General features: G+C 34.2%; 3 protein-coding genes across 7 annotated transcripts; 2 read left to right on the forward strand and 1 right to left on the reverse strand.

Moving 5' to 3' along the window:
- Nucleotides 1-1,407: 1,407 nt before the first annotated feature.
- Nucleotides 1,408-11,775, reverse strand: LOC128680602 (pro-corazonin-like). 2 transcript variants are annotated; one of them, XM_053763850.1, is made up of 3 exons: nt 11,632-11,775; nt 4,469-4,678; nt 1,408-2,698 (listed from the first exon to the last, which is right to left on the reverse strand). In XM_053763850.1, the coding sequence occupies exons 2-3, from the start codon at nt 4,670-4,672 to the stop codon at nt 2,600-2,602; spliced, it is 303 nt and encodes a 100-aa protein (XP_053619825.1). In that variant the 5' UTR covers nt 4,673-4,678; nt 11,632-11,775; the 3' UTR covers nt 1,408-2,599. The 2 variants fall into 2 exon arrangements, with proteins under 2 accessions (XP_053619825.1, XP_053619826.1); XM_053763851.1 differs by having other exon boundaries at nt 4,469-4,689.
- Nucleotides 11,776-20,993: 9,218 nt separating this feature from the next.
- LOC128680309 (uncharacterized protein) lies at nt 20,994-55,333 on the forward strand. 2 transcript variants are annotated; one of them, XM_053763355.1, is made up of 15 exons: nt 20,994-21,191; nt 31,138-31,278; nt 39,563-39,700; nt 45,606-45,796; nt 46,186-46,333; nt 46,998-47,103; nt 47,967-48,122; nt 48,386-48,485; nt 49,171-49,356; nt 50,059-51,333; nt 51,719-51,823; nt 52,352-52,578; nt 53,286-53,409; nt 54,250-54,383; nt 54,741-55,333. In XM_053763355.1, the coding sequence occupies exons 1-15, from the start codon at nt 21,129-21,131 to the stop codon at nt 54,851-54,853; spliced, it is 3,207 nt and encodes a 1,068-aa protein (XP_053619330.1). In that variant the 5' UTR covers nt 20,994-21,128; the 3' UTR covers nt 54,854-55,333. The 2 variants fall into 2 exon arrangements, with proteins under 2 accessions (XP_053619330.1, XP_053619331.1); XM_053763356.2 differs by lacking the exon at nt 20,994-21,191 and adding an exon at nt 29,071-29,208.
- A 2,837-nt stretch (nt 55,334-58,170) lies between these two features.
- LOC128680310 (uncharacterized) lies at nt 58,171-62,682 on the forward strand. 3 transcript variants are annotated; one of them, XM_053763357.2, is made up of 9 exons: nt 58,358-58,533; nt 58,624-58,682; nt 58,801-59,023; nt 59,664-59,854; nt 60,221-60,457; nt 60,820-60,927; nt 61,292-61,476; nt 62,214-62,324; nt 62,425-62,682. In XM_053763357.2, exons 1-9 carry the CDS (start codon nt 58,485-58,487, stop codon nt 62,510-62,512), a joined length of 1,251 nt encoding a protein of 416 aa, XP_053619332.1. In that variant the 5' UTR covers nt 58,358-58,484; the 3' UTR covers nt 62,513-62,682. The 3 variants fall into 3 exon arrangements, with proteins under 3 accessions (XP_053619334.1, XP_053619332.1, XP_053619333.1); XM_053763358.2 differs by having other exon boundaries at nt 58,365-58,533; nt 60,221-60,433; XM_053763359.1 differs by lacking the exon at nt 62,425-62,682 and having other exon boundaries at nt 58,171-58,533; nt 62,123-62,264.
- The last annotated feature ends 38,595 nt before the right edge of the window (nt 62,683-101,277 follow it).

The following is a 101,277-nucleotide window of genomic DNA, read 5'->3' on the forward strand; positions in this document are numbered from 1 at the left end:
TGCGCAAGTTACACTAAACGGTGGTGAGACTCGAAGCTATTTGCGGAGCGGTTTGAGACCAATTCCAATTTCAAACTTCGCCTCTGTGATCAATGAATTATTAATCTTGTTATTGCTTGCTCAAAAAATATCTTAATTTGTATAATAATTTTAATATTGAAGAAAAGGAACTGAATTTGTTTTATTGACAAATTATTCATTGGAATGAATACATTAACTAAGTTACCTGATAAAATACCTAATACCTACTGCTTATAAATTAAAATAACTGTAATAAAAGTTACGATGTCGGATTTTTCCTAAAAAAAATCTCGAAATATGGTTCCATTTCGAGAATTTTTTTATTTACTAAGGGTATTTCTGTAAATATTTATCAATTTTATCTAAATGCATACTAAAATGTATTTTATTGGTTACGATAGTGCTTTAATCTTGGTGTGTGGTTTGCGCCCTAGAATAGAAACTCTCGATATAGGATAGGTACAGGTACAGGATAAGCATCAACATTATTCCCAAAGGTTAGTTGAATAAGAACACGCACAGATTTATTAGTATTTTCGGTTTCCTTATGGAAATGTCAACATTGTATTAATTTTAATCGTAATAAATTTATATAACATTTTAAAAATTGTAAGTACATGGGTACTTACAATTTTTTAAAATGTTATAATTGTAATTGTATAAATGTGCTACTACTGTAAATAGATGAATGAAAAATATTTTTAATTAAAAAAAATAACTAAATACAGTGACCTCTTGTGGGCAGTAGCTTATATCTTATAGTTTCTAAAGCGCCATCTAGTAGGTAATATTATATGTTGAATAAGATGCCATCTAGTGGGTAATAGCAGTACATACATTTCTAGCGACATCTAGAGAGAGTTAGTAAAATCAAATATGCCACTTATCTTCATTTATAGTGTTTATATTTCCCTACAGATGTCACTGACAATTATGCTTGTCAATTTTGTTATTAGTCTATGTAATTAATACTAGATGGCGCGTAAAGATTAATTCCATAAATATTCCGTCAAAATATTTTTATCCATCTCTCATTCCCTTTTTGCATATTCTTCACGAAGAAATGAAGGAAAAATACACAACTTGCATACTTAGGTACATTAGTATTTTAGGGATTCCACTCCATAAAAAAAAAAAAAAACCATGTCAATCATGTTGCTAAAAGACAACAACATAATTCTCTAAGAGGGTTTACGTCAGTCAGGCGGAAAGTCATAAAATCACGGCTGTATCATTTTTTAAATGTAAACGTAAGTTCTTATATTTTTATGCAAATCCTGGGCTTCTAGCGTCTCGGCCAAGAATGTAAACCTAGCACAGATTTTAGCAGTATCTACCACAGATTGTATGATGAGTAAGTAGAACGGCAACATAAACGAATCAGTATGTAGAATATCACTTTTATTTAAATACTTATTTAGACGTAATTCCAACAATGTTGACAACATTTTTTTTAAACTCGTTCTTTCACATACAATGCTACAATAAAAATATGAAAGCATGACATGACAAAAATCTTTGCATTATTGTTATTAAATAGGTAACTAAATCAATTATTTACAAACTGTATATAACAATAAACAATGCATAAATCCAGCCTATGCATTGTATTGGGAATAAGATCATTATAATTCTACTATTTTGACTCGAAAAGAAGAAGTAGGGTAGGTATTTATATCAAATATAATTAAAATAAATAATTTCGACTATTTGATATAGGTAATTATGTATAGTTTTTTTTTTAACTTTTTATAGACAGGTAACAATACTTATTTTATGTAAAATGTATGAAATTGCTACATATTTGAAACAAAATCATTAAGTCACAAGGTCGTTTTTCAATTGCTTTCATTCCTCTCACAAGATCCTACATCCGAGAAAAAAATGGATCGTCTAAACAGTCTCTGTCAAAAGAGTCGCTGGCATACGAGCGAGAGCAAATATTCATTCATAAAATGTACAGCCTGTATAGATAGAAAAAATAGAAAACGTTTTTTATAGAATTACATTTTTGCTATTGCAATACCAAATAGAATGGTCACGATGATTGACAGCCAATGTTGCCAGCCAAGAAGACAGCGCACTCTTGAACGACACGCTGCGACTGCGACTCATAAAAAAGTTAAAGCATATTAAGTTTCGCACATTACTTACAATATTTTGACTTTGACAGATCGGTCCAAAACATACCTACTTTAGCTTAAAATATGCTTTATCTTTTAAATAAATAACAGCGAATCTGTATCTAGACCGCTTCTTTGGTCAGATTTTTTCTCGGATGACAAATCCGGTCAGACGGACGGACAAACTGATGGTCATAGAATTATATAGCAACTCAATCAAGAATATTCTTGAAGCGATTCAAGATTATATAGTACTTTTTATATTCTACTATTGTTTGTTTTGAATGGAACAATTTCTTTCTTCCCATTGTAGGTACCTAGTTAGGTAGGTAATTCAAAAGATTTCTTGAGATCAAATATTTCTTAAAGTATTTCGATACATAGGTATATATGGTCCTTGTCATTACCTACTGACATATACCTAGTTTAGCACAAGATTAAAAAACTAATAATGGTTACTGAAATATTTCGTAAAGCGGGTCTTGGTTGCGTTCGTTTTTGTATCGCTTCGGCTGGGTCTCATCTTCCTCCATGTAGTCACATGGGATGAGTAACTGAAACAAATGTTCTTATTAATTTAGAGATATTGAAATAAGCCAATAATAGTTGAATAGATAATATATTTCATAATCTGTGGCAACATCTTGCGTCCAGTTACACTATGAAAATTTAACTTTAATATAAAATAACGTCCACAATTGTCTATTTTCTAACTAGTCAAATCAAATACTTTTTCTAACATTATAAACAAAAAATTATATGGGGCTCGTACGACAGTGATCATGAACTTATTATGATTATGAGATTAATCAATTAAAGTGACGTTTAATTATCGTGAATAATTATCGAAATATATTGTTTAAGCATTTTATCAAATAGCTAATTATTTGTTTATTACATATACTTACTAATCTAACAATTTTTCATAACGACGCAGGAAATGAAAGTCATTCACACAAAAAACTGTGTGAATTATTAGCTAGTCGGTAAATTAGTTTTTAAGTTCAAATGCATGGATAATAAAAATCTGTCGTTAATCGGTATCGCTAGATTTTATAGGCTAGGCATTAAACTTTTAAACTTCGTTAAAAGAAATTAGCACCTATTTGTTCTAGGAAGTGTTACACCTTATTGTGTCTTTAAATGAAGTTATTTTTTAATCTGTGAAATTTATTTAGAAATTTGTCTCGAATGGGTCAAAATGTTTTAGTCCCATAGACTTACTTAAAAATAAGTTATAACAACAATTTTTTTTTTAAAGCAGCACTCCGGACATTTATATGTTCGTTGCGTAACTCCTTGCTTACAAATTAACTCCTTGGTATGAAAAATTAGTTGTTACTATTAATTTTTATGATTTTATTTTTAGGATGGCGAAGTAGAGGGGAGGCCTATGCCCAGCAGTGGGATACCACAGGCTAATAAAATAATATGAGATAAATGGTTTCCAATGGCCGGCTCCCAATGAGAATTGGGATGTATCGTCACCTTAATTAAAACAAGTTGTAGCTAAGTGCAGTAAAGTCTGGAGTAAGCAATGAACAGGGAACTAACAATAAAGTCCTCGGATAATGTTTTAATGAAGAAACTTGGACGCTTTGAAAAAATACTATACAATTAATTGTTTTCTTGATAACCTCGAGTTATCACGATGAGAGACAAGCATCAGTATAAACAATAGAAATAATTAAGTTTATACAATTCGAGTAAATAATTACCTCTAAGTCAAATCTTTTCATTCGAGACTGAAAACTTTAAGTATTTTACATTGACAAAAAGACGAAAATAATTCATTTCATTAAAAAAGTTAGGTGTTAACTTTTTTCAGAATAAAGAAGTACCTAGGTAGTAAATTATTTACTAGATAGTGTAGAAGTACGGGACAAAAACTGTTTGATTTTTGTATGCCGGCTTCACACTATCCGCGATCAGTTCGCCAAACTTTGGCGTATCGGTTGGTATACATTGCTGATCTCTCATTGCGGTAAATAAAATCACTCATAAAAACTACGAAATCTCCATGCATTCGCGTCGGTATCTGTCCGAGTTCCGCGATAGTATGGAGCCTGCAGTAGTGGGCTCCACACTAATTATACCGTAGTTTTTATTATATTTAAAGTTATCTAAACCAGTAGGTTTAGTTAACTTTAACGGCAACGAATTACTGATTCATAATGGTAGCAGATCGTCACACTAGGTACCATGTGTAGGAACACTCTATCTGACTCCGAGAGGCAGGCGGACGTGACAGGTCCAAATATTTGTTGCATACCTATAGCACATATGAAAACATAGCTTTGTAATTTCAACATTTATCTTCTTACCCGTTCATTGAGCGGTTTTCCCTCGAGCACATACTTGAGCTTGTTCAACTGGCATGGACTGAGGATCTTCTCGACATTGCCGGCGACGTCGCTCTTACGGCCGTCCCGCTTTCCATTCGTCCATCCCCTGGAATACTGGAACGTCTGCGCTGCCACGGAACCCAGTGCCAGCATGAGCAGGAACACTGTTATGTTCGGCAGCATTGCGAACTGGAAAATGGCTATAGGTTATCACGCTTTCGCGGGTTTTTCTTTGCGGTGAATAAAAACACTCATGCAAACAAAGCAATGTTCGTGCATTCGCGTTGGAACGTGTATTCTACTTTAGTAGATTACTAGCTGTACCCCACAACTCCGCCTATATTAGCCCTAGGGTCATTAAGTAATCTATTCCTAACATCACCGTCTGCGTAGCGGTTCAGCCGTGAACGCATGACAGATAAACAATCGCGTTTAAAATAATAGTATGGAAGCATATATAAAAAAATTTAAAACAAAAATGAAATCGAGCACGACAAAATGTATATTGGAATTATTTTATCTACATGCTCAGTCGATGGTACTGAACAAATTTTCGTATGGAAGCAACTTTGAAATCGCAAAAAAAATCAGGTGATTCATACATTTTCTACAAGTTAAATAGGTATTTAATTTTGTATAGAACAGCTAAGTTTTTTCGCGGTTTTGGAGTTACCTCCATACTAAAAGTTATTCAGAATCATGGACTAAGCGTGTAGACAAAATATTGCCAATGTATTAAAAGTCACTCTGTATAACTAGATTAATGATCGTAGTTTCGTTAATAACGAGGTAAAATATTGTGGAAACAATCACGAATTTTGTTTACATCCACATAATTCTGTGATTCTAGGCTGTTTTTTATAGGTTTGACAAGTTTACGAAATTTACTTAAAGGTTATATTAGGTACCTAATCAGATACCACGGAAGTAGAAGATTTTGATTTTATAAATAGGACATAACGGACGAAGGACCTTTAGTGAGATATAAGGGAAATTCTTTGGTAAAACTATAATTTCGAGAGAAAAATACACCATATGCTCCTCCAGATTATAATCTACATGTGTACCAAATTTTATGAATATTCGTTTAGTAGATTTTGTTATAAGTAAAACCAAATTTATGTGACTATTTTCACATCACACAAGGCTCTGTTATCTACAGAAACTCCCAACTCCTACTATGAAACGTTACTTCATAAAGTTAACAATAAGTTAAGCTTCTGTTTAACCTCTTAAACCGCTATATCGATATTTTACCGCCTTTGAAGCCTGATATCATACACTGCTGCTAATACACCATCTCATAAAGGAGATAGCTAGATTTAATCAAGCATTTTAAATCTAAAGGTCCCAATACATTGTCAAGAGATACTAAAACTAGATTTTCTCTTTATATAAATAGTATAATGATTACATAATAAACATTTATTCATAATAGTCCAAATAGTCATGCTGACATGAAGAAGAAAAAATCAAACTTCAACTTATATTATTAGTTTTATTAGTCACTAAATCACTACTTAATACAAAACAAAGTCACCCTCTAATCTTTTTTCTTTTAAACCACGCAACGGATTTTGTTTTCACTGTTGTTTAAACAATTTATTCTTCAAGATTTATACATACAAAATTAACCCCGTGCGTGCCAGATCGCTATTTTATTCGCGGTATAAAATAGATTGGTACGTTGTGTAGATACCACACGAATATTTGACATTCCGCTTTCACTGCAAATATGCAACAAGAGCACACAAGTGTGCAACGCCCTTTACACTTATTAAATACGCTTAACTTGACGGTTATGTTATCGGTAATGTTGACTGCATTAACATTGCAGTGAATAGTTACCTTACATATTATAAAACAATGTCCTCAGCCGCATCTATCTTGTTTTATCGCGATCAATTCGAAGACTTGCTGCACGGATTTTCATTAGCACCATGATCTAGCTAATGAAAATCCGTGCAGTAAGTTTCCTAAGAGAAGAGAAGATTTAGGAAAAGATGAAAGAGATTTGAGAAGAATATTTTAGAAATTTCAATCTTGAAGATTAAAATTATATTAATTAGAAATTTAAATCTTGATGAAGGTTTAGGTATATAATTAAATGAATAAATATATAAGGACAAATCATATAGATTGAGCTAGTCCCAAAGTAAGTTCGAGACTTGTGTTATGAGATACTAACTCAACGATACTATGTTTTATAACAAATACACATATAGATAAACATCCAAGATCCGGGCCAATTAGAAAAAGGTCATTTTCCATCATGACCCGACCGGGGGTCGAACCCGGGTTCTCCCGGTTCAGAGGCAAGCACTTTACCACTGCGCCACCGAGGTCGTCGTCAATGTTTTTACCCAAGCGAAGCCGGAAGCCGCTAGCTATTTATAAAACATAGTTTTAGAATTAATTTCAAGTATAGAGACTGTGTCGCCTACAATATAATAGGTATAAAACAAGCTACGCATATGTTGAAGTAAATCATATAATACTTTAAGCTCGAGGGTGGCCTGGACAAAGCACTGTGATTATGTCCTCAATATTTCAAACGTGTGACTGACAAACTTCTGAAAACTAATAATATATTTCGTGTCATCTACTTTTATTGAACGTTTAACCAAATGGGTGATTCACTATTTGACCACACGAAGCTGACCATGAGTGAGGTCAAATATTTAAACTTGATATTTTTTAATTCATAGTTGGACCACATACATATATTGATTAAAATTTCTTTGAATCTTGTATAACTTATTTTTTTTTATTACATATAAAATTACATTTGTTTTCTATCAACACGCTGAAAATGTGATTTCTGGGTCTTATGACCTTGGGCTCTGTCTACCCCGTAAAGGAAACAGTCGTGATAATATGTATGTACATGTCTTTTTTGTTGATGACTGTGCATTTAAAAAACATTTTTTCATTACACTGAAATAATAGTAAATATCCTAATTAATAAAATTATTTAATGTGAAGTTTAATTATTGTTATTGTATAATATTTGATTATGTAAATACCTTCATACAACATATTTTACCCAGTCGAATAGCCAATTGTAATCTATTCTTTAATTGTGTTCTCATGTGGTGATATTTAGCTTTTTTGAGTATAAATATTTTCATGTAAGTAATCATTTATCTTTTTTTGAGTATAAATTATTTAAACCTATATGCAAGTAATAACTGATAAAAAGCTGTAAGCTCAGCTTCACGACGACGACGAGTCTTTTATCAAACAATAATATATCAACCAGTGACATATGTACATTTAACGCAAACATAATTTGCTCGATCGAATTTTTTGTTTAGCGAATTTTGTTTAAATTGAAGAAATATATTTGTCGTGATTAAGGAACCCACTCTCAAAAATTAAATACTCGATTTTTGTTGTACAAAAATTTAGTATATTTTATACTTAGTCTTCGAAATATTTCTTACCTATTAAAATGCATAATTTTATGAGAGTCAATTTTGAAACGAAATATATTTTAAAGGAGTGATATTAATTTAATTTAAAATGTTAATTGAATTCTTTTGGTCTCTCTACGGAGAATTCTTTTGTAGACATAAATTTTATTATTTTTTATTGTGTTACGGTTAGTTAACCGTAACATTATCTGTGGTATTAACAAATGTAGGTAGGTATAAAAAATATCATAAATAGGTTACAAATAACCTTTTAGCAGTTTTATTAAAAGTTAAATTAATATTCATTCAAGCTAAGGGAACAAACCACCAATCGACAAAAATGTAATGAACCCAGTAACGATAGTCATTATAGTAATATCCACAACCGGAATTATACCAAAACCTTTATTTAATAGCTTAAAATGTATACGTTTAACAAAATACACTTATCTCTTAATTTTTTACAATTGTACGAACCAACCAACTTTGAATCATTAAAGAATTAATTGATATAGCTTATTACTATGCTTTGGTATAGTCATATAAAATTATCTTAGGCATCTTAAAGATGAGAAACACAATAAAATATATAATTTATATCTCAGCCCAATGATGCAAATATTAAATTCAGTGTAGTATTAAATTTATAACAAAATATCAATTTGTTGAACAATATAGCCCGGTAAGTACCTACGACGTAGCAATCCTCGTAGACCGTCTACGATGTGCTACGAGGCTCTACGGTAAAATTTAAAATCGTTATGCAGATAATTTTAGGTTTTAGGTTTTTCCCTCTATTTATTTTGGGTAAATAATCAAATCAAAATTAAATATGGGTTAATAGTGATTAGAGATTATTTTTCTTTTTGATTATCACATAATATATAATGACATAATCTCAGTCTCTTTAAGAGTTATTTCAAACAATCGATGTTGTAGCAAGATACTGTAATTAAAATTTTAACAACAAACAAATTACATATGCATATTGAATGATATGTATATTGACGACCTCGGTGGCGCAGTGGTAAAGTTCTTGCCACTGAAGCGAGAGGTCCCAGGTTCGATTCCCGGTCGGGTCATTATGGAAAATGATCTTTTTCTGTTGGCCCGGGTCTTGGATGTTTATCTATATATGTATTTGTTATAAAATATAGTATCGTTGAGTTCCAGTATCTCGAACTTACTTTGGGGCTAGCTCAATCTGTGATTTGTCCTAATATATTTATTTATTTATTATTATTAATGTATTTTTAATGAGTCTTCCATACAAATTGTTATAATTTTATGATTATGTATATATAAAGTTTTTTTTGGTAGAATGCTCCTCGTTAATTTAATTTAGTACGCCGAAAGTCAGTAAAGCTTTAACAACTATATGTACCTGCATGTATTTAAAATTATTTTTTCTTTCTTTCTACAAAAATTAAGACCTTTGTAATATCAATAAGACAAATTTATTGTATTTCAATTGACTTCAGTATACTTTCAGCCGGGTATGAAGTAATTACAAAAAGTTATACCATCGGGGACCACAGGCAAAAAATAAAGGGTAAGAGAAAGAAAACTTCATGCATAAATTAAGCTGTATTGGCGGTTCTCTTTAACCATTAAAATATTAATGTAAAATAAATTATGTAAACGAACTTTTTATTACGAAATTTTGATAAATCAATGAAAATTGTAAGAAACAGTTAAGGCAATTAAGTAATTTTGTTAACCTTATTATTATTATTACATAGTATAAAATAATGTTGCTTCCCTTTTTCTGTCTATGCCTATGTAAATCACGCAACTGATTTTGATGAAGGTTTTTTTAGTGAATACAGTGATTCAAGAGAAAGTTTTATATGTATATTACATATATAGTGCACCCGTTCGAAACACGGGTCGCTAGTATTCATCTAGTACATAGTGCATGAAAATCCAAATGTGTTTTTTTAGAAATTCAATTTACTGTCACTTGGTAGCCAAGTAGTGTTTACTTTTTAACGTGGGAGAAATCCTTGAGATTGACATCTGTAAAAATAATTATGATAGAAGTAGAGTAGAAATAATTATGATTTCTACAAATATGAGTTCCACCTGATAGAAAGCGGTCACCGCAACCTATGAATGCCTGCAACACCAGAAGTGTTGTGTATATTCATGCTCTTAGCAAGCTATTACCCGTGGCTTCGGGATAAAAATGCTCTATGTGCTAGATTATAGTCTACCCGTGTACCGAATTTCATAGAAATCCGTTTAGTAGATTTCGCGCTATCGAGCGACAAACGTTCTCACATAAATTCAAGCAGTGGCATTTGAAATGTTATTCGAATTTGGGGGTTTAGTATGATATGATGAATGAATTTTTCGCGGTGTGTGCTCCCGCCCTAGAATAGGACCACTACATATTGTCCCTTGGATGTCGTACGTGGCGACTAAGTGACACATAGCAACAACAATAGCATTCCTAAAGAGGGTTGACGTCGGATGGGCGGCCGGTTGTTTCATTACAACAAGAATATTTTCTGAAATAATGATTTGGTTAAAATTCTCTGGTCATTTTTATTGAGAATGTTATTTGTAATGTTAACCAGTGACACCAGTTTTTTCATGTCGCCCATTTAATATTTAATTTATATTTGATGGCATCTGACATTTTACGACTACACACTAGTGAAATTAAACTGTCAACCAGTGTGCAGGTTTCCTCACGGTGTTTTCCTTTACCGGAAGCAAGTGGTGGTCTATGAAAATCAAACTCATGTGAGACAAGGATTCGAACCTGGGACCTATCGATTCACAGGTGAACGTCTCAGCCATTACATCACTACCACTTCATTCATTCACTCGTTTCGTGACATAATATAAATTGGTTACATTTCTGTTTTCTCTATATTGTGCAAATAATAGGATGAACTTAATCGGCGGTCTTTCAGCTCGCCAAGTTGATATTAATCCTAATTTTATTATACGCAGGTATATTACTGTTATATTTTACAGTTTAGGGCAAGGGTTGAAGGGATAGATCCATTCTGATGATAATTGTGTTATAAAAAAAAAAATATTATGGCTATAATTTGATTATACCAATGTGGGAAATAAACATTGTAGTAACTATCTCTCTCTCTCTCTCTTTCTCTCTCCTGAGCGTATTCCTGGTTTCTTCCTCAGAAGTCGAGCATCTGAGCCCAGGGTCCGCTTTCCTACTTTTTCGTCTCCACTTCGCACGGTCATGTTGGTATAATTTATAATTGTGAATTAACCAATTTTAATACGTTAGGCTTTAGTAGTCTTATTTATGATGTGTTTGTGACAACTCAATTTAAATCAGGGTAGTTAGTGATTATTTAAATCAATATAGATAGGTACATCTAAAGTATTTAGGGTAAAATTACCACTTTCCTTTCAATTTAATTTTACCATTTTAATGTCGTAGCAGAAACGTTCAAACGTATGGACCCGATAGAAATCTATGGAAGCAGAAAGGGGAGGCCTTTGCCCAGCAGAGGGACACTTAAACAACTTAAACAGGCTATTAAAAAATATATAATATAGACGCCAGTAAAGAATGGAAAATTATATTTATGTCATGCTATTTCGTTTTATGTAACCAACTTTTATTAAAGTATTAGTGGGATTAAGAAATATCAGACTTGTACAATTGTATATAGCTATAAAATATCTACCATTAAAGAAATTACCATTCTTAACTGGCAATATCTACCTATAATTATTTACCTGGAAAATTCTTGAATCGAACGTATCAAATCCAAAATACTGGCCAGTAATTTTATTTTTCGCTCGATCAAAAACAATATATTATATTCGAAATTCAGAATTCCCGTTCGAAACCAAACACGGTGTTACCCTTTACAGGAGTAATAGTTGACTACGCTTTCTGAACTGAATTTCTAACCTTTTATACGGTGCTGGGCGTGACACAGTGGTGCTAAAATCTCACGTCATTAATAAATGACGCTTTCTGCTAAAATTTGCAAAAGCAAATTTTGTTATTTCATATTTTTACTTCGACATAAAATACAAACATTTTAAATGGAAGAGATTTCGAGTTTTAAAAAGTAAAAGTTAATGCAAGCAAATATAAAATTACTTTAGTTTATGGCATTGGCTAAAGTTTACAAATAAAACGGTATTATTTTTCAATAAATATTTTATTCTTATCAATGAACAACCGTAAAATAATAATAATATTATCGGTAATAAAAATTTTCACTTATTTTTTGAAAATTTTACAAATCAAAATAATTAAAACGTGTTATTGAACTATGTCACTTGTTCTATTACTTCTTAACAATTATAATATTGTGGTCTCTGTAGATTGCCCGCGTGCAAAGGTTTCGCCTGCCTGACCAACACGTAGGAGAGCTTACCTATCATCACTGTAAGACTGTAACATAACATGATATAAATAATGGGAACACTCCTTCCTTCACTCAATGTACTAGTAGATCGTAACCTGTAAAATAATTCTTGTATCACACACTCTAGTATTACGTTTAAAGGAAGTGAATTTATTGTTTTGTATATAACGAAGTTAAAAAGCCTATTGAAATATAAACTTTTGATCCAATTAATGTAAAATGGGTACGTCAAATTGTTCGACAATAAAAAACCTTCTCATTCTGTACAATAGAGTATAAATCAAGTCAAATCAGATACTTTTTCACTTGTGTCAAAAACAATACAGCGCTTTTATGCAGTGCACAAGTGACGTCACAAATGTTGGAGTCAAGTGTTTTAAATTATAAATTAATAAATTAACATTTGATTATCTTTATTATCATATTTCGTTATTTAGCACTTTTACTTTGTGGAGCTATGTTTTCAAATGTTTGTCATGTTGTGTGTACATGCTTTTAGGTCACATTCTGGCTCATAACTTTTGTTATATATCTGTTTACATTGATAGTAACCTTTTGTGCATACCTTAATTAAATAAATAAAATAAAAATAAAACATTTTTACTTTTTATTCTATACACAGGCAACTATTTGTTTCTTAATAAAAATATTACCTGCCAGAACTCACACACACTGAGGTACTGGCCTTCTAAGTCGATATATATCGAGGATAGACTCGATTAATATAAAAAAATGCTACCCCATTTTTTATTCTTTCATGACTGTTAATTTTATTTTGACATTTATAAAAAAGATCTGATTTGATATGTTCAACTTCGCATGCACTTATTGTGGTGAATTCGTTCTTAAATTATTAAAGATAAGGTCGAAATTTAAATTTAGTATATCATAGTAGGTGAACTATACAAGAATAACGAAGTATGGACCCAGCTGCATCGTTGCAATTGCAAATATATGTCGAGGACATGGTATTATGATAAATGTCAAAATTTAATGATATAAGTGCAGGGAAAGCAGAGAATATGAACTCATCATAGTGATTCAGAATATATAAACCTACATAAGGATGCTAGTATATATGGTTCTTGAATAAAACTTTACATTTAATTACGAAAGTTTGGATGTGTGTGGATAACAGAAAATCTATTGAATTTCGATGAAATTTAATACACAGGTAGGTACATACTAGAGTACTTATTATCTACCCATGCAGGTATATTATGGTAAATCCGTGCTGGTAATATTTACAAAAACATGGAAGTTTACGACTGTGAAATGTTTGCTACTCTTTCATGCAAAAACTACCAACTAAACGAATTTCGATTAAAAATCGAATGAATACATAGCTTTTAATTCCAAAATTGAACGTGAAGTAAATAATATATTTGAAAAATATTTTCCAGTGATTTACAATTACTTCATTTTTCAAACGCTTAATCCATTAGTTTTATTTTACAACTAACCTGGAAAATCTATTATTAGAATCTTTTACTAATCTTTGTGACTTCATTTAATCCCTTCAATCCATAACCCAAACATTTAGGAAGTTATTTATCGGCTGTACTGCAGGAACGCCCACACCGTCCTAAATTATACAAAACGGATATTTCAATGTGTATTTAAAATTAAATTACATCTCGCTACAAAGGGCTTTTCAGAAGTGGCCTGTTCTTGAAGCCATAGGGAGCCCTTTATTACAAATGATTTGATGATGGCTCTAGCTTTCTCTTTTTCGTTTCTTTCTCGGTTCCATTTTTGGTCATGAAAGCCCGAAGGCCGTGGCCCGTGTAAGAATAAATCTTTAAGTTTAGAATAGGTATATCTTTACGCATGCTCGTAATTGCACAAAAATATTTATTCTTGTATTAGTTTAAATTTGTTGCATAGTAAAGTATGTCGAAAACGAAAAAAGATATACATACATATAGGTAGGAAAATAGATGTAAAGACGTGACGTGGAATTTTTTTTTTCCATTTTGTGGGATAACCCTAACATTAAATGGATTACATAACAAAAATAGACTTTCCTGTCTCAGAATTACATGACTTTGGGTAGCCCTAAATATAAATGAGAACTAAATTGGAAATTTTGTAGTAACCTTGAACAAGTGACAGCCCAAATGAAAATGCTATTTTGTTGTATCAGAGATAAAGGTTTCTCTATTGAGTATGTGGCAACACTATAAATGTCACTGTCATGAAAAAGAGGAGGTTTCGCGCCAGACGAAAAAAAAAAGAGTCTGTTCGGGGATTGTCTTTATGTTAAGCATATATTTTGTGAACCACCATATAACAAACTTATTTCTAGACATAAGCTGCTTGTTATTAACTACAATAATAGTGATGTGGCCTATCTGTGATTTTCCGTATAAACCTGAATCATCCCAAAAATATATTTTTCCTTGTCGTTTCTGTATTATTATTTCAAATACGCGCTATGCTTGCACTAAACAATTTCATTCCACATCGATATTGACTCTAAAATTGTTTTATTAATTGACCTGTGTGGTGGTAAGGCTTTACCTTGTTCGGTGTTCGAGAAATTCAATACACACAATATAATAAATTAAAAAGAACAGATCTGTCTCCACGTATAATATTTTGTAGAATTGTCATAAAATTCCTTCAAATATAGTTTGCACTGTGTTTTCCCACTCTTTCATAGTCATGGAATGAAACACAGACGATAACTTGACACAATTAATGGGGTGGTTTCCCACTGCGTACTCCATTTTACACAAATTAATAATCAACCAGTGTGTAAGCTTCCTCACATTGTTTTCCTTCACCGGAAGCAAATGGTGATCGATGAAAACTACTATTACATGAGTCAGATTGGTATACAAACTCATGTAGCACGAGTAGGATTCGAACCTGGGACGTTTCGATCCACAAGCGTCTTGACCATTACACCATCGCTCCATATTCATCCGTATACTTCCTATAACTAACACTCTTTAAATTTGAGATCTTTCTAAATGATAAAGAATATAGTGTATGTACTATGATGGCAATTAAGAATAAATTGTGATTAATTTAAATACATTTTTTATCAGACCAGTAGATACTTTCCATCTTTCAAAGATAAGTTCTAACAAACTCTTCTGCTTTAAGTTTGTTGCGCTGCTTCTTCTTCACTTTGGAAGCCGGCAATAGACTTAGCTTAAGTAATTTTTTTGACGGCAATAAGTGATGTATATCATCCTAAATTGAATAAAGAATTTAGAATTTGAATTTGCTTTATTAAAATGAAGAGATGTTTAGAGGCTTTTGTGTAAAAGAAATATAATACTTATTTCCAACTGCACGCAAACGAAGTTGCGGGCACAGCTAGTAAAATAATAATTATAGAAAAAAAATACATATATTTCCCGGTTAAGTGGCGACTCTCACTTCTACGATCTCCTTATTTCAAACTCGTCAATTCCTCAACTAATTGAAAGAACTTTGTGGCAGTTTGTTATAATTTTATGATAAATAATATGTGAATGAAATAATAAAAAAACAACACTACCTAGTTTTGGTCTGAAAGGTTATTTTCACTCATTCTCTCGATTCAATGGGAGGTATTCCATTTTAAGGTTATGCATCCAAAATCTCCCAATCCGAAGAGAAAATATGACGACGACTTGCAAACGAGATTTAACTTTAACCATGAATTTCAAATAACCTACTTCAATTTCTTCATATTCATTTTAAAGTAAGTATATCCAATACAATGTAAAATTATATTATAGCTAACATTACAGCTTTACTCCCACCGCTAGACCTCTCCCTTTATCTTCCACATGTGTTTCTCTGACGCTGATGTAGCTAACCCTCTCTCTCATCTTCGCGTGTTCCCGGCTGCATTAGAGGCTGTGTTGCCTCGAAGCCAAGCGAATCAGCGTAAAAAAAATATCATAAATTTTTTAACAAACTGCTGTGATTTCACAACCCTTCAGCTTTATTAAACAACCCACCTTAGCTATTATTGCCTGTCAGCTGTTAATCCTGTATATCCCTTAGTTACCTTGTACGACATACACGACAGGACATGGAATGCTGCGATTCTAGAGCAGAACTATAGTTCTGCTCTAGAATCGCCACTTCTCCACACTTATCTAGTTACCTACCAATACTAAATTTCTCATCTAATAAAATTTCAGAAACTAAAAATAAACTTGATAAAATCGATAAAATAGACCATTAATGTAGTTATCGAGAAAAACATCAAAAAACATCAGAAGAACAAAGAATCTTTTATGAATATAACGATGTTTAACAGTAATTAACAACTTTTGCCTCCCAGATATGCTGAGTTTAAGGAAGTTTTCAACTAATTCTACAAAAGGATTTTAAACAATAGCAATATATTTTAGTTACACGGTTATAAACGAAACGGGGTATAGCTATATTCTATGTAAATTCATTTGCAGTTTCTTACTATACATTAGCTACTTCCATATAAGTACTCTGTTTCCAGTGAAAACTAATTTGTTTAAAATACTGTAATAACTGTAAACATGTTTCACTTTTTAATTAATTACAAAATATTTTCATATTTGAGCTAGGTGGAAAGAAAATTATAAATTTTAAGTTTTACGCGTTTGTCTCAAGCAAATGATGCGTAAAACTCGAAAGGTCGCAAAATCTCGTGATAACCCTTATCCATACCAAGGCGTCACTGATTGCCATGACTCGTCCCACGCTCCATTTACTTATTAATTATACCATCTATGTGTAATTTACTCTCAATGATGTGATTAAAGGCCACTGTTTTCATTGAAGCTGTGATAAAATTAATTATTATACTGGAAGTGAATTCCATTTAGATTTTTTTTTACAACGAAAAAGTTGAGCTGTCAATTTCTGGTAGGTACTCTTCTTATAACTATACTACAGGGGGTAAAAATATCAAGTGATTATGTTAAAACTAAGAATGAGTTGCAATTGTTTGAATTAAGAATGAGTTGCACCATTTGACGTTGATTTTAACGTCCGCGCCTTTTTTCCGCGCGTTTTTCCGCGTCAAATTTGAATGGTGCGACCATAGACAAAATTAATACCTACTTATATTTCTTTTATGTATGGGTGCGACGAACTTTAAGTATTACTTAAACATACTTAGATCGGTCGATCGACAAAATACACTCTGACTATGCGACATATCACACATGTCTCTATTGTTATTATTACATTCCTTATTGTCTCCTTCAAATTTACGTAATACACAAACACAAGTTTTATATGAAGCGGTTTTAATCTAGGATTTAATTAATTTATAGTCAACGCCTGTTTATGTACTTACTTTATTATATAATTCGGGATTATCTATAATTACAGAAGTACTAGGTAATAATTAGTACTTCCATTCACACTAAGTATACATAGGATATCTAGACATAATATACCTAAATACTTAATTAGAATAAATTAAAACGTATATATTCACTCTGTGACATCCTTGGTGACATCTGACTCTGTGACACTTGATTGTTCCAAAGATCTTGTGAGGCCTACGTCAATCCTGCCTGACGATAACTTAATTGTAATATCTACCTGCCTGGGTTCGATTCTCAACGCGGTCAAATATTTGTACAGCTGTAATAACAAATGTTTGTCTGTTTAGTTCTGGTGTGTTCGTGTCCATCGGACCCGCGATACAAGCTTAGTGTTTAGTGTGGGCCGTTGAGTCTTGTTAATATATTTCTCTCTCCTTCATAGTCGTATTCCTCATAGCTGAATAACGTGCGCATGGCATGAAACACACATAACAACTTTCTTCTCCGTTGCACACACAAGTTGATAAGTAATCAACCAGTGTGCAGGTTTCCGTACGATGATTTCCTTCATCGGAAGCAAGTGGTGGTCGATGAAAACTATATATATGATGAAACTATGCTATACAAACTCCTGTGGTATTAGTAGGGTTCAAACCTTGGTCCTTTCAGCTTACAGCTGGCGCACCACCACCGCTCAATCCATTTTAATTTTCAGACTATTTATTTATTGATAATTATTTTTCAAAATACCTACAGAACTAGAAAAAGTAAAAAAAACCTTATTTCAATCTTTATGTTCCCTAATTACGTCATTGAACAGATAAAAATATTATTTTACGACCCACGCCAATTCTACAGTCGAGACAAAATTACAATGGTAGGTAATTGAATTAAATTTGTTATTTTTGTTTAATCTTTAACGTTCGTTCGCTCAAAGAGGAATTGAGTATAGGTAAGGGTACAGAGGTATTTCCATTGGTTACGTTTTTAATTAAGTAGGTAACTACTTATGTATTATTCAGATACTTATACCTATGCAGGACTTTTATAGGCGCTGCTGAAGTTGCTAGGCTAGATGTTTTTTTTTTTTTTAAAACACTGATTTAAATTTATTATATAATAGGTAGGTAATTATTTACTATGTATAACTATAGCATACCATAGAAAAATGGTTAATTTCAACCAAGGCTATAATTAAATGCGGTTAATAACCCCTGTGGACTCGAACGGGAATTGATCCCACGCACTACCTCTATTCGAGACCGATAACCACTTGGCCATAGCTCATACAAAAGGTATTTTAATTAGTAGGCTTTTTACCGTTTTTAGGTCACTCATAATTCCATCCATTCTATATAAATGTCCATCTGTCCATCTGTTTATCACGCTGTAAGGGTAAACATCTGGCCGATTTTGATGATATTTGTAATAGATATATTAATGACCCGAGGTCAAACATAGGCTATCGCGGACGGAGCTGCAGGCAACAGCTAGTAGTATAATAAAATCAGTTGGGGTCAACCAACTTAGTTCGTTGAGGTCCTCAATTCAGATCTTACGCGGTTACCCAGCTACAAGTTCGTCTGTAGTTCTTTGTTTGTCAGAAGTTGATAAAAATAAATAGTAGAAACATAAACAAAATAGCAAGCCTTCAAGGTTGAATAAATACAAAAAAAACTATGCTCATTTAGCTAAAAAGGAATAACAATGTAAGAAACCGATAAGCCTGCGTTGCCTTCCTTTGAAGCTCCGATTGCGCGGAAAATGTAGCCATTATTTTTATGGCGCTATTTTAGTTATTCTGAAGAACATCTTATTTATTCGGAAAAACGATCCAGTATGAAATATTTTGGGGATATAGAATTATTAAAAGCGCAAGAACAAGAAATACTTCAGAAGATGGTCTTATAGTAGGTATTTTTATGCCACCTCCGCACTAAAGTTTGCCTAACTTTGGCGAATTTGATATACATTGTTGGTTTTTGAAACCTTGTTTGTAGGTTATGGGATATGTCCGCCGCGGTTATACATGTACCATTCTTGTATTAATTTTGATTGAAGTGCTTATTTCTTTACAATAATGTTACCTATTACAAACAAACAACTTCATTTAGTGTATACCATTAAATTTGATGAAATAAATTAAATGGGCAATAACAATAGAAAAATGTATGTTAGAGTAAACATTGCGATATTAGCCCATTAGCCATATAAAAAACCGGCCAAGTACCATCATCCCACAAACACGTTTTTTTGTTTAGAGACCCCCTATAGGTAAATATTTGTTTTATTTTCATTGGTTAATTTATTTTTAAAGTGAATAAATAAATATGTATGATAAATTTTCTGTGAATATTTCATTTATTTCAATTTCCTGTTATCAATATCGAGCAAAAATCTAGTTTGTTTTATGGGAGCCCCTTTAAGTATTTATTGTATTCAGTTTTTTTGTATTTGTTTTTAAAGCGGAACATTTCAAGTGTTATCGTAGGTAGGTAAGTATGTAACTATCACGGTGCATGAGATACAGCCTGGAGACAGACAACCGGACGGACAGCGAACTTTAACTCTTTTAGTATATACAAATGTACTCTCAACTCAACTCGTAATAGAGTTCGGTTTTGCCTTTTGGGTATACTAAGAATAACCTTGTAAGCAGATTGTAAGATATTAAAAAATCGTAATTGTGATATTTAAACTATATTTCAGACGTAAGTATATCTGTAATTTCTTTCAATATTTCCTTTAACATTTTCAAGTACCTATCTATCGCATCTTTTCCGAGAAATTGATGACTTGAATTTCGGATGCGCTCGCTCACTCAACTATGCGCGCCATAGATTTAATTTAGAAGTGACGTTATTTTATTAACGTTGGCTAACTGTACATTCATTCTTTTAAGTATTGCAAGTGTATAAAAATAGTGTTGCTGTCGTAAAATTCAAGGACGATATAGTATTATAATCACAGTATCCCCATAGTGAGTCCACATCTATCACGAATGCATACAAAATGGCTTCGCGAAGCCACAATAGCCACAAGTATAAATTGTCGCATACTCTTTCGTTTTTTAAGCGAGCGAAAGGGATGGCTATAGATCTAGAAAACTTATAGACAATGTACGAGTATAACCAAATGAGATTTAATGTAATTCTAACATTCTAATATATTTCTAAAATAGAAGATGGCAAATCTCATACAAAGTGGCAGATTAGGCCGGGCACGTGATGAAGGAAAAAAGATGTCAGCGCTCTGTCTCGTTTCTTCTTATGAATATATGAAGGGGTCTATAGCTTTCTCTGTCTATATCTTTTTGCTCGACATTCATTCGTCTCATTCGGTCTCACTGCCATTGTATGATTGATTGTACGAAACGAAAAAACTAAAACGACATCAGTCATGTCAGTTCTCGTCTAGGGTTCTCGTTCTCATTCTGTCTTTCTTGTTCATTGTAGATTTGGAAAGATGTCTGCCGTTTGTGTTGTTTGACGTAAATATTGGTGAAAATCGTGTTGTGTTCCTGTTGAGGTGGTGTTTTTGGTGCTATTACAGATTTATAATGTGTGTGATCTTGCAGTGATTCGTTCACATGCGGCTGTTATACAAAACTGGTCCAATGGAGTCTCTCAGAAAATGGTTCTACAAACCAAAGGTATGTCAAAACAATTTGTATCGTAATTTCCTTAGTGGCGTATATTGTTGCTTTCCAGCATGATTTAACTAAATTTGCTTTGTTACCATCCCAATATGTTTTTCAGTTTGGAACTTTGTAATGGTGTCAGAATTCTTGTGTTGACCCATAATAGATAAAACAGGTGTTTCTATTTTATTTTTTGTGCTAGGTTCCTTATGCCTTCCTTTGTTATGGTTTTGTGGAGCTCTAGTTAGTTATTTGATAGCATTCTGTGATTGGGCAATGTTATAATACTGCCAGTTACCTTACATTGTTGATGTTTTGGTTTCAATACAGTAAAGCCAAATCAGATAGGTAGATCTTCCTTTTTTTTATGTGATAAATATTACAGGTTATGATAATTTCAGGTATCTAGTTGCATTCCCAATATTGTCATTACTTTGCCATTAACAATGTAGTATTCTTGAATAACAACTATTTTGTCTCCGGAAAGCAACATGGAAATAGTACACGTAAATAAATAAATTTATACCTATGACACTAGTTGGCCACTCTGACCATATTACTGGTCAAAGTTAAAAACCTATTAACTATTTAAAATATATTTGTGCCTTTTTAAAATAGTTTGTAACTTTTTATGAATAAAGAGGTGATAGAAATGGTAAATGTCATGAGGTCAATATCTTAATCCAGTTAGTTATTATGTTCACCTCTGCTTTAAATGTTTGAGTAACTACTTTATTTTGTCTAGTATATTTAATCTAAAATGTTGCTAAACAAAACAATGGTTGCACTGTTGACGAGATTAGTCTTATGACTCAACTTATATTGGACTTACAGATTGTTAAAAATAAAAATACTTTGTATTTAGTGTCTCTCTCTTTCATCTATGCTCATTCCCGGTTTCTTCCTCAGTCGGCTATTCCGTTTCCAAGTTTCCTACTTTTTCTTCTCCATTTTAAAAGTTCTTCAGCATACCTATTTCTTAGTCCTTTTCCACACATATATAATTATTGACTATGTTTATTACTATTACCAGCATAAGCACTTTTGGGTTTGCACCTTCCGAGAACTCCACTGCACTTCCAGAGAACCAGGTGAAAGCAGCTTAGTGCACAATAGCTAGACATTTGTTCTGTATGTTAGCCGGATAATCTCAAAGACACTGGGGCAGCTGTTTTGATTCTAAAACAGGTACTAGGTCGGTTACAACCAATAATAGTTACTTGACCAGTTAACCCACACTTAAAAAAGCAGTCTCGGGGGACTGTCCCTGAGAGCCCATTTTCAATTGTGGACAACATGACAGTGCTTGGTCCCAGAATGGTAGGGCCAGGGCCAGTTTTAGCAGTATCACATTCGAAAAGAAAAAAGATCATCATCATCATTCATTTAATCATCCCCACTACTGGGTCACTGTTCTTCCCTATGGATAAGGACAATAGGCGACCCAATATGCACTGCATATTATGCAGGGATTGGTGGATTTACTACACTATAGCTGGCATCATTGGCTTAAAGGTTTTTATAATTCTAATATTGTGAATGTATGATAGGTATGTATGTACCTATGACGTAAGCTTCTATGGGAATTCCCAGAGTTGTCCTACTTTGAATTATTCCAGAGACAATATGAAAAAATAATGAGTGACAAATGAAAACAAAAATGACAAAAATAATGAGTGACAAATGGTTGAATGAAGTTTTCAGTTCCCATTTTTTGGAATTTCCATTGGAATGGGGGAAGACAAATTTTCATTTTGCTAACTATTTAAAGGCCATTATATTGCGTGAGGAGGTGACAAACAAACATACTTTCGCATTTATAACAATAGTTGGAAATATCTTCTTAATAAAAACTGTTATGATACGAACATTTAAAGTTGGTTCGAAACCAACTTTAAATGTTCGTATAATTGATCCAGCAGCGTTGTTACAATCTATGAATTATTACAATGATCTGATCTGATACATCTATTTTATCTAGAGCATACATCCTATTATTCTGTTTTTTCGCACCAGGAAGTGGAGACGATTGAAACTGTTGTAAAATAGAGAGACAAGATGACAATGTTGTTATCAAGTATTTACCTACTTAGCCTTCAGATAGCGCTATCATTACGTTTTCACAATTCGCCTTATCATTATTACATTAAGAACACTAACAAATGTTGCTCTTCAGGAATTAATTGCCATGTGGCGTCACTCAATCTGGTACTCACTTCTGACTTCCAAGTCAATCATACGTATTCTAAACTGTATTCAGAGATAGTGTATGGAGTTTATTTACTCCTGACTTTGTTTATGTTAAACAAAGTCAGTCATTCATTCTTGTCTGTAGGTACGGTCGAGTGCACATCAAGCTGCCCAAATTTATTTAATTTTAACTTGACGTGTGGTAGACTGTACATTACCTTCTGTGTATAATCTATGCGGACGATTTCAACAACGAATAATTTAAGCGAGGATTAGATTATATATATATACTTTGTTTAGATACGCAAGATGTGAATTTCGTAAATATATATTTATGGTTATGAATCTTAAAGCTATTATTAGAAATTGGTCAATTTGTCAGTCGTATGTAGATACAGATAAAATATTTTTATCGACTAGTGCTAGGTACTCGATACAGTTCTTCAGGACCTTACATATTATAAAACAAAGTCCTCTGCCGCGTCTGTCTGTTCGAGATAACTCAAAAACTGTACTGATTTTCATGCGGTCTTCACCAATAGGTAGGTACCTACATAGTCTAAATCCTGCGGAAGGTTTACGTGTATATTCTAAATTATGTTTTTACCCGAGTTATGCCGGGACGAGCCGCTAGCATAAGATAAAAAACTTCTGCACCCTGGATATTTTGTTACGTTGTTTTGTAGATACTTTATTTTTATTTCCATTACGTCCGTCTTTTCCGATTCTAAAACACTTGATATTGCTTCACTTATCACTATTCATTATTGCGCTCAAATAATGCAATCGGAATTTTAATGTATTAACAATGTATTTGACACCTAAAATAGCCTTATCGGTTTGTGAAGTTGTCCTTTCGCGCTCTTCTGATCCTCTATCCGTCTCCCTTGCGCACTTTCACTTTTTTTACACAACTTTCTCAATATAGTAAGCGAAACTCGGTCGCGCTGCCAAATGTTTTGCGAACTATTCAGTCATTTATTAAACTGTGTTCCGCTAGGCCATTGTTTTGCCATTTTAATAGCCATTGTTCTATTGCTCTTATTACATATTTCTATTCGAGGTGTAATGCAAAAAAAATGTTATGTCATATGACGTTGAACCTAAGTACAAGAAAAGCGTATGATGTACTTATCTACTAATATTTAATAAATTATGACTTCCTTGTGTTCAGTTTTGTATAATAATTACTAACGGTCTGCCCCGGCTTCGCATGTGTGCAACATTATGCACATAAATCTTCCTCTTGAATCACTCTACCTATAAAAAAAACTGTATGTAATGATACTAATAGTAAAGATAAATGTATACATAGGTATTATTTACTCTGCGAAGACAGCAAAAACTAACCATAAACGACAGCCTATTTTACATTTGCACATTGGAGAATCTATAGCAAGAATAAAAAGCCCGAATTAAATAACCTGTATCAATAGCTAAAAAGTATGTATGTACAGTGGCCTTCGATTACAGGTCAGCACGTATCTCTATACCTATTCCCGCATTAGGGGCTTTGAATTTGGGCAATTAAATGTGACTGTACATTTTCACTAACCAGCGAACGAATTGTTATACACATTGATGCATAGTTTATGCCTACGGTAAGCCAAACCAAATGGCGTGATGGACTGACGACATACATTATGGTAGAATGGGTACACACAAGGCCTTATTATCTATATAGTTCGAATTTGTTATGCCGTAAGTAGCTGAAGAAGTAAAGAATAAAAATTTAATCTTAGAACAAAAATCTACAGTCCAAAACTTACAAGTACTTCGTGGTTGGACTAGTTTTATGCGGACCGTATTAAATTAAAAAACCTAATTCCATGATAACACATTGTGGCACTAAATAACAGTCTTGTTATTGTTACCATGCAGTCTTAAAACGGCAAGATCGTCATAAATCATACTGTACAATTTGTCTACATCGGCTGCATAATCCCCGCCGTGCAGTGTGTTCCTGCGATGTGTAGCATTGAGCATTTTACCGAGATAAGAGGTTGCATTCATGCCTATTGTGCAACCATTACTCACGGCCGAGACCGCGTGGATTGCACTTTCATGATAATACTTTATGAATATTAGAACAATGCGTTTTGCATAATAAATAGTGAAGGAATAAGAAACTTGGCTTATTAAAGAACAATATTTTTAAATGCGTCTATAGAAACAGTTTACGAGGCTGGCAGTTACTGTTCTGAGTGTCTGGGCCTTCACTGTGTCTTCCTAAGGCATAGGGCGTCGGAGTCCATAGTCTGATTTATTTTCTTTCTCTCCACTTCGCATCCCAAATTTTCTGATCATTACGCATGTCAACGCTTCGACGACATCAACATTTCTTATGACGCTTTCTTTAAATGGCTGCTACACACTTTTGCTTTGTTGGTTCGCCAACATTGTGTCAACGCAATTGTAAACACCAGCATTGTAGGTACTTCGATTCGGTACGGTCATGGCTGATGGTAACTATCTGGCTGAGAGAGAGCTGACATATGATGTCATTGCATTGTCATTCTAGATCTATCCAATCCAATATAGATCTCAATCAATATAGATCCAGAAAGTACTAAATAGGTACCTATTTGTCTAGTCTATAAGTCACCACTAGATATTATGATATAAGGTCATGCTATGTCTGTGTATTGTCATAAAAATGTAATCAGCTACAAATTGTCCGTGTCAGGTTAGGCCGCAACTGCGTTTATAAAATATAGTTATTCTGTATAATTTTCTATTGTTTGGGTACCTAATGTAGGAAACGAAGTTTAGCTCCAAGGTTGTCTAGCAAATGCTATACTTATGTAAAACATTCAGCCTTCCGTATGCAGTGTCACCGGTATTTACTGCACAGTTTTTACAGTGTAGTTTTTTTATAATTTCAGGCCTCGTGGTCACATATCAGAAATTTTAGCTTACAGTTATAGTATAGATTTTATAGCAAGTATCTTTTTTTCCTATGCCCTCCATAGTGAGATTAAATATATAGTAACTTAGCATTATCTATCCTAGCTTTATTTCCCTAATTACGTGAAAATCCTTTAGTTACCACCGAACTAATTAGTCAGTGGATATAAATTTCCTTTTTAATACGGCTTAAATCTCGGACATTTTCGCATAGACTGCCTAGGTCTGATAACAGGATGCCAAAGACCGCGTGAATCGAAGAATAGTAGGAAAGCGGACCCTGGTATCTGAAACCAGGAAAACGCTCAGGTTAAAGTTAGGGAACAACTTACAAATTGTAAAGCGTTTAAATTTAATTCATATAGCTATTGTAAAGCGTTTAAATTTAATTCATATAGCTATTGTAAAGCGTTTAAATTTATTCGTCTACTAGCATTCAGCGTCTACAATTTCTAAGCAACAAAAATATAAGTTGGTTTTCCTCTTAGTTTTCATTCCCTAAAGTTTCTTTACAATGCAATGGTTGGTCACGTCACAGTCATAGCGCATCATTGGTTTCTCGTTAATTATTAATTTTCCTCATAAAATTGAGGTTGAACATTTTTCATTGATCGCAATCATTGCAATATTTTTGGGCTCGAAACAGTCAAGTTGCAAAATAACATTTAGCTTGCAACACGACCAAATGTCATAATATCCAAGCCGCAAAATCTCCTATTTTAGTACAATATCTACACTGAGAACAGTTGCATTATATTCAAGCATCCAACCATATGTCTCTGAGATAATCAATTTTTTGGTTTAGTACATTTTAATAAACTAAGTAAGCACTAGCTTTTGCCCGATCCCACGGGAGCAGTTGTTTTTCTAGTATGACAGGTACTTTATGTCCTTATCTTGTATTTTAAACTACATGTATGTAAGTTTTAAGAATATATATGTTAAGTACATAAAACCTGACAGGTAATACAAACAATCTCATTAATAATATTATTAAAATCGATGTAAAAAACATTCATAAACGCAACATCTACATATGTTTTCATCGGTCTGAAAAATCAACACACATAATTCAATGAATGATTAGCGCCGTTTCTTTAAATGGGTCAGTGGGTTATAAAAATTGTGTCCATCATTACGAGTGACCAATTGCTTTGATTCACCGTCCACAATGCATAGCGGTGGACGAACCTTTGTTTTGTATGATTTTCGGCTCTGCCAAGTAATCAGTGATTTGTAGCGTGAAATGGATTTCCTGCCTTGTTCTAAATTAGACAGCAAGTGCGATTTTTTTGTGTATGTGAGTCAAAGGTAGCTGAGGTACACCAAAGGCTGAATGGTAAATTTGGAACGCACAAAATTTCCTCCGTTCCACCTTAGAACACGTCGATCCAAATAGTTATTTGAATAGAATAGAATAATAATTTATTCAACGTAACTAAAACACACACAAGTTATTTACAAAAATTACAGCCCAATGACACTGGAATTCAGTTTAGCACTAAAACAACACACAAAAACTGTGTGCGTTGCAGCCGTTCAAAAAGGTCATGGCTCAGTTCTTACTTTTCTCAACGTGAATGAGCAAAGCATTGATATTCTGCCACAATCTGAAAGACGACCGACGATTGATATTGCAATCACAAATTACAACAAAACCCGACAACAAACTTTTGTTTGTTGTAAAACACAGTACAGCGCTTTTGTAGGATTAGATCTTTTTAAACAAACAGAAACGAACCATTGAGTGCTATTCGAACGCGACAAAAAGGCAAGTAACGTACCTTAATGTTCCATCCAAAAAAGTCAAGGCTCTCAGCTCAGATTAGAAATTACAAAAAAACTCATTTCAAAATAACTTTTTTCGTACCTTTAAATTATTTCTTAACTTTAAACGTGTTTTAGACAGCAGATGCGTAAATTTGATCACTAAAGACATAGTAAACATTTAAATATCCTGACATTATAGAGATTATAGCATAGCCCAAACTCCCTGACTGTGAATCGAGTCATGTTTTCCTCATCTCGGAATGGCCATGCCCATTTTGGAAAATCCCAGCGCAGCTTTGGATGGTTTTATGTGGCCAATGCAAAAAAGAAGTCTTCGTTTATTTTTTTATGTAAATTATACTACCTTTATGTATCACGGACTTAGATTTATTAAGTACATATTGTTATTATTATGTAAAAGCTCTCGATAATTCCGATTAAAATATATTTATTGAGATGAGCGCACCGTAATGTATTTCGCAATGTAAGTACATTTTATTATTCTCCATTTTATTATTAACTAGCCGCTCGAATCTGGCGCCTTTCCAATACTGTAGTGCCTAGCTTATCCTTCATGAAATATTATTGCTACGAATCTCCTTGAGTAGTAACATTTTCTCTAGTACGCTGGTATAAAAACTCAGACAGAGAAAGCTATAGACCCCGTCATATCTTCCATTTCGTATCATTTTAGGCTCGTACAAGAAAGAGAAATGCGTATTAAGAATACACCAGAAAAAACAGACAGCCCAATCCGCCACTGTGTGTGAGATTATCCGGATTAGCCCGGGAAGGTGTATGGAAATCTTCCATCTCGTTTGGTTACACTCGTCTGTCCTCTATTAGTACTCTTGGTCATTGTATAATTTTTTTTTGATGGGTAAAAGATATCATACCATTAACTAGTTCTTCAATGCATTCGAAGCCGTATCTAAACTGGTTAGTAATATTTTAGTGCAATTATTGTCATTAACTACCATTGAAAAATGTTATTTAACGTTGCATAAGGCTGTAATTGTGTACCAATCGTGATGAAAGTGGCAGGGCAGGCGGCGAAGTGTGACGTTTGTCGCCTTGGTCCCGCCATTCAGACGTTCTCTGCGTGCGCCAAGATGGAGGATGCAGAAGTGTTCCTTCGTCCATTTTTGAAGGAAATCCATAGGTTGGTTGTTTAACTTCTGTAACAATGTTCATATATATATTTCGCTTGTTGATTTTGTTTGGTTATCATGAGTGCACGTGCATAGCTGTACATGCGTCACAATTCCGTACAAAAACGCTCGCTTTTATATAGGTACAATTTGCCTATTTTGCCTTTCATTCAGCCGTTTGAATGCTGCATACATGGAAAACCGCAAATGTATTATAGAAGTAAATAATGTTAATTTTCTTTTGTTTGTATTTATATTGTAATAATGTTTATGTTGTGATTTTGCTCAAATATTTGTGAAAGAGTAAGTTTACTCTTGTGTACTTCTGTACTTTCCTTACGTTTAATTTTTTTGTAATGTTAATCGATTAGACAATTGTTCGAATGAATTACACATTATAATTTTCTTTCCAGTTGTTTTTCAAATGTTTTTACTGAATCAAAGATACGATAACACTTTTTTCTTAAGATTGTACGCACATGTTTTCTTTGTATGTGATAATAACGTGACGGATTGTGTTGTAACATAGAACTAGGGGCCGCGACTTCGTCCGCGTTTATCGCTATAATACCTATCATTCATCGCTCATCTTTCGCTAGGTCGTTAGTGCAAACTTGTTTGGTACTTTAGTTGCCGTTAGTAACTTGTCACTAATCTTAAGCATTGTTTAATGATATGTAAATATTAGCATTTTTAATGTGCCTTTAAAGGTTAAGTTTGCTTAAACTAACAGCGCTATTTTAACGGCAACTAGTAATTTAAAGTTGTTTATTAATTGGGTAAAACATTTTATGGATCATTAACATGTTTCCTGAAATATAAAAATATTGATAGTGTAATTTATATTTCGATCGACTATTTTTTTAAATATAAATTTACTTAATTGTACATTTTTTAGACATGCTTGATCATATCATATGAATGTTTTAAGTGATATAATACGCGAAAATACTGTAACACGCAACGATGTGAGTGAAGGAGAATCTGCTTTTTCGATATCGTATTTCTTTCGTTTGTTATGCCTTCTATTTTGTTTTGGCAGATGCTAACGCGAATTAACGTACATTACGCAAAGAAAATCCGCCAAGTTTGTCGAACTGTTGCCGATGCTGTGGAGCCGACATTAAGGTTGCTATCCAATATTGTCACCCCATTTGCCCCGGGTTCACTGCCACTGTTTACGACTCACTAACACGTTAAGCGGTGATTCATAATACGACCTTATTTTTAGGACCGGCTGCTATGCTAACTTTATCGTGTATTTTGGTCTTTTTATTTTCCCAACGCGGTCAATTATATTCACCTCATTTTCTAAGGTTTGGAAAAATATATTTCGTTCGGGCAATGAACCCATAACCTCTATTGTTTAGGTCGTGGGTTCGAGTTTCGCATGTATACAGGTTTTCCATACCTAATTTGTCTTATAATAGAAATTTGGTGTCAGATTTAGATACTATCATAATCTTAACCAATGTGCATGTTTGTTAATTAGGTTCTTCAAGTTTTATCTACTCAACCTATCTTCTTGAAATTTTGCATATATGTAGGTACATTCAGTTTGAACAACATGTATATAAAACAAATATACTGCTATCGTGGGATAATAAATAATAATTCTTCATGAGGATACGTTCTTAAACAAATTAAGTGAGGTATCACCAACATGCACGCTGGATATCATACCTATCGTTTATTTGCAAACCTGATGTTACAGAGGTCTTCTTACTAAGTATAAAGTACTTCCCGCTGTCTGTCCGTCTCTTTGTATGCTTAGATCTTTAAAACTACGTAACTAATTTGATACAGGCTTTTTAAATAGATAGTGATTCCTGGAAGGTTTAGGTGTGTATTATGGTTTTATCCAAGCGAAGCCAGGACGGGCCCCTAGTTGTGTGTATTATGTATAATATTAACAAAGGGATATCTTGTCATTGTTACAGAGGGACGACCGGTCGCTGCTAGCCCAATTCTTCTTCGCGGATGACGCCCTCAACATGGTTGCCGCAGAGCTGGACTCCTTCGACGGCCGGAAGGACCCTGAACGGTGCTCCACGCTCGTCAACCAACTGCGGCATGCTCAGGTTTGTGGACATCTACATCTGTATCTCGGTTCGATTTCCAGCGCGGGCAAATATTTGTACCTGTGATCACAATTTTTTTTTTTGCGGTTTTGGGTGTGTTGTGCACGTTTTTGTGTTTGTGTCCATCGGATCCACGATAAAAGTTTATTGCTTAGTGTGGGTCATTGAGTGTTGTCCATTTATATTTTGCTGTACTCATATGTTGTTATGTTATTGGGTCTTTATCTCTGTTTTCTCAAAAACGGCCTGCTTTTTGGGATGAAACTGGGAAAATATTGGGCGTTAATTATTATTGATGACAAGTAAAATTAAAATTTTGCAAGAATTGATTATAATTTATTTTTAATTGATTATAAATAAACGTTAATGTATAAATTTGACCATCCATGTCCTTCACAGAACTGTATGCAACGGCAATAGTGGCGAAATTGCAATGATTTTTTGCATGTAACAAACAAGCTTGTTATGCTGTAAATCACTCCACGTCGTTTCTGGTCCACTCATTTGAGTCCATCCTGGCTATGTGTCCCACACTACTTGTCGACATCCATTTCTGTATCTTGTTGTTAACCTGATTATTTGATTACTAAACATCCTGATTTAGGGGACACCCCTTACAATGAAAATGTGTATTTAATATTAAATTCCATATATACAGAAAAGTATATATCTATGTAATATATGCACCTACTTACTAAAGGAAGTAATAAAGATAACATTAACATTTCTTAATTTTTATGATGTGGTCATTACAGTACTATCAGCAGTTGATGAATGAACTAACGCAACTGGTAATGCAAGTCGGGTGTTAGATAATTAACTGAGATAATATGCAACTTCATGCTTCGAGTGAAGGTTGCAAAATTTGTTTCGGATGTGGGGGAAAAATACGGGTTGGTACTTGGTACGTCGCGTCCTGTCCGATACATCTTGCCTTGTTATATGTGACGCCTATCACACCGCATTATCAATTTTAAATCTTACATTACATATTTTATGGATATTATTTTTATTCTAGTATTATTTTATCGCTATCCTCTTTCCTACTAACGCTAACCTGTGAGGAAATTTATGAGGATAATATTCGTTTTGATTCATGGATCTATGTTGCTAATTTGTCAAGTAGCAATGAATTTAGTAGGTATAAATGCTCTTAAACTAAAATAATGTTATTGGAAAATAACGTTATTGTTCTTGAATTAAAGCAAAATTAACTTAAAATTGCCATCTTTATTGTCAACAAAATAAAGTAGGTGTAGTTTATAAGCATTCATAATTACTTTAAGTTAAGTAGTACTTTATGTACGACTCACGATGTTACTCAATTGTCAGATGATTTTTCCTCAACTGAGTTGAATGACGGTGTAAATAAGGTCGCTCGGAAATGTACTTGGATGTGGATTTGCGTAGTTGCGCCCAGTGAGTCACACGTGGAGGCCGCGGTGACGTCACTACGCAATGTCATTCCGCTCCATATGGTTTTGTTGCACATGTATATTTCACATTTTACACAATGTTTCCTTAGATATTAATTACAACGGCATCTAAAGATGTTTTCAATAGCAACAAAATAATCTCTGCTGTGATTGTTGTCGTTTTGCAAGTAATCTAAACTCATCGAAATAATAATAGTTACTGCTACATACTTCCTTGATGCGTGAGTTGGTATTTGAATACGTTCAAAAGCCATTCTGCCACTGGTTCCGCAGTTGTATATTGGAAATAAACTTCAGTCAATAATTGTAAATCGGAAACGGCCTCTGCAGTTATATTAGCACCGGGAATCACTTAGCTATTAATTTGCACGCTTTATGGCAAATAACCTGCTAAATGATAATAAGGACCTACGGTGCGTGTTTCTAATGCTAATATCACAAAGATGCCAGCTAAACCAATGAAGGCACGGCAATAATAAAGAAGGTGTTCACGTATCGGTTGAATTACTTACTTCTCTGGCTCAGCGGCTCTAAACTGGATCTTTACATCCGAAACGAGAGAACGCCATAGCCTTCTATTGTTAATTTCTAAGTTCTGGTTTAAAATAACGTTAACCTGAGCGTATTCTGCGTGCAGCGTATTCTTTGGTCGTAAAGCTTCGAGGCCACAGTCTGCTTTTCTATATTTCTTCCCCAATGTACCCGTCCTTCGGCATATTCAATTGTCAGATTTTGACTCGCATCGGTTTGAAATTTCTGCTCAGATAATAACTACCAGTTTGTTATTATTTTTTCTTTGTTTACTCTGTGAAATGTGAATTGTGTTTCATTGTCATGTAGAATATTTTTTGTAGTATCGGGTTAAGATATATATAATATATCTTTCATCAATTAACTTGATTATGTTAAGATCCTCATATATTGCGTGAATTTTAGCTAAATTCAATCGATGATAGCAAAATCCAATTTATCCAAGATTATATTTAATTAATTATTAATTGTCAAGGCCATTTTGAACAAAGAAAGCAACAAATTATCTGATATCTATTTCACGTCGTCGCATATAGTTGTCAAGATTATGAAACATGATATATTATATTAATAAGTAGGGTAGTTGGATATACGCGTATAGATTTATGATATTGCTAAGATTTTTATTTATTTGACTGTAACTAACTAGTTCAAATTCTAATCAAACGAAAATATCAATTAGGTGACCAATATTTTTGGATATTTTTAATTACTGTTTTATACCTTGACTCGCTCGAATCTGCAAAGATCCTATCCTAACTAATTGTATAAATACGAAAGTTTGTTATCTCTTCTTGCTTTGTATAGGTACTTTTAACCAAACTTCTTAGGACATGGGGTAACTGCTCCCGTAGTACAATATATAAAAATGTAATTTTTACATTTATCTGTGATGTGCGCTAATTAAATTATTTTTTCACTCGCATAAATTGTTAATGAAATTAAAAACTTATTTTCGTAAATCTCCAAAGACATATATCCTATCGATCTTCACTAAGGCCTGGTGGAAACGACCGACATCCATAAAAGAACTAGTGGTTGATTTTTTCAGCTTATCAGCGCGTGTTGAACAAATGTCGCGCGCGCATTGAGTGACTCACATCCTGCACTTGGCTTATTCTTTATTATTTACATGTTTCTTGGAAAATAACGCCGTTTATAAATGCCGTTATCTCAAGACCAATGTTGTGCACTTGCACATATTTTCGGCCTTATCGGCGATGGCGTAACTAGTAAATATATGCTCCGGGGCTAAAACGATCTGGAGACCCTCCACAACCAAAGTTTTTTTTACTGATTGTAATAGGTCTTGAATGTAAACAAGGTTTAGGGCCACCTCTGAAATCAACTGATTCTGTTTTATGATTTGAAATGACGAATTGGCGATATGAAATGATAATACATCCAGTCAGACAATTGCGTTTTTACCACTCATCTATGGAACGCCAAAACAGGTCGCTGATCAGTGTTGGGGACCCCTGAGTTTAAACCTCGGTGCAAGGCGCCGGCAGTTGCGCCGCTGCTTATCGGTGAGCACAATGCATTCAAAACAATACATATTTGGAGACTCATTTATAGTCGCATGTAGATATTTATTATCTTATCACTGAACATACATACGTAGTACGAAGCGGTTTTCATTCGTATATATATATATACATATAATGTATTGTATTTTGTTAAAATATGAAGGAGTTAGGAATGGACGTGATTATGACAGCAAATAGAAACTTATGAAGAGAAAAGACGTATTGCGCCGACCACAAATGATAGAAAATTGTAAGGAAGATTATGATGTGTACTTTGGTCCAAGGGAACAATAAACCACATAAAACAGATTTTACAATCTGACGCGTCAATATTCAATAGCAAAATGAATGATAAAATATTTCCAAAGACTTTTACATACATAGGTACCCTGTTATTCATGAAAAATTTAAAACATAACTTTAACCTAAATTATGTTTTGTCTCTTTGTGTCAATTTCAATTTTATAAAGTGCTATAGTGACAAGACATATTTTAGTTTATGTATGTATATTTATGTGTATATATCGCAAAGTCCCATTGGCATTCCATATGGAGGTTTTATAACTTACCAGCTTTTGCCCGCGGCCTCGCCTGCGTTAATTTTCCGGCATGAAAGGTACCCTATATTATTCTCCACACTACAAACTACATGTATACAAAATTTCAAGAAGATCGGTTGAGTAGATAGAGCGTGAAGAGGTAACAAACAAACTTACTTTTAAAAACTTACAATAAACTTACTTTTATAAATATTAGTTATGATTATCAATTATCATTAAGTTATCACATGATATACACTAATTGCTAGAAATAAACTCAACAGTTCCAACTTAACAAACCGTATTTAGGAGGTTTAGAATATAACCTAACAACAGTCATTAGGATATTAATGACTCTTGCTTTGTTAATGACTTAATCACGTCTGACATTTATCTGAGACTAGACCTGACACACGCGTTATCTGTATGTGTATTTTTCAAATGTTAGTTGCCTATTCTAAGTCCCTGTTGCGACATTTTGCGAATAAACATTAAGACATTCTACGACTAGGGAATTCTCTATGAATTATCATTTTGTTTTTCCCGAAGGTTGGCTGGTAGAGAATGCTTTTAGAATTAAGTCCGACCTTTGTACCATGTAGTTAAATAAAGTTTGAATATGTAAAATAAATAAACATGTTGCGTTAGAGACATTTTGCGCCTGAGCCTTTGAATGAATCGATTGCAGTGATGCACCAAAGTACAGTGTATGCACATAAAACGTCAAGTGCTAGCTCGTTCCTCGTGTAATCTTGCCAAAGTGATTTGCTATTTCCAAACACCAAATGCTCGCGGTGAAGGAAAACATCGTGAGGAAACCTGCACACTCGTAGACTTTAGTTTACTAAGTGTGTATGCATACTGTTAGTAGTCATAAAAGTCTTGTCAGATGTCTGACTTACCCTTGAATAAAATATGTTATCTAATAGGTAAGCAATATCACAATCGATAAATGATTTTCTGTCCAATGTTTGTTTTTTTTTCTTTAGTGTGATTTGGTTAGAACCCCGATATCTTAACCCTTACGGTACGTACTACCCTTGTTAGATGGTAGGGTAATCTCAGGTAGGGTTGGGGTAGGAATAGGCAAAGGCAGACAGTTATATAATAATATAATTAATAAATAAAATACAGACCTGTGAACAATAAAAAAAATATAAACTATTGCACTAAATCACTGTAAAATTTAGAACACTTTTCCGAAACGTTAAAACACTTACTTACTAATATATATATATATAATAAAATATCTTAAATTATTTACAGACCCTTAGGGTAAGTGTTTTAACGTTTCGGAAAATTATTCTAAATTTTACAGTGATTTAGTGCAATAGTTTATATTTATTGATTTCAAAATATCAAGTGGAACAATAATTTAAAATTTTGACACAAATAAACAACTACTTTCTTGGCAATATTCTTCATCATAGACTATATTGACTGTGCAGGTTTCCTCGATTCCGTCTCTGTTTCTCTGTCGGCGGCATACCTAGTTATCAGACCATTATTTTCTCGATTCCGACATGTTTCGATTATGTTTGTGCAAAAACGGAGACCGTTGTGATATTCAAATGTATAATTCAATTACCAAATGGGACACTGCAGCCTACTCTCTTTGGAAAGTATGCGAAGCCGCGGCCGATGGCTAGTCAATAAATTGTACTCCACTTTCGAAGCTGTATCGACTTACTGGTTCCGACACTGCCGCGTTTCTAGAAAGTGTGCCTTCCTCTGACATTTTATTATTATTGATTTTAATGAATATAATAACGCGAAAATTATCGCGAAATATGTGTGATTGAGAAAATGGGTTAAAATTAAGTAAAAATTAATCAGTTTATAATTCGAGTAATGCCTGACCACTTTTTTAACGAACCAAATTCTATTTGTTAATCTGATAGTTGTATCATGAAAAAAGTGACATCATTTTTATCCATTAGCTGTAATAAGTATATGAATACTTATCGTATCACTTTTTTAAACGCTTTGTATATGATTAAAGCATTGAACAACATGTGAACAATGAAGTCTTATTTCTATGAATGTTGTTCTTTTCGTTCAAAATAAAAACACGTCGAGTGTCTAAGATTAGATTCTAGGATTTTCCTGGTAATGTGTATTATAGTGACACATCTCTAAGATTTAGATGTAGCTGTGTATTGAAGCGGTGGTGGTGTAATGGTTAAGACGTTCGCTTGTGGATCGAAAGGTCTCAGGTTCGAATCCTACTCGTGCCACATGAGTTTGTATACCAATCTGACTCATGTATTGTAGATTTTATCGACCACTACTTGCTTCCGGTGAAGGAAAACATCGTGAGAAAACCTGCACACTGGTTGATTATTAACTAGTGTGTGAAATGGAGAAGGCAATGGCAAGCCACTCCATTACTAATGCCAAAAAAGTTGTTGTGTGTGTTTAATTCCACGTAATGACCACCACCAGCCATGAGGAATACGACTATGAAGAAGTGTACCTGTGCTGATACAGCTGTTTACCTCTTTTGCATAATAAGTGCATGTTAATTGCATTATAATAACTAATGTTCCATGTTAGATTTGGAATTTATTCAAATATTATTCATCACATTAAATTTGTATGATTATGTTTTTTATAATTACAAATAAATATTATATTTTTTATTCAGCTCAAGTATCAACTTCAAAGCTTCCATCGATTCTCACCAAAATGTTTATTTCGAATCGCAAAGGAGAATCGGAGTAACCAAAGAACGTCATTTTAATGCAAAAATAAATTCAATTTAAATAAAAATATATTTACTGCGTAGTAACAAGTACAGTGCGCATAAAAACCGACGTAATACTATATAAGTCATCAGTATGCCACGGAACGGGTCAGACTGGCCTACGTAAACCGGCGGTGTTGTGCACCAATCGCCCTTATTTACATATTCCAATTAGTTGACACGCTTACCTTAACAATACACTAAACTCTAAGGACTATGTAATTATCACCGAAAGCAGTAATACCGTACCGTAAAGGAATTTTTTGTCAACATTGTAATGTTGAGTTATGATACCCGTCAAATCCCGTCTGATTAAACTGATCCAAGTCTACATCTGTATGTGAAAATCTACCTATGGATTACACCGCACAGTGGACTTATTGTGGTTAAAACAGAGATATCGCTGTCTTTCCCCGATCTCTTCATTTTTTCCGGTTGTATTTGGGACTATGAGGATCAAAGTCCCGGCAATCCTTCTTGGGAATGCTATTTATGCGGTTATTGATGGGATTGGTTTCAAACATATAACATGCGAGTGTTGCTGACGTCCATAGTCTTCCCATCCGGCCGTATGTCTGTCTCTTACTCAGTAGTATAAAAATATATACACATGTTTGTTCTATTTATGTGATATTATTGCATTACGCCCGTAAATTACAAATACGCGACATTATGATAAATAATGTAAATAACTTATAATATAAATATACAAAAGTTACCCCACCGTGTGAGCTAAGACGTGAGGACTGTCGTCGAGGCCGATTTCATCAATACGCCAGCATGAAATCAATAATTCCATTATGTTTAATGTCATTCATATAAACTTGTTATACTATGTTGCCGGAAGGAATTCAATTGACGTTGAAATGATATGAATCAATGTGAATCTGATTTGAAGATTGTCCACTTATAGTAATGACGCGTTATTTGTCTGCTAACTGTACACTGTACTTATTATTCAAAAAACGTGGAAACAAAATGGAAACTGATTTATCTAACACTACTGTTGTTTCTTTTTGACATAGAGGACTATGACTGGCAAAATAATTACTATGGCAAAATGATTACTAAAAATAGTAAAAACGTTAGTATTGTATTTTGGGAAGATTAAAAATATCTGAAAAACTAACTGCTTTCAAGCAAGTTCAAGGGTTAACAAAAATAAGGTTTTAATATTTGTTGTGCGTTGTGTACATTGTTGTGCGTTGTGTACACCATCTGGTCATGCATATTATAATATCAGCACTAAACGTGTGCACTAAATTTCAGCTCAACCGGTTGAAGATGTCTGCCTCAAAATTAAGTCCACCCGAATAAATATTCACTACACGCCTACCTAGTATTAAGTTATATTTTATTATTAGTATGTTAGTCTGTAAGGATTTTATATGGCCTATGTTATTGTAACTTGTTGCGTGAAATAAATAAGTTAATTAAAGCTTGTAATAAATTAAAGCATTGCAAATTAAAGCTTGTAATAAATATGGTTTATCAAATTTCCAGGACCGGGTGCTAAACATCACGAGCCAGATTATGGATCAGCTTTTGGGGGACGAGAGAGTGGCGCGCGGGTTCCGTGTAAAGTTTCCCGAAGACGTCTTACAGGACAACCTTGCTGGGCAGCTGTGGTTTGGTGCTGAGGTGAGGACAATTCTCGAGTCATCGGTTTTTCCTAAAGACTTCAATAAAGATCGATTGAAAGCAGCTTGCGTCCAGTCTTCCTGCGACTTGGTCGTCAGACCAGTTGGTGGATGTCTTAAAGATTGCAAAAACACGTGTAAATTGATACATAAATTGATTTTAAAACACTTAAGACTTAACTTTCATCTTTGACAAGTGAGTCAGATAGTCAACACTGTGTTTTTGATCTCCGTACGATTTAATTTAAATTAACAGTGTAAAAGTGATAGTCTGAATATAAAAATACAATAATTTTATCAGTTTTAATTAAAGTAATCTTTTTACGCATAGTATTCAACTAAACTAGTGTTATTTACATAGTTACATTCGGCGTGAATTGGACTTATTATTTCTGTGCGGGTACAGCGTACATTTTACTGTGTTTCGACCGCCAGGACATCTTCGCGGTTACGTAGTCTACGCAAGCACGATTATCGCGTGCAGTTCCAGCGAAACGCGCTTCGTGCGTCACTGCGGAGTGGGTGTCAAAGATTAAACAAGTTTATGAGTCGTATTTCGCTGCCTAATAGACATTGTCTCTGGGAGGAAAACATTTTTTTTTTTTTATTTTTAAATTGCCAATATGAAGTGTGCTGGGTGCATGAAAATTATTAAAGATCAAAATATTGTTAAATGTACATCGTCGCCCTGTGAAAAAAGTTTTTGCTCATTATGTATAAATATAACAAACCTCACAACGGAGCGTAAAAAACAATGGAAATGCCCGGAATGTTGTGCCATTAGCAAGAAGGGTGGGGATAACAGCCTCACACCAGTTCGAGCCAATAACGAAAATGTGACGACACGTAAGAAGTCCGACTCAGCGGGAAATGAGTTAAGTCAACTGACTGATCAGCTCCGCAATTTAACTAAGGAATTCTCTTCCGTAAAATTAAATTTGGAAGATCTTACACGCTCGCTAACTTATACTAATGGAAGGATGGATGATCTAATGTCCAAAATAGCTGAAACTGAAGGGCGAATTAGATACTTGGAGAAACGGGACTTAGAAGTAGACACCCTAAAGGCGAATATTATAAATCTCCAGAGCGAACTAAATTCTCAAGCGCAGTATAACCTATCCAATGAAATAGAAATTGTGGGAATACCAGAAAATACTAATGAGAATCTGCATCATGTTGTCCTTTTGGCGGCGACGAAGGTGGGAGTAGCCCTAGAGGAAAACGACGTAGACTGGATAGCCCGGGTGGGACCTAAAAGACCTCCAGTGACCACAGCCCTGCCTGAGGACAGGCTGGTTGCCCCACGTCCAATTGTAGTGAGACTTCTGCGTCGTTCAAAACGCGACCAATTTTTAAAAGCCTCGAAGTCTCGGAAAAATCTTTCCAGTACCGACCTGGACGTCTTAGGAAGCACCAGAAGAGTATTTTTTAACGAGCGTTTGACGAGAGAGGGCAGATTACTTTTTCGTGATGCTAGGGCAAGAGCCAAACAGCAAGGATATGCTTTTTGCTGGTGTAGTCATAGTACCATATATATCAGACAGCGAGAAGGACAAGGGGCTGTGCGCATATCATCTAGAAGCGATTTGGATCGTGTTCTTCCTGTGCAATCACCTTCCGGAACTTCAGGACAATAGGATTTTTCTAGTGTTGGTGTTGATGGCTTATGTGTTCGGCTATTATAAGAAATATTGTAACTGTCATGGCAGGGTACTTTATGTTGACAAACAATTTTTGACTCAAGTTTTTAAATTTAGCTTTTTAAAGAAATTTTTTCTGGGTTTATATATGGTAACACTCATTGAAATGTTTTTATGTTCAGGTGGTATCGGGTTTATTATAGATTTAATTGTGCTGATTCTTTATCTTAGTGACCTTTTCTCGTTGAAAAACGTAACGTTGATCTTATTCTTTCCTAAAATAAGGCTCTGGTTTGTAATGTTCATACATTTTTGGTTACAAACACATCCAAACTTGGAAAATTATCAAGTTAAAAGGCCTGGTTAACGAGGAAATAACATCGGAATTGGATTCTATAAAAATTAACTGCGAGATTTTTGACAATGATACCAGTTGCAAACGGTCTTTTAAACCATTTCACGATTTCAAACTGCTTGCTTTTAACATCAGAGGAATTGGAAAGAATATCGATGCTTTTCTTGTGGCTCTTCAGTCTCTTGATATATCTTTTGACGTTTTGGTCTTAACCGAGTGCCAGCTTTCTGCTTCTACAATTATACCTCACATCCCTAGTTATAATCACCACAGGACAAATAGATCTCACAACAAAAATAGTGGAGTTGTAGTTTACATCAAGGATAACTGGTGCGCCACAGTATCTGAACCTCCCATAGAAGAAGCCGATAGTTTAAAAATCCACATTCCCAATGTCATGGATATTCTTGCCATATATCGTTCGCCTTCTTTTAGACATCTAGAAAATTTCCTCACTTCTCTCCAAAATTGTATTGTTGACCATGGTTTGCCCTTCTTGATAGCAGGCGATATTAATGTTAATATATTGGATAACCAGAGTACTTCAAACGATTTGGAATACATGTGTTTCATGGCGGAACACGGTTTCCTTCCAGCTATCACGGAAAGGACTAGAGATTCACGTTGCATTGACCACATATATATCAAAAATATACGCAATCCTGAGGCCACAATTGGTATTGTATGGAATAATGCTATAACAGATCACTCTATGATAATGGTTGGTATGGGCGTCCAAAATCAAAAACCGGCCAGACCAAGTCGTGTTATGTTAAGGCGTGACTTCGAAGCCATAAGAGCGGAACTAGCAACTGTTGACTGGAGCTGTGTTACCGTTATAGATGATGTTAATATCGCGAATGATAAGTTTATGGAGCGGTTGAATGAAATCACTAAAAAACACTCTCGAGAGATAAGAGTTCACAGATCAAAGTTTAACCTTAAGCCCTGGATAACTCCAGGACTTATGCGTTGTATGCGGCACCGAGATAGATTACATTTGAATTCAAAAAGAGACCCATCTAACATAACAGCCAAAGTCATTTATAAACGCTACCACAATTTCTTTGTAACTCTTCTGAGAAAAGTCAAAACAGAATATGAGGATAAGAAACTAAAAGAAAATAAAAACAATCCCAAAGGTTTGTGGCGTGTAATTAAGGACATCTGTCATTTAACTGACTCCAAGAAGGAGCCAACCGAACTACTTAAACAACCAGGATGTCGGGACGTACAGCAGTCACTCGATAGTATCAATTTACATTTCTCAACGGTAGGGCAAAAACTAGCAAATGACATACTTTCTGTTACCAACAAAACAGAGGTGGAACTAGTTGCAAATGTTAAACTTAAAAATACTCCGGTCAACTCGTTTTTCCTTACTCCGACAGATACTGAGGAAGTTAATGGTATTATTTCGGGTCTTAAAAATGAGAAAGCGCCAGGTATCGATGGTTTGGGAAACTCTTTGATTAAATATGTCAAGAATGAAATTGCTATCCCTCTTGTACATATATTTAACCTAAGTCTTCAGAGTGGCGTCTTCCCAACTGTCTGGAAGGTAGCCTGTGTCTCACCAATCTATAAGGATGGAGTTAAAGACTCGATAAATAACTACAGACCTATATCACTTCTGGTTACTTTCTCTAAATTACTCGAAAAGCTCGTCAACATACGGTTAGTGAAGTTTATTGAATGTCACAATTTATTATCACCCAGACAATTTGGTTTTCGGCGGGGTAAATGCACGGAAGATGCGGTCTCTCTCCTAATAAATACGGTTGCATCACATCTTGACGAGAGTCGGAACTGTATTGGCATGTTTCTGGACTTGACCAAGGCCTTTGATACCGTATCCGTGCCAATTCTCCTTAGAAAGCTGGAGTCAATGGGAATCCGTGGCCTCAGTCTTGATTGGTTTACAAGTTATTTAACGAACAGAAGTCAATGTGTAAGGATTGGTCAGGTCTCTAGTCAAACTATGCCGGTACGGTTTGGAGTTCCACAGGGAAGTATACTTGGCCCAACCTTATTCCTACTGTATGTCAATGATATATTTGACATTAAAATTCCAAATTCTGATGTCCTTTGTTATGCAGACGATACTGCATTGATTTTTCATGGTGCAACATGGACCGAAGTTCAAGATGCCACCGAGCGTGGCATGGCTCTAGTATCTGAGTGGCTCAATAATAATTTACTAACCTTGAACACAAATAAAACCATGTATCTGTGCTTTCACAAGACTGCTGCATCTGCCCCAAACTTAAATCTAAAAATACAAATCCACAGCATGTTATGCAATGGGCAGCCTTGTTTTTGTGACGTTCTTGCGCGCGCTAGGCTCATTAAATACCTTGGTGTTCACGTAGATGAAAATCTCAATTTTAAGAAACATATTGAGATTCTCTCGGCTCGTATAAGAAAGGTGGTAAATGTAATGCGTAACCTAAGAAACGCTGCGAGTAATGATACTATGAAAACTGTGTACTACGCGCTCTGTCAATCCATAATTATGTATTGTATTTCTTGTTGGGGAAATGCGGCTAAGACTTTTGTTATTCGAGCTGAGATAGCTCAGCGTTCGGTATTAAAGACCATGCTTAGCAAACCGTACAGACACCCGACAGATGACCTTTATACAGAAGCTGGTGTGCTTACCGTGCGCAAACTTTATATCTTGAAAATGTCGGTCTCTATGCATAGATCTGTTCTTTCTGCCAGTAACTATGAGTATCTTGTAAATCGAAGAGTTTTTCGAGTTCCGGTCCCCTTTTTGAATACAAGATTTGGGCAAAGATTAAGCTTATTTAGTAAAATACATATTTACAACTACGTAGTTAAATTCTGTGACATTAAGAAAAAATCTATACATGAAGCCCAGAGGATAGTTAAGGATTGGTTGTCTACGCTAAGCTACGACGAAACAGAAGTAATTTTATTAATTGAAAGTTGAGTCTAAAAATTCCCTACCTGACACACTTATTACCACTAGTTTTTAAATTTAAGTTTATTTAATAAGAAAGTACTATCTGGCTCGGAAACCCTGTATTTTTAAAACGATTTTTTTTTTTTTTTTGTTGAAATTGACTTCCTCGATACAGGCCTGCCTAGTGAGGAAGTCATAGTTTATATGATTAATTTGTAAAATTTCTGCAATGTTTGTAAACCTTTTTTTTTTTTTTTTTTAACATGCCTTACCATAGAATGTTATTTGTTAATATACACACACACAAACACATTCACTTATCGAGTGTTATAATACAGATTTTATTCAAGTCGCCTAAACGAATCTGGCATGTCTTTTACGAATACCGCCTTCAAGATATAAAGAAACAGTTTACCAATGTGTAGGTTGGAAATTTACGTCTAAGTGGTTATAACCACTCAGGCGTAAATTTGACTTTAAAATTTAACACGTGTACTATACAATAAGTCAGTTTGTTATAAAACTTATGATGCGCTATTTATATTTGAACCTGGGCGTCTCGACCACAGGGCAACCTGAACTGACAATTTATTTAAAGAGTTAATTTTTATTTATTCAAGGTGGTCTTAATGACAATATAACAAATGTTGATAAGACTTCGCTGATAAAATGGCAACAATAGAAAATAAAATTAACTGTGCTGCTACGAATCGAAACATAAATTATTACAGATTAGTGTTGTCTGAAGTCGAAACAGGTTATTTAAGACTAGCGGCTAGTCCCGGCTTCTGTCGGGTAAAACCATAAGAAAATTATACAACTAATCCTTATTGAATCACTCTATCTATTAAAAAAACCCGCATCAAAATCCGTTGTGTAGTTTTAAAGATCTAAGCATACATAGGGTAGGAACAGACAGACAGCGGGAAGCGACTTTGTTTTAAATACTATGTAGTGATAGTAAATTATGACATTCCAGTGCCTAGCAGCTGGTTCTTCCATAATGAATCGGGAGGAAGAGTCAGCGGCCATGCGGCCACTCGCTAAGGCGCTCACGAGGAGTCTCGAGACCGTGCGCTCTCTCCTGCGAGAGCAGTGTCTGAGACCGCGCGAGCTGGCGCTGTCGCAGCAGGACGATATGTTGCACGAGAGCTTGAGGATATTTGACAGGTGAGTGTCATTGTTGTGTTATGTTATAGTGTGGTAGTGTAATGTCTAATGAATACAATCACGGCCATTATTTTCAATACCGGTATTTTTGGACTGTACGGAGACAGGTTCAGGTTTAAAGACCGACATACGATAGAAAAGATGAAAAATTGAAATTATTTTATTTTCTAATTTAACATCATTCAAAATAATGTGTTACAAGTTAAAGTATGTGTACAGGATATTCTGTTTAATAAAATGTCCCGTCGACTGTTATATACTTGATATATACGTAGAATACTAGCTGCGCCCCGGGGCTTCGCTCCCGTGGGTATTTTCCGTGGGAAATACCCATAGGGTATTTTTCACGTGTTATTCAGTTTTTGAAAGTTTATGTAACAAAATTCCAGATTATTTGCGGAGTTCGAGCTGTGTTACGTGAGTGCGATGGTGAACGTGAAGACGCCCCACGAGTTTGAAGCCCAGCAGCTCATCTGTGTACTCTTCTCTGAGAGCTTGCGCAGGGCGCTGCAGCAGAACCTACTGACTCAGGAACAGGTATGTTTTTCACAAGATTTATTGTTTTATTTCTTCGCAAAAAGCCCCTTTCGCTTTATGTCCTTTCCAAAATGTCCCCTGGTTACGAATTGTCGTTTCGTTGCCAAATAGAACATTTTACGAAGAGAGATATATTTTTAAACAATTGTTTATCCGTCGCATTTGCACCGGTTTGTAAGGTAGATAATACGTACACAGTATTTTATTTCGGTTCCTTATTTTTATGCATACAATTTTGTCATAATTTAACATCGCATACTTTTCCTTATCATAATAATAGTTACGCACAATATTAATTTGGCATAATGTTTTAGGCACTTTTTTACACATACCTACCATAATCATAACAGTTTTTAAGCATAATATTCTAAAGCATATTGGCGGCTTATGGGTGGCCCAAGGGCCACCCCGCCGCACCCTAACCTGCTGCTACACTATAGCTTTATGCAAATCAAAATTATGGTAATAATTAGCCTAAACTATAATTATGCTTATTGAAAAGGTATGCCAAAAAACAAAATATTATTATATCAAAAATGTATGTAAAAATATTATTATATCAAAAAATATATGCCTAATTCGTTATGCTAAATTAAATTAAGATAAACAATGTATGCGAAAAAAAATTGAAGGGATCCCTTTAATTTCACATAACATTTTCCAGGTGGACTCGTACGACCCAGCGCTGATGTTCGCAGTGCCGCGGCTGGCCATCGTCAGCGGCCTACTCATATACTCCAGCGGACCTCTCAGCATTGACAAACCTCCAGGTACTTGCATTGTTATATTACTGATAAAAAATGATGCATAAATTTATATTAAAAAAAAATGGTAAGCCCTTCTGCCATGATAGGGCCAACACTGTTTGAATGAGTTTCTTTCGGCATTTCTTCTCAGCAGTGGTCGTTTCGAAATGCTAGGAATTTGTAGCTTTGGTAAATATCATTTAATTTAGAATATGACGTGGAAAAGTTCCTGTGAAGGCCTAATTTCTGAATAAATGATTTGATTTGATTTGAACAGTTAGGGTCATGCCTTAGTGCTCAGTTGCCGAAATGACGAAGCGTCATTTTGACGTCCGTCGAGAGATATTGTATGAAGTTTCGATGTGTGAATAAATTTATCGATAAACGGTATGTACACCATTAGTCAAAATAAAATCCGACTGCTACACTGGAGGTCCCGGGTTCGAGCCCCGGTCAACTCAACACGGAAAATGATCTTTTTCAGATTGACCTGAATCTTGTATATTTATCTATATAAATGTATATGTTATAAAATATAGTATCATTTGGTTGGTATCCCATAACACAGGTCTTGAACTTACCTTGGGCTAACACAATTTGTGTGATTTGTCCGTACACATTTGTATTTTATAAATGGTGTTGGGATGTGTCCTTATTGTAAAAGAAGTCATTGTAAATATGTAAGGTATGTATGTAGATGAGCGCAAGGGACACGGGGATGTTAGGTAGAAATCGTATATTGCATTAAATATTATGAAGGTTGACATAAAATGTATGTAAAATAAACGTGACACACGCGCGAGCAGTTTTAGCATAGAATTAATAATGTCGGGTTTGCCCGTACAACAAAGAGTTTGGTCGTAATAATTTGGAATGTGTATTTCCAGAGGAGATGTCGGACATGTTCCGGCCGTTCCGCCTGCTGCTGCACAAGATCCGGTCGCTGCTGTGGGCGCTGCGCCGGCGCGAGCTGCGCGCGCTGGAGCGGCTGCTGTGCTCCAACGAGGACGTCGCCAGTCTCTCCGCCCTCGACTTGCCGTTAGGTAACGCCACATACTAGCCGCTACTTTCCGGATAACCCTATTTGATATTCCAGGTTATAATTTACCCGTGTACCAAATTTGTTAATAATCGGTCAAGTAGATTTTTTAGTGAAAGAGTAACAAACATACACACATACATCCTTACATCCATCCACAAACTTTCGCGTGGGACATTTAGGCGGACGAAGCCGCTAAAGCTAGTCTATACTTTAGTACTTCCCAGACGTGATTCTTAGAGTAACCATTAAATCTATAACTTCCAGAGTCGGACACCGTGTCCTCGTACCCGTATCCGGACATCGGGGAGTTCGTGTCGAGGTTCTACCAGGACCACCAGCTGTGCCGGGACCTCTACACGCAGAGGTACTGTGTGGTTCATGGCTTCCATAGATATGTTGGGTTTTCTGGCAATATTTTAGAATATAGTGAAATATAGTTTTATTATCGACTCGTCAAGGTCTGTTATATAAATATTTAATAAAATTTGAAAACAACAGTGAAAACTGCATCAAAATCTGTTGGGTGGTTTAAAAGAAGAATGCTTAGAAGCAGACAGCGGCAAGCGAGTTTCTACATGCATAATATTATGATTAACATTAACATGCCTATTTCCATGGGAACAGGCCATTATATAGGGATTTTCACTTATTATAATATAGTTTATTTGCTAAAAAATAAAGCACCATAACACAAAACGGTAAAATTTTACAACTTATAACTTAGGATTTGAGAATTATGAGAAAATTAGATATATTCATTTTTCTCATCAATTATATATATAAAACTCTAGGGTCCAAACCCCTAGGGTACTATTTTATATCATTTCATTGACCCTACGATACGAAGCGATTAAGCGACATATAGCTCGACTGTTGATAGGCAGCAAAAGCTTTCCCAAGGAGAGTTCACTGAGGCAGGCGGCTAGTATGTTGTAAAATTAATCAAATTTATATTTTATGTCGATTCGTGCCCCGCGAGATGAGAGAGTACAATTCTATCGAAACAGATATACGAATCAGTAAAGTGAGTAGATGTGTCGTCCCCGTAGCTCCCGGTCGCCGACGATGTCAAGCGCAGAGTGGCTCGCGGAGGCGGAGGCTGAGGTGGAGGTGGATGCGGAGGCGGAGGCGGAGGTGGAGGCGGAGGAGGAAGCGGAGGAGGAGGCGGAGGAGGAGGAGGAGGAGGCGGGGGCGGGGGCAGAGCCCGAGCGCGCGCACGTCTGCCACGACGACAGGTACGATGCATGCATTCAAATGATATTATTTTTATATTTCACTACTTTATAATTGATTAAGATTGAACACTTATAAGGATATTTAATAAAAATTATTCACATAAGTTGCAATTGGCTTCATTGTGTGTAGGCGATTAAGGACAAGAATAAAAGAAAATTTAGGAAATATAAAAGTTTATTTAGCAAAGTGTACGAAAAACATTGGAAATAGTAATGCTTAATTAATAACGAGCTATGTACGTACGCGCGCGGGCCGCACTCGCCTTGGCGTACACACTGTGTGTAAAATGAAATGAATATAGGTACTTAAATACCCGAATACAATGATTAAATGTCACTTTAATTGTTTTATTAATTACGAGATTTACTATTTTTTCTCAATCTCATTAAAGTATAAATGCTTTTTGACTCCAAAATCCGTGACGTCACAATACATTACTATCATAGAAACTCCATTTAAATTTTGTTTGTTGTATCTGATTTGTCTTGTTGAAAACTAGCTGTATATATTATTATTATATTCATGAATATAATAATTCATAAATATAACATTATAATAATTATGCGTAAATCCACAAAGGATTACCGCACGGACATAATTTGTTGTTACTCGTATTAAATGCAATAAAATCTCCCCAACAAAAATAAGTAATATTTAATTCAAAGGAACAAATTAACTAATAAATATTTTTTAATCATTAGATCCAGAAAGCAGAGCAGAGAAACCAACGACCTGTCTTCGCTAAGAAATCTATCTACAAATGGACTGATGATGTTCGATCCGTTAGTCATCAACGCCGCTTCCACATCCGCCGAGAGACAACTGCCAGACCACGACCTCGTGACGTCACTCAACGAACAAGTCACGGAAATTGCCGACCGACTGTCATCAATAGCCGCCAGCGATGTCGAAATCGAACACCAAAAACATTCATTTTCCACCAACGACATGCCACTCATAACTGAAGACACTGAATTCCTCGGACCGAGAAATGAACAACTCAGCTGTATGCCCTCAACGAGCCACGGCTATTTAATACCGAACGCTATAAGTCACGAGCCAGTGGTAATGTCCTTATCACATAACAATTCCGCAGTTTTTAATTCAGAAGAATTGGACATCAACGGTGCAATGATAAACAATGATCTCTCACTCATTATCCCAGATAGCATTGACAGCGAAATTGTAAATACAAATATATCTATAGCTAATGCAAATTTAAGCTCTTTACTGTTGACGAACGAAGAATACAGGCAGAATTTTCCGGATGAAAATAATGATGACAATTCTAGTTTTCATTCCGCCAAAATGACCATGGACAGGGAAGATGAAAGGGTTAAATTTAAGTTAGGATACGAGAGTGACCACGAATCGCCCGTCGATTCAGGAGTCAGCACAGAAAACACTAGCTTAGATAGATCGCCGGACACAGATCAGAGTAAGGACATAAAGGAGAATCATTTCATGCATCAGAACAGGGTACTAGATAGTCCTGATGAGAAACACACCAAAAATACTTTAGAAAGTTCCTTTTCCGATGTCAATAATGACACTGTTAATATTAATTATGTAGAAGAAGATGCTATGAAGAACGAAGCTGGGTCGTCGAGTATAGATGTATTGAATAGGTTAAGTTCTGACGAAGAAGGTCTGAATGAGGCCGCCAATAATAAGATTCAAGACTGGGGTGCGAACGCGCCAGAAGGAGAATATATGACCATAGATGAAGTTATTACAGAATTAAGAAGACATAGAGAATCGGATAAGAAGATTAGTTCGCTAGTTGATGACAATATTAGTTCTAGTGGGGCGAATACTTCGCAGAGTTCGTCGCGGGTGAAGAAAAGGAAGAGTGGGAGTAAGAGTAAGAGAAAGAAAAGCAAAATGTGGTCGCCCGCGATTGTCTTATTGGATAGCAGGGCGGCGCAGAACAATAATCCTTTGAGGTTGAATTTGGACCACTTTGTGGACGAGAGGTGAGTTCGATTTTATTTCAATTTGTTGATATTTCGTATTATTATTTTAAGTAGGCATATTAAATTCAAATTAACGTATAAATGGATCAGTTTATCAATTTTTTTGTTATCTGAATCCAAGTTAGTTATGAATAATAATAACAAAATCTCTGTGCTTTTAGTACGCTGTATTTTATTTATGCTTTCAACAGTTTATGTAGTAATGATAGTAAATATGATAATATATTTATAATATATTCCTATATAATGAGTGGTAAATGTTAAAAATAACACGTTTAGTTACAACAAAAATATATAGGTTGTGGGACGAGATACACGTATAATACTATAATCTATATTATAACACATGTAAATACCTAAAACGAATATTTAAATAATTTTTCAGTGGCACATCGTGTGGTGCTTCAGAATGTGCGGACGACGAGCAAATAGCTCTGGCGCTACAAGCGCAGGAGTTGGCGGCCAGACAACAGGCCAGGGGGAAATTCAAGTAAATAAAATATTATTACGTTTTATAACCTTTTACGTATAGCTCCCAATAAGGGTTGACATCACAGGTGATCGGTTGTAAAATCATAGCCAAATCTTCAAAATTTTGTGATCAAATTTCTACGTTGGGCTTTGTGGCGTCACAGCCCCGAATCCGGGAACACGCGAAGATGAGAGAGAGAGAACGTTTTACCAAAAGTCTGTCTACAAACAGAAGACAACCGATTTTTGATCTAAGATCATCTTATAATTTTTTGCTAGTGCAATATCAAAAGGTCAACAACCAGTGTTGCCAGTCAAAATTACATGGGATCCGTTTGCTTTTCTTCACAAACTGATATGCAGACAGACATATATTCAAAAAATCCTATTCTGTAACTATAAATCTACATTGCCGATATAAATATAATTTTCTTTTTTGAAAGATATTAAATTAACAGACAATTTTTATACCGTTTCAATATACCTATGTATAAATTCATATAAATAATGTTTTGTCGCTCTAACGATAACAACATAACAATTTCAGATCGAGCGAAGATCTGATCCACCGTTTGTTCGTCTGTATCGCGGGAGTGGCGGACCAGCTGCAGACCAACTTCGCGGCGGACCTCCGGAACATACTCAAGTCCGTGTTCCTCATGAACCAGACGCCGGACACTGCGGACACTGCGGACACTGCCGACACTACGGACACTACGAACAAACCGGACACAATAGAGTATGAGGCAACTGAGGACCAAGTGATGCAGAATGGTAAATTTTATATTTTATTCATCGTCTGTCGTTGTCTCTGCAATCATCTCTTGGATTGTAAGTAATAGCGGCCCGTCCCGGCTTTGCTCGGGTAAAACCTTAATAAATTATACACCTAAACCTTCCTCAAGAATCAAACAGTAACGTAATGAATAAGACAGTGTCTGGATAGTAACTGATTTATTATAAAAGTATCCACATGACATCTTTTCCTTTTTACAAAACTTAAGTATAACTCAATTTATTACTTATTTCTACACTGTTTGCGAGTAAGTGGAGGTGAATATTTTCCTATAGTAGGTTCTACTTCACTAGGTGCACACTCCTCATTCCCTTCCTCGCCATGCTTCCCAATACCATGTAACGTCTTTCTTTCTTTAATAATCTTGTTAATGGAAAAATGTTATTAGAATAATTTGGGATGAATTTAGACAATTAATTAACTGCTCCTATAAACCTTTCCAAACTTTTTCTATCTGCTGGCTCCGGCATACCAATAATAGCCTTTACCTTTTCAGTATCCACTTTCATCCCATCTTTAATTAAAACCCGCATATATATAAAAATTATATATAAATAAAACCCGCATCAAAATCCGTTGCGTAGTTTTAAACATTTAAGCATACATAGGGATATAGGGACAGAGAAAGCGACTTTGTTTTATAGTATGTAGTGATACAAGAAGATGAAATGAATACAATTTGCAGGCAGTTCGTTCGACAGCGTGTACTCCGCGGAGGAGGTGTACGCCGACAGCACGTCGGACTCCAGTCGCTCGGAGCCGCGGCGGCAGCTGCAGCCCTCCGTCTCCACTGGAGACTTGACTTATACGTAAGTTTGTGTGGTTATTTTTATACGGTGTTACAATTTATCTGTATACGACTAGCTGCGCCCCGGCGTTTCGCTTCCGTGGGAATTTCGGGAAGATATGTACTCTTTGTGTTGTTCCAGGTTATATTCTATCCGTGTATCGAATTTCATAACGATTCGTCTAGTATATTTTTCGTGAAAGAGTAACAAATGTACACTCATACATTTCCACATATTTTCACATTTATAATATTAGTAGGAAGTGGAAAGAATTGTGTTAAGGTTAAAAGCGGACTGGGCTCCAATGCTAAACGGTTGAGGAAGAACCGGGAAAAGCTCACAAAGAAATCACACATTTTTGTCCTCATCTTTATGCTTCGTACTAAATGATAACATTAAGTTACCATGAAGTAATATTTTAGCGAAAAAAAGTAGTTTATTCCACAGCTACCTTAAATTTGGAGTTTATGCTGATGACCTATTAATAAATGTTGTTTTAAAATTTTAGTTTTTTACCATGGTTGAATTTATTTTGATAATTCTATTATTTTTTGAAATGGAGTTTTCAAGAAACTTTAAATGTTCGTATAATGATCCAGCACCATTATTTGAATCTACGAATTATCACAATGGTCTCAAATTTATCTATTTTATCTAAATCATACTTTACAATGTTATTTATATGTTTATTCATAGTTTGTTGTTACTCATGTTTTATAATTTTCTGATCTTGTCATCTACCCTATTGTTGGATTGGAACTGCTATAGTCATGCATCTTTAAAAATGTCGAACAAACTGTGAATCCGCTGGCGACTGTATGAATGGCTTATATCTGTATGTGTGTACATGCGCGTGCGCAGAGCGGCGACGGCGACGGCGACAGCGACGCCGGAGCGCGCGCCGGAGTGGGTCCCGGACATCGCAGCCGCGGCCTGCATGCGCTGCGCCGCGCACTTCACCGCCTTCCGGCGTCGGCACCACTGCCGGAACTGCGGTAAGAGAGTATTCTTGCGTAGACCGCCCGGTCTCAAGGATGATATGCGCCAATGTTCTGACAACCAGGGATGCCGACGACCGCAAAAGTAGGAAAGCGGAATCAGGGTTCCTCAACGGATGAGGAAGAAACTAGGATGTCAGATGAAAGAGAGAAAGCCTGACTGCTTCGTCAAGAGCATACAAAGAAAAGACATTAGATAAACGCGAATCATACACTTGAATATTAATAACAAAAGACAAAGACTAAATAAAACTTGATTTTATCTCACATGTTGAATACACAACATAACAATCTAAATGGAATACAATAATAATAGAAAAGTTTTTGTAAACAATAGAATTTTCTACACACCAGGCAAAGTATTCTGCGCGTCGTGCAGCTCCAACTCCATCCCGCTGCCGCGCTTCGGGCAGCTGAAGCCCGTGCGCGTGTGCGACGAGTGCCACTCCGCCAACCGCGGTCGGTGAGCGCTGCAACTATACTATATCCCTCTCTTTCCTAAAACAGTTGAAGCATACTCAAGCTAAATGTTTTGTCTCGTCGAATGTTTTACTTTTTTATGAATAACATAGGGTATAACAGAGAAAAGAAAAACAAAGATAACTATAGACTAACCCTCTTGTGTTTAGTCTCTTTCTGTCAATGTCAAATATGAACAATGAATGAAATGAGATAGTGTCGTTACATACAGTTTGTCAAGAAAGTGAAGAAATTATATGTCCCTGTCTCCTGTTAATATTTATATTATTGACCATTTTATTTGGTGTAATGGCAAAAAAATGTAGATCGTCAGAAATCCGTTTTCTTCATTTTCAAGAAAGTCTGTATTTTAGCTTGAAGTACGCTTTCTTTTTATGAATACAAGGGTATGAATACAGAATAAAGAAAATTATATACTTCGTGATTTCTTTTGTTACAAGAATAAATAATGTGGATTAATAAAAATACTTAAAAGTAAATGGAACAAGCCGCCTGTATATTTTGTCCCTCATTGTATTCACGGTTAATCTACAGTTATGCAAGTATGGAAATGTTCTATCTCATTTGGCTGCGTCGTTGTGAGCTAAAGATTAAAAAACTAAAGATGAGTTTCTTTAGTTTTCTTAATCTTTAGCTCAAAACGACGCAGCCAAACGACGTCAATAATGTTGGAAGTGATAAAAAAATCGATGTTGATTCGAGAAATTAATCAATTCCTGCAAAATCTTGTCTTCTTAATCTAATTTAAGATATGTCATCGCCACTAATATTTAATATCTTTTCGGATATTTAAAAACTTCTTTACATCTTATCGTTTTATTTATAAAAAGTTAACGACAACCTTGGGCTTATGAAAATATGGTATCGAATGATCTTGATTGGTTGATCATCACAGTGTTGCCAGTGAAAAAATTACTTCATCTATTGCCTACTCTTGATTTATAGATTTTGGTTCTTGTGCCTCGTATTATTTTGTATTTTTTTTTATTCATAAGAAATAAATACCGTATTATTGATTATCGATAGAACGAGGCAAAATATATTTTAATTTGGATATGTATGAAATTAAATAGTTATACATATTTTAATTTAAATAGTTCAGTTTTTGTCGACTTTTTATAAATAAAAACCTGAGTGTGTGAAAAAGTTGTCGACTTTTTATAAATAAAAACCTGAGTGTGTGAAAAAGTTGTCGACTTTTTATAAATAAAAACCTGAGTGTGTGAAAAAAAAATTAGCCACCATACATATTGTAGAAAATGTATGTACGTATAAAGTTATATATGGGAAGTAGCTAGTTCAGTTATGCTATTGTTATTATTCTTTTTATTTAAAGTTTTTCACTCTTTTGTCCATCTTAATGATCTCACAATACGTGGAAAGTTAATTCGGTATTGGCAATTAATAAAACACCTTTATTTTCGATGATAATAATGTTTATGCCAAGTAATTTTTGTGTAAATCTATTATTATTGAATATAGATTTTTGATTTTTTTTCCTATTAAGCAATTCAATTCGAAGAAGCCTTAAATCGTCTCATATGATGTTTCTTCAAAATGTATATGTGATGTTATTGCATATATTTCGAATTTGATTTGTGAATTTTGACTGTAAATTATTATTTATACATTAATTTTATTATTGGATATATAAAAAACACAACTCGTGTGTCTGTGACCCTCGGCTAACGTCTCTGGTCTCAACCCATATACCCTCGTTAGAATCTGTGACTTTCTTTCTTGGTGAAGAATTCGGAACAAGTGACTGCATTGAATTTGTACTGTAAATTCAATGCAGTCACTTGTTCCGAATTTAAAAGGCTCCATGCTCCATGACGGGGCGCTATTCTATTTGATAAATTATTTTCCAATATTATTGCTATCTTTTTCGTAATGTTACCTAGGTGAAAGAGTATATTTCAAATTAAAGCTTTTTGACATAGAATTTGATAAGTGTAAAAACCAGCCCTTACGTTGGCAGTACTGAAAATTATCGCGAATGATTAAAATCGATTAAATTGGATAATAAATATAATTTGTAGACAAAATTCACTCCTGTTAACGTCCATTTTTTTTAATAAAGAATAAAAATTCCATATTGACTGAATGTAACATTTATTTCTTAATTTTAGGTAGCTCTCTAAAGTGTTACTTGTGCTACGTAATTATATTACTTGCGATCGCCGATTATTGTCTGTAGTATACAGAGATGTATCGATCGGGAGTGGATTTACGCCGGGTAACGCGTTTACGAACAGTCGTTTTTACAGATAACAATATCACGTTATAATCCATCGATTATCAAGTTTTACATTATCCATGATCGAGGTAGACAGAGCCAGGAGTCGCGTTTAGCTTGATGGTGTTATCGGGGATGAGATTTTGAAATAGTGACAGGTTGCTAGCCCATTGTCTATGAGAGATATCAATTTATGTTGCTCTTAATTGACTTTTACGATCTGCGCGGGGGAAGCTGTGAACATTCTATGTTCTCAGAACGTTTCTATCCGGTGAAAATCCATTTCTGGTAACATATTGCATATCATTAATATATAAATTATTTCATTCAACATTTCAAAAGTCCCTATATTCCATTAAAAATTTTAAAAAAACTACAATTTTTACGACAATGCATGTCTTGATATGCCATGCATTGTCTCAAAATATAATATAAATCTATTACAAAACATGTTAAAATATTCTATAAATATAGTATTGACATTTAATCAGCTGTTTAGCCACGGTTATAAATTGTTAATCACATATTTTAAGAAGTCCAAATATATAATATTTTACAGATTTTCTCATTGTTATTGTAATATTCAAAGGCGGTCGCAAGACGTGTTCGCCCCAAATTAAATCATTAGACTTAAGTAGGAATGTTCAAATAAAAGAATATATTTTAAGAATACCTGTAAATGATGTTTATATTTTTAACAAATAAATATTACCTTCAATGTTACAATACCATTTTTAATTAATAATTATAGCATAAGAAAAAAAAACTTTAAAAGATTCCATAATTTTTTATATCCTACGGTGTTAGTTTTAGGTATTTTTATGTTATAGGTCTTATGAAATGTATGTAAATTTTGTATAGGTATGTTAAGATTTTAAACCATATAACGATAGTTACTGTTTCATAATTTCCTTTTGTATATTATAACAAATTATGTATTATAATGTATCTGGACGCATCTGACTATATTTTCAATATTGTATTCGATAACTTTGTTGAATTTTAAGTAAACGTCAGATATTAGCTGAAATTGGTCGTTTTATTATTAGTCTAAAATTCTCCTCCATTTTTGTTGTTATGTTTTGAATAAACATTAAGTTAAAATCCAAAAATAATTTTCTAAAATGTTCACATTTCAAATTAATATATTTATTTTCTATAATAATACTAAAATGCTCATATTTTTTAAAAGTTCCTTATACTTGTTTGAGTTAGTATGGCATTTTGTAATATCCAAGAAATAATATTATTAGTAGTTCCAAGGGGCATAAAATAAAATTTTGACGTGTGTAGTTTTATGATAAATTCAATTACATGGTACTGACTCTTACATCGTTATGTTTTCAAGGACTTAGTCGAAGGCAAAGCAAAGTAACTCGATGATAAACAAAATTACCACAAAAATTATAATTCTCCTGTATTTAAAAAGTTAGTTGAGTACCCTTATTTCATATTTAATATATTTAATTTTAAAGTGCAAGACAATAATGATTTACAACAATATTTTTAATTGAACAGGAGCTTATAGTGGAGTACTTAACGGAGCATTCATGCCCTCTGCTGGAAAGCCATTTATTGTAAGTAATTTCAACATAATAAATCTTTTCAATAATATCGGTTCAAAGGTTTCGCTTTGTAGCATTACCGAGACGTGTGATGTCAGAAAAACAATTAGGGTATAATTAATTTTTACAGGTGTACATAAGCAGAGGTCTAAACAATGAGTCTGATGGTTTAATTTGCGAAGGGGCTATTATCAAGCCGAAGTACATTTTGACGACTGCGTCGTGTGTGGACACGACAATAACCTTGCATGTGGTGGCAGGGATGCAGACCTTAGTGCTACCGAAACTGTGGGCCGGCCACCAGTGTATATCGAAGAGGAAGAAGAAAATTGTTCGGATCAGTAAGCCAATAGGTATAATAACAAATATTAAACATTTTTGTATCAATGATAACTCCCGGTACGTGTCACTGATACACATGTAAATAGTTGGCATATCAATGTCAAATCATAGTAGTCCCGGGATCCAATATTGGTTGAGTCAAAATTAAAATTATCAGATTGTCCTAGGTCTTAGATGTTTATCTATATAGGCACATTCACGCTCGTCGCGTGACACCACACAACCAGCGCAGCATTGTAATCTCCGTGACGAGCAATTCTATTACTCTCGTGATGCTCGAACATTGGCCATAGCCATAGAAAAGGACAAAAGTATTCATATCAGAGCTATGCTTTGTCAACAAAAACTGATGATATGAAGGGCGAAGAAGCGGGAGAAAAATTGAGTCCAGCGGCTTATATACGAGAGTATAGTTGCAGAGGGATAGAGATAGGAGACCTCAAAATAAATATTATTTTAACTTCATCTGGATATAGGCCATATTTATGTCTGAAATATTTTTTTAGATTAAATATTTAGCTCTTAAATAAGAGAACAGATAATTTTTCTACATAGTTATCCAATGCTTTAATTGATCTGGCATTTAGAAAACACCTTTGCTTGTTTTATGTTATCGTCTTCATCATATCCCACGATTTTTATTACTTCTAGAATTCTACACCAAGAAAAAAATATTACGGACATGGCAACCGCCAGACGTTGCTGTGGCGGAGGTCGACACCCCTTACGACTTTTTAGATATAACTTATCGATTTCACTGCGATTATATCCCTAAACCTATCCGTATTAACTACGAATATAAGTACCAGAGCGAAAATACCACAGCCTTTATTTATAAATGGGTAAGAATAGATGAAATTACACATTTAACAGAAATTAGCACGAACCTTTATAATGTAGCTGGTTGGCAGCGACCATTGCGACTGCAAGGTCGTTGAAACGTCAGCTATATTATAAATAAAAAAACGGTTCGTCCTTTTTAATATATGATGTAAGTAATTATGTGTTCAATGCATGTATCTTTATGTTGGACGTAAGAATCTATCTACTTTTAACAAAGTTATATATCCTCTCAAACTATGTCTTGTTGACTGGAAGAGATCCCTTCATGGGATAAGTCCGCTATTGTATTGTTTACCTTCTTGTTATGGATGTATTTTTAACATGTGTTCTTTGTACAATAAAGATACAAGTTCCTCATCTTTCAGCCTGACGCCTTCACCACAAATCAATCGGTGGTGATGCATTATGCGAATATTTCAATCATATCTAAAGCGGAATGTACCAAATCAGTACAGCTATCGAAAAATATTATATGCACGAAGTTTGACCAGTCACACGATCTAAATTTTGATTTTTTTGATACTGACGAAGCAATTTCTCTTGACTCCATCGAACATAAAGGGATTGGAAGTAAAATGGTAAATAAAAAATATGATCTCAATGTAAGTTTTTTATCGAGTGCGTTAATACTAATACTGGAGTCAGATTTTATTCAAGTCGTTTGAAGACATCTACAATCGACATGACTTGCGACTACCGCATAGAGCATTTGTATGCTCCATGGACCACCAGAGTGTAGGTTTCCTTATGACGTTTTTTTTACTGGAAGCACGGGTTATCGTTAGGTAGGTTTACAATCTCAGCGACAGTATATAGCCAAATAATAGCATTATTGCCAAATAGCCACAGTATATAGGCCAAATAATAGCATTATTGCCAAATAGCCAATCAAGTTAACACTTCTTCAATTTAAATCTACAATTTTACTAATGGCTACTCTTGTATTTAGTGTTATTTTTTACAGGATTACAATGAAAATAGTAAACGAAACGAAAACGGCTTCTCTGACGACGATTATGACTTTACGCATATAAATGGGCGACAGTTTGTACGCTCCGGGGAACCGTGTCAGGTGAAAAATTCGCATCTTCTCTATAAAATAAAGTCCTGCCGCGTCTGTCTGTCTGTTTGGGATAAATTCAAAAACTACCGGCCGGGTTTTATGTACGGTTTTCATAAATATATAAGTAGGTGGTGTGTGCATTTATAATATACTATTTGCCCTCAGCTTCACCTTAGGTAGTGTATGTTTGACGTCGGGACATTAATCATGCCTATTGCAAATTTTATTAAAATCGGCCCAGAGGTTTATCTATGAAAGCATGACACAAAGACAGACTTACACCGCGTTTAATATTAATGAATATGGATTATGTCTATGTCTAGCAGAGGACTTCTTGTGGCAGAAATTATATGGAATTATTTTCCCCATACAGCACTACCATGGAGCACCGTTGACGACATTCGAGGGTGGCGAAGAGATCCTGATAGGGGTAGGAGTTGGAGGGACTACTTCTGATGATGACGAGCGTTGCCAGGAGACCAACCAGTTCATCAGCACTTATAGCCTGTCGTTATTCCTTAAATGTGTGCTTAAAGAGTCTGACTTGTTGGTGTCGTAGTAAGTATACGATGCAAGTTTAACGTCCGGTTCGCGTCTTGATGAGTGTGTATGCGAGTGTAAATGCAGGTGTTAAGTAGAAATACTTGGACTCGCACTAATCAATGCCTGTCCAGATTTGTACTTAACACTAATAATTGCGAACCAAGGTTTAGGTAGGTATATAATATCAAACCGCTTAATCGCTTCGTATTTGGTTTTATACTTTCCTACTACACACACACCTCTGATATCTGAGCGTCATCCCGGTTTCTTCTGTCGCCATAGAGCGTCGGAGCCAAGTGTTCGATTTGCTGTTTTCCTTCACTTCGCACGGTCTTTGGCCAGTTTAGTTTTCAAACAGGTCGCTGTGTGAAAACTAAACTGGCCACCTACGTATAATTATTGTAAGTAAAATAAATCGACGTTGAGATTTTTGCAGAAGTTGTTTTATTTACTTGTTTTGAAGTTGATTTATTTACTTGTTTTGTTTGTTGTATTTTGCAAAAGTTGATTTATTCAATTCACACAAAAATCTCAACTTTTTGACAATGTTACTTGCGGAGATTTTGATGATGGTGAGGTGAATTATTGATTCTGCAGAAACAACCCAGTTTCAAAATATTTTTAAAAGCATTAGATAATTATATGAAAAATACTTTTTCAGGATCAATCCGTATTAGCGTCACATCTGATAAGCAGTGAAACAAGGCAGCAGTGAAGCCTTCTATAATGACTTTTCGCTTTTTCGTTTACAGTCACAGGCTGTGTTTAGAACTTACGAAAGAAGGCTACTATATTGAAGAAATCGACAAAAATATTAGTTCCAAAGTGCCATCCAAAAAAATAAGGAAAAAAAATATATATAGGTAATAAAAATAAAAGTATTAATAAATAAAAATAGTAGCCGAATTCTATCAACTATATAATTATTATTATATATAATAGTAATCATAAATATTTTTTTAGGGTCCGCGCCACGAAAGAATTAACAAACTATCAATCAAACAAAAAACTGATCGGCCACGTTGTTAACACTGGTGCGCCGATTGTGTGATGCCTACACACAATCGCATTGCAGTTTGCCGAACTTTGCGGATTCAGTCACGAACAGTGACATCTTGTGACGTCACATTTTTAGCATCAAAAAGCATTCCTAATAGATTTTCATTAGAACAAAAAAAAAGTAAAAGTAAAATAAGTAATTAATAAAACAGTGATATTTAACTATCGTGTTTGATTATTGAAATACCTTCATGTGTTTTATTTTTTATGTAGTCAAAAAGCCTATGCTTCCAGTATTGTCGTGTAGAAACTTGACGGGACAACTAATAACACCCGCCAGCGTTTACAACAGATTATTATCTCCGTGAAATAAATCGGCTAGATTCCTGAACGCACGTCCATCCATGATTCCCTAATTAAACGATTTATCAACCGCTCCTGGAGCAATAAATAATTGTCCGGGAGGGGTTCCTAGAGGGTGCCTATTCCATCGAACATCACCCTTGAATTCATTTTTTTTGGACGTAATTTTGATAGAAGAGCGTCCGACGTGGCGCGCGAGTGGAGCTAACTATATCTTTTGACAACGTCGAACCCTCTTCTCTTATCAAAACGTCAAAAAAATATTCTAGAGTGATGTTTGTTCGAACAGGTCAAAGGGTCACGCCTCCCGAATTGCGAGATAGTCTAACCTAAACCAGCGTACTGATTTTGAATACCGATCTATCCTGTTGCAGTATAGAACTTTTCCATAGTTGTTTTTATACCATTTTATTTAAATATTTCAAATTGCAAACAAACGAAGTTGCGGGCACTCTTAGTTTATAATGCAACAATCGTTTATAGTTTTTTCATACAAATATGATTATGTAAACGAACTTACCATGTCTTTTTAATATTTTACAGCAGTATACATTAAAATGGACTTTTTAGGAAATAATTTTCCTAGTTAATAAATGTTGTACTTCAGGGGTTTTTGAACTAAGATATGATTTATTTTTAATAAATTCAACAATAAGTATTGTGAAGATTGTTTACAGGTTAGAACTCGTAAGAAAAAACGGTATGTAGTCATTTTAATTCCCATTTTACCTTCTAGTAAATTGTTAAGTGATTTCTATTCTAAAACTGATCACAAAGTGCAGTCAAAAAGTACAATGGGGAAACGCGCTGTGCACTTTCTTTGGATTAAGGTGATATAGAGTTGAAATAGTAGTAGATATGGCATTTAAAATTATTATTATAGATGATATTTCCCCTACTGTCACATTGGCAACTGAGATTCAAGGGGGGAAGGGGAATTTTGTTTCTTCCTTACTACGAACTAGAAATTACAATGCAAAAAAATATATACGAGAGCCATATATCTATACTCGTAAAAGAGAAAAAACCTACTGTCAAATTAAAACAGGTGTAACTATTATCACGCTCTTTAAAAATCGCTAAGACGGTACCTTTTTATATCGGATATTTTCGTATCATATTGTACAAAAATATTATTCAACTACTTTTAAAAAATCTAAGAATTGATTACGGAAAACTTACCTATATAAAGAGAATCTGTGGTTAGGCTTACAACTTAAGACATGCTTTCCGATTAAAAAAAACATTTACAAGTATACATATCAATATTAACCAACATTTAGCGTTGTTAATTTACTTTCAAGCATAGGGATGGCCTGTGCCAGTTAAATCCAAGTAATCGATCATTGTCATAAGTTTTTTTAAAATAAAGTGACTATGGAAATCTAAACGGAATGTCTTTCCATTCTCAAGTCTATTCAATCAATCAATCTAAAGACTAACGGGAACTACAGTAGGAACTTTGGTCTCGCGTACCGTAATCCAAATTCAGAAATCGCTTGCGCTTGTCGACACTTTGTTTTTTTTTTCACAAGCTTTTGCGTTTTCGCTGTGGAAAATTTTGCTTGAATGAATTGTTTTTATTTTCATGTTTCGTATATTCCCTGTGAATGTTCCATTTTATTACACAACACAATGAAAACAATACTTATATCTTTCTCATCAGCCCATGTTTTCGGTTACATTCGCGTCTATGATGCCTCGAAACTCAGGGTTCGCTTGAATAATAAACTTTAAATTTTTTGATGATTCAGCTGTGATTCTACGGTAAAACCGCAGAGCCTCTTGCCACCGCAGCGACCCAATTATGGTCACTTTTAAAAAAGCGATAGATTTTTTTTGAAGTCCCCATCCAATGTCGAACCTATTCGGAAACACCATAGCATATAATAACGAAGAAATGTATAATGAAGTACTATGTAACTATGAAGCAATTAACAGTTCTATACTTAGATAATGTGACAGGTATAATATCATTGAGTGCAATTTTCTGCGTATGTGACATGAAACTGACATCCTTATACTCATGAATAAGTTATGAAATGGTCCCGACATAGCATGGGTGAAATATTACATTCCTACAGGTGTGTACTCCTGTTTCTCTTCTATACCACTATTGCAGATCAATTTAGTTTTATTCCAATGATGGCAAACGGTTAGTCATTGGAAAGATTAAACGGAGTCATTAGTAACTACTGCATTACAAACTATTACGTTCTTAATTATTAAAAAAAAAAAGAAATGATGAGTAGTGATGATAATACCTAGCCTCATTATAACCTATTTTTCAAGATTTCCTTGGAATAGGCAACCAGAGATAATTTTATGTAACTTTGAAGCACCTGACAGGTTATAGATTTATTAGTGGGCATAGTTTATTATTCCAGGATATGACAAAAACGATTCACATCTTTGAGCGAGTTTTGAACTTACCAAAACTCCCCATACTGATTGTACATGCTTAAGACGTTATCGGCAAGAAAATGGATTTTCTCATAAAGTGTAATCGCTAATAAATTATTTGTATAAACTCAAGCTGAAAAGTAATAAAATGTGTTTAGTTTTACATATCCGTATTAATAATAAAATGTGTATTAATTTGTTAATAATAAAATTGGTAATAAAATGTGTTTAGATACATATCGTCTCGTCCCGTCCCCTATTTCTCAAGGTAGACAAATCACAACCTTCCTTAACTGTATAAAGTGAGGAGATTAATCAAAAAACTGTTTTTATTTAATCATCATGATAAATAGCCAATTAGTGCGGGGAATGTTGAAATATCGGCGACTTCCGCAGCCGTCTGAAGAATTATTCATAAGCCCCAAGATTTATTGCATATAATTCCTGATCGATTTGAATTCTGAATAAATTGCGGAGGATTTCCAATGTACACTTTGCAAATAGATTTATACATTTTATTTCATACGCTTATTATACAGGAGTAATTTGTATAACACATAATTTCGTAGCATGTTGAGGATTATGATGTATTTTTTCTATAATAATAAAAAAAAGTATTCACCTTTAAATCAATAGCGAATATTACTGCACATTTATCCCGCCAGAGTACAGCACTGTTTGTGTACCTACACAAAAGCTTTGCCGCCTTTTGCTATGTCGATTAAGACGTTTATTTTAGAGTACTTTATTAATCCTTTCATTATGTAAGCATTCGTTTGTGAAAATATACAACCATGTAGCATATTCGGCTGCCGAAATATTGGGAAAAATAGTTATTCATAAGACAAAAAAACTTCGAAAACTATGGAATACGCCTCACGCTGCAAAATTTTCGAGACTTCATAAAGGTAAAGATCTTCAGTCAAAATCAAGTTTATGACCAAAGTTGACCAAATGATGCAGAACATAACCTAAAATAGTGTTATTATTTTCAAGATAATCCACTAAATCTTTCTTTTTTCCTTTAAACTCGCACCATTTTGCGTAGAAGGTATTTTTGGTCATAAATTGGCAACAATATTGAAAATTGGCGCTTTTTGCCCCCATTGGCAATGTTTGTGTACCTTATTGCGCCATCTGCGCTGAGCCTTGCGTAATATAATAGCCCTATTTAAATTAATTTGCTACAATAAGCTAAGCGATCTATTATTTTTTGTAATCCTTACAGATATAAGAATTCAAATTGTGGTATTCCTTTAAATTAAATAATACAATTGGCATGTGCAATGTAAAACTGCATAATTCAAACCAATTCTGTATATCTATAAAATAAATATTATACCTGTCTTCTAGCAAAATGTTATCGTTTTCAAAGTAAACGAGATCGGTTTGCGGATTATGCAAATGGTGGAACGAGGGGGTGCTGCTGTCATGGCGGAAATGGGAAATTTCGTGTTGCCTACACGCAGGGAAGCTGTGGTGGTATAGTGGTTAAGACGCCCACCTGTGGAGCGAAAGGTCCCAGGTTCGAATCCTACTCGTGCCACATGAGTTTGTATCTGACTTATTTATAGTAGTTTTCATCGGCCACCACTTGCTTCCGGTGAAGGAAAACGTCGTGAGGAAACCTGCACACTTGTTGATTATTAACTTGTGTTTGAAATGGAGATGGCAATGGCAAACCACTCTATTGATAATGCCAATAAAGTTGTTATGTGTTTCATTCCACGTAATGACCACGACCCCCAGCCATGAGGAATACGAAGAACACGTATGGAACAGAGTCGACTGACACGGGCCTTTCTACGATTACACTTTTGAATGTAATGTATAGGAACATTTTTATATGCTTTTATTTAACTTGCAATGTATGTATTATTTGAGTGGCATCTTGTAACTAAATTTTGAATCAGATATCTTCGAGCGATTGATCTGAACATTTAGTTTGGATAACAATGCATTATTGTTATAATCATGACCTAATGGTGCACACAGGAACGGCTCCCGAAGAAGGAACTCTTCAATGTTTTACTGCACGGACACGATATTTTTCACGCATATAATGCAATAAGGTCTCTCTGACAACAATAAAAGTTTGTGTATAAATTAATTGTTATTTATAGCCCAGTGTAACAGGGTACTTAATTCGTACAGTTATTTATCGGCTTTGATATTGATACTACCCAATCTACCATATTCACTCGAAGCGACTAAACCTAGTCTTGACAGCTGGTAGGCAACAATAACATCCTCACGAGTTGGTTGATATCAGGCAGTCCTAAAATCATAGTTGAACTTTCAAAATTATTTTTTACGCTATCGCCGAGTTTTCGTGGCCTCACAGTCTCACATGTAACTGGAAAGACGAGGTTGGAGGAAGATGGGTTTTAGCTCTAGCTATAGCTGAAGCTGTCATTAGTGTTTATTAAATTTTACCATAGAGAGTTATCAATTTAATTATCCTATTTTATAAATAAGTAAAGAAAGAAAAGAAAGAAAACATTTATTTGCCAAAACATGAGTACGAATATACAAATTGATGTCAAAATGAATTAAACCTACATGTTTTACCAAATATAGGTATGCAAATATAAATAAATAAAGAGGAGCATGCTATCCACTACAAATAACAAAAAATGAATTATAATGTATACTAGCACTAAATTCTATCAGAGTCTATCATTAAAGAAATCATTTAAAGTATAATAACATTTATCAGTTAATAAAGACTTGAGGTGCTTTTTAAATAGATTTAAATTTAAGCTTTTATATTGATTTGGAATTTTGTTGTAATTTTTCGGTGTCATACATACTATGCTATTACCGAGTAAAGCAGTTTTTGATGGGTGCATGCATAATCGATAGATATCTTGATGATTCCTCAATACAGCATCAGCTAGACGAGGGAATAAATGAGTGTTGGTTTTCACAAATGTTGCTACCTCAAGTATGTGAAGTGACGGAAAAGTAAGAATTTTGTGTTCTTTAAAATACGGCTGATAACTATCAGTGCATTGCGCGAATACAGCGTTTTTGCATTTTAAAAGCTATATCTTTATCCGTCGAATTGCCCCAAAAAATTATTCCATATCTAAGTATTGATTCCACTAAACCATGATAAGCTGTAAGAAGCGCTTTTATGTTTAATTCATTTGAGAGTTTAAATAGTACAAACGCCGAACTACTAAATCTTTTACTAAGACCATCTATATGGGGGTTTCCAGTTTAATTTAGAATCTATAGTTAGCCCTAGAAATTTTGTATTTTATAAATATAATAAATATAATAAATTTTGTATTTTATAATATTGTATTTTATGATTTTCCGTATCAAGCGGTCTTTGACTATAATGCATTATATTGGTTTTGTCAAGATTTATCTTTAAGTTATTACCATCAAGCCATTCAATTATGGATGTTAAACTTGCATTAATATCTAATTGACAAACATTTGCATCATTACATTTTATTGTTACCGTGCTATCGTCCGCAAACCGAATAAATACCAGTAATAGGCTTCGATGGTATGGTCACGTTATTAGAAGGGAGGAAAATAATATTGTAACAAAGGTTATGGATGTGAAATTGAATGGGAAAATAAATAGGGTTCAGGCCGAAGAAGAGGTGGATTGAGTGCGTCAGGCAGGATATAGCTAAAAAGGAGGTATCAGATCGGTTAACATCAGACAGGGAGGAGTGGAGGAGACTGACATGCTGTACCGACCCCACATAAAGTGGGATAAGGGTAGGCTGATGATGATTAACCGAATAAATACCAAATAAATACATATTAGTATGATTTCTCTAGACACACGGTTACAATCAACTAGATTAATCCGGATTATCTCCGAAACCCGATCGAAGCGACAAATATTGTTAATGACTGATTGGAAACGTGCCCAATCTATGGTCGGCCATAGACCAGCCAATCTAGACTGCCGAACACAGACCATTTAAAGTACCAAAAACTAAACACATGAAAAAGGTTCATTCTTTTCTGTTGCGTTTTGTTGTTTACCTTAAAAAATAATTATTTACCCAAAATGAAAGTTGTATCGTTACATATGCACAATTATCAGCAGTAAATATTTTATAGTGAAATGATAAGACACATCTTTATATATATTTACCAGAACGGAAAATGTTCGAAAAAAAAAAAAAAATTTTAATAAAAATATGCAGCGCGATGCAATAAAAATTACTTGCATATCCCCAAAGAGTTTGGCACTTTTTTTGTGTTACACTTATATTATTAATAATAATATAATAATGCGTTTATTTCAGGCAAAAAAAACAAATATTGCTTGATGTAACTGGTTTATGCAGGTAGTTCGTAACCAATCTTAGGTGCTTTTAAGCTATAACTTACTATTAATTGTAGCTAAATTTGTAATTGATAATATATACATTATTTTTTTCTTTTAATCAATAAGCAAATAAAACTTTTATAATAACAAACCTCAATAAACCCTATATATTCTGAGACTGAATAAATAGCCTTGTTTTAAATTCCCCCTTACTCTGATGTCGTGGCATTACGTACCAACGAAACGGCTTTGCCTCAATGGAGATCTTTACGAGCTGATCCAGACTAATATATAAAATGACTACATTTAAAACCTTACATTTGTATCGTATGCTTGATGTGGTTCCTGTGTTTATCACGTTTTGTAATAAATCCTTATTTATTTTCATCAAACAAATATACAAAAAAGAGAAAGCTGTAATACTTCGTACACGTACAGTCAACAGCACATCAAGTTATACAAATTCATTGCAAACTCGCTGGTATTACCGCACCATATAGAGGTTCATGCAGGGTAACTTTATGTGCTGTTATATAATTAATCCAGTTAAAACGTAAACCCGAAATGTGAAATATCTCTTTTGAGATTTCATGCTAAGAGGTACCCATGATGGTCGCCTATCTTCGATGAGAATAAGTGGTATACGTAACAAGAAGAAGTGTGCCAAACTTAAAAAGTGCTGGCTTGATGTCGTCAAGGATGATATGCGTGTCAACGTGTCAATAGTTTGGCAACTAGGGATGTCGATGTCAAATAAGTAAGAAATATTGGGGAGACTTTAGACTCTGACGATTAACAACTAAGGAAGATACCGGGAAAATATCTGGATGAGAGAAAGGCAGACACTGTACAGTTACACAGTTATATAACACAATTATATTTTCCTTCGCAGTCTCAGGTCGTAAGTATACATTATCGCTTTATTAAGCTCCAGTATTTTTATTTAGTTTAAAATTAATTCAGTAATTGTAGGCAGACTTTCGATTTGAAAAAGAAATATTACAATTTAACTCCCATTTTTCAATACATACTGTCAAAATCTTGCTTAGCTAGTTATTCGAAACTCAATGAAGTCTATTGCTGTAAATATTGTGTTTTTATAGGTACATGTGATACGATTTTTATTCAAATTATGAGAAAAATAGGCTTCTGACACAATTTGGCTCTGAATAATATCCAATGTGTTCTGAATGATATTTTTATCATGAAAAAGATAATGCTCATCATGTATAAGATTGAAAATAAATTTAATAACTCGTGTAAAAGGGCCAATCAAGGGAGTAACGACACGAATAAATATCCAAATGTACTTACGAGTATACACTAGGCTCTTGTTTTTAGACGTCAGAGTCGACCAAGACATCAGAGAAAAATTATAAGTAACTAGATATTGCTCGGGGCTTCCATCCCGTGGGAATTTTGGGATAAAATAAAGCCTATATCTTGGATAATGTAACTTTCTAATTTTTGAAATCGGTTCAGTAGTTTCGGAGATTGCCCGCCTCAACATACAAACTCACAAATATTTACCTCTTTATAATAATAATATAGATATACTAATTTTCATGCTTGGCTGTGACGCTCTGAAGACCGAAGTCCGCTTAGAAGGTAGACGTTTATATTTTAAAGATACAGTTGCGATTTAACGACCGTCTGACGTCAACCCTCTTCGGATTGTTGTTTTTGCCGGGCAGCTAGCTGACAAAGATTTTTATCCTTTCTATTGTAACATGTGAATCAATCTGTCACAAGCTTTTGCTATGAAAATTCACTATTCACCACCAAAGCTATAGTTGCCGATATTAAATTCTGTTCGAGTTAGTGTCACAAAAATTCAGTTACCTCGTAAATAAATATTTGAACAATTCTTTGATCAAAGTGAAAAAATAAATAAATCATTTTAATTTTGTCGCTTTCATATGTGAAAAGAAGATAATTTTGAGTTATTCCTCTCATATAGAGACAACATGACTGCCTATAATTTCGATTTCAAATTTCAAGATTGTTGATTCCTATAAGATACTAACTAAATAAACTAACTTGCATAATTAAAACTTAAAGATAAATTGCAACACAAAGGATATAAAAATGCTTTTAAAAACTGCAACGATTCTACTCAAATAGGGCTATTTAGCAACATAGTCTGCGTCATCAATCCGAGCTACAAGAATATTTACTACCAATAAAGGCACAATGTAGGGAAACTTTCACGGTACAGCCACCACCACATCCTACCAATCCTTGCAAAATTCACCGCTATTACAATCAAATAGAAGTGTATGCAGCGTAGCTTAATGTGTGGTTGATTGTACATTCACGCGACCTAGAAAGCCTCTATATACCTATGTTATTAATATTTTATATGCTCATCAAAGTTTACACAATTTATTGAATTCAGTGAGACAGTGAATTTTTGATATGTTCGTATTGGCTACTTTCCAGTTAGACTAGTCTAATAAAAAATAAAAATAAACGTTTGTTTGCTCTCTTTTACAAAGGTACTAAGTCTTATGACTAATGGTTGTAACTTAGTCTGTTTAATAGCGGTGGACGTGTGGACCTTCGTTTAGAGATAGTTCCTGAAGTAGGTTCATATAGGAATCTGTGTCGCAGGTACCTAGGCCCCACCCTCAGATCGCATCGTCTTATTTTAACATTGGATACGTGACAAATAATTTCTCGTAGTTTCTCAGAAGTCAAATCCATACATTAACTATTACAGATTGATAGCGTCTGTTGGTGAAAAATCGTGACATGGTGGTCTAATTTTGATTGGTGGTGCTCCTTTTGTCAGGCATCTTAGCCAGTGATGTAGTAATGTAAATTTAGTTAGTTTATGATCAATCTTACTCTGAATTTTGTATATAATAAAGTAGAAGATAAAATAACATATTTTGAACATGTTACTTTTTTATTTTATGAGTAAAACGAATTCAAAGCGCGCATTGTGTGTGCAGAGAATGTGGCAGTAATTTTATATAGCTTTTAGTTGAGAACAAAGTATTACCAGTAATGAAAACCTGTATAACCCGGCGCAGAATGGACGCCTCACATGACAAACTATTGCGACGCCCTGAATGACCTATTTGCTCAGTCGCCTGTCCACGGGGTAAGGCTGACACTGTGTTGATGGTCAGTCGTGATTGCAATATTTAACTATTTTTAATATCACTGAAGGTTTTTTTAGGAGGGATCTTAAACATCTGGATGACATCGTAATTGTTCATTACAAAAAAATAGGTAGGCTAAGAATGAGATGGTCGGATGATTTGATGGCTTTTGACAAGAAAGGACTTTTCCTTTCTTGTTGATGTGATCTCTTGATGAAATAACGATCTCTAATTGAGTTATAATAATTACAAATAATTATTAAAATATGAATTATTTATATGAGAATATTTAATTGTCTAAATGTTCTATAAAATGAATTGATTTTAATTGGCATCGCATTTTTTTTCATCAGTGTTTATTGTTTCGTTAATTTTTGTTCTTTGTTTTGTATAGTATTAAGCTGAGTATAATATTATCTTTGAAAATAAATTCAGGGTAAAACGATGCAAGTATAGAAACATGTAAACAAATAATATTGGATCCGCGCCGGTCAAGCCACAGCTTTAGGTCTCCAGCATAATTATTTTTAGCACACAACCCCGTTCATTGGTTTAAATTTAACATCAATAGGCTATTGCCTTTATAAAATGCGTCAGTGCTTCAAGATTAGTATCTTAAATCAGGGTTAACTCTTGTGTTAGCGCTAAATTTGGTAAAGGTTCTTCCCAAGTATAGGTGTTTTAGTTTGATGTGATGAAATGTCTTTAGGAAAATTACGTGGGGTGATGATAAAACTTGTATGAGGAGATGTACTACCTGAGGCCACATTCTCACAAATCAAAATTCTTTAATGAATCACCATTTTGTTCTCACATAGTCTCTGCATTCACAAAAAATGACATTTGAAAAAGTTCAACTTGGGTGAGTTGCACCAGACAAATTTGACGTTGACTTTAACCTGCGCGCCACCATCGTTTTGATAAAACACGCCAAGATTAGAGAAAAAAGCAGTAGTCAAATAAAAGTGTGTCTTAAACTGTAGTTCGTGTCTTATATGACCCGTTCTCTAACTCAGTCACCTCACATCTTTACATGACGACCCTACCAGTCATTTTATTATATTCTTTGTGCAGTTAATTTTAGTGTTATTGAATATTTTGTAGTTGTAAACAAAGTGATATGTAGCGGAGTTTATGACTCAAATTAAATATTAAAATAAAAATATGTACGAAGTAAGAAAATTAATTAATATCCGGCAAAAGAAGATATTTTTAATATATTATATAGTAATATTAATGCCTGAGCTTGAATAATGATTAATTAGGAAAATTTAATGGTTAACAGTTAGCGTTGGAATTTTGGCAGAATGTACTCATTACACATCTTCACATTACTCTGAAGCACCATAAAAGTATACTTATATATGAATATAACATTATAAATTATATTATATTATTAAACAAAATCTATAACAAAGTCTTGGCGGTGTTTGTCCTTATGTATGCTTCGTTTTATATGGTTTAACCCGAGCGAAGCCGGACGGTCTACGATCTTTTCCACAGTTTTATTACATGACTTAGGGTAGAAATCTACTTGATTACTTACCTCTAATTCTGGGGTAAACAAGGACAAATAATTAGGACAAGGCTGGGTAACAGATCTCGGCACTGAATACAAATTTAAGGCTCGAGGGATTGGCTGCCGTCTCGGTAATCTTGGGGAAAGTTCGTTTTTAATTTGTTTACTTCAGATTTATAACCTAATGCCATAGATCAGCGCCTCTCAAACTGTGCTCCAAGGAGCTAACATCTGTTGAGGCTTCATAAAAACATTGGCCGTATTGAAGAAAATATAATAAAAAATAGAGCAGACGGAGACCAAAAAAGAGGTGGATAAGAGTGACTCAAGGATGAGATGAAAGGGGTATTAATCGAAATGGCAAACGACGGAACAAAATGGATACGTCCATACTCTGCAGACATACATAAGCGGGTAAATGTCAAGAATAATGAAAACGTACATAATAATTGCACATTCTTAGTCTTCCAACTAGGTTCTATCTTCAAATAAGTTTCAGAACTGCTACTTCGTCTTTTTTTAAAATTATACTTTCCCGGATAATTGTCTTAACATGACCACAGTTTTGTCGGTGACCAACAGTAAATCTGAGCACAGGAGCTAGGCATAGAGGCCAAGTAGGTGCTCCAAAGTTTGCGATCCCCTGGCATATTTGAGAGCCGCTTAGATCGATAACCGCCAGTATAGATGCTTTTATATAAAGATGGATTAACCAACATTGAAAATGAGAGATTTAAGTTCCACTTAATCTCTGATCATATTAATTTAAACAAGAATTAAGAAGAAAAAGGGTATTTTTATCTTCATAAGCATAGCATTATCATAAATATCAGCAAAGGGGTGGCACAAAAAATTGTGAAATTTGTATAAAAAGTTGCGTATTTTCTACCACAAATTTATGATGGATCCAAGCGCGCGATTATCTAAGAATGATTGATAAAAGGTAACCTACATTGGTCATAAATAAAGCCAAAAATCATGTTAACTTGAAAAATTACCCTATAATCGAAATCTTATATTTTTTTCATTTCTCCTTTTCTTTATCAAATCGAATACTGTTCCGATCCTAAGCCAATTTGGTCAGTTACTGACAAATTGATTTTGCTGAGCATAAGAAAAAATACATTGTGTTGCCATGGATGAGGAATATGCTACAGAAAACAGTGTGTTAAAGACATTTTTATCATGTGTTTTCAGAGTATTTAGTAAAAAAAATGTCAAGTCGTACTTGACATAACTTGGAAGTGATAAATTTAAAAAGAACTTATTTGTTAAATGTAATGCTCACTTATTCCCACGCCTTTGTGATGTTGTGTTAAGAAATCATTGGAATAATTATAGACTGTTTACACCCTTTTAAAACGCCATTACTCAGTAAAAGTATTGTATGTATGGCACCTAAAATTTATAACAAAATTCCACAACAAATTAAAGATCAGAATTTAAATTTCTTTAAAAAGCATCTCAGATCCTTGCTGTTTGATAAATGTTATTACAATTTGAATGATTTTTTTAATGATAGATTTAGATAAAAAATTATTTAGTTTAGTTACTTTTATTTATTCGATTTTGTTTTGTGGGATGATAGCATGCTCTCCATTTAAATTTGCATACCCGTGGACGTGAAACATTTAGGATTGAGTTTTTCTTTTAACACCACATTGTAAAAAATGTAAACTCATGTTTTGCAAATAAATAATCTTTGTCTTTGTCTTAAACTATCAGAACTTCTTACCAAACCGCGAAAGAAAAATTTTCTCTTGTACTGGTTAGGTAAGTCGTTACCAAAATCGATGACGGTGTATTTTTTTTATTGATCTACGGTTGAAGTAGAAACAGGATTTGGAGTACGGGGTATAAAATAATTTTTATCATGTACTAAATTTCGTTTTAAAAATTCCCCTTGAATCCATTCGTACTTTTTAAATTAATGTCACAATTTCAATTTGAAGCATATGACAGTATGTTGATAATACACGTGGAACTCAGTCTATCCGAACACAAAGGATAAGCGATCAAAGTTTACGTCTAGACTGTAATTAATTTGAAAGTCTAGACAGACATCTAGTTAAAGTATGTATTATGTGTAAAGAAAACAAAAATATTATGAAATCGGTTTTCAACTGGGACCATATAGTGCTGACACCAAGTATGATAAAATGGCTCTCTAAAACTCTAAATTTTTATCCTCGCTATTGTTTGAAATTACAATATTCGACAAATACATAATGACTGTTAATAAAATTACATTATGAGATTTAAATAGTCATAGAATCATCACTCTATACTTATTCGACTGTGCTGTGTAAAACTCTATGCAACGGTAATAGAGGTGAATTTCTCTTGAGCCAAAGAGCTCTTGGTAATGTATAAAAATCTTCACGTTTCTCAAAATGCTATGTTTATTAGTAATTGTACATCTATGATTAGTGACTTGGCTATCCTATTTGTGAAGAGAATAATCCCCAACAGTACAAGTGTCGGCCGTAATTGAACACTATAATACAGGCATTGAGATCTTAAACCTAAAAATAGCTAATCTACAGAAAGAAACCTTGTATCGGAGCGTTAGAATCACAACCTCAATTTTATCGGGATGATATTTTTGATTATAATTATGATTATAATACTTTATTGTACGAAAAGTACAATTTGTTATCTATTTTTTAAAATAATTTTAATATATAATTAATTTTAAATTAATTACTTCAATATATTAAACATTAAATTGGGATTGGCTGCAGATGATGATGATGAAATAAATTAAAAATAAAAACAAGAAAAAAAAAAGTTAAAAACAGTTTAACGTCATACCTTATTGTCATAGCTACCCTTGGAGTCAGATGACAAATATATAATTCTTCTAACTTATATAGAATATAGTATGGTTGAGTTTGTATCCCATAACACAAGTTTCGAACTTACTTTGGGGCTAGCTCAATCTGTGTGATTTGTATCTCAACCATGTTATTTGTACTTACATATTTATTTATGATTTTTTTTGTTTATTTGTAACATTGTTCATATTTGTTAACAAGACAACCCATCTGGAATACCCATAGATTGAAAAAAAAACAATATACCCATAGATAAAATATTTTTTCTTTTATATAGATAAATATCCATATCTGTGTATTACTATATTTTAAACACGAATGTATGCGCCAGAGCGGTACAAACGGTATCGTATCAGCTTCTATGCGGAAGCAGTACAGTCACCTACAAGTCTCGTCACCGTCAACAACCTCTATGCTTCGGTAATAGAGGCGAAGATACAATGTATTTCAGTAAGTGGTGCTATTTGTACATGCATTTGTCTGATTCCTCGGACTGTCGGGAGATTGGTTTCGAGAAACAAAGGTTGAATGGGATGTCGACGACAGCCTATGTATGTATAGGACAAATTGTATTCAAGTTAGCTAGTTGAATTATTGAGACCTCTTCGGGTGAATTACTCGTACGAATAAATTAATGGTTTCCTTTCTTCCAGGCAAAGTCAAGTGAACTAAGTCAACCCCCTACGTATTTTTGTGAAAAGCGAATTTTTTAGTTCTATTAAAAAATATTTCACAATATAGATCATAGAGGTGTGTCTACAGTGTTGAAATCAATGTAAATTAAATTAGATGTTATCTTAGGGTGGTTGTAACGTCAACGTTAACTTTAACGTGTAAAATCGGTATAATGATCAGTATGATCATCAGTAATGAGCTTCATTTGTCTTAGGGTGGGTTATACCGTCAACTTTGACGTTAACTTTAACGTGCGCATAAAAACGGAAAGTACGCCATTTTGTCAACGTCAAATTTGACCGTGCAAATCACCTTTGGCATTTATTTTATTTATTGTCCTATTTCATCCAAACATACTTGTAGCAGATGACAGACAAGTTTAGCCAACTTTGTACAACTTTCCTTGTTTGTACAGCCCCGCGAGCTTTTATCACAGGGAGCTTTTAACTTTCCGTGTGCTTTGTTACATTCGCATAATGACATTCCGTTCACACGTGCCCGGACTGTATACTAAGCCTTAAAAAGGTTACATTTTAAACCATTCGTTTGTTAGATAATTATACAAAATAACTAACTGCCCGTCACGGCTTGGATCGGATAATGTATTAAATTATATACTTAAACCTTCTTCAGGATACACTATCTATTGGTGAAAACCGTATGAAAATCCGTGCGCGAACCGCAGACAGACAGATGCAGCAAAGGACTTTGTTTTAGAATATGTAAGTATAGGGATTGTTCCACAGTAGATCCATAACGTTGGTTTAAATATGAAACTAAAAAGATGAATTTTATTATTCCAAATCAAAGTATTTACTCAGAATTTAGACCCTAGTGGCATTTTTCATATCAAATTTTAAATTATAAACTAAGAGTTATTCTAAAATATGTTTGATGATTAGAGTATATAAGTTTCAATTTTGAAACTGTAATATAGTACAAGCTGAAGCATTAACATGAAAGTGCAAAACTGATTGCCAATTAAAAGTTTGTACACGGAGAGAAGGTAAAATATGTTATGGAAAACTACTTATTCTTAGAAGTTCGAATGTTGTTTATGTAGTTTGATATGCTGTAGATATAGGCCATACATACAAAAACGTAGGTAACGTTCACATGTTATCCCGTTTACTCATATCGAGCATGCATCGTGTTAAAAACATATAGTATGTATGGTAGTTTTATGTTTCAAGGTAGCCCCCCGTTACTTAAAGCTTGGTAGCCCCCTGTTACTTAAAGCCTGGCGCGTTTTTCTACTTTCCTTGTAATCTATAAATCTTTGTTTTAGTAAAATAAAAAAATGCTCGTTTATTATTATATTTATGTCCCTTAGACCAAGGTACAAGAAGTCCACTGCTGGACAAATACCTCTTCCAATAGAAATATAGAAATTCCGTGAGGTAACCAATAACGTATTTAAACCTCTTCTATTCGGCTCAATAGCCCGGCTGAAACAGGGTTTTTTGAACACAGCATAAATTTTAACTCTGTACATGGAATACATCAAATTAAAACAGCTTTTCAGCCAATCTATTTGACATAGATTTATTTGGAAACTAACGTCAAAAACAAGTTCATAAATTTTGTACAACGTTAAACAATAATCCTGTTTATTCATAAGAAAGTTAAAGTATACTTTAAACTAAAGCATGTTTTATTTGTTTCTGCGAAACATATTTTATAGCTTAAAGTATGCTTTAACTTTTATATGAATAACGGGGTAAAACAAATAAAATCCTGTGTAGTGTAATAGAAATCAATGGTCATAGACTAGAAAGTGACTGAGTAGGATTAAGATCTCCCGTCCTTGACAGTCTCAGCTCAGCTGGTACTTGCTCAGACAGGCATTGTTCCAACTGACTATTGTTCGAACAAGATTCTGAATCTCTGATTCAGACTGCATTGGAGCTGGTTCACACTTGACGTCTGAGGCTACGGCTTTGTGTGAATGGGAGTTGAAGAACAGCCCAAATTGGAGTTGTTAAAACGCCTTCAACATATGACATATTCCACAGTACAACTGTTGAAAACTTGAATACTTTGAACTAACAAAATTTAAAAAAAGAACTATGACGGGTCGATAAATCACTGTAATTAAAAGAGGAGTTGCAGAGTGAAATGTATGACATAATTTTGTCATATATTCCACTCTGTTGTAATTATTCCATGTCCTCCCATAGATGTCATGATGTGATGATGAACATGTGATGTAAAACGATTAAAGGACAAGAAGCCTTGTGGGCAAAAACAGCATTCCCAATGAATGCCGACGTAAAATCACCGCCAAATTTAATAACACGTTGTACAAAGACTCACATCACACACATACAATTGCAACCCTATATTAACGCTTGTTAAAAAAGCGCTCATGCGATCGAGGTCTGGTCAAGGTTACTCGTAACTTTGTCTGAGTGTCAGCGAAAGTTATAAGAGGGCGATTGATAATTTATATTATTGTATTATAAATGCTTTGTTTAATATTATGCAGTCATCTAGCTTCAGTTTATGACATTAGTCTATTTTGTGAACATGAAAATCCCTTTTCTTCTTCTTTTCGAGTTTGTTATTGCTAACACTGGTGTCGTTCGAGTCGCCCAAAGACATCTGACGTGGCTTTCCTGCAAGTAGTTGTCTACATATTAGTAAAATATATCGTCAACTTATGACTACTTATATTAACTACATATAATTAAAATCTACATATATTTAAAAATTTAATAACAAAAATTAAAATTCAATAACAGGTTTTCTCACGAATTTTTCCATTCCAAAAATCTCTTCCAAGTTGCATATCGATTACGTATTTTACTTTATTTATGTAGTTTTGTTATCGTCGTGTATATTTAAACTTAAATTCTACTTAAAAGATATTTATTCCCTGCAATAATATACGAGTGAGTATTAACTCTCACAAGAACTTCGCGTAAATTGCCTCGGAAACTACACAACTGTAATGTTTCTTTCCTTTAAAAATGCACAAACGATCGGTTCTGTTTCGTTAAGGCTGGGACACACAAACAACTGCATGCATTTTAAATCAATCATTCATTTCATAGTGGATCACAGGATTAAGAAAATTTAGATACTATCCGCACCCTGAGGCTTCGCTCCCTTCCTAACTTCGAGATAAAAAGTAACCCATTCGACAGTTTTGGTTTTGCATAGAAAAACTTAGAATAGTACCTACTCTAGGCTACATTTTCTCCGTGTACCAAATTTTATCGGATTCCGTTCAGTAGATTTAGCGTGATATTTACTATGGCATCTAAATTCGATATAAAACATTAATAACATATACGCATTTATTTCGAATAAACTCTAAAAAATACAACTTATCTACGAGTTCGTAGAGCGTCTACGAGTTCGTAGAGCATCTACGAGATTTGCTACGAAATGGTAGCGTTGGAAGTTTATAAAACCGCAAAATATAATATTTAAGTAATTTTTATATAAATTATTGAAAATAATAAGTAACTTTATTAGCTTTGAGTGAAAAACATATTTTAAAATTAAATGATTTTGTTTTCTTTATAAGTATTTTAAAAACAATATGGCGCGTGATCCCGCCCTGCAATATGCCCACTCCATAGCCTCCCATTTATATGGTGAGTAAGGTAGCCGTAACGATTGAAAGGCAACAATAGCATTCCCAAAAATGGCAGGGCGCTGGTTTTAAATCAAAGCCAAATCTTTCAAATTTTACGGATACTTTTTTAAGGTTTCGGACATCACAGCCTGCCACGTGACTAGAAATACGCAAGTATTAGAAAGATGTTTTTTTTACACTCGGTGTGCGACAGCCGTCCTGTACAGTCCGACGTGGCATTTCATTTAAAGAAAACGGTTATAGGTGAAATACCTCGCCGTCGGAGACGATTCAATTTAAATTTTAAATGCTTTTTCTAAAGATTTTAATTACAAAGAGCAGAAGGTATTACGCGATGAGAAACAAGTGAATCGACTACATACATTTGACATATATATAGAAATTGCGAGAAAAATAATTGGATTACATAAAAATCTATAATTCTGTTATAATATAATTAAATAAATAATACTAATTATTATAAAGAGGAAAGATTTGTAACTAACCTAAGTATATAATTTAGGAACGGAATTATAATTAAGTAATCGATTGAATTGAATAAAACTCTGAGGATAAGTTTGGTTATTGAATAAATGAATAACAAATTCTGGAACAAATTATTTGAACCTCGGTTGCTCAATATCCATTTGTTTGTTATAATGTTAACATCCTTTTATATCATTAATAAATTTATATGCGTATATGTTATTTGTTTACGTAATAAAAAAATTAAAACACCAAAAATACAGTTACAATAATACGATCAAGACAATTTTACTTTAACTTCACAAATATAATACATAAACATGACTATAATACTAATATAATATTAATACTACAAAAAATATTAATAGAATTTTTAAGTGTCTATAAAAATATTGGTCAGCAACATGCATCTTCATGGTAATTTACTTGAACGAGTAAATTCCTGTATTTAGAGTCTTTTGAGTCGAGTTTACGGTTATTTTGGTAAATTCTCTTAAATTTTGGTCGGAATAAATATATTTGTTTATACTATATAAATTATTAACCTCTGTCCACAGCTTCGTCTGCGTTTATTTAGTGTGTTCGCTCATAAATTATTATTAGCTATAGGTACCCCGGGGTCTAAGCAACGTATCGCGATGAAACTCGATTTTAAGTTAGACCTTCCGCTATATAACTGTAAAAACAGCATCAAATTCTATACAGTATTTTTTACGTGATACGCACACAATCATACAGACTAAAATTGATTAATAGAAAGTGACATTGATTATAGTATTTCATTATGCGTTTATACATTTTACTTTATACACAGTTAACTACATTATTATATATTGTTGTTACTTCGAAGCTCCTAAACAATAATATATATTATAATCAGCACTTGGATCACAATCATAACCTGTTTTGATATACCTTTTGACTATGTACATTATGTACTTTTATATATTATTAGAAAGAAAAAAAAAACATTGTAAGAAACAATAATGGTAAGCCGATCTGGCATGATAGGGACCAACACTGTTCAAATGAGTTTCTTTCGGCATTTCTTCTCAGCAGTGGTCGTTCCGAAATGCCAGTAGTTTCTAGCTTGTGAGAAATAACTATAAATTTAAAGATTGACGAGACAAAGTACCTGTGAAGGTCTAATTTCTGAATAAAAGATTTGAATTTGAATTTGAATTTGAATTTAGAAATACACAAACTTTTTTCTCGTTCAATTCGGTTTATTTGTCAAACGACTTAAAAATACACATCTATTCCCAAAGCGATGTTAAAATCAATTCCTTGAGCCATCTGAGTGAGATCTATTCATCCTTGGATTGGAAGTGACGGCTGATGGTTCCCACGGGACCGCCGAGTGGCGATAGAATTTGTCAGAGGATCGCTAAAAGATTCTGGTGCTTATTTTTCGTTATTTAATCTTGGTTTTCCTAAAAAATCTTGTGTATTTTCTTGTCATGTTTTAGAGAATTTAGAAGGTTCAAATAGTTGTTTATTTTGCTGGATTTATTGTATAATTCTCTTTGTTTATCAGACTAGATGATTCCATGTTCGCTTATTTAGGAAATACTGGATTTTAGATCGTTTTCGTCTCTTATTTTTAGTAACACGTCTTATCGCTTACGGGGTAGACAGAGCCGAGGGTTGTGAAACTCGAGGCCACTTTAAGGTGTATGGTATTCTAAACATTAAAATTAACGCCTGCCTCAACGTCAATCATCGTTGAGAATGTCGTTTTGTTGCTGTTTTTATCAATGTATATATCACAGACATGTGGAGTTATCAAATTCGATGGGTGATTCGTGCTTTCAAATAGAAATTCTGCAATTTGTTAGAGTATATGATACAGTTTAACTGTATTGTAACTGGCCGTAGTTTGACCTTGACTTTACCTGCGCGCCACTGACGTTAAGACAAAATTTTTTATTTGGGGTTTTTCTGCGCAGGATAAAGTTAACGTCAAAGTTGTCTGATGCAACCTTGGACAATACAAGCACTACTATTACTACATGCAACCCAAGTTTTTTTTTATTTTACTTATATTATTATTTAGCAAAATATGCACAATATTGTGTGTATTTATTTTTCTTATTAAAGAATAGAAATATAGAAATTATATATAAAGTACACTGGTTGCATTTGAATTTAAATAGATAGATTCCTATTTTTGAGTACTCGGTAATATGATTTTTATAAGCAAAAGTAATATAAATTGCCAAAAGCTGAAATATTTTAAGTCCGACCTTCTTTATCGTCCCAACAAAAACTTAAATGTTATTATATCAAATTATAATTTCTTGAAAACCTAGCGGTACAAATCAACGAATTTTCGATTGCCAAAGCTTTGAATCCCTGAGTTCCTTTGAATCGGCGAACTTAAGACAGTATATTTTGCTCGCGGGTTCGCCCACCTGAATTTTCCTTCTAAACAATGAATCAAAGTAAAGTCTCAATCATTTTATTGTATACTAGCTTTTGCCTGCGTCTTTGACCGTATTTATTATGTGCGTTCACTCGTTAATTATTTTTGTCAATATATCAGGTTCTAAGTACGTATCGAATGTGGTTTACACATTCCACATTTTAAGTTATACAACATGATTTAGTAGTTTTGATGCATTTTGCATTTGCGTGATGTGCATTAGCACATACATGTTTGTTAAAACATGTATGTTTGTTAAAACATGTATGTTTGTTAAAACATGTATGTTTATGACAGACTAACATTCAGAAAAATATTGTTTAGGCTTCCCTTTGTCCCAAAAAAACACCCCTTAATTATTTTTCTTTAATGTCTCCTATGTACAGACATAGACTATTTGCAGTTTTATATGTATAGGTAGATTATTTCGCTCGGTCGTCCATCTTAAAATGGTTATTTATGGAAACACGTTTTGATAAATTCTAGAATTGTTGAATGTTCAATGAAATGTGTAACGAATTTCATTAAAAATCACTAGGAAAGGAATTGATCCGTTTTATTTTTATTTTTATATTTAGACAATACTATAAGTTTATTCTAAATAGAAGTAGTGTTTGGTCCACTGGTATCTGTATATAAACTCATGTGGTTTACGTACCGGCGAACGAATAAAATCGCGAAGAAACCTGCATACAACTTGATTTTAAATCAGCTAGTATGTGAAATAGAGAGATAATTACTAATCACTATATTATTGTCAAGAAAGTCGTTTATTTTATATTATTGTCAAGAAAGTCGGTTATTCGATTCCATACACCACGACCATCAGCCACGAGGAATACGACTTAATAAAAGACGAGGAATTAAACATAGCTCAAATTTGGCGTTAGAATGAGAATTTTCCAATTACATAGATATGTACAGTCACGTGCAATAATATGGATACAAAAGCGTTAAATTTTAGACTTTGTCACAATGGAATAAGACAGATATGTATAGGACTGGAAAATACGGGGAGCTGCAATGCAAATGCATTGCAAACTGAGGACACAAACATTGCGAAGCGCTCTAAACATGTTGATTGTTGGAACTTGGTCGTTGCTACTCAAGGTCGCATCAATTATGTCGGGGACGACTTCTAACTTTGTTATTTGCTAGCTTTTGCCCGCGGCTTCACCCGCGGAAATTCTTCGTGGGAATATAAATGTCCTCAAAGACACAGTATGCGATGTGTCTTAAAAAGGGGGGGTATTTAATTTTAATTAATTTATTATAATAATTGAGAATTATTTCAAAAATTTTATATGATGGCCCGATCCAGCTTCGCTCGGGTAAAAATATAAGAATATATGAATCTTCTTCAGGTATCAACCTTTTTATTGGGGAAAACCGCATGAAAATCCGTGTAGTAGTTTTTAGGTTCATCGCAAACAGACCGAGGCAGATAACTCCTAATATTGTTTTATATTATGGAAGGATTTATATATAAACAACATCATTAAAAATTATCAAAAACTGTAGGTATATTTACGATTTATTTTTTGGTACTTCGAAATGACCAATAAATGTTATCAGTCGCTGTAAATTTTCTACTAAACCTTTGTTTGATCTCTGATAAAAAAGATATATTACCAAATCATCCATATTAATGTAACTATATCGATATATTTTCCAATCGCATCGAGATGATCCAGGCACTTTGATCTGGCAAAGCTTTTTGAGAAAGCTTCTGAACATTGGAGCTTTACGGTCAATGAACCTCGTAATGACGGCCAATCTATACCTACTCACTTTATAAGATACAAGCCGCCCGCCCCGACTTCGTTTGGGTAAAACATAATAAATTATACACCTAAACCTTCCCTAGGAATGACACTATCTATTGGTGAAAACCGATCCGAAATCAAAATCACCGAAATCAAAATCCGTGTAGTAAGTAGTTTTTGAGTTTATCGCGAACAGACAGCTGTCTGTGCGCGGCAGAGGACTTTGTTTTATAACGAGATTATACATTGACTGACTTGATTATAATATACTCTCTATGCATAAATCTGTGGTACAGTTGACAGCATATCAAGCTAACCTGCATGAACCTCTAGGGCGGCGCAGTAATAACGGCGAGCATGCAATGAATTTGGTTATGTTGATGTGCGGCCGACTGTACTTATAAACCAAAAACTTCTTCAATTTAAATAAAAATTGTTACGAAAAATTAATTAGAAATCAGTGATTTCCATAACTTTTTTCTGTCTGAAGCTCTCAAAAGGTTTGCCCATAAACAAAAGAAATTCAAAGCTGCAATTTCGCTACAAAATCGACTGTGTAAAGTGTAAGTTACTGAAAATTCAGGCTTCCAGTTTTAACCACAACGAAGTTATTGGGGTTCGAAATTGGCCTGAATTGCTTCAAGAAAAGGATGGTACGGCCGTGCCGGTTTTTGTGTTCGACTTGGCGGAGGCACTGCCGTGCCCCCATATTATTTTTACAGTTAACTAGCCACCTGGCCCAACTTCGCACGGAACCTACTATGTATTTATAAACCTTGGGGAATTGTGTAAAATATGACAATGAAAACTGCATGAAAATCCGTTGCGTGTTTAAATAGAAGCTTTGTTTCATACTATTTAGTGATGGTGCCTGAAGCGGTGGTGGTGTAATGGTTAAGACTGCCTGTGGCTCGAAAGGTCCCAGGTTCGAATCCTACTCGTGTCACATGAGTGTGTATACCAATCTGACTCAGGTATAGTAGTTTTTATCGACCACCACTTGCTTCCGGTGAATGAAAACATCGTGAGGAAACCTGCACACAGGTTGATTATTAACTTGTGTGTGAAATGGAGAAGGCAATGGTAAACCACTCCATTAGTAATGCCATGAAAGATGTTGTGTGTGTTTCATTCCACGTAATGACCACGACCCTCAGCCATCATATACGACTATGAAGGATTTAGTGATAATAAAAATAATCGATTCGTGTTATCTCTGGCTAGGAAAAATTCTTACAATAGTTTATCAAACAGCCTCTAGGCAAACCAAACAATAACAAAATTTATTCAAACAATCCTACTGAATATTTCTAGCGTAAATGTCACGATATCCCGGTTATTTCTCAAATTTCGAGGAAGATCGATGAATTCAGGAATTAATACTAATGTACCTACGCATACATTTTGAATTCAAGTAGTTAATACATATTCATAAACTATCAGGTTTTATCATGATTGAGTGGCGTGCGAAGAGACTCGCACAGGCATGGATTCAGTATTTATGACTTTTGATATCATATCTGGATAGATACGACACTGGAAATTTCCCCCTCGACCTGTAGTCCAACGGCTATGTTTGACTGGTTGTACCACGAGAACGTAGTTTTACCTATTGTTCAACTGACCGATTACTTATTTTTGTGTAATTTATTGCTTTGACACATAAAATACCTAGTAAGGACGAAGAAAAAGTTGAAATTTTATTTTCTTCAAACATACTTTGATGAAACTCAAATTCTTTTCTTGTTCAAATCTTTGTTTATTACGTAGTAGTAAGGTAATATTCGCAATACATGTACAATGTGATCGTATAAGCACTTTGTAATTATTTTAAGATGGTTAATAGTGAATACAAATATGAGATTTATCAATTTATTATATAGAGACTACTAAAAGTTTTGATCATAGTTGATTTTTACCAATCGTTTGCAGTCGGCGTACTGAATAAATTTTTGATTTATGTTATTATATTATGTTGGCAGTCTATCCAAATTTCATTGTTGATTGACAAGAAAAAAATATTCCCTTGATTATAAAAATTCAAGATGGGATAGTATTTAGAATTTATGTAAACGATATTATTATATTGGTAGTTAACGCGTATATATGATAGAAAATACAAGGATCGAATCTCTTAATGTCAGTGCAACCCATGCATTCAAATACATTTCACGCACTAGATTACAAATTATCAACTAGAGCGCAGGTTTTCTTACTTTTATTTTATTTACCGGAAGCAAGTGGTGATAGACTGCTGTACATGAGTCAGATTGGTGTACAAACTCATATCGCACAAGTAGGATTCGAACCTGGGACCTTTCGGTCACCGCTTAACCCGATGCAAAAGTTGTTTAACCGTTACATCGTAAACACTGCGACACCAAGCTTGTCTTAAAATACCATATGCATAATTTTCAAAATGGCGTAAAAGTTGAGAGTCAACTATTAAAATGAAAAGCTCAATTAAAGCAACGTATGTATGCAAATTAAGCAGCTGGTAACAGTCTAAAGTCGAAATTTTATGTAAATTGTTGCTATTAACACCGACGAGGGAAGTCATAATTCAATTCGCTAGATTTTGACAAATAACTTTTGTTCTTCGCGAGTTATAGAGAGAGACTTCTAGCAATTCAGAAGTGAATTCTTAAATATTCTTTCGATATTGTAAATTAAAATTAAATTTTATTTATTATTTAAACTTTATTGCACAAAATACAATTCGTAAAAGTACAAAAGACATTACATTGTAACAGTCATTGGATCATACAGACAATATGTGGGTGTAACAAAATTATAACAATGTCCTTACTTATACATAAATTAAATACAAAGATAAATACAACATATAATATATATAAATAGACTTTTTTGTACCTAATGTTCAAATAAATCGCGATCTTTTCATATTGGTTTAGTAAATGTTATAAACTTACCTTTAATTAAACGAATATATTTTAATAAAAAGCGTTCTATTTAGTCACAGGCAACCTTTTATTGAATTTAGAAGCACTTAAAGAAATTTGCATTCAGTAATCCGCTCCGGTATAAAGAATAAGAACTAAATAAAGAAATAGGTAATAAAGAAAAAGAACTTCAATATATTTTTAACCGAATTCAAAAAGAATAGTTCTTATACTGTAGTGTGTATAAGAACAATAGTATACAGCGCGCCACTTTAACATCTATTTGTAATGCTGTTATTCTCAGGGTAATTGGCACCGGCAATTTTGACGTAAACTTAAACATGCGCAGAAGTACGCCATTTTACCAAAATGTCAGCCGCGCCGTTAAAACCAACGTTAAGTTTGATAGTGCAACACACCTTTAATACTTAAAGGGCTAATCTAACGTGGAAACAATCAGTGGTTTCACTGACTACGCCTTTACATGACGACCCTGCCAATGCCGCTGTATGTATAGTTATATATACAATATGTATAGTTGCATTATCATCATAGATTGCGCTGCCTTGAACTGTGTCTGACGTAAAGTTTTTAATATAACAAAGCCCGTCCGACTTCAGGTACAAATTATAGTTATTTACAGAAGGGACCTGCTCAAGGGCCTGCTCCCTCATCTTCGCGGTTTAATTATATTGTCAAAATCTCTTGATATATTCAATTACTATTGAGATTTATGTATTATTTTCTTTTGCAGTTTTATACAATACTTGTCAATAGAGTCAAGCATGCCGTGCGCACTTATTTCTTGGTTTTTCAACTAATTCTCGAAATATGTATTACCACATAACATATTACTGTTTATTTGACGACCTCGGTGGCGCAGTGGTAAAGTTCTTGCCACTGAACCGAGAGGTCCCGGGTTCGATCCCCGGTCGGATCATGATGGAAAATGATCTTTTTCTGATTGGCCCGGGTCTTGGATGTTTATCTATATATGTATTTGTTATAAAATATAGTATCGTTGAGTTAATATCCCATAACACAAGTCTCGAACTTACTTTGGGGCTAGCTCAATCTGCGTGATTTGTCCTAATATATTTATTTATTTATTTATGTGGCTATAAAATACCTACATTAAATAAAAAAATATTCAATAGTGATCTGTAGATAGCTTTTGAGAAGAATCTCTATACGCCTTTTCATATCATTGACTTATACAACTTACGCAGGAAATCAACTGGCACATTCTATGATTTTCCTTCTACTTAATTAGCGTGGAAGAATACACACTTAAAACGTATACTATAATGATAACAATTAATAAACGAAATAATAAATAATTAGTAAATTATTAACATCGCATGCATGTTCGTCATCTGAGAACGTGAGAAGTAAAGAAAGAAAGAAAGAAAGAAAGAGAGAGAGAGAGATAGAGAGAAAGAAATAGTTTATTTGGTACATAATGACAATTAAAACTAAGTTGACAATACAATCCGGAATTAAAACATGTACCAAAGTCCCCCCACCCCCCACTCAGCATGTGTCGTGGCTGGGCAATAACGCTGGTTTTCTGCGGGTACCATACTTAAATTAAAAACTAAATTTAAAACTTATAACTACGTAACTAGATTGTGGCACTACGCAACACATTATAAATTAGTCAAGAAGTGAACTACATATACATTTGTACTCTCAATATTTGGCGCTTCCGGCGAAGTGACAAGACTTGTGTAACTACCATCACTTCGTTTTCTAACTGGTCGTACGGGCTCGCCAAAACAGTATTTCTAGACTTTAGTTAATGACTAGTTTATTTATATATTCATTCATTCAGTTCGCCAACAAACGATATAACAATGTATACAAAGATTTTACATATACACATAAGGTACATATACACACATATGTTTGTGTGCTGCGTCCTGGAGCTTCGCTCCCGCGGGAATTTCGGGATAAAAAGTACCCTATGTGTTATTCCAAGCTATATTCTACCCGTATACCAAATTTCACAATAATCCGTCCAGTATGTTTTGCGTGAAAGCGTAACAAACTTACATACATACACACATCCCCACAAACTTTCACATTTATAATAATATTAGTAGGATGTGGTTATTTGTAGTAATAATGCGGTACTTGAAGAAGAATTTATGGAAAATAAATTTTAGCAGCGCAAAACGGACACAGTATTTGCACACCGAATATACGGTTAAACATTGCTGCACTTTCATAATTTGAACACTATGCATTCTTACGTAAGACTAGCTTTTGTCCGCGGCTTCTACCGCGTTTACGAGTATATCTGCGTCCGGTCTCAAATTATTTTTGTCAATGAAAAACCACCTCATACATAATTTAGACTTATGTAATACTGCACTCAATGTTCGTCATCATTATTAATGCTGATAAGTGGTGTGCTTTACTATTTGCTTTCAATCCACTTTCCTTCGCCGGAAACAAGTACTTTGCATGAGTAAGATTCCAATCATTTAACCTTAGTCGGCAGTACAGTAACCACTCAATCAACAAAACAAGCAGGAGAAACACCGATATCGGATAAATTTCCTGAATTTCCGGGTCGCTGGTAACGCAGCTTGGCCATTATAGCCGGTGTCCTAGGTGCGCGACGGAATGCTACACGACGCGTTGTGACGCTGTGTGTGTACGTGTTAATACGACGAAAACATAGCTTACAAAAGAATTATGTAAATCTATTCGTCTTATTCATTCACATTCACATGATATGTATGCGCCCGCCTTAGATAATAACCACGTTATGTTTTCACGCGATGGTATTAAGGTATTATCGTTCTCGAAGGTTTAAGGAATAAGGTTTTGACAACTGATATACAACAACGGCATTATCAAAAAGGGTTGTCATTATGCAGACGGCTGGCTGGTTATACAATGACATTGGAATCTCCAAAAATGTTAAATGTTCATTTTATATCCAGTAACACGCAAGAAAAATGCCTGAAAAATGAGAGAGAGAGAGAGATTTACCATTCACGCATAACCACGCGTCGCGCTGCCTTGCCACGTTCGTCGTTGACTTAGGACACTGGATAATGGTCGCCAATTTCAGCCACTCAACGTGCACACAACGCGTATCGCTCCAGTAGTGATCTGACGTTGATTTGTCACTAGAGCCCTGAAAACACAACTGCGAGGATAAATTTATGGAAGGAAATGTTTTAACAGTGCCAACAAAGCGTAATGAATAGTTTTTTCTTTTGGTTTATTATAAACGTCGTTAGTTTGTTATACGCCTAGAAGTTTCATCAACACTGATTCGTGTAATTAATTTAAAAGATTTGTAATAATCATCATATAATTTATTTATTATATTCACGCATTCATCATGACACCAAGAGCGTCATTCAGCGTGCGTTGCCTACTTTGTGGCCTAGCATCTTATGCCACGGTATCCTGTAATCACACCGTCTCTCTCACCCTTCAAACCGGAACACAACAATGGAAGCATGTGGCTGCAAAACAGATGAGATTGAGGTACCCATGGAGACGACTTTTGTACCAAAGTCTATCCATAAGTATAAGTAAAAAACTAGTCATTACGCTTTGTTGGCACTGTTAAAACATTTCCTTCCATAAATTTATCCTCGCAGTTGTATTTTCAGGGCTCTAGTGGCAAATCAACGTCAGATCACTACTGGAGCGATACGCTTTGTGTGCGCGTCGAGTGGCTGAAATTGGCGACCATTATCCAGTGTCCTAAGTAAATAGTAATAAGTAGCGTCCACATCTAAAAGTATACACGTAGTTCTTTCAACGTGCTAGGTTTCCCGCATTGAACATGTCAACTATGCATGCTTTGGTCGAGCAATTGAAATGAACCTAAGTATGTATAGGTTTGTGAGGATGTTCTTTTGTGAGAACATCCTCACGTTTCAGAAAGCTTGTACTTTCGCAATTATAATATTAGTAGGATGTAAATAAAATATCAAATTAAAATTCGTTACTACTTGAAAACCACAAATACAGCTTTTAAATCGATTCTTCTCATCAAAAGCATTACAAGCGCTCTACAACCACGCGATTCTTTTGATTATCGACTATTTCAAATAAACTGCTACCTTTGCTGTAGTTACCCCGTTCTAAATGTCACAAGTATCTGCCGCTTCACCTGCATTATTTACAACCTTAATCCCTGGAATTAAGGGTGATTTTAATCAATTGTTTGGCTGTCGACATCACATCAAGTTGATTTGCATTTGGCCCTATTGTGCTGTACCTCTTTGTTGTTTAGGTGCTAATAAGGCTCTGTTGTATTTGCTTCGAAGTTTTGCGAACTGAACGTTATCTATCTCGGCTATATATCATCTATATCTATGTAAACCAATCTCCGGGAGTGCCGCTTTCACTGATACGGCCATACCTTACATAAACTATAGCTACTGGAAGTATTATATAATCTATAGCTTAAACCTATTATATTCTTATATAACCCATCCACCCATTCTCCTGTATGGGCGAATAGCTTTTGCCCGTGACTTCGTTCTAGTGAATTTTTCCCTGAGTGAAAGGTAATTTATATGCTTCACTATACTTTTATCTATATTCATGAGAAATTTCTAGAAGATTGATTGAGTGGGTAAAGCGTAAGAAGGTAATAAACAAACTTACTTTCGCATTTATATTATTTAGGATCAACTATAATCAACAGTTACCATATATAACATAGTATAAGCTAAGGATTATACAGAACTCATAACAATTATGATCATAAAGGTCCAGTAATATCTTTTTTCGTCCTGGCAACTCCGACTATTATCGTATAATATGATCTTTGTTAGGGTAAAGTGAGGTCCAAGTGGACTGCATTATTCATTTACTAACCCAGTTTTGATAGTGGCAAGTAACTAGTGACCTATATTTTGGAGAGAAGCCGGTAGACCAAGAATTGTAAAATTGTTTAAAAAAGTTTTCTTTACACTAGAAGACAATTTATGTAACATTCTAATTTTAAATTATAGAAAGAATTTGAAAAAAAAAATTGTAGCATTGCTGTCTATATTTCTGAATTTTCGCTGTCAATTAAAAACGAAAAATAAACATTCCAAATTCAAAAAGCCCGAGGCTAGTAATTAGTGTTGACGTAAACTGAACGATGTTCGAAAATCAAATGGAAACAATCGAGAGCTCGATCGCTAATTAAAAGCTGTCATTTCGGTTTATCCGATGCCTATCCACACTCGTTATCAAATTGATTTCCGATTGCTATAACAATCCAAATTATGATTTAATTGAAACGTTTTGTAATAAAGATTAACTATATGTATAATTGTTAATTGAAAATCGTAGAAGTTCTGTAAAGGCTTTTATTTTATATAAAGTAATATTTTTTTTATATTGTCGAATAAAATAATAATAAAAACTATCCCTATGGGCCTACATAATAATAAATCATTTTGTTTCAGGCAATAACATAAAAAGTTTACTACAAAAACCTGAAACAACTGGCGATGGCCGATATTATAAATAATCTTACAAACTAGGCAGACTAATATGTATAAATAAATATATTAGGATAAATCACACAGATTAAGCTAATTCCAAAGTAAGTTCGAGATTTGTGTTATGGGATACTAACTCAACGATACTATATTTTATAACAAATATACATATAGATAAACATCCAAGACCCGGGACAATCAGAAAAAGATCATTTTCCATTATGACCCGACCGAGGATCGAACCCGGGACCTCTCGGTTCAGAGGCAAGCACTTTACCACTGCGCCACCGAGGTCAGTACACACAAATATATAGTGTATAGTAAACTTTAACTATCCTATAATTATTATAATATTTTTATAATTGAAATATACTTATTTGACTGATTACAAACTGTAATTTTATACAGGCTTTGTATGGCAAATAAATATTTGCAGCAATTAATCTAAAGTATGAGAAATCTCTAAACACATGTATTTATCTAGGCACTAGGTAATTCGCCATAAAAGCGGGAAGCTTACGAAAGCTATTTACGTAAGCTCATAAATCGTGAGTTGGCGCCAATTACGGAGCTTTAAACGTTACCTGTAAACTTAAAGTTAAAACCGCGTTTATGGTTAAATAAATTCTTCTTTTGTTTTATTTGCGCAAATAAGTGCGAAGGCTTTTAGCTTAAGAGTTTACTAAGACTTATGTGTCACTGGTACACTCAAAGTAAAATAAGTTCTTGTACAACAAACAAAAAAGCAACTTTTGAGCAATCGAATGTCCAAGCCGGAATCATCGAAAATATATTTGAAAATGTGTTCCAAATTTAAAACGCGGATTGAAGCCAATCGGGACGTGACGGCGGTCATTTGCAGCAGGAAATGGAACCGCGCCGGCCACACGCTGCACGCGTGTCAACGACACAAACCGCTTCGTGTAGCCTCCACAGTAATCTATGGCAATTACGCGTAGTGATTATATCCTCTTTGATTACAATACAAACAAATTATAATGTCTAGAAATAAATGAAGTCCAAAAAGCATTAGGGCGGAAATACACAGCTTGCACACTTGCATTCCATGTACGTGTTACTGTATAAACAGCCCGTCTGTGAATCGAAAGGTTCCAGGTCCCAATCCTACTCCTTCCACGTGAGTGTAATTTTCATCGACCACCCCTGAATTCCGGTGAAGGAAAACATCGTGAGGAAACCTGCACACTGGTTGATTATTAACTTGTGTGTGAAATAGAGAAGGCAATGGCAAACCACTCAATTAATCGTGCCAAGAAAGTTGTGTGTGTTTCATTCCACGTACCACCATCATTGAAGGAGGAGGATGTAAAAACAGTATTCTTAAAGTGGGGTGATATCAAAATGAAAGAGTGATGGCACTTACCGATTGGAGATTGATTAATATGTTGATCAAATACAAAAATAGTAATTTCTATGCCATGAACGTCCGAAAATATAAAAAACTTCGATTAAAGGAATAATTTTCTTGATGAGTTTCCAATACCTTTTCCTCAAAGTGATACATTAAACTTAAAAACACGTAGGAAAGTTTGCGCGGACCAACTTTGTCACGGCAAAATGATGCTTTGTCAGTTTGTGTAAGATATAAGAAGAGTTAACTTTGTAACGAGCTTTGTCATACAATACGATTTTTTATCAATTTATAGTATAAAATGTAATGATTATCATACTAATATTGTAAACTTTGTGAGGATGTATTACAAGTATGTATGTATGTTTGTTATTCTTTCACGCAAAATCTACCGGACGGATTGTTTTGAAATTTGGTACACGGGTAGAATATAACCTTGAATAACACATAGCGTACTTTTATCCCAAAATTCCCAAAGATTGTGCGAGGACGAGAAATAAATAGTAGGAAAGAGACAGATGCATTTTCAAAATTTTAAAGTCAATAATCGGAGTGACGTGTATATTTCGGAGTCAAAAAGCTATTTTAGACTCATGATCCCACTTTGTCCCACTAGACATTTGTTATACTTATAATGATCATCATATTTAGAGGAGAAGAAAAATTTCAACTAAATTGGACATCGAGAAGTCTAAATTTTAACTTGCAAGATTTGTAGTGTAATAAAAGCTGTTAAAAATGTATGAAATAAAAAACTTCCTACTTTTATTTGTATGGTGTGATTTGTGTATACTATTTGTGATTTTGCTGAAAGATAAAAGAGCTTAGCGTTCTGTACATTTTGAAAAACTCATCGTATGGAAATCTCTCAATATTTACGTGTACTCGTATTACCTCCATTACAAATTCCATACAAATATGAAAGCTTTTCACTTAACAAATAATAAATTTTAATTAATAATTCTGGCAAAGATCAAACAAAGACAATTAATTTGACAAGACAGCATTCGTGTCGTAACAAGCAACTGTGTCACTGACGTGAGTGTTACCCGCGTCCTAGGTCATCGACTGAACACTGCACGATGCGACGCTGTGCATCAGAACAGACGTAGACGACAAGCAAATACATCATTTTGATATACACGCATTTATTTCACGCAGCTATGTCCTACGTTGCCGCGTGTGTCGTTCACCTAGGACACCGGGTAAGGAAGTCTTCAACGAGCGAATTTTCCGGGAGGTTCTAATAAATTATTTGTCATGTGTCGTGATCTTTGAAGTTGTCTTTAATTGTTATTTTCTGTTGATGTCGTCGACCAAATAGATAATGAAAAATACCGAGATTTTGTAAGCGTATTATAGTGTGTTAAAACAGTATGTAATTTTAAGCTTTATAAAAGATTTTGTAAGCGTATTATAGTGTGTTAAACACTATGTAATCATTTTAAAAATAATTAATAATCCTTTTGGATACAAATTAAAAATCTCCGTTTTTATTATTATAATGCATATCGTCCATTCAACATTTTAAATATAGAACAAGTCGTATTTTTTTATTTGCCTTTAGAAAATGATACGACCAACCAGCATTTCCATTTTTTAGAATAATGTTCGAGACCGAACACCTGACAATGAATTCCATTTTTTAAATTATATTCCCGCCTCTATTAAGATTTTTCCCGACGGGGCGGCGCGCGGATGGGATTTCACATCTGCCACCCGATATTCGAATCAAACAAAAACTACTTTCCGAATAAGTAATTGTGAGAAAAAATAAGCAGGCCCATTAATTCGTGTTCTTAGATTTTTTATTTTTTTATTTAGATTATTTAAATTACAAATCTCTATTTGCTAATATTTTTTTAAAGATTTTTGCTAAGATTTTATTCTCTTCTTTGAATTAATTAAAGTTGAGTTTTTTATACTGTTGAAAGTATTCAATTCCAAATTGGATCGTCTAATATTTCGTACAGAAATCTATATTTTATTGTATCAAATTATGCGTTGTTATTAAATATAATTTTAGTCAGAATGCCACTTTTCCCACTGCTATTAAAAATATAAATATGAAAAATATTACTGTATTAAAATTGATAAGAAAGTCGTTTCATTCCACATAATGATATTCAAACATAGATTCTATTGTTTTTAATCTTAGCAGTAGTTATTCGTTCTAAATAACTGAGTACTTATACATAATTACTTTCATTTCCAGATACCAATTTATAAATTCGCATTATGATTACCATTTTTGGTAAAATCGATTTCAATAACGGTAACACTTTACCCTAATAGCCCCCGACCCGATAGAATCGAATCAGCTTCCTGAAAAAATAGTGAAAGCTTAGAAAAACGCTCTCTGTAAAAATAAAAATATTTTTCATAACATTTTTAAACTCAGTTTTCAAATGTTTTGAACCGTGTGAGACTGTGATGGCGATAATTTCCAAGAAATAAAGTCTATCTCATTTAGAAGAAAACTTTAGTACAAAATATAGGTAATATCCTATCCTAATAATTTTGTAAATGCTGAAGTTTGAATGCGAGTGAGTGAGGATGTGTGTTAACGCATAATTAACTGAACGGATTTTAATGAAATTTAGTATAAGGATAGAACCGGGAACACGGCAGTGTAATTTTTATCCTAAAAATCCGAAGTCATGTGACGTAGAAAATACGCAATACAAATAAACATATTTTTAAAACAAATAAGTTCCCAATATTTTACAATTTGTGGTACTTCTCTCTACTGTCCCAGTGACGTCCACTCATCCAACTCAAATAATTTTGAACTTAATGTCAACGATATAAAGCTGAATTTTTTTTAACTCTGCATGAAACACACTGGCCGGATATAGAATTGATGTACAGAAAACGATAAGCGACAATGGGTCTCTAATGCACGTAATTTTCAATATTATGCTGTTTTATTAGAGTTCAAAGTTCCATAATGGTGCTATTAGAATCTTTTATTTATAAAATTTTCATGATAACGTCGCCAGTTTTAACAGTGAGTATCGTTTTTTTGTTTCTTAGATATTATTTTTAGATTATCATTATAAAATAATAATATTCCAATATTCCGTCATTCTTCTTGACATTAGGTTTTAGGTACTGTAATTAATTAATAATTTAGATCATTTAGGTACCTATTTAAAAAAGAATTAGAAATAACTAAGTACCTAATGCGAATACTATCATAATTAATTCTTTTTCATCACATTACACATGTAAAATGTAATAAAACACATATCGGTAGGAATTCAGAATTTTCCAATCCATTCAGAATGATCGAAATATAACATTTTGACAGACTGAGGACTGCAGCTGCCCGAGATACATGGACCACTAGAAGTGATTGATTGGTGACGTTACCGTAAACTGTTCAGTTGATTTGATTGTATTGGATAGACCACTTTAGGCTAAGTTTCATTTTTATATGTTACGGCTAAACCCCGAAGTGCGGCTATACTAGGTTTAACCGGCTAGACCATTTGAGACCCGCTACACATAGGTCTAGCCAAAAATAAGCACAATACACCTAAATGTATTTATAATAAACTTACGCCTAGCTGAACATTATGTTGGCTACGTTATCTAATGTGCTTCCAAACAGTTTGTTCGGGTTACTGTCCGAAAGTAAAACCGACCATGCATCTGCAAGGTGTAATCAACTGAGACCGGTTGAACCTGGGTCTAGCCGGCGAAACCTAGGTGTAGATTTCATTATATTAATACTAGCGGCCTGTTCCGGCTTCGCTCGGGTAAAAACATAATACCTACACCCAAACCATTTTCAGGAACCACACTACCTATTGGTGACAACCGCATGAAAATCCGTGCAGTAGTTTGTGAGTTTATCGCGTACAGACAGCCAGACGCGGCAAAGGTTTTACTTTTATAATATGCAAGGATAACTGAAATAAAATAGTCCTGGAAGCAGAGTGTAAGATATGAATAATGTGATTATCACGTTTTTTGTTGAGACAAAGTTAAATAGTATGTATTATAGTGATTAGGCTGAATGAGATGGGTCAACGGAATTGTGGCGTACTTCCAAACAGTTTGTTCGGGTTATTGTCCGAAAGTAAACGGCTGTTTTGTACAAAAACCGACGGGGCTCTACACGGATGTATTCCTTTGCACAAAATTTAAAACGTATTTTTCTTAGAATATGGTCCATATTCATATTGTTTATTCGCTAACCAAATGTTACAATGATCTTATCTTAAAGTAATTACACTTAAAGTTACAACAATTAGTGCTTATAACTTAGTCACCTTTTAACTAAGCTGCCTAAGGGTATATATATATATAAAAATGAGAGATAAAAAAATGAGATATCTCGTAAGGTCACCATTAATCCTTACATATTATAAAACAAAGTCCTCTGCCATGTCTGTCTGTCTGTTTGTCTATTCGAGATAAACTCAAAAACGACGACACGCATTTTCATGCGGTTTTCACCAAAAGATAGTGTGATTTCTGAGGAAGGTTAATAAGGAGTATAATTTATTATGTTTTTATAATAACGCCGGAATAATAAAGCCGGAACGGGCCGTTAGTGTCATATATGACAGCTCTATACAAACACTTTTATTATCCTCATTATTCCGCATGTGTATAATTAAGCCTATCTCTCTTATCACGGAAACAGCAGTGCAACTAGATTAACACACAACATAACCAAAACATAACCCGGCTAATTTATATAACCGCTGCGGTCGTGTCGTGTGATGCCGCCGCCTGACTCCCAGAGATAGACGAACAATGATGTATTGTGCACGCCACTTCCATTGTGCTGAAACCACTTTTATCGCGCTGTGTTTATGAAAAATAGACATTAACACAACAACTTAGGAGTCAAATTAGATCGCGGTGGGCGCATTCGATTAATTAGATTTTATGTTAATAGGAAAAGTTTTTCAAATTCTCCTTTGAACTTGGAGATCTTGGAAGAACGGAGGAAAAAGTAAAATAAAAATGTATTTTATTTTGGAATCATACTAAACCATGTAAAGAACTGAAAATCAAACAAAAAAAATGAACAAATAATTATTTATTCAAAGAGAAAATAATTATTTATTCAGATTGACTGAACTCATACAAATGTAAATAATCCCATATGAACGTAGTCATGCTTTCAGAAGGTTCGCTAAATGAATAAAAAAATATTCAATCATCGGAAGTCTCAAACGAATGTCAATCTCTGTCGGGAATTATTTATTTATTTCGCTCAGAATGTGTTGAAATAGTATTTTCTGATACATCGTTTCACATAACATCACTTTGTAGTGACTCCTCATCGCGTGTATTGATCAATGCACGTGTCTGTTACGATACGTTTTTACGACCTTTTATTTAACCAGGTTTTAATAACAATTACATTATTATATATTCATTATCTTTAATGTTACTGCACGGACATGACATTTCTGTTAAGCTTTAATGAAACAAGATTTCTGTGACGATAATAAAAGCATATGTCAAAGTGTTGTTTTTATAAAAATACTGGCTAAGAGCCATGCCCCATTGTGTAATATTTACGTCCGTCGACGGATCAACGCAGAACAACGTAGGAATTGTATGAAG

This window comes from Plodia interpunctella, chromosome 24 (assembly GCF_027563975.2).
Source record: "Plodia interpunctella isolate USDA-ARS_2022_Savannah chromosome 24, ilPloInte3.2, whole genome shotgun sequence".
In the NCBI taxonomy this organism is placed as follows: domain Eukaryota; kingdom Metazoa; phylum Arthropoda; class Insecta; order Lepidoptera; family Pyralidae; genus Plodia; species Plodia interpunctella.

What these genes read in the sequence shown, in the direction of transcription:
- LOC128680602 (XM_053763850.1), bottom strand. Translation starts at nt 4,672, where the DNA reads ATGCTGCCGAACATAACAGTGTTCCTGCTCATGCTGGCACTGGGTTCC. An exon ending in GAAAACCGCTCAATGAACGG is followed by an intron (nt 2,699 to 4,468) that starts GTAAGAAGATAA and finishes CATTTGTTTCAG; the next exon opens with TTACTCATCCCATGTGACTA.
- LOC128680309 (XM_053763355.1), top strand. Translation starts at nt 21,129, where the DNA reads ATGCGGCTGTTATACAAAACTGGTCCAATGGAGTCTCTCAGAAAATGG. An exon ending in AGCTGTGGTTTGGTGCTGAG is followed by an intron (nt 39,701 to 45,605) that starts GTGAGGACAATT and finishes ATGACATTCCAG; the next exon opens with TGCCTAGCAGCTGGTTCTTC. An exon ending in CAGCATTGACAAACCTCCAG is followed by an intron (nt 47,104 to 47,966) that starts GTACTTGCATTG and finishes GTGTATTTCCAG; the next exon opens with AGGAGATGTCGGACATGTTC.
- LOC128680310 (XM_053763357.2), top strand. Translation starts at nt 58,485, where the DNA reads ATGATAAACAAAATTACCACAAAAATTATAATTCTCCTGTATTTAAAA. An exon ending in CAGCCTTTATTTATAAATGG is followed by an intron (nt 59,855 to 60,220) that starts GTAAGAATAGAT and finishes CTCATCTTTCAG; the next exon opens with CCTGACGCCTTCACCACAAA. An exon ending in ATAAAAAATATGATCTCAAT is followed by an intron (nt 60,458 to 60,819) that starts GTAAGTTTTTTA and finishes TATTTTTTACAG; the next exon opens with GATTACAATGAAAATAGTAA.